General features: G+C 48.3%; 6 protein-coding genes and 2 long non-coding RNA genes across 9 annotated transcripts in view; 7 read left to right on the plus strand and 1 right to left on the minus strand.

The window, feature by feature from the left end:
• The window catches only part of LOC135917297 (phospholipid scramblase 2-like), a 61,389-nt gene extending 61,271 nt beyond the window's left edge, over positions 1–118 (plus strand). The window contains exon 6 of the mRNA XM_070525881.1: positions 1–118. This exon is cut by the window's left edge and continues 283 nt beyond it. The gene's annotated coding sequence lies outside the window, so the exon portion shown is untranslated.
• On the plus strand, positions 2–6,489 carry LOC135917337 (phospholipid scramblase 2-like). Its single transcript, XM_070525622.1, has 4 exons — positions 2–200; positions 2,621–2,838; positions 3,587–3,916; positions 6,421–6,489. Exons 1-4 carry the CDS (start codon positions 2–4, stop codon positions 6,487–6,489), a joined length of 816 nt encoding a protein of 271 aa, XP_070381723.1.
• A 5,711-nt stretch (positions 6,490–12,200) lies between these two features.
• LOC139049441 (phospholipid scramblase 2-like) lies at positions 12,201–24,599 on the plus strand. Its single transcript, XM_070524813.1, has 5 exons — positions 12,201–12,341; positions 15,642–16,307; positions 19,163–19,380; positions 20,637–20,966; positions 24,511–24,599. The coding sequence occupies exons 2-5, from the start codon at positions 15,713–15,715 to the stop codon at positions 24,577–24,579; spliced, it is 1,212 nt and encodes a 403-aa protein (XP_070380914.1). The 5' UTR covers positions 12,201–12,341; positions 15,642–15,712; the 3' UTR covers positions 24,580–24,599.
• Positions 24,600–35,872: 11,273 nt separating this feature from the next.
• LOC139049868 (uncharacterized) lies at positions 35,873–38,800 on the plus strand. The gene is made up of 3 exons (XR_011508645.1): positions 35,873–35,950; positions 38,497–38,615; positions 38,664–38,800. It is a non-coding gene; the product is annotated as an uncharacterized lncRNA (long non-coding RNA).
• A 119-nt stretch (positions 38,801–38,919) lies between these two features.
• On the plus strand, positions 38,920–70,016 carry LOC135917343 (phospholipid scramblase 2-like). 2 transcript variants are annotated; one of them, XM_070525227.1, is made up of 4 exons: positions 38,920–39,892; positions 63,955–64,169; positions 66,777–67,106; positions 69,930–70,016. In XM_070525227.1, exons 1-4 carry the CDS (start codon positions 38,923–38,925, stop codon positions 69,996–69,998), a joined length of 1,584 nt encoding a protein of 527 aa, XP_070381328.1. In that variant the 5' UTR covers positions 38,920–38,922; the 3' UTR covers positions 69,999–70,016. The 2 variants fall into 2 exon arrangements, with proteins under 2 accessions (XP_070381328.1, XP_070381327.1); XM_070525226.1 differs by lacking the exons at positions 63,955–64,169; positions 66,777–67,106; positions 69,930–70,016 and adding exons at positions 44,688–44,902; positions 49,932–50,261; positions 52,032–52,227.
• An 8,445-nt stretch (positions 70,017–78,461) lies between these two features.
• LOC139049992 (uncharacterized) lies at positions 78,462–79,158 on the minus strand. The gene is made up of 2 exons (XR_011508693.1): positions 78,932–79,158; positions 78,462–78,677 (listed from the first exon to the last, which is right to left on the minus strand). It is a non-coding gene; the product is annotated as an uncharacterized lncRNA (long non-coding RNA).
• Positions 79,159–79,469: 311 nt separating this feature from the next.
• LOC135917305 (phospholipid scramblase 2-like) lies at positions 79,470–92,485 on the plus strand. The gene is made up of 5 exons (XM_065450863.2): positions 79,470–79,554; positions 81,468–82,116; positions 83,948–84,162; positions 88,847–89,176; positions 91,915–92,485. Exons 2-5 carry the CDS (start codon positions 81,561–81,563, stop codon positions 91,981–91,983), a joined length of 1,170 nt encoding a protein of 389 aa, XP_065306935.2. The 5' UTR covers positions 79,470–79,554; positions 81,468–81,560; the 3' UTR covers positions 91,984–92,485.
• A 5,191-nt stretch (positions 92,486–97,676) lies between these two features.
• Positions 97,677–116,522, plus strand: LOC135917313 (phospholipid scramblase 3-like). The gene is made up of 5 exons (XM_070524736.1): positions 97,677–97,807; positions 104,385–104,992; positions 106,303–106,523; positions 108,063–108,392; positions 116,100–116,522. The coding sequence occupies exons 2-5, from the start codon at positions 104,479–104,481 to the stop codon at positions 116,202–116,204; spliced, it is 1,170 nt and encodes a 389-aa protein (XP_070380837.1). The 5' UTR covers positions 97,677–97,807; positions 104,385–104,478; the 3' UTR covers positions 116,205–116,522.
• The last annotated feature ends 2,091 nt before the right edge of the window (positions 116,523–118,613 follow it).

Here is a 118,613-nt window from a genome sequence, read left to right on the forward strand (position 1 = left end):
GATGGCCGCGCCACCTGGAGGCGTCATGATGCTACCGGCAGCCCAGCCCCCAGTGAGATCACGTGGCCCGTTCGTTCAGATGCCGACGCTACAGCTCGTGCAGCCCAACGTGCAACCGATCGCGGGCTGTCCCCCCGGACTCGAGTATCTGATGCACGTCGACCAGCTGCTAGTGCACCAGCAGATCCAGCTCCTGGAAAGTGAGCGAACGTTATACCGGATTCGTTATAACGAACTCGGATAAAGCGAATTAATCTCTATATGGAGCGCGAACCTTGCTGACTTACTTGGGATGACTCGCTCACAACGAGCCGGACGTATATCGAACTCGGCAGCACCCGCTTCCAGCGACATAAGGGTGCTTGCATGTCGCGAACGCGGTATTCAGGAGATTTATTTTTGTTGGTATTTTATTTTCATATTTTCTTTTCGCGTGGACTGGAGCGCGGGTGTACGTAATCTCACGCATCAAAAACGCCCTTCCCAACGACGCTGAAAAACGGTTCAACGCACAGGCAATAATTATACTTCCTATACTACGCGTAGTTATGTCTTCAATAACTGGATTCCTCCCCTGATTCGTTTGTTCGGTGGAGGTAATACATTCCGCATATAACGAACGCATCGCAAAAGTTCGTCACAGGTGAGTTTGGACACACTCAATTTCTTCATGTATAAAACAAATTTTAACTTATAAGTTTGTTTGTTTGGGTTTGACTGTAACGGGCTATTTTTAGTTGACATTAAAAGGCATATGGTGGTGTGAAGCGCCTGCAGAAATCGAAATCGGCCGCTCATGTAGGCGCGGAGGCGCGGTAATTCAGGCGGGTTAATTCAACGACCTCTCCTCTTTCGCGCCGACCGACTCAACGATACGGCTGAAAATTTCCGGAAGCCATTTTGTTACTAAAGCAGACCACCGCTTATGCGCGTATATTGCGTGAACTACCGAACTACAATCAATTTTATCTCAACTAGATCAGCTGCACCCGTTTGCCTCCGCTGTCGTCTTCAGATGGCGCTGCGCAAAGCACAGACTATACGTGCGTCCGAAGCAAGCTGCTGCTGCGTGGACGGAACCGGAAGCGGCGTCAACAGCGGTATTTGTTTTCGGCATTCGTTTCACAAGAACACGTAATAAGCATGACTGCTTTTCGACGAACGCAGCGCAGCGTCTATTGACCCTTCTTGCGGAGCAGTTTGCTCAAGAGAAACGAGAGGGCGCTTTCGGCGGCGAGCCGCACGTTGCCTAAGCAAAAGCGCACGAATACGAAACAATCACCGCTACTGCTCTGCCATTGAGCGATCAGCTGTCGGAAATGCAACCGGGTGTTTGCTTACGCACTCTGCTCCACTCATGCTGCCAAATGTGGAGCGGTAGAGGAAACATGTCCTGCATATATGGCTGCAAAAATAGTGGCAGGCATAATAAGGAATGGAATGAATCTCCGTGACCAAGTGCCTGGACTGCCGCTGCATAAGGACCGCCTCTGTTGTCGGTCCTTCGCAATGCACGGGTTTGCTCGGAGATAAAGAAATTCGCTAATACGCCAGCGTTGTAACGCTAAATTCCGAATACAGAACGTCAACCACGGAACGTGGGCTTGACTGAGTATAGCTATAGTTACACAGTGACAAAGGTAGTAGCGCGGCTTTCTGGTATAGCAAGTTTGGACAAGGCGTAATGTGCTCCGAAAGTGCCCTCGTGTTCTCCGAAGCTGTGGCCACATCATCGTGTCCACCACCCAGTTACAGTCTACGACAGCCGCCGAAACGGAGGTTTGCTGACCCGTATCGACGTCATGCACACATTCGCTGTAAACACGGAGGCAACGGAGGCATCTGAGGCAAGCAACGGGTACATCAACACGTGATCAAACGTAGCGGGCCCACGTAATCACCGTGAAAACGGCCTCTACGTCGCGAAACCGCGCACCACGCACGTGCGTGAGTTGTCCAGGAGCGCCGGTGTTCGTACAGTGTTTTCTAGGGGTGCCGGAGCATTTCGAGAGTGTCCAAGCGTATTTACGTATTCATTCATTTACTTATTTATTGCGATACCCTCAGGGCCTCCGTGGCATTACAGAGGGGAGTGGGTACACAGGCTTACTATAAGGATGCGCAGTAGAGTGAACGTAACACGGTGATGGAACACACAACGGCAGTTTACGAAAAGGAATACGAAGGAGAATGCGAATGACCGTAAAGATACAACAAGGGCAAATCATTGAAAAAAGATTCGATGGTGGCAATGGTTCGGGAAGGCGGTTCCAGTCCAAACAAGTTTTAGGCATAAAAAGGAAAGGCCAACTTAGTATACAGGTAAACGGTTTAGGCACTAAGTGTGCTGGTATGGGTTGCGCTTTCCGAGACGGGGACACAAGAAGTCACGTGGATAAAAACAGACGGCCGCAACGCGATCGCAGTTCTCACTCGCCCGAGGAGCAGCGATGTTAGGTATGGTAAGGTTCAGGCATATGAGCTGAGCTCAATGTTTACCTAAACCTAAGAAAGTGGGCACGCCAGCAACAACGGTTCTCGAGTTAATTGAGACAATGGGAGCGCAGAGATCGCCGGAGCCTTTTAATGTGACCGCCCGCGGCCTGCCGTGCGCGCGCAGTGATCGTGCCATTCGAGCAAGAGAACAAGTACGTCGTCAAGAACACTATGGGCCAGTTTATCTTCATGGCGTACGAGAAGAGCGACCTGGGGACCCGCTGCTGCTGCGGCGGCAGACGGCCCTTCGAGATGTCGCTGCTCGACTACCGGAGCGTCGAAGTGTTGCGGCTGTATCGGCCGCTCCGCTGCGACAGCTGCTGCTGCTTTTGCTGCCTCCAGGTGAGCGCACCACGTAACGTATATATTGCACGACGATCGAGAGCGTATAGTTTCGTTTTATGAGTACGGTCTCCCGAACTGGAAACGGCGTAGACTGACGTAAAACAGGGCGGCAGTCGTCGCAGTCGAGACCGTCATTTAGGATTTGCCCCAGAGTAGCGCGTAGTACCGTTTCCAGCGACTGGTACTCTGCCGTTCGCTAAAGATGGATTAATTCTGCTATAAACATGTCAGTTATAATGTAAGGATGATGTGTAGCCTCTGCCGGGCTTACCTATTAAAGGTAAGTTCATTGTTGATGCTTTCGAGTAAAGGCATGATTTGGGTGTTCGGGAAGGGTTGGAAGTCTTAGAAGAGGATGAGCACGAAAGGAACACCTGCACTTATCACGCGGCCGTTTATGTTGCCGGTCGGAATCCCTGATGGTGAACTGAATCTAAAGCTCTTGGTGTTCTTATCCTTCTCTTTTGTCAGTGCGAGAGAAGTCTGTGCGGCCGTGGCAATCGAAGGCTGTGCTATTCTTTCAACGTTTACGACAACTCTAGTTCTTCAGTCGATTTGTCCAAAGCCGTACAAAAAGTGACATGATGCCCCGTGACCCCGTCGCTATAGTCTCAGCGTGGAGGGGGGGGGGGGCGCAGCCCTCCGGAAAAATTTCGGGGGAGTGGGAATCGAGCTTTCGAGCGCGCCTTCCCGTAGTCGGCGCCATTGCATCACGTTGATAACAGAGGTGCCGTGGCGCGCGCAGGAGATGGAGGTTTACGCTCCGCCGGGCAACATCGTCGGATCGATAAAGCAGGACTGGTCCGTCGTGTTTCCCTACCTCTCGCTTCGGGATAGCGGCGGCAACGTAGTGCTCCGGATCGTCGGGCCCTGCTGCACTTCGTCCATCTGCTGCAACGACGTCGTCTTCGACATCATGACCAAGGACGGGAAAACAAAGATCGGTCAGCTGTCGAAGAATTTTAACGGCCTGCTTCTGGAGGCCCTTACCGACATCGACAACTTCACGGTGACCTTCCCCATCGACCTGGACGTCAAGATGAAGGCCACGCTGCTAGGCGCGGTCTTTTTGATTGTGAGTAGACGAGCTCATCTAGGGATCGCTAGGCTGCTGGGCTTGCACGTGCGCATGATAATCGTGTTGGGTTTTTACGCCAGTTCGGGCCCCTATTTTTCGAATCTCTTTCGCACCATTGCACCAAGTGTATAGATATGCACACATGCCGCATCGAAACGCGCTCGCGCGCGATGTTTTCGGTGTTGTTGCTATTCCGTGTTCTTAAGAGGAAGCTTTAGCTCGGGCCCAACTCCGACGCGGCCTATTCAAATACATGTAAAACGCAAAAACGTTTTTATGAGATAACCCCTGGACCGATTTTGATGAAATTTGTTGCATTTGAAAGATAAAGTTAAATTCTAGTGACTGTTGGAAGCGGAATTTTGATTTAGTGCTTGAATTTTCTTAAAACGATTTTCAAATATTTGACCGTTTGAAAAAAATAGAAGCACGAAGTTTACGAATTCATAGGTCTGCATAAAGAATTCATGTGGCGGTTCTGTAAACGGCATCCATTAGAACATTCAAAGCGGACAAATTCAATATGTCATTTTACATCTTACATGAATTTGTTACGTTGGTTACAACGGTTTTGCAAAAGTTGTATTTCCCTATAAATAAACTTTTTTTAATATTCATGTGTAACATATCAATTTGGCCGCTTTGGATGTACTACTAGATGCAATTCACAGAATTGTATTATCATTTTTAGTGGTTGAGTTACAGAGTTGTAAACTTCATAGTTTCTTTTTCTGAAAATTTTTGATTTTCGCCAATATTTAATAAAAAATTGACGACCTAACTCGAAAATTCGAAACCAACAGTCACTAGATTTTAAGTTTTTCTTTTAAATGCAACAAACCTCGTCAAATTTGGTGCAGTGGTTGCCGAAAAAAACTAATTCTCCTTTTACATGTATTTAGATAGGAGCACTCGAGCTAAAGCTTCCTCTTAAAGCGAGGCTTTCATGGCCTATCTCCCGGGGTTTGTAGTATCGTGTGCACTGTCGAATAAAGTCGGCTCCTCTCGAAGAGGGAGTGATAGTGGAATGGGCCGATCCCGGAGGTGGCGCAGTAGGAAAGAGATATGGAAAAGACGCGCTTTCGCCATCAAGGTGAAACATTGATAGCGATAGCAAAGTTTTAGACAATTTCACGAAGTAAGGTTCGCGGTTCTCTCGGCTGTGTAAATGTAAGTCGTCGTAAATGTAAGTCGTCGTAAATGTAAGCTGTGTAAGTGATCTGGTCGGATAAGTTTCGGAGCCGCGGCAAAGTGAAATGCTCGGTGGAGCGGCAGCAGGGAACGCTCGGGACCGAGAACAAGCACCCGCGCTCCCCCCCCCCCCCCCCTCCCCACGCTGCCGTCGCTCCTCGTCGCGCTGGTGTTGCGAGCACGCGTAGCGATACTACGCGCGTCTAGTTAGTCAGCTAACACTTAACTGTAGTTGGTACTTCCCCACAAAAGCTAAGAGCCTTGCGTTGTCTAATGTTCTAGCGATCTGGCATCGAGTGATCATGATTCAACATCTCGGTGATTATATATATATATATATATATATATATATATATATATATATATATATATATATATATATATATATATATATATATATATATATATATATATATATAATAAACTCTGAGCAAACAGTGGCAGTACAAAGTTTTAAAGGCACAGTAAAAGGCAGCAGAACACTGGTCACTCAATGATGCGCATCCGGATGTTTTGTCTCCGAGGCATGTAACGTGACATATGGTTTGGCGACACACACTTAACCCTGCTCGTTAATTTAAAAAAAAAAAAGCTATTCTGCATTCTCGTGTGCCTCCTTGTCAATGCACCTAGCTAGCATTCTGGTAACAGAAGGCATAGGAGTGCAGCCGCCGCATTTTTTACAATGCATGGTTAGTTTAGAACACGCGGCTGACACTTCAGCAACTTTTAATAGTCCATTTATGGTCCAGTTAATAATGAGTAAATCCAAAAGAAGATAAGGTTACTTGCTCCGAGCGAGGCTAAGCAACATTACGTTGCTTCTGTACAGCAGCGTGGCGCTCGCATGTCTCTTATTGTTTTCATTTTGGAACAAGTTGCGAGCGTCACCCAGTACACCGTGTGCCCGAGCTAACGTTAGCTGAGCTGTCGAGCGAAAAAAAGAAGATAATGCGGTGCAAGCTACAATTATAAGACCGAACACTGTAAAAGTCATGAAATTTTCACTTACGCCGTGCTTTTTAATAAGCTTTTTCGCTGAAAAGCTTCGGTAACGTTAGGTATGACAGCCTATATATTTGTACGATTATCAGTAAACTCAAGTTGATAAGTCAGCGTTGTGTTCGTCTTACCTTTGCATCGAGTTTTATATTTTGGCACTGCTCGCCTCAAGAATGAAAAAAAAAAATGGTGATTTCTATATTTAAGTCGACGCCTGATCTTCATTCGATATTTTGCTAAAAAAAGCCGCGGACTACTTAGATTGGAGTAAACGCGATAACTCGGCGTCTTTTTATGACTCTGCGCAGGACTTCATTTTCTTCGAGAGCGCCGCCGGTGGGTCCAACATGGATCTTCCCGGCAACATCATAAATTAGTTATTCGACCATCACCGATTTTGTCCTGATGCCTCCCTGAAGACACACCAGGCTGCTCACACAGGCTGCATCCATGACACGTCTTCAGGGCCTGTGCGCGGTCGACTGCGTGTTTTTGAACGCAGCCCCGACAGTATTTTCGCGCTCACTGCTACACTCACGTGAATCATCTTGTTTTCCGATTTCGTCGTGCGCTTCTTGCACGATACCTTTTTATAGGGCTTGCAGAGCCCGCTATAACTTAATGCGAAGACAGCACCAAATTTGCGTTTTATTTCAGGCAGCAAATTTTAATTCTCGAATATTTGAATTGGTTCGTGCCATTTTGTCTTAAACGTGTTATCTGTCGTCTCTTGTCGAAAAAAAAAAAAACAATCGGCGAACGTATTTGCAAAGTGTGTGTCATGTCGAACGAATCCTGTAGCATGTCGCGTCATATCACGCGTAATACCAGCAGGCTGAGCCGACCTCGCACAATAAGTACAAAAATCAAGTAAAACCTCGTTATAGCGTATGTTTTTGCATTACTGAAGATGAGGTTATAGCGACGAGTAAACTTTGACGCTTATAAACATCGTCACCACATGCCCGTCCTTTCTTTATAGCCATCTCCACCTGTCTATCCTGCGGAAGCGGTACCCATATCCTCAATTGCAGATTTTTCTAATCTCTTAAATCGCTGCACGTTATTGTCTACCAGTTGGAGATCGTTCCCACCGCTGTCAATTTGATCTAAGATTTGGATTCGGGCTGGTAGGACGATCGGACGAACTTGCGGCGACAGGACTAGGCGAGCAGGATTTATTTTAATTATTTACATTTGAACAAGTGATACATTTACACAGTCCAGCGTGACTCCCAAATGGAGCCCGCAAGACGAAGCATACAGCAAACGAGCACACAGCTCATAAGTACATTGACGAGCACGACGACGAGCACACACTAGTTGGGCGCTAGTTCGAATCTGTTGGCGCAGGACAGGGGTAATTGGAGATCGCAGGGAGAGGCCTTCGTCCTGCAGTGGACATAAAACAGGCTGATTATGATCATCATCCTCACTCGACTGAGGAGGTCTCCGTTCTCATTCTGCTCACCCCTCTCCTGCGCAGTGCTGTAGAAGTGACCTCACAGCGAGAGACAGTTATGGCGCTGCCCTTTTTCATTTCTTAAGAGGAAGCTTTAGCTCGGGCCCAACTCCGACGCGGCCTATTCAAATACATGTAAAACGCAAAAACGTTTTTATGAGATAACCCCTGCACCGATATTGATGAAATTTGTTGCATTTGAAAGAGAAAGTTAAATTCTAGTGACTGTTGGAAGCGGAATTTCGATTTAGGGCTTGAACTTTCTTAAATCGATTTTCAAATATTTGACCGTTTGAAAAAAATAGAAGCACAAAGTTTACAAATTCATAGCTCTGCATCAAGAACTGATATCGTGGTTCTGTAAACGGCATCCATTAGATCATTCAAAGGGGACAAATTAAATATGTCATTTTACATCTTACGTGAATTTATTACGTTGTTTACAACGGTTTTGCAAAAGTTGTATTTCCCTATGATTAATTTTTAGTTATATTCATGTGTAACATATCAATTTTATCCGCTTCAGATGTACTATTAGATTCAATTCGCAGAATTGTATTATCATTTTTAGTGGTTGAGTTACAGAGTTGTAAACTTGATAGTTTCGTTTTCTGAAAACTTTCGATTTTTGCCAGTTTTTAATAAACAATTGACGACATAACTCAAACATTCGAAACCACCAGTCACTAGATTTTAAGTTTGTCTTTTAAATGCAACAAACCTCGTCAAATTTGGTGCAGTGGTTGCCGAGAAAAAGGAATTCTCCTTTTACAAGTATTTAGATAGGAGCACTCGAGCTAAACCTTCCTCTTAACAGTCACACTCGACCAGGGAGGCGGGAAAACAGATACATACACAGATGCAAACAGACTAACGTGTAGATAATCCCATAAAAGTGCGGGAAGTGCCCTAAGAATGCTAAGGAGGCGCGCGCGGGCGCCCAAAGAGGACCCCTCCCCCCCCCCCCCCCGTCCTGCCCGTCCTCCCGGAGCCTTGGGGGCAACTGAAGACGGCGCGCTTCCTCCCCGCTTTCCTCGCTTGCATGCGCAGTATTGAGCCGTGGTCCCCGACTCGCCCTCACACGTTTTCACTCGGACATACAGCATACACAAGGCGCGCGGCGACAATCTTATCGCCTGTGGACTTTGTACGCAATCTCACGGAGACGCCGACGGCAGAAATGCGTCTGGAGTGTGTCCATATAGTTGTTATCGCAATAAAAAGAAGCCTTCCCCAGAACAACCTCGCGATGACCACCGGCGAGCGAGATGACCCCCGTGGTCAGGTAGCGCTGGCATCGGGTCACTCGCGCCATCGCCGAGCCAGTCGCGTAAGTATGACGCTGACTTCCACGCCCGCGTGGGGGTCACGCGGGAAAGCCGAACGACAGAAGATGCGAGCCGTGCTGAGAAGATGAACGTGAAGGAACGCGAGTAAGTCGATCGAGCGTATTCAAGCAGTCTCTCGCCGAATCGCGACTTGAATAGCGCGGAATGTACATCGACGAAGTTGCTCTCGTTGCGCATTGGCTGACGCGAGCTATAAATTTCCCACTGCAGTTTTCAGGGCACCGAAACATAGTTTATTCGTAGCTTACCCTCTTTTCATCAGCACCTAACGCCACAGTATTCCGTTTGCGTGGTCGATGCCCTCTAAAGTGCTACTTTTTCGGAAAGCCGTACGATCTTGTAGCTTTAAAAGTTCGCCGCGTATGTGGCGGTCAAAGACCTCCTGCGTAATCACAACAGTCGTGACCGCCCGACGCAAGTCTATACGCCCCGGTTTTTGTTCGAAGCCGGCAAAGGAGGCGTGTCGGCAAACGTCAGGCGGATTTAGCAAGCAACGCCATTACGTGAAAAACAGCCGCAAACCAGGCACATAAGCTGGCTTTAGGCCCGGGTGCTCAATTCGGCATGCTCACATAGAGAGCAGTATTGAACTTGCTTGTCGAAAGCGGCAGTACGCTGCATTACTATCATCATCAGCCTGGTCACGGCCACTGCAGGGCAAAGGCCTCTCCCATACTTCTCCAACAACCCCGGTCATGTACTAATTGTGGCCATGCCGTCCCTGCAAACTTCTTAATCTCATCCACCTACCTAACTTTCTGCCGCCCCCTGCTACGCTTCCCTTCCCTCGGAATCCAGTCCGTAACCCTCAATGACCATCGGTTATCTTCCCTCCTCATTACATGTCCTGCCCATGCCCATTTCTTTTTCTTGATTTCAACTAAGTTGTCATTAACTCGCGTTTGTTCCCTCACCCAATATGCTTTTTTCTTATCCCATAACGTTACACCTACCATTTTTCTTTCCATAGCTCGTTGCGTCGTCCTCAATTTGAGTATAACCCTTTTCGTAAGCCTCCAGGTTTCTGCCCCGTAGGTGAGTACTGGTAAGACACAGCTGTTATACACTTTTCTCTTGAGGGATAATGGCAACCTGCTGTTCATGATCTGAGAATGCCTGCCAAACGCACCCCAGCCCATTCTTACTATGTTCGGGCACAATGCGAAAGTATAATGATAGCGTTGAGTACACTATCCTGCTAGATGCAATACAAGTTAACGGGTTCTAGTAATACATATCTGACTTGATTGGTGAATTTTAGATCGCTCGGTACGTTTACTGCTTTCAAAACGGCGTTTCAACGTCAGAATATAAGCAGGTGCGAGGAGTCCCTCAAGGAGCAAATATTCCCTCCCCTGTTTTGGTGACTATTTTGATGCGCTCTGTGTTGGTACATCCAGAGGCTAACGTTTATGTCGTCGCAGATGACAATGCATTCTTTGCGTCCGCGAGCCATATACATTCCCTCTATGACAGTCTATATAGCTTTGTTCACTTGAGTCATGACTATATGTACTTCATATATGTCTTCAAATCTTGAAAAATGTGCCCTATTGGCATTTCGCTTATCGGTGCCTATTCCAACTTTTTTTATTTATCGCCAAAATGTAATATTCCTCAGGTGGACTTCATAAAATATCTTGGGAGTGATGTAGAATGAAAAAATCATGCAAAATTAAACTCCTAATTATGCGTAAGCATTGTATGCGTAAGCATCCCGGTGTCATTAACAATGTGTTGAAACTTGATCTGGCCAGTATAAAGCCTTTTGAACCCTTATGGGTCGTTACCAAGCTTATCGGACTAGGTTCGATCCATATCAACCCTTATCGGTTGTTGTCAACCTAAAAATTATGGAGTTTTACGTGCCAAAACCACTTTCTGATTATGAGGCACGCCGTAGTGGAGGGCTCCGGAAATTTCGACCGCCTGGGGTTCTTTAACGTGCACCTAAATCTAAGTACACGGGTGTTTTCGCATTTCGCCCCTATCGAAATGCGGCCGCCGTGGCCGGGATTCGATCCCGCGACCTCGTGCTCAGCAGCCTAACACCATAGCCACTGAGCAACCACGGCGGGTGTTGTCAACCTTATCGGACTCGATCCTGGCCTTATCAACCTTATCGCAATCAATACGATCTTTATCAACACTTATCTGTTCTTATCAACTTTATCGGACACGGTACGACCCTTATGAACTCTTATCAGTGCTTATTAACTTTATCAGAATTGCTCAGACTCCTTATACCTCTTTAGCACCTTATCCATCAACATCAAATAATTAACAACCGTGATGAGACTCATTTAACTCAACACTCCTTATCATCCTTATCAACTCACTGACTGCTTATCGGTCTGTGGTGCGCGACTTTAAGAGCATGAGCCATCAGAGATCGGTGGCACTTCGCTCCAACCAAGGCACATCCCGTGACCACCGAAACGGATCGGGGATGTGGCGTGTTTGTCATTAATGTTTTCGCAAAATCGGCATTTTATTGATGTGTGCAATGCTCCAAGTCGGCTTCACAGTGGTCCTAGAGGTAGCTGTCATTCAACCTTCGCCGAATCTTTCAACAATGCCTTCATAAAGAACAGTTCTCCATTGACATTTGTTTTATAATGCCGGTGCAACACAATCATGTGGTTCAGATATATTCGCTTTGTGCAAACTTGGGTGCTTAACCCGGTGGGTAAGACCCTCGGCTTTTGAGCGTTGGGTGGTAGTTCGAAACTCACCACCAACGGTTGTCCCTTCAAATTTATTTCGTTTTATGGATTAATTTCTTTATAGCCATTCGTCTTACGTGACGGACGAGAAGACACGCAAAGAGCCTCGAGCGGCCAGTCTCGCGGCAACGTCGCGTGTATTTGCGAGCTTCTTTCACGCGCGGAAGAACACATTTATGTGTAGCGTATTGAGCAAGCGAAAGCTGTATTGCGAATTTATCATGTGTCTCTACAATTTTCTCCTTGACACTTTTAATCGAACTACAATATCTGAAAAATTCATTAATTAAGACTAATTATCTAATTAGATTGAATGAAAAAAATAATTTGGTTATTTACAAGCGTCAGCAAAGTATCGTACCAATCAAAAAACGTTGTGTCATACTCCGCCTATATCCACGTGGCGCAGACGGCCAGCTGCCACGTGCTTGTGCCCTTTGCAACTGCTGCTTGCGTCGGATCGGTCTTCTCTGTATGCTCGTCCCCAGCTCCAATTCTTGGTTCCTTCTCCGATGAGGTGGGTACGTGCCATGCTCAAGCACCATCGCCATCGTTATCATCGCACCTCGCGCTGGCACGGGCTCGCGTGGACCTGGCCCGGCAGCTTGCCCCGAACGCGGCTGCAGGCGGACCCCGTCCACGCGACCACCGGCATCTGCAGCACGACGCGACCCGTTGTCCAGACCGTCCGGGTGAGTGCAGTTTCTTTAAAAATTTGGTTGCGCACAGGCCGCCGCAGTGAAGCTCGGTACCGATGATCCAGAGCCTGGACGTCCAAATCCGAGGCGGAATGCCCATCGGGCCTGAATGGCCAATTGTTCAGGCTCGTCTGAACGGACGGCTGAACGGACCCGGCTGAACGGACATTCGAGCCAAAACCCGGTAACGCGCGCTGTAAAGCACGACAAGCGCGAAGAAGCACGTCAAGTCCCATGCTTTTCCTAAGCAGCGTCGGGCTTTAAACTTACTTGCGCATTTTAAGGTCACTGGCTTACTTTGGAAGCTCTTAGAAATGTTTTGTGCACGTCAGAGTGACGGAAGTTCATGTCTACATCGCGGTACATCGAAATACCGCTAGTCCATCTTTTTCAATTTTTGATTTTTCAATTCTTGATTCCCTCTTTCATGCAAAATAAATATGTACAGGCGACAGTTCAAATTCCATTAAAAATCTCTGCGTTTCATTGCAGCCCTATATTACTCTCACTTCAGCAGTTATCCTTTCTCTCTCGGCTTCGACTTTTTGCTTCATTTCTATCCCGAGGGAGTTTGCGCTGCCATGGATTACTTCCTCTGGGGTACAAAACGACTGCCGAGGTAATTTGATAGTTGTTTCTCCGTTGAAAGCTTATGCAAACCCCGAGTACATTTGATTCCAAAAGCCTTACATAATCCAGCTTTCCTTTACATTTTTTCGTTACACCATTGCAAATTCACTCCGTGTTTACTACGATAGAGTGCCGAATACGCGTGTTTCTTACCCCTCTATTATTCCTTACACCCGGAACTGTATTTCACTGCGCAAGGATATCGAGTTGCGTACGCCTCGTATTTACTTCCGGCAGTGCGGCAAACGACATCGTCAGATAGAGGACAGACCTTGAACAAAGGGTGTCTCACAAAACGCCTTTTGGTGCATCAGACTGCAACGAGGTGGCAGCATTTCGCCTCGGGCATCGCTCCATTCGCTATGGCTATTTCAGCCGCTGCGTCTGTCTTTGTGTGTGGCGCACTCAGTGGATGACACTCACCCATGCACGAGGCTTCCGAAATAACGTATAATGGTTTCCGGCAAGCACGGACACGCGAGCACAAGTAAGCATAAGTAAGCGTTGTCCTGTCCGTTTCTACCACGGAGCAAGAAATATTTAGGAGTGGAAACGCCGCTGTTTGCGGCGACCAGAAAAGGTCACAAGCCCGCGGAGCCGTTATCACGCTGGCGGCGCCTGGCGGCCTGGAAAGAAATTACCGCCGTTGAGAGCGCGCCGGAGTAGGCCGGAGCCGCCTGCCCGGGTGCTGCATTTTTTTTTCGCTGCGGCTTCTAGGACGCGCCGCATGGCGCCGCCGCTGTATACGGCCCCGTCGGCGCATACAACAATTGTGACTTTATCTGGTCGCCCACGCTCGCTCGCGCTGACGGGAGTTTCACCTCCTAAATGTCTTACTTCGTGGTTTCTACTCACTTGTGCTGGGGTCCGTACGTGCTGGAAACCATTATACGTTCACCATGCACCAACTGGCCCAGCAAACTACTCTACTTCCGGAATAAGGGAATTCTTCGTCGTGGCCGACCGTGCTGCGCGTGTGTATAATCGTAAGACACGCGTAACCAGACAGGGCGAGTGTTAATGGGCTGCCGCATTTACGGGTTGTCGCATTTACACGCCTCACGTATAACTCGATCGCTTCGACGGTGGCAATACGTTATGTCGCCATAATCGGTGCATTTTACCAGCGCTGACATATGGGGCAGAAACTTGGAGACTGACAAAGAAGCTTGAGAACAAATCAAGGACCGCGCAAAGAGCGATGGAACGAAGATTGCTCTAGGCATAACGTTAAGAGACAGAAAGAGAGTGGTTTGGATCAGAGAGCAAACGGGTATAGATGATATTCTGATTGACATCAAGATGTAAATCAGGATGGAGCCGGGCAGGTAGTGTAATGCGCCGGTTAGATAACCGTCGGACCATTAGGGTTACAGAATGGGTACAAAGAGAAGGGAAACGCAATCGAGGACGACAAAAGACCAGGTGGAGCGATGAAATAGGAAATTGGCCGGTGCTAGTTGGAATTGGTTGGCGCAGGACAGGGGTAACTGGAGATCGCAGGGAGAGGCCTTCGTCCTGCAGTGGACATAAAACAGGTTGATGATTGATTGATTGATTGATTGATTGATTGATTGATTGAACGCTAAACGCATTGCCGTCGACAGACATCGTGAGATGGGTTCCGCCATTTTTTTTGTGCACTTGAAAAACAGAGTGTAGGCGTTACAGGCCTTGAACGCAGGAGGAAGGAAAATCTTATACTCGGCAAAGTCTGGTGCACAAGGACCGGAAGTTTATTGGGGGAAGTTATTACCGGAAGTTGTCAAGGCGTGCGAGACATGCTTATATTGTCTAGTTCAATAATTTGACCTCTTTTACGATAGACCGGCAGGAACAAAAATGCCTGCACAAGAAATGCAAATGCTTCGTCAGAAAACTTCCTTCTGCAAGCCGCGCTCGGAAGTTTGATACGTTAAATACCGGGGCGGAACGAAACGCGTTGAGTCTATAGTTTTAACAACAGGGACGAGCTGCACGGTTTTTAGAGTAATTGTTTGTAATTTGAAGCCAAGACTATAGCGTCAGAGCACGCAACTTGGCCACAGGAGTTACGTCATTCGTGTAACCTTATGGGGAATGAATGAATTATGGGGTTTTACGTGCCAAAACGACTTTCTGATTATGAGGCACGTTGTAGTGGGGGACTCCGGAAATTTCCCCACCTGGGGTTCTTTAACGTGCACCCAAATCTAAGTGGACGGGTGTTTCGCATTTGGCCCCCATCGAAATGCGGCGGCCATGGCCGGGATTCGGTCCCGCGACCTCATGCTCAGCAGCCCAACACTACACGTGAAGCATATCTATCCGCTATTTCGTACTATTGCTATCCTGTGTAAGTACGGCGCCACGTATGGCCTCCGTACAGTGAGAAATCTAATTGTTATCAGCGTTCGATCATGCGGATCGACCAGTGCTCCAGGATCATCGATTGCTGTTGCACACGTGGCGTTGCATAAACAAAGAAACACGCAAGATGGCGGAGGGAGCCTTAACTGAATAAGTATTGAGTTGTACTCAACCGCTAAAGAGAGGTCTTAACTGTCTCGCTTTCATGTTCAGCGACACACGCCCTTACGACACGCAAATGACCGAAAATGGCGGGTATATGGAGCGAGCACGTTTGCCCGTGTCGTCTCCTCACGGCGCGCTTTCACACTGCAGCTACACGGCGAAGGATCTGCCGAAGGCGTTTACCCGCTGACGGGCTTTCCTGAGAACAACGAGGATCCGCGATGGCGTCGCGACCGGCATTACCGACAAGACCACCACAAGATGCACCGGCACCAGCACCAGCACCCGGAGGATCGCAGGAGCAGCGTCCCACGGTGTTCGTGCCGACTAGCGGAATGACTGCAATGCCCATGGCTCGAATGCCCATGAGCGGAATGGCCATGAGCGGCATGCCTATGAGCGTCGTGCCTGTGACAGGAATGCGCACAACCGGAATGCCCGTGGCAGGAATGCCCATGGCCGGAATGCCCATGGCCGGAATGCCCATGGCCGGAATGCCCATGGCAGGAATGCCCATGGCCGGAATGCCCATGGCCGGAATGCCGATGGCAGGAATGCCGATGGCGGGAATGCCCATGGCAGGAATGCCCGTGACCGGTATGCCCATGACTGGAATGCCCATGACCGGAATGCCCATGACCGGAATGCCGGTGGCTGGCGGCCCTATCAATGCGCAGCGCGGACCCTACGTTCAAATGCCGACGCCGGGATTGGCGCCGTCGGCCTTGCCGGCTGTTCAGGGTTGTCCCGCGGGTCTGGAATACCTGGCCCAGATCGACCAACTGCTTATCCACCAAGCTGTACAGATCCTGGAAAGTACGTGTCGCTCCCCGGTGCGGTCGATTAGCGGGCGGGACGTAGACTCGATCGGAAACCGCGCAAAATTACAGGGCGTGAGAATGTGTCATACATAACTGCCCTCACTAGCAGCGAAGCGTTCGTTTATTTTTTTTTTTTGAGGCAGCACATATAAGTACACAGCTTTGCAAGAAAAAAAAACGCGAGAACACGTCAAGGGAGCATGCGTGGTAGTAAAACAAGTATGCAATCTCTCCGGTTAGAGCTAAATCTCCTTCGGAAAGAGTGAAATTGCGAGGAAAGCTTACACCAGCATCACCGCTCCTGTCGATGTGGAGGGAGTCAGAGATTAATGGTGCGCGATCATCATGATAGTTTCACAATATGGCGTAATCTAGAAAAAAAAAGAAGTTGCTCACAGCCACTTTAAACGCCGTGCAATGACAAGTGGTTATCTGTCTTGCTTATTGACCTCATTTGAGTGTTCGCGCACGCGGTAGTTCAAGCAATGCCTCATTTGTCCGACAGAAAAGTCATCTAGAAAAAAGAATCCGGTAAACGACGTTACAACGGCACTTAAAATATACTATCCATTTTTCCGCAACGTCTTTCATTGTAGGTCCCTCGATTGACTTTTCTGACACGGATTACCAAGCTTACTTGGAGCAGTAAATAGCAGACTAACGCTTGAACTCTTAAGTTAGCGCCGATCTAATCTGGCTTTATTGTCTTCTTTTAATTATGACCTTTGTTGCTTAAGAGAGCTTTACCTATTAGTGATCTTGGTGCCTTACCTCCCACTTAAATTGCGGCTTCTGAAATCGGCCTAGCTACGGCTTCATTGATTAGCTCCATGTTCATCTTCCTGTTATAAAGCTGCATATTTCATTGCGATAACAAGGCTGAATTTGTCTGCTTTTACCTTAACGCCGTATAGTTAGGTCTATTTCTTCTCTATTAAGAACTGGAGTACTCTAGCATATACTGTAACTCTATGCTAGTGTAGAGTCGTTTCTTTCGAACTTTTTATTTGTAGAAACGCTGCATTGCCTCTCAAGGTCGCGGGTGTAAATGATTTATTCAAGTTAGATCCGGCTGGAAGCGCAAATCTCTGTGTTGCTGTCCTTGCTTCCGTTTGGAATTGCGTTCGATTTTGCAAAAAGCACTTATGCAGAACAAGAAATCGGGTGACTTTAGTATGTGCCAATAAAGTCCTGCTTTCAAGTTCTCGGCGGTTGCCGCCCCCGAAAGCGTGGTCCAGGGGCATTTGTCCTCGCTTTATTTCAATGCGAAACAGTTTTGCGGCCTCAAACGGTAAAAAAAAACAAAGAAACACAACACATCCCTGTCGATACATGCCACCGATTGCTTCGCGAGCGCGCCGGCTCCGTCGTGGGGAAGACTATTCATGGCGGGAATAGATCACGTGACCGCGACTAGCCAATCGGCTATGTATGCACGGCTCAGTGAACCTTCCAACGCAATCGCCGGTTCTCGCGCAAGTTCCAGAGTGTACCCCACCATTCGCCTCGCGCGCGTAGTCTGATTACACAAGGCCCAGCGACAACATATAGGCAACAGATAGAACCAGCGATAGCGCACGGGAAACTACCGAAACAGAAGTGCGCGCCTTGCGATGAGCGATAACTTCTAACAGTTGCTATAGCCGGTGAAACATTACGGTAAAAGATACGGTACCCATGTCGATAGAGACTTTTAGCGTGCCCGGTATTCGGGCAAGCGCGGGCGGTTTGCCGGTTTAGCGGGAGCACAAACGTGAGCGGCCAAATTGGTGGCGCCAGCTGGTGGCGGAAAGCTCAACCACACAAACACAGAACTAATAACTATATTCTGCTTAGCTGCTGGTGTAAATTTTTGACAGTGGCGTATAATCGTGTTCACAATTACGCCGCTACCAAAAATTTGCACGAGTAGCGAAGCAGGATATGGTGAGTTACTGCAGTTTTAGCTCTGCGTTTGTCTGGTTGAGCTCTACAACACCAGGCGGCTTCACCGCTCCGGCTGCTCCCGTTCCATCCGGTAATCCGCCCAAACCGCTGCCGTTTACCGGAATAGCGTACAAGCTAAAAGTCTCTAATAGAGAGTTTTAGCAGAGCGTTTACCATCCGCTCCGCTCAGACCGGCCTACCACAACAATTGGCACGCAGCCGCTCAGCAAAACGCTACCCGGAACTCTGACGCGCATGCGCACAGCACACATAGCGGCAGCGGAACGTGGGACGCTGACCACGTTCCGCTAGGAACCGGATTTAGCGGTGCGTCAGGGAGCGTGTAGTTGCTTTCGTAATTCGTTTTACTGCCAAGCTGAGAGCACGTCAGTAGCATCTCTGGGAGACGCGCTTGTCAGATAAGCGATGTCAATGCATTCTGTGCAGCCACCGGTGCGCGTGAAACGCGTGCGGAGCGGAGCGCAAGCAAACGCTCTGCTAAAATTATTACCCGGTTTTTTTCACGCATCTTATGATGCACCTCACCCATTTTCTCAGTTCTGAGATGAAGGCTGAGGTCTTCATTTGGTTTGTTGGGCTCCTCAGAGGCCTTGTCCGGACAAGGACCTCGCTGAGGATACCCAATTTTTGAAATAAGTTATACCATGTTTTTGGCGCATGATAGCCTAAGTCGCTTATGCGCCATAAAACCCAATACAATACAATACAATACAATACAATACAATACAATACAATACAATACAATACAATACAATACAATACAATACAAACTGTCTAATACAGCTTCTTCCTTTACGCTTTGAATCAATGACTGCCGCTATTTTACCTTCTCAAGAGAGCTGACAAGAGGAACGTTGGCAGAGTCAGATTGCACGCTGACGCTCATGTGTTCAACTCGCGCAGTCTTCGTTCCGTTCGAGCTGCAGAACAAGTACGTTGTGAAGAACTCCATGGGCCAGTTCGTCTTCACGGCGCTCGAGCAGAGCGACCTATTCAGCCGATGCTTCTGCGGCAGCAGACGGCCCTTCGAGATGTCGCTGCTCGACTACCGCAACGTCGAAGTGTTGCGGCTTTTCCGGCCACTTCGCTGCGACTGCGGCCTCTGTTTTTGCTGCCTCCAGGCACGTACATACTGTCCATTGTACCGTAAGACTAGAGTTGTTCAGTTGTAGAACTTGCGCACGCATCTTTTCCGAATTTCGGAAACCCCTTTGGACTTTTTCATCGAGTCCCCGCAATGCCTTCTGGGATACCCTGCAGGCATCGCAACAATACCTTCCGTGACCTCTTATATAGTAGATGATCCCTAACAAAGGCATCGCTTACCTTCGTGCTACGGTGCAACAGTCCAGAGAAGAGGTAGAGAGAATGGTGAAGAGGAGGTAGGGAGAGGAGGCAGAGATTGGGCAGAAACGACGCAGCCACGAAAGGAGTGATCAGCCTTGCCACTCTTCACCCGCAGCTCCGATACAAGGTGGAGGGGGGGAGGAGGAAAGGGGAGACACTAGTGTGGGAGAGTAAGTAGGCAACGTAGAAAGGCAAGAAAGCGCTACCACTGCACAGAACAGCGCTTGCGGACAAAGTGGATAAATTCAGGTTCAAAGAACGCGCACGCGCCGTGGGAATCGATGTAAGCGAAGCTTCTGATGCTGTTTGCTTTGATTGGCGATAGTTGGCGCTGCTGTTGGCGGAGAATGTGTAATTTCTTCAGCGCTTATAGTTCAATACGAGAGTGGTGGGTTCATGTTAAGCGTTACTTCACGTGCGCCACTGCCGTTTGTATATGTAGTTCAGAAAACACAAACGGAGACCTGTTTGCTTGAGGCATTGTTGTGCGTCGTTGTTCATAAGCTGATAGGGTTGAGCACTATCATTGCCTTACATTGCACATCGCATCGTGGCAGAAATGTACAGAAGATTTTGTCAAAAACGGCTAGTCAGCAATTAGTTAGCGTTTGTTACAATAAGTTGAGTATGCGTTTCAATTTCTCGTACATGTCTGCCTCTTCCAATAACCCAGTTCAAGAAGAATAATTATGCTATCTGCCGCATGGAAAACCTAAACATGATAACCCTTTATATGTGTGTACACGTTATATCAGTTCTCACGTGCGCCATTACCTAGACTACCAGGTATTTCTGGGCACGATAATGAAACTTACTATTAAAAACGAAGACGAGTTGTCGTTTATTGTTTAATGTGTTTGGTTTCTCGTATTATGCCCAGATGTCCCAACTTCGTTATCTTTTGCCCCTGTCTTTAATTACATGTTCTTGAAGGTAAATTGCAAGTAATATCCGTGCGCCAGCTCTCACACGCACTTTAGGGTTGTTTCTGGGCACGTTAAATAAATAGGTACTACATTCTGGGGTGCAGGAAATGGACGTGCGCGATGCATCCGGCGCTTCGATAGGCTCCATCCGGATGGAGTTCTCGATCATACACCCGACCTTCTCGGTTCTGGACAGCCAGGGGAACGTTGTCCTGGTCGTCAAGGGCCCCTTCTGCACAACGTCCATCTGTTGCCAGGACGTGGTCTTCGATATCTTCGCTAGGGACGCCGTCTCCAAGCTGGGCGCCATAACGAAGACCTGGACCGGAGTGCTCAGGGAGGCCTTCACCGACGCCGACAACTTCACGGTCACGTTCCCCATAGACTTGGACGTGAAGATTAAGGCCGTGCTGCTCGGCGCGGTCTTTGTAATTGTGAGTGGTTGATTGATTGATTTCCGCATTGCTGGCGCGCCTGGAGGGCTACTAATGTTGACAACCTGGCGATTCTTTCCTAACACTGAAAGCTAGGCACACGAGCATTCTCGCGTTTAGCCTCCATCGATATGCGGCCACCGCTGCCGTGTAGTCGCACCGGCGACCTCGTGCTGAGCAATGGAAAGCCACAGCCAGGGGGCAGCAGTGGCGGGTGACTGCAGGTGCAGGGCAGCAAGGCTCACACTCGCTCACGACAGATCAATGTAGCTTAAACAGCGGGCGATCGAACGCACTGAGAACAACACTGCTGGCAAAAGGCTGTGCACCTGCAGCGACAGCATTGTCGGCAGTTCACTTTCGAGGAGACAATTACTTTCGGGATGTTTCGAGCGACTACAGCACAATGCGCGTGGGAGCGACTGGGGGACAGCGTTCCTGGCACAGTGCAAAGCACTCACCATCTTGGCACAGTGCCAGGATACGCGTTCGGTTATAAGTGGACCCACGCATCGAAGTCTGTAGCGGCGCTGCAATCTCGCGAAAGTGATTTTAATCGCCAATAGCAAACAACGGAGAATGCCTCCCCAGGTATCCTACAGGCAATCGCGGTATCACTGTGCCGTCGAGTGCGATCATTAGCGAGTTCCTGCTGGTTGCCGTTCCGCAAGGAACATTTCTAGATTACGCGACGATATTTCCCAGTTTGCCTTGCAACGAAGTCGAATGAACACGCCGTTCCGTTGCCTGGTCCTCGCCCACTAGGCTAATAATCATACGAGTACCCTTTTTAATGAGTTTTTAATGAGTAATGTGTAGAGAGAGAGAGAGAGAAGGAGATTCTTGATGATGGGAAGGAAAGGTTGGGGTAAAGTGCAGCGCAGTAACTCTCTCTCAGCAGAGGACACCTCAACCGCGCTGCACAGGGGGTAGAGAGAGACGAACGTGTAGATATCGTGGCGCGAAGTGGGGATGGAGAAACAAGACGAAGCGTCGCGGAACAGGAAGGTATAGGCGGGTGGCGCGCTGGGTTGACAGTTGGGTTGACAGCTGCTCTGGCAGTTTCTGCAGGTTTTCTCTGCGATGCACACGTACCGGGTTCGTATCGTGATAACATCGTCTTTGCGCACCGCATACGCTGTGTGTGCGAGCGAAAGCGTGCGACGGTGACCCGACAGTGGCGGCCCAATCTCGCGTGCGCAAAGGGACGAAGCGCGCCGTATTCCGTCGCGTCCACGGTGCCGTGGGATTGGGGGAGGGGAGGGGGCGTTGTAGCAAGCAGATCGCTTGAAAGCGATCTGCTTTGGGCGCGCAGTCTAGGTGGGCCGATGGCTCGTAACCCTGTGTGCGCTGCGTTCTCACCGCTTAGTTTGCGTTGAAGAGGCAGGCAGCGCGGAGGTCACTTCGCTCGCTGCTGCTGCCGCAATTCCTCACGTTACGACAGCGAGCGTCCGCGGTCGGGTATGGCATGCTCATGTCTGTCTGTGCGCGCTGACACCGTGCTAGGTAATTTAGATAGTAAGCGAATGTACGTTTACAACGGGCGTTTTACTCCGGCAGCTGCTGCGTATTGAGCGGCCACGCGAGCCCTCTCTTGAACGCGATCTGCGATACGGACAGTGTAGACGGGAAGGCGCACCGAGAGCCGATAGCGTCGTGTACGCTACGGCAGCCATACGCTTGCGCGTCACCCGCGTTCACGAAGTGAAACGTCACGAATTTTTTGAAACAGCGTTGTGGCGCTTGCCTCCGATAATAATAATAATAATATACGGCGTTTTACGTGCCAAAACCACTTTCTGATTGTGAGGCACGCCGTAGTGGGGGACTCCGAAAATTTTGACCACCTGGGGTTCTTTAACGTGCACCTAAATCTAAGTACACGGGTGTTTTCGCATTTCGCCCCCATCGAAATGCGGCCGCCGTGGCCGGGATTCAATCCCGCGACCTCGTGCTCAGCAGCCTAACACCATAGCCACTGAGCAACCACGGCAGGTCGCTTGCCTCCAAGGCTGTTGCGTTTATTTCCGTTATGTACTTTAAATCTTTGGATACATCTATACACTGAGCTAGATTATTAAATCCGAAAAGTTAAAATAAAATTAATTAAATCGTGGGGTTTCACGCGCCAGAACCACCATATGATTGAGAGGCGTACCACAGTGTGAGAGTCCGCATTAATTTTCCCAACCTGGCGTTCCTTAAACGCACCCAATGCAAGGTACGCGGGCGTTTCTGCGTTTCGCCCCCATCTATATGCGGCCGTCGTGGCCGGGATATTTGATCCCGCGAACTTGTGTTTAGCTGAGGAAAACCATAGCCGCTAAGCCACCACGGCGGGTAACATGAAAAGTTCGCTTCACTCTACGTTATCATATGTCTTGCGCTCTGCTACAGCTGTCTGTTACTAGCGTGTACACCGGAGAAAAATTCTCGTCTGCACTATTCTCCATAAAAGTTAAGGCCTCGTAAGGCGCGCTGCGTCCGCATTCATCGCTTTACACATATTGTTTCTAAATTTCAACCGTCGTGTAGGCGGAGAGGTCAGCTTGACCACGTTGTTGCCGCGTGATCGCCTGTCCGCTCCCCTCCCCAAGCGTGCGTTGGGTCACATGACCCCCAACATTGAACGCGCCAGGAGGTAGTGTGCACCGAGCCACCACCCTTGCAAGCGTGCCCTCGCATGCTTTCCCTCGCACCCACAGCGTACAGAAGATCACGGCGACGGCGGACACTTGCTTGAAGTGTCCGTATAGTTGTTATGGCAACAAAACAGACAGAAAAATTGGAGGACGCTTAAGCTTCGTCTTCAAGAGTGGAACGCGAGAGCGTTCCCGTTGACCCGCCAAGGGGTGTAAGACAATGGGCTACGGCGCAGCGACTACGCGCCCGGCATCGGACGCGGTGAGCGTCGAGCAACGCAGCGTTCGGCGCGGCAACGAAATGTGCGCCTGAGCAAGCGACGCACGCCTGAGCCTTAAAAACAGCTCGTTTCTAAGGCAACACCGCATTCACCAGAGGCGCTTTTGTACCGCTTTGAAGCATCGAACTCGTGGTAGCGTCTCCGTCTCACACTCCGGAGACCCTGGTTCGATTCCCACCCAGCCCATCTTGCAAGTTGTTTTTTATTCATGAAGTGCCTGCTGGAATTTATCGCTCACGGCCAACGCCGCCGACGACACCAGCTTTTCTGCGACACGGGCTCCCTAACGCTGTCGCGTTAAAATACAAAGTACGACAGTTTCTCATAAGCTTTCTAGAATAATATCTGGCATTACAATGCTAGGCAGATTTCCGGCGTTTGATGTGCACTGTATCACAGATTGAAATGCCATATACCCTACGTAGCTTTATTGCTATCACAATTACACGGCCATTGGATGCGCGGCCCTCGCGCCTAGCCGGGCAGGCTCGATCCCGATAACAAGTGCTCCGCGTGACTCCAGTACAAGTGATCTGTATCTCCTGCATTTTGAAACATAACCGCGACCGCTTAGATTAGAATGAACCCACTAACTCGACGTGGTTTTGTGACTCTTCGCAGGACTTCGTGTTCTTCGAGCAGTCCGCCGGTGGGAACAACATGGATTGTCCCGGCAACTTGATAAATTAATTATACGAAGATCACCCAGATTTTTTTTATTCGTTCCTCAAGACAGCCAGACTGCCCAGAAAGGCTGCAACCATGGCATACTTCGGGGCCTTTGCGCAGTCGACTGCATATTTGTGAACGCAGTCCTAACAGAAATTGCGTCTATTATTGCGCTGACAGCGAGCTGGCTATCGTTTCTGATTTTCTAGCACGTTTCTTGAGCGATATATCTTTCTTGGATTTCTGGAGCCAGCTAAATTAGTGTGAAAGCAGCACAGAATTCGAGTTTTATTTCGGATAGGAAGTCCTTCAGTCATGCATTTGTTCGTTATCATTTCCTTCTGAAACAAGTTTTTTTCTCGTGGGTGTGAAAGCACAAAAAAGCGGCAGACGTGTTTGTAGGGTCCGTGTTATACAGCACGAATACTGTTGTCATACGTCTGAACATATGCAATATCTGCCGATTGTAAAGAGCTCGCACAGCAAGTACAAAAGTAAAACCTGTTTACGGGGTAAATGTCCACGTATAACGAAGACACGGTTATAGCGACTAAACACTGTCACCCTCTGCCCGTCCTTTTCCCCTTGTAGATATCTTCGCCTATCCCAATCTTGCGTCAGCCCAGCCCGTATCGTATACCTGCAGATTTTTCTCGTTATTACACCTCGTGCTTTTAACAGCCTCGACTATGCTTTTCCTTCCGCTTGACACTCGTTACGCTACGTTAATGCGTCACCAAGTTATTCGAACCCTCAACCTTGCGAGTTCGCACGAGATGAGACTGTCCAGGGTGTTGTGAAAAACGCCCAAATAAAACCACTTCTGACGAAATCCTGGTCGAAAGCCTGCAAACGTGTGCAACTGAGAACTCGAAACGAGGACTAGAACAGAGGATGGGGGTATAAAAAAATTTTTCAAAAGGAGGAAGAATCGAAAGACCAGTGGGAGGCTCTGCTGGTGACGCAAGACCCTGACAGCCAGCTGCGGTTGGTGAACAGGGCTCGGGCGGCGGCAGCGAGCCGTGGCTACCTGGGCTGAGGAGGCCACCCACCTTCGGGCTCAAGAAGCCTGGTCTCAAAATAAAGTTTATTTCTCTCTCTCTCAAAAGAAGCTTTTTCGAAGGCAGCCATATATTTGTCTTACTGGTCGCGACGGCTCAGCGACGACAGCGTTCTTGTGCAATTCGCGCATACGAGAAGGGCACAACGCATCGATCGCAACCCTACGATTTAATGACGTAAAAAAAAAATCTCGAACGGTAGTTGGCGTGTACAAAATGCGAAGCAATCGCGATTTGTAGTGAACTGTTGTATCGTATGTATTATGTAAATCTTGTTTTTTTTTTTTCATCAAACATGTGTATCCTACCCACAATGGGCTGAGTGGCGAACGGTTGTGTAGAGTTAAAGGAGGAGGAGGAGGAGGAATAAACTTTGTGTGCACAGAAGATTTGAGACCTAGGCCTCTCTAGCTATATAACGGCCTCGAGTCCTTGGGCCCTGGTGGCACCTTCGGCCTGCTGGAATGCCTTGAGTTGGTCTTCCGGTGCACAGCTGAGCAACGCGGTTTGCCACTGCTCTCTGGTCTTGTTTATTTGATCCTGTGTGGGTGTCCGAGGACAATCCCAAACCATATGTTGTAGGTTCGCCCGTGTAAAGATCCGGGTAGTAGCGATGGTAGGCCACCGGGTTCGGATATGTATCTGTAAAAGGCGCCATTATAGGCTGTAGTGTTTATAGCACAATGCATTAACGCGGTAGCGTTAAGGGCCGCGTGTCGCATAAAATCCAGTGTCTGCGTCGTCGTGCGTCATCGGCGATGTCCCTCTCAAAACATCGTCGCGTAGCACGACCACGTAGGTCTTCCGCGGGGCGTGCAGGCGTTATTGAAATAATTGAATTTATCGACGTAAAACGCGTCGGAAAATTCGTAAAGTCAGGCTTGCACACAATTTACAGACATGATAGCGTCGGATTGTAATTTTAATATATGAGAAAACAAGTTTGTTACGCGGAAACTCGAAACACGAGCGCCTTTCTTCCTCGCTTACGGGAGTACGAGCCATTCTCCGCCCTGTAGATCGGCCGGGATCGGCCCACCATCGTTTTCTGTCGGGCTCCGTGTTGCAGAATATCCAAAGTCGGCGTCAACGGGGCCTTTTAACGTCATCGCGTTGTGCTCATAAAGGTGTAGCTTAAGTGTCCTCCAAGTTTACTTTTTTAATGGCAAGCTATGACACTGAACGGAACTAAAATACAGTGGCACATAACACGGGACCCCAGGGACACATATAATCAGTGTCACATAACCCAGGTCGTCTCGGTGGCCCATAACTTGAGTGCACTGTTGCCGGTACTGGCTCACGAAAATGGCGAGATAGGTTGCACAATCATCCGGATCGGCCCACGAGATGACTGTCTCGTGGGCCCAAGACGTAGCCCCCACTTGGGAGCACACTAGGGCTACATGCCCTAACTTTCAACCCTGCAGTGGCAAATAAAGTTCTCTCTCTCTCTCTCTCTCTCTCTCGGCCCATCTAAACGACGAGGTACATCAATTTCCTCTTGAGCAGGTTCCTGTAGCGCCCCGTTACCCACGACGTTGGGAGATGCTGGACGGTGATGATTATGATGATGATGATGATTATAATATGCAGGCATCCGCCTTGAAGCTGGGCGGTGACCAATTGTCGCCTAGCCTGCTTGATTTGACCAGGATATCTGACATCGGAATACATCATGCCGTCTCTTGCCCGGTTGTACGAGCGCGACATCGGCTTCCATCATCGCGCGTCTGTGGAGAGGGGAAGCCGATTGTCTGAATGTGCGCGCCGTGCAGAGAAGACGAAAAGAGATACGAGAGAAAGTCGAGCGTCTTCCCGCAGTTTGTCGCCGAATCGGCCACTTGTATAGCATTGAAAGTTGATCGACAAAATTCCTCGCCATACTTAATGGCTGACGCGAGCTGTGGTTTCAGCTGTGGTTTTCAAGGCAAGAAAGCCATTGTTCATTTGTGGCCTGTCATGTTCCCAACAGCACACAACGGCACAGTATTCGGCTTGCGTGGTCGATGCCTACTAACGTGCTGGTTTTAAAGAAAGACGTTGCGATCTCTGACAGTGTTAACAGTTCGGCTGGTAGGTAGCGATCAAATAACGTGCGCGCATAATCGCAACAGTCGTGGTCTAACGACGAAAGTCGCCTCCCCGCGGTTCTTGTTCGAAGCTGGCAAAGTAGGCGCGTCGGCAAACGACTGGAGAGTCGTGCAAGCAACGAAATCACGTAAAAGACTAATCACGGAAAAGACGGTCTCGACTCAGACGCATAAGTCGGCTTTAGGCCTGGGCGCTGAACTCGGTGTTCGCATATAGACACAGATGGCCGTATTGTAAGTGCTCGACGAAACACGATCGTATGCTGGCTTGGTATGTTTGTACACAATGCGAAGGCATGAGATAGTGTTGAGCACGCTACCCTGCTAGATGCAACATAACGTGACGGGTTCCCGGGACACACAACTGACTTCATTGACGAATTTCCGAGAGCTCGGGACGTTTGCTGCTTTAAAAACGGCGTTTGAACATCATATAGGCTCGTGCGAAGAGTCCCTCAAGCAGCAAATACTATCTCCCTGTTTTGATGACTATTTAATGCGCTCTGTGTTGATACATCCATAGACTCATATCTATGTCTGCTCAGATGACATTGCATTATTTGCGTCGGCGAGCGATGTACATTCCCTCTATGAAAGTTATGGCTAGATGGATATCATGTCTTCATATGTTCACAAATGTGCCCTATTTGCATTTACTCTATCGGTTCGTATTCATGTTTCCAACATATATCGCCAAAATGGAATGTCCCTCAAGTGGAGTCCCTTAGATATGTTGCGAGTGACATAGCTAGAAAAAAAAAACTTGATCGACGCTCTCACATGAAATATGCAGCAACAAGAGCATTGCGTGCTGTAGCTATACTTTGCAAGCTTAGCAACAGACGCTATAGCGCATAAACAACTGGATAACGGTCTACGAGATCTATGTTCCGGTAATATTAGTTTTTGGTTGTGCACTATTTCGTACTGGTCCAGTGCAGAAAGTTAATATCCTTGCCGTAATAAAAAATTGGAGGACGCTTAAGCTTCGCCTTCAAGAGTGGAACGCGACAGCGTTCCCGTCAACCCGCCAAGGAGTGTAAGACAATGGGCTACGACGCAGCGACTACGCGCCCCGCATCGGACGCGGTGAGCGTCGAGCAACGCAGCGTTCTGCGCGGCAACGAAATGTGCGCCTGAGCAAGCGACGCACGCCTGAGCCGTAGAAACAGCTCGTTTCTAAGGCAACACCGCATTCACTAGAGGCGCTCTTGTACCGCTCCCCAGGAGCGGTTACAGCGGCCCTTGGCCGCGGTTCCCGGTCAACGGAAAAGCCTTCTCCGGACTACCAGATGGTTCTACCACAACTTCCTTCAGGTGCTAGTGTTTTGAACACTATTTTTATCCACGGCGAAGTTAAAGCACGGCCTTATCGTGTTGAGCACTTCAGGGACGCGCTTTCAAGACTGATGCTGCTGCCGGAAGTGGTGGCCCTCGGGGCTTATCAGATGAATCATGTGTGGGCCGTAACTTTTTCGAACGAGGCGGCAAAAAAGAAGATACTTGACGCTGAAGCATTTCTTGTTAAAGAACATCGATGCGTGGTCATTGACCCGTGCAATCAGGGTGTCAGGCTCAAGCTCTTCTGGCTGCTGCACGGTGTTCCTGATGAAGACGTCCGAACAGCGTTGGCACCGTTCGGGAGAGTGACCGAAGTGACGAGGGAGAAGTGGAAAGTACAAGGCTGCAACGACAAAGGAACCACGACACGGTCTGTGGTCCTTAAACTCAAGCCCGGAATGACAGCGGACGACCTACCACATCAGCTTCGGGTCGCGGAAGACCTGGCTCTCGTCATTGTCCCGGGCAGAGCACCCCTCTGCCTCCGGTGCCGTGGCACCGGACACATTAGACGAGAATGCCGGGTTCCACGCTGTGGGCTGTGTCGTCGCTTCGGCCACGACGAGACCCAGTGCGTGAGAACGTACGCCAACGTTGCTGGTCCAGGCGGGAGCGAAGACACATCGGAGCTCCTTATGGATCAAGAGGATGCCGAGGAGGCCGCTAAGGAAGCAGCTGAAGGGGCGGATGCTCAGTCTACATCTCTGGAGATGAAGACCGAAAATGTGAACTCGGAGGGGACTGATAAGGGCAACGTGCCCGATTCGACGCCTCCACCTGCCCAGGTTCAAGTCAAGGAAAGTGGTGTTGAGGCGACGAGTGCGTCTTCAACTATCCAAGCAACCCCAACCACCGCGGTTGACGAGACAGTCAGCATCTCCGAGAGCATGGACATGACTTCCAACGCTAAAGGTGCCGGAAAACGGTTGCGCGACGATGTTGAGGACCTCAGCCAAGACACCGACGGCGCGGGTACCGAAAGACCGCCACAGAAAACCCAGACAGGCCGAAGGTCGACGTTGAAGGTCAAACTCAACGAGCCGCCAGACAGACGGCTGCTACACGGGCCACCTCCGCCTTAGCGGAGGTTGTGTCCCGGGAAGAACTTCCAAAACCCGATCTTTGATCGGGAACGGGCCTGCGACTACGTGGGTTGGCAGTCGTCGGCTCGAAAGGGAGGGCCATGTTCAACGAGCATCACTGCATACCAGAGTCCGTATGTTTCCTAAGAAAAATTGTGTAGGGGCGTACCCTAAATATAACTAAAACAATGGCAGACGCTATTAACCTCACCAGTCCGCTTCGTTTGGCGACATTAAACGTCAGAGGGTTGTCGCAGAGGCGAAGACAGTGTCAGATAAGTCGCATGTTACTAGAAAAAGACATTGATTTGATGGCTGTACAAGAAACAAAAATTGAATCTGAAGAAAAAACGGCTCGTTTGGTTGAAATTTTCAGAAATAAGTACAATGTATGCGTTTGCCACGCGAGTGGTACTTCTGGGGGCTGCCTTTTGTTTATTAGAAATAGCATTGGGATAATAGAGCAACAAGTTACTTCATGTGAAGGGGGGCGTTTGCTTATTTGTGATTTTTCTTTTTCTGGATTGCTGTGGCGGGCGGTTTGTGTATACGCCCCTAATAATGCTCGAGAACGTGAACAATTTTTCGTTTATCTGAGGTCTTTCTTGCGGTGTGAAAGACACGTTCTAATGTTTGGCGACTTCAATTGTGTATGCCGGCCGATAGATCGATCGAAAAAGCAACTTAGCCACGATAAAAGTGCCGCACTTCTGCATGAAATTTTGTGTGATGTTGATCTAGAGGATGTTGGGAGTGTTCTTGGTTCTTACAGTCATGTGCAATATACGCGTTTTCAAGGAGACAGCCACTCAAGGTTAGACCGCATCTATGTTCCTGTTCACTTAGTTCCACTACTTTCTGAATATGGTGTGGAATGTGTCAGTTTCAGCGATCATTGTTTGGTAACGGTTACGATAGGTATGAAAAAGAAAGAACAGAAATTTAATTGGCACCTATGGAAACTTAATGACAACCTTATGCAAGATGAAGTATTTCTTAAAAGAATAAAAGAGAAATTAGACGCTGTTCTCCTTGAGGATGCAAAAAATGTTGTAGAAGCTTGGGAGATGTTCAAAACCGAAGCGAAAACAATTGCTTTAGAGAGAGCATGCGTGTTGCGGCAGAAACAAAAGCAAGAAGAAAAGCAACTGCAATGCACGTTGGCATACCTGTTGAACATGGAAAGCGGCGGGGCTGGTATATTTGCACATGATATTAAACAAATTAAAGCGAAACTTGAAGTGATCGATGAAGAGAGATATCGTGGCGCGGTTTTAAGAGCACGCGCTGAACGCGTATGGCTGGGTGAAACGCCCACCAAGCGAGCTTTGAGTGAAGAGAAGAGGTACGCTATGACCAAGGAAGTAAAAGAAATCGTTTTTCAAGGGCAGCTTACAAATGACGGGGAAATGATAGAACGTGCTTTCGTTGACTACTATAGCACGCTGCTAAGCAAGAGGACAAGCGAGATCTCTGCGTTTAAGAGTGAATATTTACCTCTTATGCCGAAAATTGATGGTCAACTCAAGGATGCCCTTGAGAGGCCGATTTCTGTAGCAGAAATTGAAAAGGCTATAGATGACCTTAGTGTAAGGAAATCGCCTGGACCGGATGGACTTGGGGCAGCGATATATAAAATTTTCAAGGTTGAAATGGCTGAGGCTCTGCACCGCGTCATAACCAAGTGTTACGAACAAAAATGGACGCCTCCTTCTTTCCGACAGACACACGTAGTACTGATACCTAAATCAACAGACCCCATTAAACTTCAATCCGTAGAGACCTACCGGCCAATAAGCTTAGCAAATATTGACTATAAAGTATTTATGAAGGTGCTCGCCCATCGCCTTCAAAGTGTAGTCAAATCCCTAGTAGGTACACATCAGACATGCGGTATAAAAGGCAGGACTATATTCACAAATATACATATAGCGCGAAGCATACTTGAATGTTGCGATACGATGGGAGATCATGTAGCTATGCTACAACTAGATTTGGCCAAAGCTTTTGACAGGGTGTCCCACGAAATCCTGTTTATACTTCTTGAATATGTTAATGTCGGATCAGTCATTTTGGACGGGGTAAAAATGATGTATGATGGTTGTACCACAAACTTAATCATTAACAACAAACTGAGCAGGCGGATTGCAGTAATGTCTAGCATAAAGCAAGGCTGTCCGACCTCAGCCTTGCTCTTTGCACTTTATTTAGAACCTTTCTGTTTAAAGTTACTACATAACCATAATATTCGCGGGTACACATTTTTTGGTAAAGAAATAAAAGTTTTAGCTTATGCCGACGACATAGCAGTGTTCTGTCGTGATAAACAGAGCATTGCAGAAGCTGTGAGGGAAGCCCAAGCTTTTTGCAAGGCTTCCGGTAGTGCCATAAGTTGGTCAAAATGTTTAGGGCTTTGGCACGGGAATTGGCCAGATGCACCAGAGGTCTTTTGCAAAATGCAATGGAGTGTATTACCCGGCACTTATCTTGGGGTTCCACTCAGTGCCTACCGTGAGCCAATCGAATACTGGACGAGCGAGAGAGACGGAATGAAAGAGCAAACTAACAAATGGGGAGGCCACAACTTTTCGATGTTTGCTAGGGCCAAAGTATGTAATATCTTTTTAGTAGCTAAAATGTTCTACGTCCTGCAGGTGCTATGCATGAGCCGATCTTCAATTCAAAAAATACACAGAGTGTTTGCAGAGTTTATTTGGGGTTCGGTGTGGGAACGCACGAGCAGAAGTAATTTGTTTCACACATTGCGCAGTGGGGGACTTGGTTTAACGCATTTGTTTTTCAAGCAACTTGTATCGAGATTTGTTTTCTTCCGCGACCAAAGCGATGGGTTTCTGCGGACGGTAATCCAAGTGAGATTGCGCGACGCTTTGCCCGATTTTGTTGTATCGTCGCACGCAATCAAACCGATGGCACTAAAGGGCTATCTGCGTGAAGTTTCCATGGCGATACGTCTTCTAAACGCTCGTTTTTCGAAAGACTACTTGTTTGCAGTGTCACGAAAACAATTGTATAAGGATCTTGTTGAAGTGTTTATACCTACACCAGTGTATCGTTCTATGTATTACTTAGGGCCTGAACGAGATGTTTTCAAGCGAGTCAATAATATGCCTGTACGAGCTAACACAAAATCATTCTTTTTCAAACTGCATACCGGCACACTGCCTGTTAAGCCATGGCTAAGAAGCAAGGGCTTGTTTGTCCCATGGTCAGACAACTGTTTTATATGTAACAAGGAAGAAACTGTCGAACATATTTTTCTTGACTGCCACGATGCCCGCTTTTTTTGGGACATCCTGCAAAGAACATTAAAAAAGGAGCTTCCTATCACTGCGTTCGGAATAAGGTTTTTGCCATGTGCTGAACCTGACGGTGTGCCGGTGGACATGTTGATGCTATTGTGTATGCAAAGTGTGTGGCGAACTCGTATGGCTGTACGCAATGCTGATGTTGATGCAAGGCCAGCAATGTATTATTTTACCGAGAATGTTAATTATACAAGCGAAGTGTTGAAACTGCTAAGTGATCCGCCAAATTGGCTTTCAGTGTTGAACAGTTTGGCTTCGATGAAGCCATTTTAACATGACACGTCAGTCTTAGTAAAGACTAGACTTTTTAACATTCGGATTTATTTGACAATATTTGTATGTACTTGCCAAGCCGGTAATAAAGAAAAAAAAAACTCGTGGCACTCCGGAACACTCCGGAGACCCTGGTTCGATTCCCACCCAGCCCATCTTGTAAGTTGTTTTTTATTCATGAAGTGCCTACTGGGATTTATCGCTCACGGTCAACGCCGCCGACGACACCGGCTTTTCTGCGACACGAGCTATTATTAGAATATGAGTTTATTAGTGAATCGAATGAATGTTTTGAGATTCAGTGGCAACGATTACGCACTCTGCAAGGCTTTCTTGTGTAAGCACAGTTGAGAACATTAGACGTAAGTACAGGTAGCACTGTCCCGAATTAATGGCCATCGTTCCAGCCCAGCGCAAGTTGTCATCAAAAATGTCCACATCTGCTATTCTAACACATTCGCTCATCTCAATGTTACATGGAGAACAAAGTTATATTGCGGATATTTCATTGTTTAGTTCCTCCATACTTACAGATAGTCCACTCAGTTTAGGTTCCGGGTCACTGTGAATAATATATGTATACATCTAAATGAAATGCCAGACTCGCTTGCCAAAGCTTTCCTGTACTGTCAGGTAATTTGGGTTTTGCCGGTTACGGTATATGTCTCTCCAGCAAGATGCAGAAAATTCCGCCTCTGTCAAGCGCCTACGAAACAAGCAATGCTATAGAATTGTGACATCCGGCATCTGCAGTTCCCGTGCGACGCTGAATGGTGTCCCACAGAGTCACGATGTGGTCCAATTTACGAGTCTGCGATGCCGCATTCCGCTGTTAAGTATTTATTTGCACAGGGCTGGTCTGACGCAGTCCCCCGTTTGCCATCTCTGTATTAAAACGGAGACAATCGATTACTCCTTTTTGTCCTGTCGATTTTCGGTTAAAAAGAAAAGAAATACTTCTCAGGGCTTCGTTTCGTCAACTCGCACGATACGACTGATTTCCCCAATTAATGATGATGAAGATTATTATTTCCTTCAAATGGCACATAACCACGTCGGGGTATTGTAGAAGAAACGAATTACTCTATTACAGGGGACTCGGCTCTGAGCTCCAGCTACAGGGATGCTTGCCCTGCCATAATTTTGTTGGAAACAGAAAAATCGGTGACATGAGACGTTATCCTTATGTTCATTTAAAACTTCCCACGCACTTCAGCGTTTTGGCTCATTCATTTTCAATCAGTTCTGTACGATTCACATTGCGTTCATATTCCTGAACTTTTACATTGCGTTGTATTTCTTCATTTTATCTCATATTGTTTTTTTTTTTGCTTGGCGGTTTCTGGCTCATCTATCGTTGTGTGTATATCTGCCATAGTTTCGAAATTGACAAAGCGGGCAGGGCTGCCTTGCGTGAGCTAGTGGCAGTGGGTATGCCACACGCCTGTCAACATAACACTCATCCGACAAGTGTCATGCTCACCAGGCCTCAAGCCCTCACGTTCAGAATGCTTCAAACAAACACGTACCCCACGCAGAACAGACTACATCACTACATGACTGACCTATACAAAACATCATATTGCGAAAATTGCCATAGCACGCTAGACCTACATCACTTGCTCTGGCCGTGTGGTCGGACCCACGCAAACAAGGATCAAGACTCCGCCAGGCTACAAAAAGCATTACGCAGCACGGACCTGGCGGAGCAGCTATGGGCCGTCCAGCGAGCCCACGATGCGGCCAGGGAGTTACAACTCCCGGTCCCAACGTGGGAGTAGCCCGCTCTATGGGACCTTGCGTCCCGTAGCTCGCGGGACCTCTCATTAAAGTTATTCAATCCAATCCAATGCCAATCTAAAAACGTCCCGTCATACACCGCCTATACTCCCCCTGCCCCCTCCCCCTCCAGCACAGACAGCTAATTGCTACGTGCCCGTGCCCTCTGCTACTGCTCCTTGCGTTGGATCCGGCTGTTTCGTCTGCATTTTAGCTTTGTTCCTGTACCTATTTCAGATTCCTGGTTAATTCTCCAATGGTGCGGGTACATGCCCCGCTCAAGCACCATCGCCATCGTTATCATCGCACCTCGCGCTGGCACGGGCTCGCGTGAAACGGTCCCGGCAGCTCGCACCAAAAAAGGCGGTTGGAGGCGGACCGGTCCACACGACGACCTGCAGCTGCAACACTGCGAGACCCGTGGCCGAGCCATTTAGGTGAGAGGCGTTTCTTTATAAATTTGGCTGCCTACAGGCCGCCGTAGGGAAGCTCGGTATCGCCGATTCACAGCCTGGACCACCTACCGAGATGGAATGCCCAATTGAGATGGGATGCCCATCGAGCCTGAATGTCCAATTGTTCAGGCTCGTTGGACATTACGTCTCGGTTGGATATTCGAGCCAAAAGCCGCTAACGTCGGTAACCGTAAAGCACATCAATCTTGAAGAAGAAATTTTAGTCCCATGCTTCTTCTAGACAGCGTGGGGCTTTAAACTTACTTGCGCATATTAAGGTCATTGGCTTGGTTTGCAAAGGTTATAGTGGCATGGATATGAGGAGAGACCTGAGCGATACGTTAAAGTGACCGAAGTTCATTTTTGCAGCGCGGTACCTGGAAATAGCTTAAGTACACCGATTTCGCGCCTATTCTATTGGTTTTTCTGTTTCTACAGCCATCTCCCTCGGAGACTGGGGCTTTCAAATTCCCGAATCCTTTACTTTATGCATAATAAATCCCTTGTAGGCAAGTTTCCAAACGCCGACAAAAAATTCTACGTTTCGTTAGAGCCTTCAATTACCCCCACTTCAGCAATTATCCGTTCTCTCGTGGCTTGGACTTACGGCTTTTGTCCCAAGCATGTTTGTTCGGCCATGTATTGCTGGCTCTTTGACACCAAAAGATTGCTGATGTAATTTGATAGTTCTTTTATTTCTCTGTTTAATTCTTATGCCAATCCCGAGCACCATTTAGTCATCTTGATATAAAGCGGCTTGATTTTATTTTTTTATTTACATCATCGTAAATTTCCTCTGAGTTTCCTGCGAAGGTGTATCGAACTACACCTCTATTTTTATTATTCCGCTATTATTTAATCATTCCTTATTACTGCTACCATCTTTTCCTCCCCACCCTTCTCTTTGCTTCTCAAGCCCGGGCCTTAGCCAATTTCTTGTTGTTGGTGCGGGCCAATGTATGTCGGCGGCGACGAAATATACTCCCTGCGACAGGTATTCTGCAGCACTGGCGAACCTGCAGGGCTCCTTCGCCAATGTGAAGGCCGAACGAAAGTCGAGATGTGTTCATTCGATCAGCGGCTGCTGATATCCGCGATATACGGCGTGCATGCTCAAATGTTCGAACATTTCTAGTATCCATGTGGACTAACAGTTACCAATCAAAAAGGAAACTTTCTAATCTGGTCATTAATCAGACGCTTACACCACGAACTACATACCGCTGCGAAGAATGTTGTCTGCGTACGCCTCGTACTTTCGCCAGTGCAGCAAACGCTGTGAGATAGAATACAGACATTGAACGACGTTACTTACCTTGCACTTCAACTGCACGAACCCGGCAAACTAAAACAAAAATAACTTTTAGTGCTTTATATCGGAAAGAGTGCTCATAATACGGTGTCAGTATTTAAGCCTCGTGCATTACGACGCGCCAGGATGTAATAGTTAGCAGACACGATAGTTAGCGGATACTGAAAGCACTGCGCTTATCGGCACAAGACGGCCAGACCTGGTGAGGTGCCCTTCAAAGGGACACACAACCGCTCAAAACATGAAACGAGATGACACCGCTCATGGAAAGATTGCTTATCGTATTGGCTATACCAAGCCCTGTTGTTGTCCTTAAACGTGAATTTATGTTTTTAATACTTCACTAAAAGTCGCGAAAAATGACCGTTGGCACCCATCGAGGCAGAAAAAAAAATGCATAAATGACTTATTACGCGACCTTCTAAAAGTACTAGCAGTTTCTGCTCTTTCTTCTGTTATGAGCTATTTCTTTTTCTAACTTACAATGTGCAGGTAAGCATCCTGTAGTAGGTAGAAAAGTAGCACTGACTGCGCCTTCGTTTTCGATGAGTTGTTTTGGCTCGGCTATCGACAGAATAATGACAACGGGGGCCAGTCAGCCAACCATGGCGTAGGCGTTTACATTACACTCTACAAGAAAGATCTGAGCAACAACCCAAACCTATTGTACCAGCTTTTTATATTCAAAAGTGGCTGATAAGGTCCAAATATACGTGGATAACAACAGATTCACTCACTCCTCTAAAAGCAGGGGAGAACGACGGGCAGCTTTTACAATTTGAGAAGGGGGCTAACGGCATCGCTCTCACTTCCCGAGCGTTGCTGGAGGGACGGACTCTTTTCTTATTTAGCGGTTGCTCATATTGAAAAATCCTGCTTGCAACATATCCACGCGCTCCTGAAAGTAACCGCTGTAGCTGTAAAAAACTTAGCAGGGGTGAGCGTCTCGCTGGGCCACAAAAAATACCGGGTTCTTAATAATCGGTTGTCAACCCCTTCAAATGACGCGACATTGGAAGAAGCGAAATGGCGTACGGAACAACCCAATAATGTTATAGTTATTCTCAACGACTGAAGAGAGGCCATTTCTTCCACTCTTTCTCGCTCAGCGTCACACGCTCTCACGGCCAAAGTAAATTACCGCGCGGTATAGGGTGGGGATGAACCGAGAATGCTTCCCATTGCTGTCCTCTCACGGCGCGTTTTCAAATCGCAGGCAGACTGCGACTGAGGAGTCTGCGAAGTAGCTGCCAAGGTGCTCTCACCCGCTGTCGCGCTTTCTCGAAAGGAAGGAGGCGACACAGCCGCGATGGCATCACGGCAGGCCTCAAAGAGGTCATCACGGCAGGCCTCAAAGAGGTCATCACGGCAGGCCTCAAAGAGGTCATCACGGCAGGAATCGCCGCCGACGTCACCGCCAGCACCACCGGCGGTACCACGGCCGGCACCACCGCAACCACCACTACCCGCTCCGGCACCGGCAGCAGGACCCGGAGGAGCGCAGTCGCGGCAGCCCACGGTGTTCGTGCCTATGGCCGAAATGCCGATGGCCGGACCTACGGCCGAATCTACGGCCGAACCTACAGCCGAACCTACGGCCGGACCTATGGCCGGACCTACGGCCGGACCTACGGCCGGACCTATGGCCGGACCTACGGCCGGACCTATGGCAGGACCCATGGCCGGACCTACGGCCGGACCTACGGCCGGACCTATGGCCGGACCCATGGCCGGACCCATGGCCGGACCCATGGCCGGACCTACGGCCGGACCTACGGCCGGACCTATGGCCGGACCTACGGCCGAATCTACGGCTTATTCTACCGCCGAACCTACAGCCGAACCTACGGCCGGACCTGTGGCAGGACCTACGGCTGGACCCATGGCCGGACCTATGGCCGAAATGCGTATGGCCGGACCTATGGCCGAAATGCCTATGGCCGGAATGCCTATGGCCGGAATGCCTATGGCCGGAACTATGGTCGGACCTATGGCCGGACCTATGGCTGGAATGCCTATGGCCGGACCTATGGCTGGAATGCCTATGGCCGGACCTATGGCTGGAATGCCTATGGCCGGACCTATGGCTGGAATGCCTATGGCCGGACCTATGGCCGGAATGCCTATGGCCGGACCCATGGCCGGAACTATGGCCGGACCTACAGCCGGACCCATGACCGGACCTATGGCCGGAATGCCTATGGCCGGACCTATGGCCGGGATGCCTATTGCCGGACCCATGGCCGGAACTATGGTCGGACCTACAGCAGGACCCATGGCCGGACCTATGGCTGGAATGCCTATGGCCGGACCTATGGCTGGAATGCCTATGACCGGACCTGTGGCCGGAATGCCTATGACCGGACCTATGGCCGGACCCATGGCCGGACCCATGGCCGGACCTACGGCCGGACCTATGGCCAGAATGGCTATGGCCGGAATGCCGGTGGCTGGCGGTCACGTGAATGCGCGGCGCGGACCCTATGTACAAATGCCGATGCCGGGATTGGCGCCGTCGGAAGTCCCGCAGTACCGGGGCTGCCCCGCGGGTCTGGAATATCTAAAGAAGATCGACCAACTGCTTGTCCACCAGCAGGTGGACTTGCTGGAAAGTACGTGTCGCTCCCCGGTGCGGTCGATTGGCGGAAGATTATACGGATATATATATATATATATATATATATATATATATATATATATATATATATATATATATATATATATATATATATATATATACCAGCCTGAATTCGTCTGCTTTTGCCTTTAGGCCGTCTCGGTAGGCCTATTTCTCCTCGATTAAGTACTCCAATACGCTAGTATATACAGTAGCGCTATGCTATAGTGCAGAGTCCCTTCTTTGAATCTCCTTATTTGTGGAGACGCTAAGTTGCCTCTCGAAGTCGCGGGTCACTGCTGCAAGTGATTTATTCAAGTTAAATCCGGGTGTAAGCAATATCGCTGGGCTGCTGTCTTTGCTTCCGTTTGGTATTCCGTTCGGTCTTGCAAAAAGCACTTAAAGAAAAGACTGGGTGAATTTGTATAGCAAAGTGTTGTTTTTTTTTCGGACAGTCTGCTGTTACCGCACCCGAAAGTGCAGTCCCCGGGCATTTCTTGCTTCTTTATTTAATGCGAAAAAAAAAACTTTAATGCCTTAAACGACCAAAATTTCGAGCACGCTTAAGGTTCGGCTTTGAGAGTGGCACACGATAGCATTCAAATATCTCTGACTGTTTCTCACGTTTCCCGGCAACTGCAGCTTATCTTACACTAATGTTTACCAGGAAATACTAGCTGGCGGCGAACGTTATGCACGAAGGCGAGCTTTCTGGTAGAAACGCGGCCTCTTGCGTGGGCCGATCCTGGCGGTTGTGTACAGCCGCGCAAAGAAATCATTTTCAGGTTTCTGTTATTGTTCCACAGTTTTAATAGCTCAGTCTGAGAAAAGTTAACCTAACACGCATACGCTGTAGGTGTTTTGTTTCATGACATCTTTTCTAGGCTGTCATAGCACTGGCTGGTAGCACTGTTCGCATCCTATATTAACTACTGTAGTCTAGTCTGGGCTACCACAACTAAACGGAACTTAAATAAAATCTTGCTTTTACAAAAAAAGATTCTTCGCCACGTTGCAAACATTTGCTACCTGGCTTCAACTGAAACGGTGTTTCAGGAATATGGCATCATACGGGTACAGCACTTATACAAATTTCGGATTTTGCGATCCTTCTTCTTTTCAAACACTTATAAAGAATTCCTTGTAACTATATCAAACCTAACACCTAACTACCCTAATAGGCTTACGCGACATACCTTAACATGGTCTGTTCCTCGTTACCGGACCACCTACAACTCACAGGCACTCCACTTCAATTTACCATCTATTCTAAACGAATTTCCTGAACTAACTACTGCTAGACAACGGCAGCTATGTCAATTCTTCACATCAATGTTGTAAATAGAGGTCGCATAGTTATCTTTGGAATGGCGTGCATGTGTCTTGTTTACGTGGCTTTTGCCCATCCTGTACTTATTGCATTTTTTTTTTGGTCCTGTCATCGTTGCGCGATGTCTGTTATCAGTGCTATTTTTACTCTCTATTGTTTGTAAAACCTGTTAAATAAACAGAATTTTATTTTTATTTACATTTTTTTCTTTTTTTTTCCTTGTACAGTCAAAAGTCTTTAAACGATGATGTTTTATGCTGTATAAAACAATTGATGTGAACCCTGCTGTAACTCTGTATGTTAACTTCAAGTGAGCCTTACGTAAACTTGTTACAGTATTGCTCACATGTTATAATTATGATTTAATATGCATATATGTGCTGTGAACGTCGGATGCTGCCAATGTAAGGGTCTTCAGGGGCTCAGTCAAGCTGCCTAGAGCAGCTTTTAGCCCTGAAGACTATCCAGAATTTTCTGGTGAAATAAACTTTGATTGATTGAAACTTTGATTGATTCTCAAAATTCCGAGGAATTAGCCGTCTTCACCTTTACGGCCTTGAATGTCTTCTATCTCTTCCTTCTCGTTGCTCTGTTGATAGCTCAGGAACACTAACTGATCATGCACTGTTCAACCACCTTTCTCCTCCTTCCGCGCTCATTCTTCAAAATCTTATTACGCATCATTTCCTCATACATCTCTGCTTTCTCAAGCCTTCGCATCAATAACACAAATTTTGTTAAACCTATTTTTGATCGTGTTAAATTTGTACAATAATATCTAGAAAATATCTAGATCGTTAATGGATAATGTATTCAGAATAGAAACTTTGTCTCAATAATAACCAACTGTGTCACTTCATCCACAACGTCTGTTCAGTGCCATAAAAGTCATTCATCTCCCAGGAATCCCAGCATAACATCAGGATATTTGATAGGTTAAGTAAAAGGTTAACTTATATAACAAAAGACTAAAAGGCAACCACGTAATCAGCGCTTGAAAGATCGCTACAAACAATATTGTAACGCCTTGAATACTCTGATGAAAAATGCGAAGAAAAGCTATTACCAAACTGAAATTACTCGTTCAGGTTCTGACTAAAAGAACTGTGACGTTTGATCAATCCTTTTCTCAATAAACCTATAAATCCTACTATAACTACTATTACTCGCGAAGGATCCATTATTTCTACCCCGGTCGACATCGCCAATGCATTCAGTGAATACTGCACCATTCCTGTTCCGCCTGTTTCCCCACATAAGTTTCTTCATTGCGGTCATTCGTTTTTTTTTCTTTTCCCCACAACTCCAGAAGAGGTAAAGAGTATAATAACCTAAAATGCTCTAGTGCTGGTGTAGCCAATATTCATGCTAATGACATAAAGTTGGTTGCTGATATTATCGCAAATGTCCTCGTTTTTATATGTAATCTAATTTCTCAAACAGGTATATTATTTAGCGCGTTAGAAATAAGTAAGGTAATCCCGGCATTTAAAAAGGGTGATAAATCGCTAATTTCCAATTACAGACAGATTTCCATTCCATATTTCTAGTGAATTTACTGAAAAACTAATCCACATTCGTCTGTCTAGCTATCTCGAAAATTTTTTAAGTTGTTTGACCCTAAGCAATTTGAATTCCGTAAAGGGTATTCAACTAACCTTGCCGTTATTTACTTCAGTGATGAATGCAAAATCGAAATTGACGAAGGTAACTTCGTCGGTTCTGATTTTAACTTTACTAAATCGTTTGATACATACAATGATGCCGTTTTATTGTCTAAATTTGCTTCTTATTGCATTGAATGAACCCCTCTAAACCTTTTTCAAAGTTACTTCTCTGCTCTTGAGAAAATAATATACATTTCTGGCGTTTATTGTGACAATGTCGCGGCTCCACAAGGCTCAATTCTGGGTCCACTCTTTCTCTTCGGGTAACTGTTTAAACAATCTTATAATAACTCTTAATGCTCATTTTATAAATATCTCTATTGGGTGTGCTAAAAACAAACTTGTAATTTATCCTTCCAATACTAAGTTCGTAATCTTCAGTTCCACACCCAAAAATGATTTGCAAGGTCGGCCAATTTTTATTGATTTGCATGCTATTCATCCCTCCAACCATTCTTCATTTCTTGGGGTCGAACATAACTCGCGCCTACAATATAACTTACATATATGTGAACTATGAAGAAATACTTGATACGGGATTAGAATTCTACTCAAAGCAACGTGTTATTTTGATTTACATACTGCGGTTACTCTATATTACGCATTCATTCATACCCATATAAACTATTGCATGACTTCTTGGTTTCCACCCTATCACTGTCATCTTTCGACCTTACAACATGTACAAAATAAGGTCATCCGTAACTGTGGGACCGTAGTGTAAATGTAGGACCCTTATTTTCAAGCACGCTCGCTCGTCCGCACTTTGCCTTCGTAGCCTTCCTTTCATCGCCCCAGAAAGTTGTCAAGAATAATACAACGCAATAACTAAGTTGCAGCTTTAACTCGAACCTGTGCCAAACGAAAGAAGTAACTCTCAGCACGATGATAACGGCAAGCACACTCGTCGATCGTCGAAGCTCTGAGCTGCGAAATCAGAAGCGTCGGCTATTTACACGCGGCTCAGCGAACCACACAGAGTAATCACTGACGCTCGCGCAAGTTTCTAGAATGCACACCGTGGACTATAGGCATCGCGCGTGTAATCTGATTACAAAAGGCTCAGCTGCAACATAGGCAACGGATGGAACCAGCGACAACATTCGGGAAAGTTCCGATACAGAAGGGCGCGCCTTGTTTTTATTTGACCCGCCGTGGTTGCTCAGTGGCTATGGTGTTGGGCTGCTGAGCACGAGGTCGCGGGATCGAATCCCGGCCACGGCGGCCGCATTCCGATGGGGGCGAAATGCGAAAACACCCGTGTACTTAGATTTAGGTGCACGTTAAAGAACCCCAGGTGGTCGAAATTTCCGGAGCCCTCCACTACGGCGTGCCTCATAATCAAAAGTGGTTTTGGCACGTAAACCCCTATAATTAAATTTTTTTTTGTTTTTACTTGCAAAAACCGTGGTCTGATTATAAGGCACACCGTCGAGGGGTACTCCCGAATATTTTGGACCACATGCGGTTATTTAACGCGCACCTAAATCTAAGTACGCGGGTGTTTTCGCGTTTCGCCCCCATCGAAGTTCGACCGCCGGGGCCGGGATTCCATCTCGCGGCCTCCTGTTTATTAGCCCAACACCATAGTCACTAAGCAACCGCGGCCACCCACCCACCCACTCATTACAGGAAACTATAAGTACACGCCTCAATATAGTGTCCTCCTCCTGAACGGTTTGAATTGGTGAGTGACTGCACCGTAATTACTTTCGCAAGACAGGTGACTGCGAGAACGTCGGCAGAGTCGCACGTGGACTACACACTCGGTCTCGTGTGTTCAACTCGCGCAGGTTTCCTGCCGTTCGAGGTGTCGAACAAGTACGTCGTGAAGAACAGCATGAGCCAGTTCGTCTTCGCGGCGGCAGAGCAGAGCAACATCATCGGTCGCCAATTCACCCATAACCGGTCCTTCGTGATGTCGCTGGTCGACTACCGCAGCGTGGAAGTGTTGCGGCTTTACCGGCCACTTAACTGCGACTGCAGCCTTTGTTGGTGCTGCCTCCAGGCACGTACATATCGTCCATTGTACCGTAAGACTAGAGTTGTTCAGTTGTAGAACTTGCGCACACATCTTTTCCGAATTTCGAAAACCCCTTTGGACTTTTTCATCGAGTCCCCGCAATGCCTTCTGGTGCTCCCTGGGCGTCGCAACATTACCCACTTGACGGGTGTAACTGTCCGTGACACCCTCCGCAAGCGCACTACCGTGCAACAGTCCAGTAGGGAGGTGGATTGAATGGTAGAGGGGGGTAGGGAGAAGAGGCAGGGGGAGGAGGCGGAGGTAGAGACGACCATGTCACGAAACGAGTGAACAAACAGCCTTGGCACTCTTCTTTCGCAGTTCACATAGACGAGGGGAATGTGGGATGCGCAAAACGCACCGCGAGAAGGCAAGAAAACGCTACTACTAGACACGAAAGCCGCTTGCGGACAAAATAGATAAATTTAGTTTCAACGTACGGTAAGGTACGTTAAGCTAATTTCTGAAAAATATGAAACACCTTGCAAACTTGGCAAGCGGCCAAATGACGCCGGGCTTGCAGACGGAAAGCCGCACTAAAGCACCGTAGCGTTAAGCGACATGCCAGAATAGTGGCACGGCAAATCAATAATTTGTCTGGCGAAGTAGCTTTGCGGCTATGGCGTTACACGAGGTCGCAGGATCGATCCCAACAGCGGCAGCCGCAATTAAATGGCGGTGAAATACAAAACCACTCGTGTACTTATATTTATTTGCACGATAAGGAATCCCAGGGGCGCCAAATTTCCTCTGGAGAGTCCGCCACTAGGTCTGTTTCCCTTAAGACCAGGGAAAAGCCACGCTCTTTTGGGGTGTGCCAAGTTACTGACCTTGGAACCATCTTTGATTACAGGCTCACCTTCTCACCTCACACAGAATGTATGCCTACGCGCGGCCTGCGCGAAACGCGGGATGCGCACCGTGGGCACAGAGACTCGAACCCTGAGGGAGTTCACAAACGCGGGCCTGCAGAACGCTGGCCAAGGGATTACAAATTAATTAAAATTAATTAGCTTAAGCTGTACGCATACTTCTGCAGACCTCTGCTGGGATATGCCTCTGTCGTCTGGAACAGCACTTGCGGTCTCACGAAAATCGAGTAGACAAATGTTCTGAGAAAATTTGGGTGCGATCTTGCACGCGTTCCAAAATAGAACGAAGGCGGTCCGTTCCACCGAGCCGCACACGATTGGGCAATTTGAACCGTGACGAATGCCATGACGTCAATTGTGACGTGATATCTGCTGTCAATCATTCCGCGTCGTCTGCTATCGGACGAAAGCAACGGAACGGACCGCCTATTTCGAGACGTAAAGAACGGACCGCCTCCGTTCGACTTCGGAACGCGTACAAGATCGCTCCCACTCTAAACATCGATATCGGTGCTCCAGGCAGGTCGGCTGTGAAGAGCAGCCTCGCTCTTACTCCTCGCTTAGACTAGAAAACCTGGCCTGAAGACGCGTGAAGGCTAATTTAAATTTCTTATTCCAGGTTGTAAATGGTGTCATTGACTGCACAGAAATATTACATAAGGCTGCTATAAATATTTCGCGGAAGAACAAAAACAGGGTACGTGTCTAGAGCTTTTCGTGTGCCTACTTCTGGCACCTCAAAGAATCTCTTGGCCAGGGTTCTGCAGGCCAGACACGAACGCTCAGACGAAGTTGGCATGTTCCACAGACATTCGCCAACCTTCTAAACAGTACTCAAATTAAATTCTTGACCTATCTTCAGAAATGACAACTTTGTTTTTGTAGGTTATGTGGTGGACCATTGTGCTATGCCATGTTTACTTTGTTCTTGTTTGCTTTTATGTATGTTGCCGCCTTGTTCCATGTTAATGGTACCATGTGCTTGGTGTCCAGACTTCCAGAAACTTGAAATTTTTTGTATGTGCTCAGGGTGTCTAATAAGGTGACATTTCCAAATTCCCTGAGTTTCCCAGGTTTTCCCTGAGCATGTTTGCAAAATTATCTGAATGAGCTAGAACTTTGTTTTATGTTAAGGCAGGCTGACACCATGTTGCTCGATGCTGTCACTCTCTAGTAAGTATGTTGAAACAAAAAAAAGACTTAATCCAGTTTGAATAGTAAGAAGTATTATCTATTTTATTTAAAAAGAAAAGAGATGGTACCACGAAAAAATGGTAAAATTCATTCCAGATTGAGTGGAAAAGTTTTAAGTACGAATGAATACGAGATGCGTACACAAGTAAATATTTTTGAATATGAGCTTTTTCTATCAACTGATAAGCTCATCAGTATGAGGCCTGAACTTTGTCACAACTAAGATTCTCGCTCAGCAGCTGGAAGGTCAACCTCAACTGTCCTGACATACTCTCAGCATGTACACATCTCAGTGTTGGGTTTCATTGATTTAAAGTTTTTATTTTGGTTTGTTTGACGGACACCTGCATGTCGGTGTCAGCCAACACTTTTGTTTTTTGAGCTCAAACTCCTTGAAAGAAGTAGCGGCACGCTTCCTTTCCCGTTCATTCATGAATGCGTAGGTCCTTTCTGTTCTAGTTCTCCTTCCGCCGCTCGTTCGCCCCACGGACCATTCGACGCATCCTCTTGGTTAGTTGCACAGTCAACGTCCGATTTTTCGGACTCCCAAGGGGTCGCGAGAACGTCCGAAAAATCGGGCAGCTCAAAAAATGAATGCATGTCTTTTACTGCCCTTAATGGCTCAAATCACCGTAGGCACATCCGAAAATGCTCGGAAGGCCTGCCAGTACACTTACTAGGCACATCGGAGCTCGTACTGTGAGAGAAAATCGCAGGTGCAGGTGTGTGCAAATAATGAATGCATACTGCGTCCCGTGACAATTGCCCTGTCACACGCCTGTTATGCTTCGACGCTATACTTTCGTATGCTTCACTGATAACACTTCTGCATTGAGACGAAGCTCATTTCGGAAACCGGCATTAGGCAGCGCGGTGTGCCATCCACGCTTCGAAGCCAGTGGCGAAAATTACGAAGGCGGAGTCGGTGCCATTGCTGACAACGGCGAATTCTTTCAATGAAAAACTCGGCACCGAATGACAAGAAGCCCAATAGTGAACGTCGAAGCCGCTAAGCCTAGCGTTGCCGCGGTGGTGGCTACAGTTGCCAGGGGATCTGCGTGCGAGAGGGCCGGTTCGATGCGACAGGGTAATAAAAATGGCGGCGGCGGTGGTGTCCTTGATTAAAGCCGTTTCGGACCTGCTGTCACGGCAAAAACTTCGGAAAATCGGACGGCGAAGGGTCCGCGCTTCCGAAATATCGGACGCTCTTTTATACATTGACTCGTAGGGTACGTGGCTTTGCCGCGAAGCCGTCCGAATCATCCGGCGTCCGGAAAGTCGGTCGTTGACTGGGCACTGACCACTCCTCCAGCAGACGACTCAACGTCAAAGAGGATACACTGCGATTCCTCTCTGTCACTCGAGCCAGAATTAGGGCGACTGTCGTTCTCTTTCAACATTACTGCTCATTTTCCCCGATTGAAGCACAAACTCCCTGAGTATTCCCTATTTCCATGCTATTCAAGATCCCCGAGAATTCCGGGTTTTCCCTGTGGGTAGGCACCCTGATTATTATCAACGCTTCCTTTCATGATCTCGAGAATTTTCGTAACTCGCTGTCATTGTTTCTTTAAATTAAAGTATTGGGTTTTACGTGCCAAAACCACTTTCTGATTATGAGGCACGCCGTAGTTAAGGAAATTTCGGCCACCTGGGGTTCTTTACCGTGCACGTAAATCTAAGTACACCGGTGTTCTCGCATTTCACTTCCATCGAAATGCGGCCGCCGTGGCCGGAATTCCAGCCCGCCACCTCCTGCTCAGCAGCCCAACACCATAGCCGCTGAGCAACCACGGCGGTTTATTGTTCCTTTCTGAGCTTTTCCTCGTTGTGTCATAGTTTCATGCATTGTTAGACTGGGGCGCGATCGGAGATATTTTGTTCGATACGCGTTCTGTTCAGTTGCTGCAACGTCACAAAGTTGCAGTACGCAAAATTTGTGACCGCGGGGCGGAGAGAGCAGCCAATCAGGAAGCGGTGACCTCCCCGGAAGTTTACTTCCGTCGTTTGTCGTATGCTTGCAGACAGTATACTACAAAGCCAAATGTTTCTCGTCTTCCATTTGAATTGAATTTTTATCTAAAAAAATGTATTTTCTCTTCTCAAGCCCAAACACGTTTTCAAATAGTAGTACGTGTGACTACTGCAACTTATAACTATTAGGTTCTTTGCGTCGTCCCTAGGTGGTGTCGCGCACAGCGAGAAGGAAAAAGAAAAAAAAAACGACGGGAAGAATGGCGCACTTTTCAAGAGGCAGCGACAACATCCCAGTGGCTCGCTGGCACCGATGATGTTGTCGATTTCTCTGTACAACCAACGAATTATTTGTTTCGAGAAACAAAAACGACGCCGGAATTCACTTTCTGCCATTTCTTCAAACGCGTTTCGCACCGCCACCCGCTCTCCTCCTTCCTCTAGAAACGCCTGCGCAACAACCTAAGTTTCTAATGGAGGCGACATTTTCTAGAATTAAACCATGGATTTGATTCAAACGTACCATTCCGCAGCCGAAAAGGCCGCCTGTTGGATCCAATCCAATCCACCAGACGCGCCATGCGAAGCTGTATGATCGCTCCAAACTTCTCAACTCCCGTCCCGTTCGGACGAAACGCTCGGTGGGCGGATGATTGACAGGAGCGTGTCGTCATTTTGACGTCACCAAAAACGGGGCGGCGCCCCGCGGCTGGCGACGTCGGCGCGGAGTAGGCCAATCGCGCGCGCCGGTAACCGAACGAACGCGCCGAAAAACCATCACCGATCGCACCCCTGTCCTCCACTCCGTTCCCTTTTGTGTTTACATTGCGCTTTGTTGCATCTACTCTAGCTTTCACAACAGTTCTTTTTATTTATTCCTTTTTTATTACATTCCCCTGCAGTGTCCTTGTGTTACTGTTTCTCGATTTTAATGTGCGCGTAATTATCAATATTATTATTATTGCTGGGCGCAGGTAATGGACGTGCTCGATGCTTCCGGTGCCGCGTTGGGCTTCCTTCGGATGGAGTGCACCATCCTTAACCCGAAATTCTCGGTGCTGGACAGCGAGAAGAACGCTGTCCTGATGATCAAAGGCCCGGTGTGCACAACGGCCATCTGTGCCGAGGACGTCGTCTTCGACATCGTAACCATGGACGGCGTCGCCAAGATTGGCGCGATAACGAAGGTCTGGTCCGGATTGGCGAATGAGTACTACACCGACGCCGACAACTTCGCGGTCACCTTCCCCGCGGATTTGGACGTGAAGATTAAGGCCGTGCTGCTCGGCGCGGTCTTCTTAATCGTGAGTGGTTGATTGATTGATTCTACATTCCTGGTGTGGCGTACATGGCTACTAATGTTGACAACTGGGGGTTTCCTTCCTAATACTGAAAGCTAAGTACACGGATAGTTCTTCCAGTTGGCCGCCACCGATATTCGGCCACCGCTGCCGGGCAATCGCATCCGCGACCTCCTGCTGAGGAGCGGAAACCCGCAGCCAGTGACTAGCAGTGGCGGTTAAGCGCGAGTGAACGGCAGCAAGGCTCACACTCACTCACACCAGATCCATGGAGCTTAACAGCGGGCCATCGAACGCACTGAGAACAACACTACTGGCATAGGGTTGTCCACCTGCAGCGACAGCATTGTCGGCAGTTCACTTTCGTGGAGACAATTAAGTTCGGGATGGTTCGAGTGACTATAGCGCAATTCGCGTGGGCGCCACTGGGGTTCCTGGCACAGTGCCAAGGACTGGCGGTCTTGGCACAGTGCGAGGAACGCGTTCGGTAAGCGAACACTCGCGTGGAGGGCTATAGTAGCGCTGAAATCTAGCGAAAGCAATTGTAACCTCCAAAAGTGAACAACGGAGAATGCCGCCCCAGGGATGGTATAGGCAATCGCGGTATCACTGTGCCGTCTAGTGCTATCATTCGAGAGTTCCCGCTGGTTGCCGTTACGCAAGAAACATTTCTAGATTACTCAACATTTCCTTGCAGTTTGCCTAGCAGCGCAGTCGAATTAAACACGCCTTTCCGTTGCCCAGTGCTCGCCCACTACGTTGAGAATCATGTGATTATGCCTCCTAACGCGTTAGGTTTAGGAGTGTGAAATTGGAAAAAAAAAAAAACATGTGTCTGTGAAGAATGGCAATTAGGCCACGTGGTATATGTATATATACCACTTGAAAAAAAGTTATTTACATCGTTCAATACGAAAAACAGAAAACAGGCATGTGTTTAGCAACAAGCGTACGGATGACCCACGTTTCCATCGCTCAGATCACCTCCTTTTTCCCTCAGCACCGTCATTATAACAGCTCTGTTCAAACCCTCCCCTCCTGGCAGTAGCCAGTCACACACAGGTCACAACCCACCGGGAAGACAGCCAATCAAAAAGCACAAACAACGCTCTTGCAGGAGGAATATCGGGCCGGCAGCCTGGTTGTCCCAGTTATATGAACAGTTATATGAAGAACCTCCGATAACTGAGGAAATAAAGCTTTGAAGCGAAACAGATCGCCATGTTTCGAGCTCGCTCGGTCACCCGCTATGGGGCTGCGTCCACCATAAGTAGAAGCATAGTGAACCACCGAGCAAGCTGCTGAGAGTGCCACAGCGACGTCTTTGTCCGACGTGATTACCTCGTAGGTCATGACGCCACAACACATGCACCCCCTCGTCGAAAGCAGAACTGCATGGTTCGTACAAAAAATTACCGTCAATACATTCCTGTAAACGGGTGGGCTGTTGCATTTTGTAGTTATGCAAGAGATGATGCGAATAATGAACAAACGCTAGTTTCAAATATCGGTGTGACATGGAGCACTTCAATCGCGATCGAGCCTGATGAGAATCGGATTTTCCCGTCACAATTGGCTTCTCTTCGAAGGCTGAAGAAGGGAGCCAATCGCAATCGAGAAATTTGATCCGGACTTGGTCGCGAAAAAAGTACCTCGAGTGACAGTGGCATGAGTCGATGACTGATCTGTATCACTGATATTTTTCAAAATACCCTCGACCACTCATATTACAATGAACCCACTAACTCGGCTTGGTTTTATGACTCTTCGCAGGATTTCTTATACTTCGAGACCACAGGAGTCCAAAGGAACACCGATCTTCCTGGGAACGTTATCCGAACCAGATATCCGCCGATCACTCATTTTTTCGTGCGTCCTTAAATTCAGCCAGGCCTTCCAGAAAGGCCTTTGCGCAGTCGACTGCATGTTTGCGAACGTGATTATACAAGCATTCGTGCTTATTACTATACTCGCAGGTAGCAGGCTATTGTTCTTGGTTTTCTCGTGTGTGTATTGCACGATACATTCTAAGGCCTCTGGAGGCAGCTAGATTAACGTGAAGGCAGCGTCGAATTTGAGTTTTATCTCAGATAGCAAGTTATTTATACTTACTGTTTGCATTCGTGCTTGTCAATTTCTTCTGAAACAAGTTGTATGTCATGTTGATGTGAAGAATAAACTTGGTTGCAGTAAACATGGTCAACATCTGCTAATACTTTATTTCTATAGATATCTCCTCCTACCCCTATCCCGCATCAGCCCAACCCTTAAATTAAACCTCCAGATTTACTTATCGGGTCACTGCTGCTTATTGTCTTCGAACCTAGAATTTGTTTGCCCTCCAGCTTGGCACTCGTTATGCTACATTCATGCGTCAACGCTTTATCCGAGCCCTCAGCGACAAGTTCGCGCGACGTGAAACTCACCAGATTGTCGTCAAAACGCCCCAACAAAACCACTAGGCCTAAACCCGAGTCGAAAGCCAGGAAACGTGAAATTGAGAACTCAAGATGAAAGACTGGAACAGACGACGAAAGTGCAACAAACTTCCAGAAGCAGCTGTTAGAAGGCAGCTATATGTTTGTCTTAGTGGCGGTGGCCTGGCCAGTGTGTCGTGAAAATGCACCGAACGAAATCGCTCGATCGACGTCCTGGTCAAAAGCCTGCAAACTTGTGCCTGTGTGCATCTTCGCGTGCACGTGCAAACTAGGACCAGAACAGAGCATCAGGGTACAACAAACTTTGCAAGAGAAGCTTTCCGAAGGCAGCTATAAGGCTACAGAGTTCGTGTGCTGATCCCATGGTCGCAGGTCCCAGGACCGGACACTCGGAACGCATCCCTACGATTCAGTGATTAAAAAAAAAATTGGCAGAACAAACTGTGGCTGGGGTCTATGAAATGCGAAGCGTTCGTAATTGGTACAGACTGGTTGTACCTCTCGAGCGTGCGGTTCCTACCTACTATGGTTTGTAAGCGGGCGGTTCTGTGGAGATTATGCACTGCAGGATTTATATTTATAAGACAACGTATTTGTTGCCAAGATGAAGCCAGAATTGAGTGGCCCATAACGCGTGGCTACAGGAACAAATACCCAGTTCGGCTGGTATTGGCCTACAATAACGGCCATATAGGCTTCACTACAAGCTGAATACGGCCACTTAACCAATGAGACAGCCTGACAGCCTACTCATCTAAGCTTCCCTTACCCCTCAACCGTCCGACTAATAAAGTCTTTACCCACTCACTCACCGCAATTTACTCTTGAGAAGGTTCCTGTACCGCCCCGTTATCCACCAGGTCCAGTGGTGCTGTCTGGACGGGTGGATGTTTTGAACGTCCCTTTCGAAACGGGGCGGTGGGCTGCGCCACCAAGCTTCTTTCTCATTTTGCTTGATGTGTTTGTTTGTTTTTAAACGCGCAAAGGATTCCCGGTATCAATCTTTCTCAAGCACTGCTGGGAACTTCTTGCACGCCTCCATTGTTTGTGGTCCCCCGGGATCCATAACTGGCTTGATTGGTCAATTCCCCAAAGGTCGGGGTGTTTACTGATTTAAAAAAAATTAAACAAACAAACAAACAAACAAATGAATAAATAAATAAATAAATAAATAAGTATGCGGGAAACTTAAGACTGTCTAAGGATGTGAAGGCGAAAACCTAGTTGGACCTTCTGTTGATCTGCTGTTGAACTTTCTGAATTCTAAGTTCTACATTGCCAGAGCACCTACGTCGCATTCGGGCCGCTTGCTGCTCTCGTGGGGGGCTGCTGCCGCACCTTCATCCGTAGCCGCTTCCTCCCGACGGCGGTTACGACGAGCGGCAGTTCGAGCTTCTCCAGCCCCTTCCGCCGTGGCACACTTCCTCAGCCTTTCCCACCCGCGACTGTAGGGTCCGGGGCGTCATCACCCACAGCGATGTGGAATGAAGCACCGAGAACACGCGGCAGCGACGGATGCAAGGCGCGCGAGCGAGCTGAGAGCGTTTCTAGAACGTTCTAGCCGTTTCTAGAACGTTTCTAGAACATTTCCCTCCTCTTCCGTCGCCTTTCTCGGAGCTCAACTCCGCCGCCACTGTATCCCTTTCCCGGCGCCCTCCATTTTTCTGTACCTCATAACGCGACCTTGAAGCACAGAATTCTCAGGCGTTCCCCTTAAGATTAACGTTCCAAAGTCAAAATAGAAGCAGGTGCAAGGAGGCCCTCAAGGAGCAAATATTCTGCCCCCCGCTTTGATGACCATTTTGATGAGCTCAGTGTTTGTACATGCAGAGGCTCATGCCTATATCTACGCAGGTGACATTGCATTCTTTGCGTCCGCGAGCGATATACATGCATCCGTCTATGAAATTCTACATAGTTGTGTTCTCTCGAGTCACGGCTAGATGGTCCTAATATATGTCTTTAAATGAGAATAAGTGTGCCTACTTGCATTTTGTTTATCAGTTCATATTTATGTTTCCCTCATATATCTCTAAAATGTAATATTCCTCAAGTGGACTCCTTAAACATCTTGGGAGGGATACAGATTTAAAAACTTGCCGCTTCAAAGGTGAAACGTCAATTGCGACAGCAGATTAGTATCCAGCTATAAGCAGCAATGATAGTAGCTTTATCGGCTGTATAATCTCGTAAACATTCGCTTACTAACTGAGCTAACAAGGATGTGTCACGAGCGCACGGGCGAACGTCAACAAGATCTAGCTCGATGAGCTCAGACACTCGCTGTCAGAACGCTGGCGTGAGAAAGAGCGGCAGCAGTAGCGAGCGAACAGACCTTCGTGTTGCCTCTCACTTCAACGCGAAGCAGAGCGCACACGAACAGAGCGCACACGAAATTATATGAACCCTGGGCGCACGTAGACTCGGTACTCATAGCTGATCGCTTTACAGATAAGACCTCCAGCACCCCCCCCCCCCTCCCGCCCGCACACCCTAGGTGCTTCAGGCGCGGTGAAATGCGGCACACGCCCTCCTCGCCTTGCACCCTTGCGAGAGCGAGAACAACCCATCACCCTCGGCTTACCCTCGCACGCTTTCACTCGCCCCTACGGCATACAGCGCGCGCCCACGGTGTTCTCGCACTTGGACTTTATGGAGAACATCACGGCGACGCCCACGCCGATATCGGCGGCGGATTGGCGCCTGATGTAGAGCTGTGCACGGGCTCGGGCCTGCCCGAAAGCCTGACCCCGCCCCGGCCCGCGGGCCGGTCTCGGCCCATTTCGAGATTCTCTTACTCGGGCTGGGGCGGGTGCCGGGCCTGGCTTTCTATGTCTCGGGCGGACCGGTTGGGCTCCTTGATCTGGACTGCGTACCTTCTGCGAAAGTATGCTTGTCGTCTCGCATGTATGTACAGCAGGAAGTGCAATGTATTTATTCATCAAAAATGGAATCTACAAGGACCTGCATTAAGGCGTCGCCTTAATGCAGGTCGGGCGGGGCCCGGGTCGGGCCCTAACCCTGCCTAAGGCCGAGCCGGGCCGGGCGAACTCAGGCTTCTTTAACGTCAGGCCGGACCGGGCCGCCTGTGGTAGTGTAGGGCCCGGGTCGGGCTCAGAATTGCGGCCCGTACACAGCTCTAGTTTGAAGTGCCCATATAAACGCTATCAGAATAAAAAAAAAAAGGACCTCGGTCGAAGTCTTAATATTGAACATGTACCGACAAGGGCAGCGCGCGTTGTAGCTACGCGTCGCAAGCTTAGGAACAGACGCTTCGGTTAGCGCTTAAGCAATTTGATAATGATAAACGAATGGTACGTTGCAGCAGTGTTTGCTTGGCGCGCTGTTTTCTGGTGGTTCAGTGTAGAGAGTTACTCGCATCGCCGTAATAAAAAGCTGCGAGATTGCGTGGGAATTCTTATATCTGTGCGAAACAATGTACTTTTCCAAGACGTACGGTCACCTATTCAGACAGATTGACCATTTTCATTGCACAACGTTCTTTAAAATTGTTTGCACCTCCTCATAGAAGACTGTATTAGTGAATCGAATTAATTTTTTTGAGGTTCAATAGTCACATATATATACGTGGAGTTGTCCCGTATGAACGGCCATCGTTCCAGACGAGCCCACGTTGACATCAATGATGTCGATATCTGCTAATCTAGCACATTCACTATCCGTGTGCTCATCTCGATCTTACTTCGAGAACAAACAATTATATTGAGGACATTTCCTTTCTTTAGTTCGACCATATTTACACGTAGTCCACTCCAATTGGGTTCAGACTCACTGTGGATTGCATCTAAACGAAATGTCAGACTCGCTTGCCAAAGCTTTCTTGGATTGCCCGGTACTCGGAGTACGTCTCCTCAGCAAGGTGCAGAAACTTCCGCCTCTTTCAAGCGCTTACGAAACAAGCAATACAATCGATCTTACGTCCAGCATCTGCAGTTCCCGTGCGATGCTGAATCGTGTCCTACAATGTCACCATGTGGTTGAATTTACGACACTGCGATGTCGCATTCCGCTGTAATGTTTTTATTTGCATAGGCGTGGTCTAACAGAGTCCCCTGTTTGCCACCTCTAAATTAACACGGACACAATCGGTCATTCCTTTCTGTCCTATCACTCTTCGGTTTAAAGAAAAAAAAAGAAGCTTCTGGAGGCTTCGTTTCATCAACTCGCGCGATACGACTGACTTCTCCCATTAATAATGATGAAGGTTACTTCCTTCAAATGGCACTTAATCACGTCGGACATTGTGCAAGAAACGAGTGGTGCAATTAAAGTAAAATTACCCCTTCTAGAAGGGACTCGGCTCTGGGCTACAGGAGTGCTTGCCTTGCCATAAGCAATTTCTCTGGAAACACAGATAGATCCGTGAGGTGAGACGTTATTATGCTCATGTTCTTTAAAAATTCCTCACGAAATTCAGCGTTTGTTTCATTCATTTTCATTCAATACTGTATGATTCATATTGCGTTCCTATTCCTGAATTTTTACATTGCGTAGTAATTCTTCATTTGATCTCATTTTGTTTTTTTACTTGGCGATTCTTGGCCAACCTCTGGTTGTGTGTATGTGCCCTAGTTTCGAAATTCACAAAGCGTGCAGGGAGCTGCCTTGCTTGAACTGGTGGCATTGGCATTGACACGCGTCTGTCAGCATTACTCCCTCGACAAGTGTCATGCCAATCTAAAGACGTCCCATCATACACTGCCTATACCCATCTAGCGCCGACAGCAAATTGCTACGTGCCCATGCCCTTTGCTACTGCTGTTTGAGTTCGATCAGGCTGTTTCGTCTGCCTTCTAGCTTTGATCCTGTACCTATTTCAGATTCTTCGTTAACTCTCCAGTGGTGTGGGTACGTGCAATGCTCAAGCACCATCGCCATCGTTAAAATCGCACCTCGCGCTTGCACGGGCTCGCGTGAAACGGGCCCGGAAGCTCACCCCAAAAAAGGCGCTTGGAGGTGGACCGGTCCACACGACGACCTGCAGCTGCAACACAACGCGACCCGTGGCCGAGCTATTCGGGTGAGAGGCATTTTTTTATTAATTTGGCTGCGTGCAGGCCGCCATAGGGAAGCTCGGTATCGCCGATTCACAGCCTGCACCACCTACCGAGATGGAATGCCCAACTGTGATGGGATGCCCATCGAGCCTGAATGTCCAATAGTTCAGTCTCGTTGGACGTTCCGTCTCGGTTGGACATTCGAGCCAAAAGCCGGTAACGCTCACAGCAAAGCACATCTGTCTCGATGAAGCACGTTAAGTCCCATGCTTTTTCTAGACAGCGTAGGGCTTTAAACTTATTTGGGCATTTTAAGGTCGTTGGCTTGGTTTGCAAACGTTAGAGTGACATGGATATGAGGAATGAGCTGAGCAATACGTTAGAGTAACCGAAGTTAATTTTTGCAGCGCGGTACAGGGAGATAGCTTAAGTACATCTATTCCGTGCCTATTCCATTTGTTTTTCTGTTCGTACAGCCATCTCCATCGGAGACAGGGGCCTTTCAATTTCTGAGTCGCTCCTTTATGCATAATAAATCTCTTGTAGGCAAGCTTTGAAATGCCGGCAATAATTTTTACGTTTCGTCAGAGCCTTCAATTACCCCCACTTCAGCAATTATCGTTTCTCACGTGGCTTGGACTTACGGCTGTAGTCCCAAGCATGTTTGTTCTGCCATGTATTGCTTCCTCCTTGACACAAAATGATTGCTGATGTAATTTGATAGTTATTTTATTTCTCTATTTCATTCTTATGCAAATCCCGAGCAGTATTTAATCATCTTGATATAATGCGGCTTGATTTTATTTCTTTAATTACATCATCGTAAATTTACTCAGTGTTTCCTGCGACGGAGTGTCGAACTACACTTTTTTTTATTATTCCGCTATTATTTAATTATTCGTTATTACTGCTACCATGTTTTCCTCCCCACTTTTTTCCTTCTGAAGCCCGGGTCTTAGCGAATTTCTTGTCGGTACGGGTCAATGTATGTCAGCGGCGACGAACTATACACCCTGCGACAGATCGTCTGCAGCACTGGGGAATCTGCAAGGCTTCTTCGCCAATATGAAGGTGGAACGAAAGTCGAGATGTGTTCATCCGATGAGCGGCTGCTGATATCCGCGATATACGGCGTGCATGCTCAAATGTTCGAACATCTCGAGTATCTCTGTAGACTATCACTTGCCAAGCAAAAGCGAAACTTTCTAATCCCGTCAATAATCAGACGCTTACACCAGGAACTGCATACGGCTGCGCAAGAATGTTGCCTGCATATCGCTCGTACTTTCGACACTGCTGCAAACGACTGTGAGATAGAAGACGGGCATTGAACGACGTTACTTACCTTGCAGCTAAACTCCAGGAACCCTGCAAACAAAAACAAAATTAACTTTTAGTGCCTCATATTGCAACGGTGCTCTTATACTGAGTCAGTATTTAGCCTCGTGCATTACGACACGTCGGTATGCAATACTTAGCAGACACGATAGTTAGCGGGTGTTGAACGCACTGAGCTTGTCGGCTCAAGACGGCCAGACCTGGTGAGGCGCCCTTCAGAGGGACACACAACCGCTCACAACATGAAACGAGACGAGTCCGCTCATGGAAGGATTGCTTATCGTATTGGCCAAACCGCGCCCTGTTGTTCTCCTTAAACGTGAATTTATACTTGTAATTCATCAGTAAAAGTCGCGAAAAATGACATTTCGCGCCCCATGCGGCAAAAAAAAAAGAAAAAGAAGATGCATAAATGACCTATCACGCGACCTTTTAATAGTTTACGCAATTTCTGGTCTTTTTTCTATTATGAGCTTTTCTTTGTCTAACATAGTGTGCAGATAAGCCTGTTGTAGTGAGTAGAAAAATAGCACTGACTGCGCCTTTGTTTTCGAGTTGTTTTGACTCGGCTATCGACAGAATAATGACGACGGGAGCGAGTCAGCCAGCCATGACGTAAGTGTTTAAAATGGGGAAACACAGTACAAGAAAGGTCTGAGCAACAACCCAAACGTATTGTACCAGCCTTTTATCTTCAAAAGTGACTGAGAAGGTCCAAATATAGGTGGATAACCACAGTTGCACTCACTCCTCTGAAACCGGAAGGATGGATGGCATTTACAATTTGCAAAGCAGGCTAATGGCATCGTTCTCCCTTCACTTCTCAGCGTTGCTGGGGGACGAACTCTTCCGAAAGTAACTGCTCTAGCTGTAAACACAAACAGGATAAGTATATAGTTATTCTCAACCACTAAAGAGAGGTCATTTCTTCCACTTTTTCTCGCTCAACGTCACACGCTCTCACAGCCACAGTAAATGACCGCTCGGTATAGGGTATAGGTACGGACCGAGAATGCTTCGCCACATTGTCTTCTCACGGCGCGCTTTCACGTCGCAGGCAGACCGCGACTGAGGATTCTGCGAAGGAGCTGTCGAAACGCTCTCACCCGCTGCGCCCCTTTCTTGAAAAGGAGACGTCAGAGACACGATGGCATCACGGCAGGGATCGCGGCCGACGACACCACGAGCACCACCGCCGGTACCACGGCCGGTACCACCGCCGGTACCACCACATGCTCCGGCACCGGCAACAGAACCCGGAAGGGCGCAGACGCGGCTGCCCACGGTGTTCGTGCCTATGGCCGGACCTATGGCCGGACCAATGGTCGGACCTATGGCCGGACCTGTGGCCCGAATACCTACGACCGGAATGCCGGTGGCTGGCGGTCAGATGAATGCGCGGCGCGGACCCTACGTTCAAATGCCGATGCCAGGATTGGCGCCGTTGGCCGTACCGGCGTACCGGGGCTGCCCCGCGAGTCTGGAATACCTGAAGGAGATCGACCAACTGCTTGTCCACCAGCAGGTGGACTTCCTGGAAAGTACGTGTCGCTTCCCGGTGCGGTCGATTGACGGACGAGATATACATAGACACGATCGGAAACAGCGCAAAATTACAGGGCGTGAGAAAGTGTGATACATGACAGCCCTCACTAGCATCGAAGCGTTCATATTTTCTTTTATGCGAAGCATATTACGAGAGCTCAACCCAGCTCCTCAGGCGCTGCGGTGTCGCCTTGAAACCACGTGACACCGTGACGTCACGACAGAGGAGAAGTGGCTTTGGCTCAACTCTTGCAAGACGGGCTGGGTGGGAATCGAACCAGGGTCTCCGGAGTGTGGGACGGAGACGCTACCACTGAGCCACGAGTACGATGCTTCAAAGCGGTACAAAAGCGCCTCTAGTGAATGCGGTGTTGCCTTAGAAATGAGCTGTTTCTCAGGCGTGCGTCTCTTGCTCAGGCGCACATTTCGTTGCCGCGCCGAACGCTGCGTTGCTCGACGCTCACCGCGTCCAATGCGGGGCCCGTAGTCGCTGCGCCGTAGCCCATTGTCGTACACCCCTTGGCGGGTCGACGGGAACGCTGTCGCGTTCCACTCTTGAAGGCGAAGAAGTAATGCATGAGTTGTTTCTTCGTCTAGCCGAACCAAATATAGCCAAGCAACAGCAGTTCACCAGGCTAAACAGTGGTTCAACAACTAAAATAAAGGCTAGTATGCTTCGCATCCTGGGCTTAACCTTAGCTAAGCCACAGCCATTTTTTTTAAGCAGCACATATAAGTATACCACTATAAGTGACGTCCACGGCCCCGCTAATCCGTATCCACAAATCAGGACAATCCAAACCTCTCTAATACGCAGTCGGAATGTGGACATGCTAACCACCGAGATATCGCGCGACTTCCGCACCGTGCAACTTTTCACAGGTTTTGTGAGAGTAGTACTTTGCGAATGATAGCGATTGCGAGTGTATCTTGGAGGCCACAACGGACGTCCCTGTGATACTGCCACGATGTTGTTTGCAGCTCAGAATACTTTTCGTTCTTGGGAAAATGAGGGTGTTCAAGGTGATAGCTTGCCACGTTAGTGCACAAACTATACACTGCCGTACTGCACGACCCTTTCGACCCGGATATTGCGCACTGCTATATTACTATTCTTCCTCTCCAAACAGAAGCGACAAGCACGCATGTATTGAATGTCTACAGCCCTCCAAAAGATAGGCACACAAGATTGTGCTCCCTCATAAAGAAATTCCTGAGCTTAGCGGGCCATGCCCCCTGCGTTATTGGGGGCGACTTCAACGCACCGAACCCTTCATGGGGCTACCCTGCGGCGACACCAAGAGGCAGAATACTGGAAAAGGTAGGGATGCAAGAAGGGCTATCGATCCTCACCGATCCCACTTACCCTACGAGGCTGGGAAACAGTGTTAGTAGAGATACGTGTCCGGACCTGACGTTCACCAAGAACATAAACAGCGCCATTTGGAAGAATACCCAACAGCCACTGGGAAGCGATCACTTCATCCTCTCTCTGGAGATAAGCACAAACGCGTGCAAATGCAAACTAGGTATCGCAGGAATTACGAACTGGGACAGGTGGAGACAGGCCCGGGCATCTACTGCAAACCCTATTACAAACCTAGAGGAATGGGTTAAGTGTGAGGTGCAAACTTTGAAAGCCTTTACGAAAGAGGTCTGCGCGACAGAAGATTGTCCAGCGGTCGATCCGCACCTTCTACATTTATGGGAAGCAAGACACTCATTGACAGAGAGATAGCGAAGACAACGGCTTAACCGCAAACTAAAGAAAAAAAATAGAGGAGCTAAACAAAAAGGCATAATCCTACGCCTTATCTTTGGCCAGACAAAACTGGAATACGCTCTGCGATGGTATTCAGGGGAAGCTAGGTGTGTCAAAGGCTTGGAGGCTCCTGCGTGTCCTAATCGACCCCAGCAGCAGCAAGTCGGCCACTAAAGACAGGCTCACGAAAATTGTACACACCGTCACGGGTACGGGCACAGAGTTGATGGAAAACATCAAGACCAGGTATCTGTGCGCGGCCCAAGTCGTCGAACAACCGAAGTATTCTGGACTGCCGAATGCCAAGCTGGACATCCTACACACGAAAGAAGAAATCAAAGCAGAAGTTTCGGCCATGAGAAAAAATGCAGCTCCAGGTCCAGATCAAATAACAGCAAAGCTCTTATTTAACCTCAGCGATGACACCACCACATCGGTGGTGGAATGCTTCAACGAACGGTATTGGGCTAGAGGAGCGCTACCAATATCCTGGAAGACGGCCGAGGTTTGGTTCATTTCGAAGCCGAACAAACCCTTTAAACTGGATAATCTAAGACCGATATCGCTGACCTCGTGTTTGGGGAAGCTCATAGAGAGTGTCATCAACACGAGACTCAGTAGATACTTAGAAGAGAGCAACCTCCTACCTAACACTCAATTTTACTTTCGCCCTCACCTATCGACGCAGGACGCCCTCTGGTACCTGTACAAGGACCTCCTTGAGACACCTCCCAAGTCACAGACATGGGCCATCCTGGCCCTTGTCTGTGACTTGGGACTTATAAACTTATAAACGGCACCGACTTATAAACGGCTGGGATAAACGGCAAACTAAACGGCGAACTGCATCGCAGCGCCATCTACAGGCAGCATCTGCGATCGAGACAGCCGATGGCTGCCCTCTATTATCTGCAGGCATGCCGCTTGACTCGTGTCAATGTAGATGGCGTCGGGATGCAGTGTGCCGCTGCTCCGGCTCCCGCTGCGTGGAGTGTACCACTTTTGTCGGCGCCTGTACATCGCGGATCATTCGCATCGCACGTGTAATCTGATTACGAAAGGCTCTGCTACAACATTGGCAACCGATAGAACCATCGTTGACATTAGGGAAAGTTACGACACAGAAGGGTGCTCCTTCTGCTGAGCGATAACTTCTAACATTTGTTAACCGTTAACCACGGTCTGATTATAAGGCATGCTGTCGCAGGGGACTCCGCAACATTTTGGACCACGTGCGGTTATCTAACGTGCGCCTAAATCTTAGTGTACGGGTGTTTTCGCATTTCGCCCCCATCGATGGAATCCCGCCATGGCCGGGATTCTATTTCGCGGCCTCCTGTTTAGTAGCCCGACACCACAGTCGCTAAGCAACGGCGGCGCGTTATTTGTTAACCGTTGAAAGACGCCGCCCCCCCCCCCCCCCCGCTCCCATTGCATGAAGCGACAAGTACACATCTCAATATCGCATCATCCTCCTCGCTTTGAATTGGTGAGTGCCTGCGCTACAATTACTTTCTTACGACAGGTGACTGCGCGAACGTTGGCAGAGTCGCACTCAGACTACGCACTTGCTTTCGTGTGTTCAACTCACGCAGTGTTCCTGCCGTTCGAGGTGTCGAACAAGTACGTCGTGAAGAACAGCATGAGCCAGTTCGTCTTCGCGGCGGCAGAGCAGAGCAACATCATCGCTCGCCAATTCAGCCGTACCCGGTCCTTCCTGATTTCGATTGTGGACTACCGCAACGTCGTAGTGTTGCAGCTTTTTCGGCCACTTCGCTGCGACTGCAGCCTTTGTTGGTGCTGCCTCCAGGCACGTACATATTGTCCATTGTACCGTAAGACTAGAGTTGTTCAGTTGTAGAACTTGCGCACGCATCTTTTCCGAATTTCGGTAACCCCTTTGGACTTTTTCATCGAGTCCCCGCAATGCCCGATGGGGTTCCCTGGGCGTCGCAACATTACCCACTTGACGGGTGTAACTGTCCGTGATACACTCCGCAAGCGCACTACCGTGCAACAGTCCAGAAGGGAGGTAGATTGAATGGTAGAGGGGAGGTAGGGAGAAGAGGCAGGTGGGGAGGCAGAGCAGAGGTAGAGACGACCATGTCGCGGAAGGAGTGAACAAACAGCCTTGGCACTCTTCTTTCGCAGCTCCCATAGATGAGAGTAATGCGGGTTGGGCGCAAAAGGCAACGCGAGAAGGCAAGAAAACGCTACTAATAGACACGAAAGCGCTTGCGGACAAAGTAGATAAATTTAGGTTCAAGGTACGGTACGGTACGTTTCGGTAATTTCTGAAAAAAAAAAGACCTTGCAAATTTCCCAAGTGGCCAAATAACGCCGGGCTTGCCGACGGAAAGCCGCACTAAAGCACCGTAGCGTTAGGCAACATGTCAGAAGCGGCCGCACGGCAAATCCATACTTTGCCTGGCGACGTAGCTTTGCGGCTATGGGGTCGCGCGAGGTCGCAGGTTCGATTCCGACCGCGGCAGCCGCATTTAGTTGGCGGTGAAATACAAAAGCGACCGCGTACTTATATTTAGTTGCACGTTTCAGGAACCCCAGGGGGATCAAAATTCCTCTGGGGAGTCCGCCACTTCCTGTTTCCCTTAAGACCAGAAAAAATGGCTGTGGCTTAGCTAAGGTTAAACCCAGGATACGAAGCATACTAGCCTTTATTTTAACGCGACAGCGTTAAGGAGCTCGTGTCGCAGAAAAGCCGGTGTCGTCGGCGTCGGCTCAGGCGTGCGGCGCTTGCTCAGGCGCACATTTCGTTGTCGCGCCGAACGCTGCGTTGCTCGACGCTCACCGCGTCCGATGCGGGGCGCGGTTCGCTGCGCCGAAGAAAAGCCACCTAGAAACAGTCTCTAGCACGCCGCAACCTTCGCTTCTCATTCCAACGAGCAGCTCTGTCTCCAGGAGGCATATTACCTCGTGAGTGTCGAGCAGAGGCAAGCGCAGATGCTTATATACCGCCGCGACGCCGCGAGCGACGGCGCGAGTTGGAGCCCCGTTTCTCCTCTGTCGTGACGTCACGGTGTCACGTGGTATTGAAGGCGACACCGCCGCGCCTGAGGAGCTGAGTTGAGCTCTAGTAATATGCTTCGCATAAAAAGACTCTCTCTTGGGGAGTGCCAAGTTAATTAGCTCCTTCTGCCGACCTCTGCTGGAATATGCCGCTGCCGTCTGGAACTGGACTTGCCAGTCTGACGAAAATCGAGTAGGCAAGAGCTCTGAGAAAATTTGTCTCTAAACATCGACATCGGTGCTACGTGCAGGTCGGCGGTGAAGAACAGCCTCGCTGTCAGTCCTCGCTTAGACTAGAAAACCTGGACTGAAGACGCGCGAAGGCTGACTTAACTTTCTTACTGAAGGTTCTAAGTGGTGTCATTGACTGTACAGAATTATTGCATCAGGCTGGTGTAAATATATTGCGGGAAAAAGAAACCAGGGTACGTGTCTAGTCCTTTTCATGTGTCTGCTTCTTGCGCCCCAAATCTCTCGGACAGGGTTCTGCAGGCCAGCTACGAACGCTCATACGAAATTGGCATTTTCAACCGACATTTGCCAACATTCTAAGCAGTACGAACTAAATTCGTGACCTATTTCCAGAAATGGCAATATTGTTTTTGTATGTTATGCGGTGGACCATTGCTGTTACCGATAACACTGCACTACTGAGACGAAGCTGACTTTCGGGAAGCGGCATTATGCAACGCGTCGTGCTTTCCGAGCTTCGAAGCCAATCGCGAGGACCACAAGGCGCAGTCGGTGCCACTGCTGACACCGGCGAATTGTTTCAATGAAAAACACAGCACAGAACGACAAAAGGCTTAACAGCAAACGTCGGTGCAGCTAGGCCTAGCGTTGCCGCGGTGTTGGCTACGGCTTCCAGCGGATCTGCGTCCAAGAGAGCCGGTTCGAGCGAGGCGGCAAGGTAATCAAAAAAATTAATTATGGGGTTTTACGCGCGAAAACCACTTTCTGATTGTGAGGCACGCCGTCGTAGGTGACTCTGCAAATTTTCACCACCTGGGGTTCTTCAACGGGCACCTAAATCTAAGTACCACGGGTGTTTTCGCATCCATCGAAATGCGGCCGCCGTGGCCGGGATCCGATCCCGCGACCTCGTGCTCAGCAGCCCAACACCATAGCCACTGAGCAACCACGGCGGTTCATTGTTCCTTTCTGAGCTTTTCCTTGTTGTGCTTTAAGTTCCATGCATTGTTAGACTGCTCTCAACTCCGTACCCTTCTGTGTTTACATTGCTCTTTGTTGCATCTACTCTACTTTTCACAACAGTTATTTTTATTTATTGCTTTTTATTACATTCCCCTGCAGTTTTCTTGTCCTTTTTCTTTCTCGATCTTAATATACGCGCAATTATCAATATTATTATTACTATTTCTGGGCGCAGGTAATGGACGTGCACGATGGTTCCGGTGCCGTGATGGGCCACCTTCGGATGGAGTGCACCATCCTGAACCCGAACTTCACGGTGCTGGACAGCGAGAACAAAGCTGTCCTGATGATCACAGGCCCCCTGTGCACATCGTCCATCTGTGCCGAGGACGTGGTGTTCGACATCCTAACCATGGACGACGTCACCAAGATTGGCGCGATAACAAAGGTCTATGCCGGATTGTTGAAGGAGTACTTCACCGACGCCGACAACTTCACGGTCACCTTCCCCATGGACTTGGACGTGAAGATTAAGGCCGTGCTGCTCGGCGCGGTCTTTTTAATCGTGAGTGGTTGATTGATTGATTGATTCTGCATTCTTGGTGCGGTGTAGGGCTACTAATGTTGACAACCTGGGGATTCCTTCCTAACACTGAAAGCTAAGTGCACCGAGAGTTCTTGCATTTGGCCTGCGCCGATATTCGGCCACTGCTACCCGGCAGTCGCACCGGCGACCTCTTGCTGAGAACCGGAACCCCACAGCCAGTGAGTAGCACGGGCGGGTAACTGCGAGTGGAAGGCAGCAAGGCTCACACTCACTTGCACCAGATCCATGGAGCTTCACAGCGGGCGATCGAACGCACTGAGAACAACACTGCTGGCAATGGGCTGTCCCCCTGCAGCGACAGCATTGTCGGTAGCTCACTTTCGAAGAGACAATTGCTTTCCGGATGTTTCTAGCGACTACAGCACAATGTGCGTGGGAGCGAACTGGGGACAGCGTTCCTGGCACAGTGCCAAGGACTCGCCGCCTTGGCACAGTGCGAGGAACGCGTTCGGTAAGCGAACACTCGCGTGGAGGGCTATGGTAGCGCTGAAATCTAGCGAAAGCAATTGTAACCTCCATAAGGGAACAACGGAGAATGCCGCACCCAGGGATGGTATAGGCAATCGCGGTATCACTGTGCCGTCTAGTGCCATCATTCGAGAGTTCCCGCTGGTTGCCGTTCCGGAAGAAGCATTGCTAGATCACTCAACGACATTTCCCAGCTTGCCTTGCAACGCAGTCGAATAGGCACGCGGTTCCGTTAACCGGTGCTCACCCCCTACGCTGACAATCATATCATTATCCATCCTAATGCGTTAGATTTAGGAGTGTCAAATGGGAAACCGATGTGTCTGTGAATCGTTGAATAGGAAAAACAGAAAAAAGGCAGCAGTTTAGCAACGAGCGTATCGATGACCCTCGTTGCCTTGTCTCAGAGCACCTCATTTTCTCTCAGCACCGTCATTATAACACCTCTGTTCAAACCTTCCCTACTGGTGGTAGCCAATTACACACAGGTCACAACCCACCGGGAGGACAGGCAATCAAGAAGCACGAACAACGCTCTTGCAGACGGAATATCGGGCCTGCGGCTAAGTTGTCCCACAAAAATTGAGTCGCAATTTTAAAAATGAAGGGCACTTTAGACGCGAGTTGAACCGAATGCATAATGTTGGAACTGGCCTTGAGTTACTCAGGCAATTTTTTTGTTTTCCCCTTAACTAACGGAATAATTACGTTTAAATAATCAACGTTTTATGTATTGGCTGCAGACCCCAAGTGTGATGCGGAAAGTAATAGAGCACCTTAAGAAACCTCTCAATAAATTGACTTCTCAATAAACATATCTCACGTGGTCCTTTCTTCCGCATTCCAAAGAAAGCCCGCGATATATGAAAAAATACCACGTGACGGGGTGATTGCGCACTGTCATTGTGCTGCTCTCAAGCGTGCGATGGATGAACAAGGTCGCCTGCAGCGAGACTGGCCCGCGACAGGGCGTTATATCTGGTGTAGGTATCTGGGCGTGCGGCTCTTATCGCATGACATCGCAAATGCGTGCTGTTATATGCAAAGTGCCTCGAGCGGCAAGCCACGCGTGCATTCACGGACTTCTTTCACGATCGGAAAAACACTTTGTGGCATGCAATGAATAACAGAAAGCCGTGTGAGGAGCTTTTCGTGTTACTCTGCAACTTTCCTATTGAACATTTTCATCTAATTATGATAGCTGAGATGTTTCTTATGTGATAAACACTAATTATGGAATTAGGCGGAATTCGATATATAATCTCAGCATCTCCAAGCGACGGCAAAGAACATTACCTTGCGTTTGGTCCAGCTTCGTGGTCTTTTCCCCATTTTCAATGTTTTGCTCTGGTTACGTGAAACAGCCTCTATGCCAGATGTTTCGGTTTTGAGTGAAAAGGAGGTGTTTATATCAGATTTGTACGTGAACGTCAGTAATACGACACATACTGACCGCTCGCCCATAAAAGGCGGGAAGCGTTACATAACTTTCATAAAGCTTGTTTGGCGTGCAGAAATCTGGTATAGCGGTTTACGCCCACCCGACTGCAGTGCATAAGCCACTCCATCCACGTCTTCACCCGCTCTTCCCGCTAACGAGCGTGTAGTTCCATGGAATGGTGAGTCCAGTGCATTCACCATTACATTCGATCATCACTGCACTGACAGGTTCTGCGATAGTTGCTAAAAGACAGTTATATGAAGAACCTCCGATAACTGAGGAAATAAAGCTTTGGCTGCAAAGAGAAACCGATCGCGATGTTTTGAGCACGCTGGGTCACCTGCTATGGGGCTGCATCCACCACGATTATAAACATAGCGAACGACCGAGTAAGCTGTAGCGAGTGCCAAAATGTCGCGACGTCCTTGTCCCACGTGACTACCTCAGGCTTCATGACGTCACAACACATGTACACCTCGTCGAAAGCAGAATTGCATGTTTTGTAGTAAAATCACCGTCAGTAAATCCCTGTAAGCGGGCTGGCTGTTGCATTTCGTAGTTATGCAAGACATGATGCGAATAACGAACAAATGCTAGTTTCAAATACCGGTGTCACATGGGGCACTTCGATTGCGATCGAGCCTGATGGGAATCGAATTTTTCCGTCACAATTGGGTTCTTTTCGAAGGTTGAAGAAGGGAGCCGATCGAAATCCAGAAATTTGATCCGGACTTGGTCGCTAAAAAAGTACCTCGAGTGACAGTGGTATGAGTCGATGCCTGATCTGTATCTCTGATATTTTTCAAAAAAACCTCGACCACTCATATTACAATCAACCCGCTAACTCGGCTTGGCTTTATGACTCTTCGCAGGATTTCATATACTTCGAGACCACAGGAGCCCAAAGGAACAACGATCTTCCTGGCAACGTTATAAATTAGTTATCCGAAGATCACCGATTTTTTCGTGCGTCCTTAAATTCAGCCAGGCCTTCCAGAAAGGCCTTTGCGCAGTCGACTGCATGTTTGCGAACGTGACTATACCAGCATTCGCACTTATTACTATACTCGCAGGTAGCAGGCTATTGTTTTTGGTTTTCTCGTGCGTTTATTGCATGATACCTTCTTCGTCCTGTGGAGGCGGCTAGATTAATGTGAATGCAGCGTCGAATTTGGGTTTTATCTCAGATAGCAAGTTATTTCTACTTACTATTTGCATTCGTGCTTGTCAGTTTATTCTCCAACAAGTTGTATGTCATGTTGAAGTGAAGAATAAACTTGGTTGCAGTAAACATGGTCAACATCTGCTAATACTTTATTTCTATAGATATCTCCACCTACATCTATCCCGCATCAGCTCAACCCTTAAATTAAACCTCCAGACTTACTTATCGGGTCACTGCTGCTTATTGTCTTCGATCGTAGACTTTGTTTGCCCTCCAGCTTGGCACTCGTTATGCTACATTAATGCGTCAACGCTTTATGCGAGCCCTCACTGACACGTTCGCGCGACGTGAAACTCACCAGATTGTCGTCAAAATGCCCCAACAAAACCACAAGGCCTAAACCCGAGTCGAAAGCCAGGAAACTTGAAATTGAGAACTCAAGATGAGGACTGGAACAGACGACGAATGTGCGACAAATTTCCAGAAGCAGCTGTTATAAGGCAGCTATACGTCTCAGTGGACGTGGCCGCTCCGGAGGTGACACTGACCGGTGTGTCGTGAAAACGCACGAATGAAACCGCTCGATCGAAATCCTGGTCAAAAGCCTGCAAACCTGTGTGTGTGTGCGTGTGTGTATGTTCGCGCGCGCGTGCAAACAAGGACCAGACCAAAGGATGAGGATACAACAAACTTTGGAAAAGAAGCTTTCCCAAGACAGCTATATGGCTACAGAGTTCGTGTGCTGAGCCCATGGTAGCAGGTTCGTCGACCGGACACTCCGAACTCATCCCTACGATTCAGTGATTCAGTGAAAAAATTGGCAGACTAAATTGTGGCTGGCGTCTACGAAGTGCGAAGCGTTCGTGATTTCTACACAATGGCTGTACCTCTCGAGCGTGTGGCTCCTAACCGCTATGGGTTGTGAGCGAGCGGTTCTGCAGAGATTACGCACTGCATGATTTACATTTATAAGACAATGTATTTGTTGCCAAGATGAAGCCAGAATTGAGTGGCCCATAACGCGTGGCTACAGGAACAAATACCCAGTTCGGCTGGTATTGGCCTACAATAACGGCCAGATAGGCTTCACTACAAGCTGAATAGGGCCACTTGACCAATGAGACAGCCTGACAGCCTACGCAGCTAAGCCTCGCTTAACCCTCGCCCGTCCGATTAGTAAAGTCTGTCCCGGACGGAACCCGGCGCCGGATTCGGGTGGACCTCATCCTGAGAAACATGAACCCGGAGTACAACGAGGAGAAAAGAGCGGCGAGGGCCAAGGCCCTCATCGACTTTCACGCCAAGGACGAGCACGCAAGGTTCGTGGATGTGGCAGAATACCAGGGAGACTGCGCGGCGTTCGTAGCTACCGTCATCGAGGCGTCGTCCGGCGCGACGATGGCAGCGGCGAGCTTACGGGTCCGCGAGGCGTGTCAGGCGGAGGAGGTGGCCATTGCCCTGGCCATTGCCGACCCCGGGTGCCAGACGGTGTTGTGCGATTCCCGAAGTGCAGTGCGGAATTATGCAAAGGGCAAAGTGTGTGGTGAGGCTGTGCGCGTTCTGTGCTCGGCTGACATGCAACGACAGAATCGGTGTGTTAGAATCAAGTGGTTCCCGGCGCACGCGGGCAACGATGCGTCCGAGAAGCACGATAACCACAACGAGACGGCACACGCAGTGGCGCGAGCGCTAACCAACTGCGCCGCTGCAACCGACCGTCCAACGTGGTGTAGTGCCAAGGACCGCATGACGACGTTCAACGAACTTACCCAGTTCCACCGCCTGGCTCGAAGGACTTTCCCACCCCCGCACCCGGGGCTGAGCCGAGCGGAGGCGGTGCTGTTCAGACAATTACAAACTGGTTCTTTACCCACCCCAGTATTAATGACTCATCTATACCCTAAATTATATGTGAGTGATGTGTGCCGCGTGTGCCAGCGGGAGAGGGCCACCCTGACGCACATCCTATGGGATTGCACCAAGTTTCCCAATGAGGCTTCGACAAGTACAGCGATTCCTCCGCGACTCGCGGCTGCGGCGGAATGCTACGACCACGAAAGCCAAACCTGGGCCGTCCAGCAGGTCTCGGCGGCTCTTGAAAGACAAAGGCCGAGCGAAACCGACGGAACGTTGCCCCCCAGGGCGACCAACCGCGGGAGTAACAAGCGCTGGAGTTGAGTAGAGACCACCCGCTGAGAAGACGTCAGGGCCCGCGTCACGGCGCCATTTAGTCGTGGTGTCGTTCTGCAGGCGACTACATGAAGTTGTCTCTCTCTCTCTCTCTCTCTCTCTATCCACTCACTCACCGCAATTTACTCTTGAGAAGGTTCCTGTAGCGCCCCGTTACCCACAACGTCACGTGTTGCTGGATGGACGGGTGGATGCTATGAACGTACCCTTCGAAGCGGGGCGGTGGGCTGCGCCACCAAGCTTTTTTCTCATTTTGCTTGATGTGTTTCTTTGTTTTTAAACGCGAAAAGGATTCCCGACATCAATCTTTCCCAGCCACTGTTGAGAACCTGTAGCACGCCTCCGTTGTTTGTGGTCCCCCAGGATTCATAATTTACTTGATTGGTCACTTTCCGAAAGCTCGGAATGTTTACTAAGTTCTATATATATATATATATATATATATATATATATATATATATATATATATATATATATATATATATATAAAGAAATACGGGGGATGCTTAGGACTTTCCAAGGATCTGAATGCGAGAACCTAGTTGGATCCTCTGATCTGCTGTTGAAATTTTTGTTTAACTTTCTACATTCTAAACGCTACTTTCCCAGAGCATGTACGTCGCATTACGGCTGCGTGTTGCTCTCGTGGGGGGCTGCTGACGCAGTTTCATCCGTAGCCGCTTCCTCCCGACGGCGGCTACGACGAGCGGCTGTTCGAGCTGCGCTAGCCTCTTCCGCAGTGGCGCGCGCCCACGCTGTTCTCGCACTTCGACTCTATGGAGAACATAACGGCGACGGCGACGGCGACACCGATATCGGCGGCTGAAGTTTGCCCGGAGTTTCCACATAAACGCTATCAGAATAAAACAACAGGAACTCGGTCGATGCCTTAACATTCAATATGTGTGTGTGTGAAGTTTTTTTATTTATTTATTTATTCATGCTGTCGATCCCATCAGGGATCATAACAGGAAGGGCATACATAGTTATCTTGCAGTGTAACAATAATAATTAGCGCAATAATAAGGCTAGACATATTAAACATGCAGTTAGCAGAGGCAGACAATGTAGTAGGCATAAAAGTAAGGTTATACACTGTAATAATGTTGATAAAAAAAGCAACAGGTAATCAAAGCCAGAAAATATACAAAGGTGAACAAAATGGTATGCATAAATTACACAATACATAGCATTAAATTTAAGAGTAACAAGGGGAAATGAGGTAGTCTGTCAAACATCAATGGTGGTAAGCAATAATTACAACAGGAAGGAAGTAAACAATTTGCATAAGTGATTTTAGAGAGAATGGAAGAGATAAGTGCAGTGCCGTAACTGTCTCTCACAGGAGGACACCTCAACAGCACTGCACGGGGAAAGGGCTGTGGGGGGGGGAAAAGATGAAGAGAGAGGAAAGGAAAAGGCGGGAGGGTCCAACCCTCGTGTGCTCGGGTACGTGGTGTCGCAACGCACCAAACGCCTGCTGACGCAGACGCCCCTGCGGGGTTCAATATGTGGCGACAAGGGCAGCGCGCGTTGCAGCTATATGCTTCGCAAGCGTAGCAGCAGACGCTTCGGTTAGCGCTTAACCAATTTTATAACGATCTACGAAATCCACGTAGCAGCAGTGTTTGACCACGGTGCAAACGGTTACTCGCATCGCCGTAATAAAAAGCTGCGAGATTGCGAGGGAATTCTTGGATTTATGCGAAATATTGTACGTTACCAAGAAGCCCGTTACCAAGAATTCAGACAGAGTCACCATTCCCACTGCACAAAATTTTAAAAAATATTTGCACCTGCTCATAGAAGAGTTTATTAGTGAATCGAATTAATTTTTGGAGGTTCAATAGTCACATATTTTGATTATAATAACGTAGCGTTGTCCCGAATGAATGGCCATCATTTCAGCCGAGCCGAAGTTCCCGCAAACGATGGCAACATCTGCTAATCTAACAGATTCACTATCCGTGTGCTCATCTCGATCTTACTTCCAGAACAGACTATTATATTGCGGTCATTTCCTTTTTTAGATCCTCCATATTTACAGGTGGTCCACTTAATTGTGTTTCAGATTCACGGGGGACTACATCTAAATGAAATCGCAGAGTTGCTTGCCTAAGCTTTCCTGAACTGTCCGGTAATTTGGCTTTCACCAGTCACCGAGTATGTCTCTTCCGCAAGATACAGAAAATTCCGCCTATGTCAAGCACCTACGAAACAAGCAATGCTATCGAATTGTGACATCCAGCAACTTCAGTTGCCGTGCGATGCTGAATGGTGTCCTACAGAGTCAATATGTCTTCCAATTTACGAGACTGCGATGTCGCATTGAGCTGCAATGTTTTTTATTTGCACAGGCCTGGTCTAACGGAGTCCCCTGTTTGCCACCTCTGCATTAAAACGGAAACAATCGGTCATTCTTTTTTGTCCTGTGGTTTATCGGTTTAAAAAAAGAAAAACTTCTCGAGGCTTCGTTTCATCAACTCGCACGATACGACTGACTTCCCCGATAATGATGATAAAGATTATTATTTCCTTCATAGGGCACGCAACCACTTCGGGGTATTGTGCAAGAAACTAGTGGTTCAATTTAAAAAAAATTACCCTTTCGACAGGGGACTCGGCTCTGAGCTTCAGCTATAGGAGTGCTTGCCATGCCATAATTTGGTTGGAAACAGAAAGATTGGTGCGATCAGACGTTATTACCCTTATGTTCATTTAAAACTTCTCACGCACTTCAGCGTTTGGTCTCATTCATTTTCAATCAATCCTGTACGATTCACGTTGCGTTCCTGTTCCTGAATTTTTACATTACGTTGTATTGCTTCATCTGCTCTCATTTTGTCTTTTGCTTGGCGGTTTTTGCTCCATCTCTCGTTATGTGTATGTGTCACAGTTTCGAAATTCACAAAGCGGGCAGAGAGCTGCCTTGCATGAGCTCGTGGAAGCGGCGTTGTCAAGCGACTGTCAGCATTACTCCCTCGACAAGTCCAAAAACAAGAAAGGGGGCTGGCAGATGGAATGGCACACTGTGGTATAAAATTTTTTAAACAGGGTTGAAGTACCTCAGACAGGCTGGCCAACGTTTCGATAGGTGGACCTATCTTCGTCAAAGGCGGCCTCGTCATCCTCGGCGTGTTAGTTTTAAAGGGTTAGTGCAGTGACGTCACGTGCGGGTGTTGTCGCTGGCGGCTGGTTTTAAAGAGAGAGATTACAAGAGGGAACAGGCGCTGTCGTCCGACGTCTGTGAGCCTCATTCTCAAGACGAAGGGACAAGAGCGTGAAAGTGGGCACGCGGGGAGGAAAGAAAAGAAATAGAAGCAGAAAAAAGGGAAAAAAGGAAAAAAAGGAGGGGGGAGCCAGGGCCGTACCAAGACACAACAAAGGGGGGGGGGGGGTGAAAGAAAAAGAAAGAGAAAAATGAAATCTTTAAGAAATACGGGGGCTTGGGAGCGTGTTGGGGATGCGAACGGTTAGGAGGGGTTCAGGGGGAGTCGTTGGCGGCATGTTTTTGAGGCATTAGAACGGCCGGTCAAGCAATAGGTCGAGTAATTTTGAAATAGTTAAGGTGGCGACGGGGAGTCTGCGGTGCAATGTGTGGGGTGACTGAAAGGCAGCGGCATGGTCTTTCAAGGGGCACTGCCCCACGCGCTTAACGTAGGTGTCGTTACGGCGGCATCCAGAAGGCGATACTCTGGGTTGAGGCGCCGAAAAAGGCATATTGACTTCGGAATGTGTTGTCAAGGGGGTTTAAAAAAAAAAGACTAAAAAAGGGGGGCAGGGGGAAGGGGGGGGGCGAAATCGGTATAGCAAACAGGAGGGTGACGCGTGCAGAAGCGGGCGCGGGCAAGTGTACATGGAAGAAGGGGATCGTACAGTTGGTATAGACGTAAAATCCTGAAAGAGTACATTAAATTGAGTAGTAGGCAGGAAATTTTTTTTCCTTCCCTTTTCCCTTTCCCTTTCCTCCGAAAAGAAAGAGTAGGTGAGGTTAAGAATTAAAGTTGGCTGGTGGCCTAATGTGTTTTGTGTATTGGTTGGTGATATGAGAGTTTCAGATTTGAAACTGAAACTGAGAGTTTCAAATCTGAAACTCTCATATCACCAACCAATACACAAAACACATTAGGCCACCAGCCAACTTTAATTCTTAACCTCACCTACTCTTTCTTTTCGGAGGAAAGGGAAAGGGAAAAGGGAAGGAAAAAATTTCCTGTCTACTACTCAATTTAATGTACTCTTTCAGGATTTTACGTCTATACCAACTGTACGATCCCCTTCTTCCATGTACACTTGCCCGCGCCCGCTTCTGCACGCGTCACCCTCCTGTTTGCTATACCGATTTCGCCCCCCCCCTTCCCCCTGCCCCCCTTTTTTAGTCTTTTTTTTTAAACCCCCTCGACAACACATTCCGAAGTCAATATGCCTTTTTCGGCGCCTCAACCCAGAGTATCGCCTTCTGGATGCCGCCGTAACGACACCTACGTTAAGCGCGTGGGGCAGTGCCCCTTGAAAGACCATGCCGCTGCCTTTCAGTCACCCCACACATTGCACCGCAGACTCCCCGTCGCCACCTTAACTATTTCAAAATTACTCGACCTATTGCTTGACCGGCCGTTCTAATGCCTCAAAAACATGCCGCCAACGACTCCCCCTGAACCCCTCCTAACCGTTCGCATCCCCAACACGCTCCCAAGCCCCCGTATTTCTTAAAGATTTCATTTTTCTCTTTCTTTTTCTTTCACCCCCCCCTTTGTTGTGTCTTGGTACGGCCCTGGCTCCCCCCTCCTTTTTTTCCTTTTTTCCCTTTTTTCTGCTTCTATTTCTTTTCTTTCCTCCCCGCGTGCCCACTCTCACGCTCTTGTCCCTTCGTCTTGAGAATGAGGCTCACAGACGTCGGACGACAGCGCCTGTTCCCTCTTGTAATCTCTCTCTTTAAAACCAGCCGCCAGCGACAACACCCGCACGTGACGTCACTGCACTAACCCTTTAAAACTAACACGCCGAGGATGACGAGGCCGCCTTTGACGAAGATAGGTCCACCTATCGAAACGTTGGCCAGCCTGTCTGAGGTACTTCAACCCTGTTTAAAAAATTTTATCCCTCGACAAGTGTCATGCCAATCTATGAACGGCCTCGAGCTCTGGTTACGCGGCGCCACTGTACCGGTACATGCAGCACCACATGCGGCCATCCTCGGAGATTTCAGGTTGGGGGCACTACTGTTTACGGCCGCGCCGCGCACTGCGCTATGGGTGGAGATGGCGTTGACGAGTGATCGGCGTGTGTTGTTTTGCGGCTTTCTAAAGATAGAAAATATCGATGGCTACTTCAAGAAGAGCTGCTTACGCATGGGTGCGAGGTTGTACTATAGCTGGCACGTTTACGCAGTAAGAGAAGAATCGGTGAACGCAAGAGGCCCGTCGGACATCGTCGGCAAATGTGTCGCAGATGAAAAGCGTGGACTACGATGTGCGTCTTGAGGTGAACCAATCCTTTCTTCAAAAAATAATAATAATAAATAAATAAGTGCCTCAATATCGCTAACCGCTTCATTTTTTTTCTTTTTTAGTTGTCAGAAAATTGCAGAAATATTTTGCACGCAAGCTGTACATGCAAAGCTGGCTGCGGAGGCTGGTGCAAGCACGCCGCGGCCATGGCGATATTCGTAAATGAATACGAATATACATCGTGCACGGATGTTCCATGCGCATGGAAGAAACCATCATCGCGTCCCAACGTCGATGTCAAAAAATCAATCAAGGAAGTCTTTTCCCGTACGGGAAGTTCGTTTTTTACTTTTTTTTGTGTGTGATGCGACTTTGCCGCTGATTGACGCAATCAATTTTGCAAGTCGACCTTCGCGAAAACCAATTCTGCAGATGGTGAACCCTGCAGCTCTTTTCTCGCAGTTTGCAGGTGTAAATTGTGCCATTAAGGAGCTTGAGGAGCGCAGGGACATGATCCAGGTGCCGTCGACGGCACATCTAGCAGACGACAGCTTCGACCGAGAGTTGCTAAAAAAAAACTAGATAAGGAGGACAGCATACACAGTGCGCTAAGGGTCACTTCGACCTCTCCTTTTATTCTGAAAAGTGAAAACATGGTCTGGGGCAAGGCGGCATCACTCTTTTTGTAGCAAGGTGGAAATATTGTTGGAATGTACGCTGGGTGCTGAGCGATGTTGCTTCTCTCGTTTCCCACGAAGTGAGCACTGCATATTCGCGTTTCATTCCTTTTCGGTTGCCACAGTTCTCCCTCTGAGCTGTTAGAAAGCAAGAAGATAACGTGTCTGAATACATAAGGCGCACAGACTGGCATTATAAAGGCAAAAGGCACAGCCCATCAGAAGCAGGTCAAAAGAACACAGACGACACACACATTTGGCGCTTTGGTGTGTGTTGTCTGTGTTCTTTTGTTCTGTTTTTCATGCGCAACAACTTTGCCTCCATCATGATATACCAAGAAGCCCAATGTGCAACATTATACCGGCATTAATCGATAGTAAGACATGTTTACCTTGCTCGGCGGACAGCTGCGATCCACCTCTGTCTTCTTTCAGTCTCATACGATTTCCTAGGAAAACGGTAGAATTTGATCGGCGGCAATTTTCCAGCAGTGTTCCTGTAGCTGTTGTGACAGCCATAAACGCAGCAATACGGCGAATAGCCTTTCCTGGACCCGGTTTTCACAACCACGCGACGAGGCGCCATGCTCCCCTACGTTGTCAACGCGTCCACTTCGCATTCACCCCCAACCTATAATCGCCGTCACCCGCGGCAGAGGGCGCTACGTGCGCGGCTTGAAGCTGCAGTGCACGAGGCCTATACCCACCTAGCACAGACAGCTAACTCCTACGTGCCCATGCTCTTTGCTACTGCTCCTTGAGTTGGATCTGGCTGTCTCGTCTGCCTTTTAGCTTTGCTCCTGTACCTATTTCAGATTCTTTGTTAATGCTCCAGTGGGATGGGTACGTGCCGTGCTCAAGCACCATCGCCATCGTTATCATCACACCTCGCGCTGGCACGGGCTCGCGTGAAACGGTACCGGCAGCTCGCACCAAAAAAGGCGCTTGGAGGCGGACCGGTCCACACGACGACCTGCAGCTGCAACACTACGAGACTCGTGGCCGAGCCGTTCGGGTGAGAGGCGTTTCTTTAATAATTTGGCTGCGTACAGCCCGCCCTAGTGAAGCTTGGTATCGCCGATTCACAGCCTGGACCTCCAACCGAGACGGAATGCCCAATTGAGATGGGATGCCCATCGAGCCTGAATGTCCAATTGTTCAGTCTCGTCGGACATTGCGTATCGGTTGCACATTCGAGCCAAAAGACGGTAACGGTCACGGTAAGCCCGGGTCTCAGCCAATTCCTTGTTGTCGGTAAGAGCCAATGTTTGTCGGCGGCAACGAACCATACTCCATCTGACAGGTCGTTTCATTTCATTTCATTTTATTTGTGCCCATTCACAAGCAAATGCGGAAGTAAATGCCCATTTACTTGGAGCACTGCGGAAGCTGCAAGGCTCCATCGCCAATATGAAGGCCAAACGAAAGTCGAGATGTGTTCGTTCGATCAGCGGCTGCTGATATCCGCCATATACGGCGTGCGTGCGCAAAGGTTCGAACATCTCGAGTATCTATGTGGACTATCACTTACCAATCAAAAAAACAAACTTTCTAATTCTGTCATTAATCAGATGCTTACACCACGAACTACATAGCGCTGCGCAAGGATGTTGCCCCCCTCGTACTTTGTGCGTTTGTGCGTGTCCCTCGTACTTTCGGTGCTGCTGCAAACGACTGTGAGATAGAAGAGAGACAATGAACGACGTTACCTGGCACCTCAACTCTACGAACTCGGCTAACGAAAAAAAAATAAGTTTTAGTGCTTTATATCGCAACGAGTGCTCTTAATACGGTGTCAGTGTTTAGCATCGTGCATTACGACGCGCCGGTATGCAATAGTTAGCAGACAAGATAGTTAGCGGATATTGAAAGCACTGAGCTTTTCAGCTCAAGATGGCCGGACCTGGTGAGGTGCCCTTCGGAGGGACACACGACCGCTCACAACATGACGCGAGATGACTCCGCTCATGGAAAAATTGCTTATCGTATTCGCTAAACAGAGCCCTGTTTTTCTCCTTAAACGTTAATTTATATTTTTAATTCTTTGCAGAAATCGCGAAAACTGACCTTTGGCGCCCCAGGCGGCCAAAAAAAAAAATTAAGATGCATAAGTGACATATCACGCGACTTTGTAATCTATAGTTTACGCAGTTTCTGGTCTTTATGTTACTACTGAAATGAAGTGCAATTTTTCAAGTATGAGCGTTTCTTTTCCTGATTGTAATATGCAGATAAGCCTTTTGTAGTGGGTAGAAAAATGGCACTGACTGCGCCTTCGTCTTCTATGAATTGTTTTGACTCGGCCCGTCAGCCACTCATGACGTAAGCCTTTACTTTAGGAAAACGCAGTACAAGAAAGGTCTGAGCAACAATCCAAACTTACTGTACCAGATTTTTATTTTCAAAAGTGGCCAAAAAGGTCCAAACATAGGTGGATAACCACAGTTGCACTCACTCCTCTGAAAGCAGAGAGACGGGCGGCTTTTATAATTTGCGAAGCGGTCTGACGGCACAGCTCTCACTTCCCCAGCGTCGCTGGATGACAGACTCCTTTCTTTTTTGGCGGCTGCTCAGATCCAAAAATTCTGCTTGCAACATATCCCCACGTTTCTGAAAGTAACCGCTGTCGCTGTAAATACTAACAGGGGTGAGCGTCTCACTGGGCCATAAAAAAACTGGGTCCCTCATAATCGGCTGTCAGTCCCTTTAAATGAACCGGTAGTGGAAGAAGTGAAAGGGCATACGGAATAACTCAAAAAGTATATAGTTACTCACTACGACTAAAGAGAGGTAATTTCTTCCACCCTTTCAAAGGTCAGCGTCACATGCTCTCACGGCCAAAGTAAATTAGCGCTCGGTATAGGGTTTAGGTATGGACCGAGAATGCTTCGCCAAGTCGTCTTCTCACGGCGCGCTCTCACGTCGCAGGCAGACCGCGACTGAGGAGTCCGCGAAGGAGCTGCCAAGGCGCTCTCACCCGCTGTCGCACCTTCTCGAAAGGAAGGAGGCGTCACACCCGCGATGGCATCACGGCAGGCCTCAAAGAGGGCATCACGGCAGGAATCGCTTCTGACGTCACCGCCGACGTCACCGCCAGCACCACCGGCGGTACCACGGCCGGCACCACCGCAACCACCACTACCTGCTCCGGCACCGGCAACGGCACCCGGAAGAGCGCAGACGCGGCAGCCCACGGTGTTCGTCCCGACAGCCGGAGTGCCTACGGCCGGACCCACGGCCGGAATGAATATGGGCGGACCCATGGCCGGACCCATGGCCGGACCCATGGCCGGACCAATGGCCGGACCTGTGGCCGGACCTGTGGCCGGACCTGTGGCCGGACCTGTGGCCGGACCTGTGGCCGCACCTGTGGCCGGACCTGTGGGCCGAATGCCTATGGACGGAATGCAGGTCGCTGGCGGTCGGATGAATGCGCGTCGCGGGCCCTTCCTTCAAATGCCGACGCCGGGATTGGCGCCGTCGAAAGTGCCGCAGTACCGGGGATGCCCCGCGGGTCTGGAATACCTGGTCCAGATCGACCACCTGCTTGTCCACAAGCAGGTGGACTTGCTGGAAAGTAGGTGTCGCTCGCCGGTGCGGTAGATTGGCGGAAGACATATATGGGACATATATATATATACATATATATATATATATATACACACATATAAACTCGATCGCAAACCGCGCAAAATTACACCGCGTGAGAAAGTGTCATACATGACAGCCCTCACTACCATCGAAGCGTTCTTTTTTTTTTGAAGCACCACATATCAGTATACCACTTTGAAAGAAAAACGCGTGAGCACGTGAAGCCAGCATGCGAGGACGGAAAACAGGAATGCAATCTCACCGGTTAGAGCGAAATTTTCTTCGGAAGGAGAGGAATTGCGAGGAAAGCTTATACAAGGCATCACCACTCTCCTGGATGTGGATGGTGTCAGAGATTAGTCGTGCGCGCTTATCATGATACTCGGACGGTATGGCGTAATCTAAAAAACAAGGTTGCTTAATGCCACTTTCAACACCATGCAATTACAGGTGGCTACCTCTTCCTTGCTTACTGACCTATTTCAGTGTTCGCGCATGCGCTTACACACACAACACCCCGTTTGTCCTATATGGAAATGTCTGCATGTATAAAGATCCGGTAAATACCCGTAAAAAAAGTTATGGTGTTTCACGTGTCAAAAACACGATCTGATTATGAGGCACGCCGTTGTGGGGGACTCTGGAAATTTGGACCAGGTGGGGTTCTTTAACGTGCACCTAAATCTAGGTATGCGGGTGTTTTCGCATTTCACTCCCAGTAAATAACGTTACAACGACGCTTAAAGACCCCTGTCTTTCTTTTTTCGCAACCTTTGTTCTCGTCGGCATCGCGATTGGCTTGTTGGCACAGGCTACCAAGATTATTGGGGCAGTGAATTAATAGCAGCCTAACGCCTGATCTCTTGAGTTAACATACTTTCATGTTTTGTTGTTTTGTTATCTAACGCTCACGTAAATCTAAGTACGCGGGTGTTTTGCCATTTCGCCCCCATCGAAATTCGACAGCCATGGCTGGGATTCCATGTCGCGGCCCGCAGTTCAGCAGCCCAACACCGTAGTGACTAAGCGACCGCGGCGGGTTATTTAGTAACCGTTGAGAGAACCCCCCCCCCCCTCCCTCACAACAGGAAACGATAAGTTGTGGGAGATATGGGGTTCTCCTCCCGTGCTCTTGGGACAAAGGAACGACAACACAGTAGTGCAAACAACCACAAGGGCATTTATTGCACCTTTCATAGATCAATGCCTGCTAGCCGAGTTGCTATCCACACAACATGCCGATGGGCGCGCGACAAATCTAAAAGTTCGACTCACCGCGACCGGAAGCGAGCGAATATGTTCGCCCCATGCTGGATCCCAACGCTTGGTCGTTCGCGTGTATAGTCACGCGAATCGTGGCGCGTTCGAAGGCGGCCACGCGAGGCGGTCTCGCAGAAGCATGGGTCGCCGCGCGCCGACCCGCCGGGAAAGAGGGTCGCTGCACGTGCGGCACGTCTGTCCCGCTTGCTGTCTCGAACCCAAGAGGGAGCGCCTTGTCTTTCCCGCACCCAAGTAACCGCGCAGCGGCGCGACGCTCGCGCCATCTCTCGCACCACGCTTGTACCACTCCAACGGCGCGGCCCACGCGGCGAAGCCGCACGGAGACGGGGCTATGCGGGAAAAAGAAGCTATCAGGGGAGGCGCGAGGGTCGCGCATCCCCACAAAGTACACGCCTCAATATAGCCTCCTCCTCCTCCACGCTTTCAGTTGGTGACCGACTGCATCGTAATTACTCTCGCAAGACAGGTGACTGCGAGAACGTCGGCAGAGTCGCACGTGGACTACGCACTTGGTCTCGTGTGTTCAACTCGCGCAGGTTTCCTACCGTGGGAGATGGGGAACAGGTACGTCGTGAAGAACAGCATGAGCCAGTTCGTCTTCGTGGCGGCAGAGCACAGCGACGTCGTCTTTCGCCAGTACACCGCAGACCGGTCCTTCCTGATGTCGCTTGTCGACTACCGCAAAGTCGTAGTGATGCGGCTTTTCCGGCCAGAACGCTGCGCCTGCTGCCTTTGCTGGTGCTGCCTCCAGGCACGTGTATATTGTCCATTGTACCGTAAGGCTAGAGTTGTTCGGTTGTAGAACTTGAGCATGCATTTTTTTCCCAAATTGCGGAAACTCGTTTCGACTTTTTCATCGAGTCCCCGCAATGCCTTCTGGGATTCCCTGGGCGTCGCAACCTTACCCACTTGACGGGTGTAACTGTCCGTGACCCCCTCCGCAAGCGCATTGCAGAAACTGCGCCGCTTAGCCGTCGAACTATACCGTGCAACAGTCCAGAGGGGAGGTGGATTGAATGGTAGAGGGAAGGTAGGGAGCAGAGGCAGGGGAAGGAGGCAGAGTAGAGGCAGAAACGACCATTTCGCGAAGCGAGTCAACAAACACCCTTGGCACTCTTCTGTCGCAGCTCCCATAGACGAGGGGAATGTGGGATGCGCAAAACGCAACGCGAGAAGGCAAGAAAACGCTGCTACTAGACACGACTGCCGCTTGCGGACAATGTAGATAAATGTAGGTTCAACGTACGGTGCGGTACGTTAGGCTAATTTCTGAAGAAAATGAAACACCTTGCAAATTTGACAAGCGGCCGAATGACGCCGGGCTTGCCGACGGAAAGCCGCACTAAAGCACCGTAGCGTTAAGCAACAGGCCAGAATAGTCGCACGGCCAATCAATAATTTGCCTGGCGAAGTAGCTTTGCGGCTATGGGGTTGTGCGAGGTCGCAGCTCCGATCCCAACCGCGGCAGCCGCATTTAGTTGGCGGCGAAATACAAAAGCGCTCTTGTACTTATATTTAATTGCACGATAAGGAATCTCAGGGGCGTCAAAATTTCCCTAGGGAGTCCGCCACTAGTTCCGTTTCCCTTAAGACCAGGGAAAAGCCACGCTCTTTTGGGGAGTGCCAAGTTACTGACCTTGGAACCATCTTTGATTCCAGGCTCACCGTCTCACCTCACACAGAATGTATCGCTAAGCGCGGCCTGCGCAAATGCAGCATCCGCATCCTAGACACAGCAAGTCGGAACTTGAGGGAGTTCAGAAATGCAGGCCTGCAGAACCCTGGCGAAGGTATTAAAATTCATTAATTAAAATAAATTAACTTAATCTGTACGCATCCCTCTGCCGACCTCTGCTGGATTATGCCGCTGCCGTCTGCAACATCACTTGTCTCTAAACATCGTCTCTAAACATTTGTCTCTAAACATCGATATTGGTGCTCCAGGCAGGTCGGCGGTGAAGGACAGCCTCGCTCTCAGTCCTCGCTCAGACTAGAAAACCTGTACTGCAGACGTGCGAAGGCTGATTTCAATTTCTTACTCAAGGTTGTAAATGGTGTCATTGACTGTACAGAAATATTGCATGAGGCTGATGTAAATAGTACGCAGAAAAAAAAAACAGGGTACGTGTCTAGACATTTTCATGTGTCTGCTTTTGGCGCCACAAAGAATCCCTCGGACAGCGTTCTGCAGGCCAGCAACGAACATCCACATGAAATTGGCATGTTTCACAGACATTTGCCAACTTTCTAAGCAGTACTCGAACTAAATTCGTGAGCTATTTTCAGTAATGACAATGTTGTTTTTGTATGTTATGCGGTGAACCATTGCTGCATGGCATGTGCACTTTGTTCTTGTTTGCTTGCATCTACCTGCCCGCCTTGTTACATGTTAATGGTACCATGTGCTTGGTGTCCAGAGTTCCAGAAACATAATTTTTTTGTATCTGCTATGCCTTTTTTTATGTGCTATGGCGGACAGGCCGCCATTGGAATCTGAACCTGGCAACCTTTAACGCTAGAACTTTATCTAGTGAGGCGAGCCTAGCACTGCTACTGGAGCAATTAGAGGGTAGTAAATGGGATATAATAGAGCTCAGTGAAGTTAGGAGGACGAAAGAAGCATATACAGTGCTAAAAAGCGGGCACGTCTTGTGCTACCGGGGCTCAGCGGAGAGACGAGAACTGGGAGTCCGATTCCTGATTAATAAGAATATAGGTGGTAACATACATGAATTCTATAGCATTAACGAGGGGGTAGCATGCCTTGTTGTGACACCTAATAAAAGGTATAAATTGAAGGTCGTACAGGTCTACGCCCCTACATCCAGTCATGATGACCAGGAAGTCGAAAGGTTCTATGAAGACGTGGAATCGGCGATGGGTAATGTCAAAACAAAATACACTATTATGAAGGGCGACTTCAATGCCAAGCTAGGCAAGAAGCAGGCTGGAGACAAGTCAGTTGGGGAATATGGCATAGGCACTAGGAATAGCAGGGGAGAGTTATTAGTAGACTTTGCAGAAAAGAATAATATGCGGTTTATGAATACCTTCTTCCGCAAGCGGGATAGCCGAAAGTGGAAGTGGAGGAGCCCGAATGACGAGACAAGAAATAGACTGTATACTCTGGGCTAACCCTCGCATCATACAAGATGTGGACGTGACCATATAATGGTAAGAACTCGAATTAGCCTAGACTTGAGAGGCAACGGAAGAAAGTGGTACATAAGAAGCCGATCAATGAGTTAGCGGTAAGAGGGAAAACAGAGGCATTCCGGATCAAGCTACAGAACAGGTATTCGGCTTTAACTCTGGAAGAGGACCGTAGTGTTCACACAATGAACGACAACCTTACGGCCATCATTAAGGAGTGTGCAATAGAAGTCGGCGGTAACTCCGTAAGACAGGATACCAGTAAGCTATCGCAGGAGACGAAAGATATTAAGTAACGCCAATGTATGAAAGCCTCTAACACTACAGCTAGAATAGAACTGGCAGAACTTTCGAAGTTAATCAACAAGCGTAAGACAGTGGACGTCAGGAACTATAATATGGATAGAATTGAACAGGCTCTCAGGAACGGAGGAAGCCAAAAAGCAGTGAAGAAACTAGGTATTGGCAAGAATCAGATGTATGCGTTAAGAGACAAAGCCGGCAATATCTATACTAACATGGATGAAATAGTTCAAGTGGCAGAGGAGTTCTTTAGAGATTTATACAGTACTAGTGGCACCCACGACGATAATGGAAGAGAGCAAAGTCTAGAGGAATGAATGTTATGAATGTTGTTATGAATGTTATACTATTTCTCACGCGGGCCATTACTTCGATCACCCGGTTGATCCTGGACACTTTAATAAAATTGATTTTTATTACTATTAGTAGGGTTATCACGGTGTCTACCAAGATGACATTTCCAAATTCCCTGAGTTTTGCAGGTTTTCCCTGAGTGCCTTTGCAAAATTCGCTGAGTGATACAGAAATTCGTTTTATATGAAGACTGGTTTACATGTCGCCCGGTGCTATCATTCTCCAGTCAGCATGCTAAAAAATAAAAACGACTTCATCTAGTTCGATTAACAAGAAGTAGCATTTATTTTATTCAAAAAGAAAACAGAAGGGCGGAGTTTGTAAAATTCACAGCGAATAAAATGTCTTCGAAAAATATGGTCAACCCTTTGCGAATCGAGTTGAACATTCTCAAATACAAATAATCGGGAGATGCACTGTTAAGAATGGCGAGCCGCTAAGCAAGATTGCCACCTTGCCACCCGATTACGACAAGGGGTGCAAGACGCGCATTCCGCACCCTCTCCGTCACTGCAGCTAGGAGGCGTTGTTAGGAATGGCGAGCTGGAAAGCAAGATTGCCACACAGTTACGACAGGGCGACAGGATGCGCATCTCCCCCTCACCGTCGCTGCAGCTAGGAGGCGTTCGAAGAAGCGGCCTTTGTGGTGAAAACCGCTTCCTTCCTCCAGCCCCATCGACATTGTGACGGAACTAGTTCGGTGTGTGAACAATGATTCCGGAGTTCCCCAACGCGGAGCTGATTTGACACGCATGGACAAGCTGCCGTGGGGAAGCCGTATTTTGGTGCTTCTCATGCTCGTCCAGACGCAGAACAACGAGCGACCCACGATTGGCACCGATACTTCCCGGAACGGCACCACTCCAACGCCGTCGTTTGGGCCTCGGAATGTGTGTGCCTTTGTGTCTGTAAACTGATCTGCAGAGCAGCGGCGAGTTGGTGATGAGTAAACGAACAGTCGCCGCCTCGTATGGCCCGCGGATCGATTGTATAAAAACTGTGGTTGTGCGAATGCTGAGGACACTTCTCTTGAGCAGTCATGTTAGACTGAGTCACTTCTCTCATGCAGCCATGTTGGACTGATACTCTTTTTCTCAAGCAGTCATGTTAGACTGATTTAATTTCTGTAAATAAACCCTTTTCCTCGTTCTCGGTGAGAAGCAGTTCTTCACTTCATCAACGATCTCAGCGTAAATAAGTTGGACGACGGCATGGGCCAGCTACCTCCGAATTCATGCCGTACTCCAATCTTGGCAAAGGACCACGGACGATGGGATTGAGCCCCCAATCCTGACAGCACGCAGAGTCAATTATTTTCGAATATGAGCTATTTCTATCAGCCAATAACAAGCTCATTGGTATGAGGCCCGAACTTTGTCACGCCTAACATTCTTTCTCAACGGCTCGTAAGTCAACCTCAACTGTCCTGACATACTCTCAGCCTGAGTACAATGCCTCAGTATTGCGTTTCACAGCTTTAACGGGTCTGTTTTGGTATGGATGAGGGACACCTGCATCTCGGCGTCAGCCAACACTTTGTGTATTATTATTATTATTATTATTATTATTATTATTATTATTATTATTATTATTATTATTATTATTATTATTATTACTGCGCGCAGGTAATGGACGTGCACGATGCTTCCGGTGCCGTGATGGGCCACCTTCGGATGGAGTGCACCATCCTAAACCCGAACTTCTCGGTGTTGGACAGCGAGAAGAACGTTGTCCTGATGATCAAAGGCCCGCTCTGCACATGGTCCATCTGTGCCCAGGACGTGGTCTTTGACATCCTAACCATCCACGGCGTCACCAAGATTGGCTCGATAACGAAGGCCTGGTCCGGATTGATCAGCGAGTACTGCACCGACGCCGGACAGTTCGCGGTCACCTTCCCCTTGGACTTGGACGTGAAGATTAAGGCCGTGCTTCTCGGCGCGGTCTTTCTAATTGTGAGTAGTTGATTGATTGATTCTGTATTCACGGTGCGGTGTAGGGCTACTAATGTTGACAACCTGGGGAATCTCTCCTAACACTGAAAGCTGAGTACACGAGCGTTCTAACATTTGGCCCCCACTGATATTCGGCCACCGCTGCCGGGCAATCGCACCGGCGACCTCGTGCTGAGCAGCGGAACCCCACGGCCAGTGAGTAGCAGCGGCGGGTGACTGCGAGTGGACGGCAGCAAGGCTCACACTCACACACACCAGATCAATGGAGCTTAACAGCGGGCGCTCGAACGCACTGAGAACAACACTGCTGGCATAGGGCTATCCCACTGCAGCGACAGCATTGTCGGCAGTTCACTTTCGAAGAGACAATTGCTTTCAGGATGTTTCGAGTGACTACAGCACAATGTGCGTGGGAGCGAACTGGGGACAGCGTTCCTGGCACAGTGCCAAGGACTCGCCGACTTGTCACAGTGCGAGGAGCGCGTTCGGTAAGCGAACACTCGCCTGGAGGGATATGGTAGCGCTGGAGTCTAGCGAAAGCAATTGTAACCTCAAAGTGAACAACGGAGAATGCCGCCCCAGGGATGGTATAGGCAATCGCGGTATCACTGTGCCGTCTAGTGCGATCATTCGCGAGTTCCCGCTGGTTTCCGTTCCGCAATAAGCATTTCTAGATTACTCGACGAGATTTCCTTGCAGTTTGCCTAGCAACGCAGTCGAATTAAACACGCCTTTCTGTTGCCCGGTGCTCGCCCACTAAGCTGATAATCACATGATTATCCCTCTTAATGCGTTAGGTTTAGGAGCGTCAAATTGGGAAAAGATGTATCTTTGAATCGTTGAATATCTTTGAATAGAAAAAACAGAAAACAGGCAAATCTTAGCAACGAGCGTCCGAATGACTCTCGCCCCCAACGCTCAGAGCACCTCCTTTTTTTTTTTAGCACCGTCACTATAACATCTCAGTTCAGACTCTCCCTCTTGGCTGTAGCCAGTCACACACAGGTCACAACCCACCGGGAGAACAGGCAATGAACAAGCACAAACAACGCTCTTGCAGAGGGAATAACGGGCCGGCGGCCAGGTTGTCCCACATAACTTCAGTTTTAAACATGAAAGGCACTTCGGACGCGAGTTGAATCGAATCCATAATGTTAGCATTAACCTAGAGTTGCTCAGGCTGTCGTTTGTGTTCCTCTTAACTGACGGAATAATATTTAATTAGTCAAATTTTCAAGTACTGCCTGCAGATTCCACGTGTGATACACAAAGTTATAGAGCACCTTGAGAAACCTCGCAATGAATTGTCTCCAACACAATATATCTCACGTGGTCCTTCCTTCCGCGTTCCATAGAAAGCCCGCGATATATGAAAAAATGCCACGTGACGGGGCAATTGCGCACTGTTATTGTGCTGCTCTCAAGCGTACGATGGTTGAAGATGGTCGGATGCAGCGAGACTGGCCCGCGACAGGGCGTTATGTCTGGTGTAGGTATCTGGCCACAACAATTTTATCGCATGACGGCGAAAATGCGTGCTGCTATATGCAAAGTGCCTCGAGCGGCAACTCGCCCGGCAATTTTGCGTGCATCAACGGGATTCTTTCACGCTCCGAAGAACACTTTGTGGCACGCAATGAGTAACAGAAAGCTGTGTGAGGAGCCTTTCCTGTTGCTCTTCAAGTTTCCCAATGAACAATTCCATCTCAGTATGATAAATTAACTGAGAAGTTATATTACAAGTACTAATTATGTAATTAGGTGGAATGCGATATATAATCTCAGTATCTCCAAGCGACTGCAAACATTACCTTGGGTTTGGGCTAGCTACGTGGTATTTGCACATTTTGAAAGTTTTGCTCTGGTTACGTGAAACAGCCTCTATGCCAGTTGTTTTAATTTTGAGTGAAATGGAAGTATTTATATCAGATTTGTGCGTGAACGTCAATAATACAAGTACTGAACGCTTGCCCATAAAAGGCGGGCAGCGTTACACAACTTTCAGAAAGCTTGTTCGGCGTGCAGAAATCTGGTATCGCGTTTCACGCTCACCCGATTGCATTGCATAAGCCACTCCGTCTTCTCCCGCTCTTCCCGCGAACGAGCGTGGTTCCATGTCATGGTGAGTGCAGTGCATTCACCATTACGTTCGATCATCACTGCACTGCAACATTCTGCGACAGTTTCTAAAAGGCAGTTATATGAAGAACCTCCGACAACTGAGGAAATAAACCTTTGGCTGCGAAGGGAAACCGATCGCGATGTTTTGAGCTCGCTCGGTCAGCCGCTATGGGGCTGCATCCACCATAAGTCAAGCACAGTGGAACACCGAGCAAGCTGCAGCGAGTGCCAAAATGTCGAGGCGTCCTTGTACCACGCGACTACCCCGTGCTTCATGATGTCACAACACATGTACAGCTCGTCGAAAGCAGAACTGGCTCGAAGAAAAATTACCGTCAGTATATTTCTGTAAGCGGGTTGGCTGTTGTATGTTGTAATTATGCAAGACTTGATGCGAATAATGAACAAGCGCTAGTTTAAAATACCGGTGTCATATGGGGCATTTCGAACGCGATCGAGAAATTCGATCCGGTCGCTAAAGAATTACCTCGAGTGACACCGGTATGAGTCGATGTCTGATCTGTATCTCAAATATTTTTCAAAAAAAAAAAGAAACCCTCGACCACTCATATTGCAATAAACCCACTAACTCGGCTTGGTTTTATGACTCTTCGCAGGATTTCATATACTTCGAGAGCATACGATGCGAGAGGCAACCGGATCTTCCCCTCAACGTCAGAAATTAGTTATCCGAAGATCACCGATTTTGTCGTGCATCCCTAAAGACAGCGAGGCTTTCCAGAAAAGCCTTTGCGCAGTCGACTGCATTTTTGCGAACGTGGTCATAACGGTATTCGCGCTTAATACTATGCTCGCAGGTAGCCAGCTATTGTTTCTGATTTTCTAATGCGTTTATTGCACGACACTTTCTTGGGCAGCGTCGAATTCTAGTTTTATTTCAAATATCAAGGTATTTATCCATACTGTTTGCATTCGTGCTTGTCAATTTCTTCTGCAACAAGTTGTATGTCATGTGACAAAATATCGGCAGACGTGTTTCCAAGGTCCGCGCATGAGCTCCAAGATTTGCGCGCTCGTTTTCCAAAACCAGCCGGCGAGCGTAAATCTTGGAGGCCACGGTCCCTGTTATTTTATGAATCCTACTGTCAGTCATATTCCTGAACCCACGCAATACCTGCAGACTGAACCGAGCTCGGACAGCAAGTACAAAATAAAGTAAAACCTGGTTATGGCGTGTACGTGTGTGTTTGGTGGAGACACGGTTGAAGTGAAGAATAAACATGGTTGCAGTAAACATGGTCAACATGTGCTAATACTTTTTCTGTAGATACCTCCACCTACCCCTATACCGCGTCAGCCCAACCCCTAAATTAAACCTACAGATTTACTTATCGCGTCACTGCTGCTTATTGTGTTCGAACTTAGACTTTGTTTCCCCTCCAGCTTGGCACTCGTTATGCTACATTAATGCGTCAACGCTTTACGCGAGCCCTCAGCGACAAGTTCGCGTGACGTGAAACTCACCAGATTGTCGTCAAAACGCCCCAACAAAACCACTAGGCCTAAACCCGAGTCGAAAGCCAGGAAACGTGAAATTGAGAACTCAAGATGAGGACTGGAAGAGAGGACGAGAGTGCGACAAATTTCCAGAAGCAGCTGTTAGAAGGCCAGGAAACGTGTCACCTCCGGAGCGGCCACGTCTCAGTGGACGTGGCCGCTCCGGAGGTGACACTGACCGGTGTGTCGTGAAAACGCACGAATGAAACCGCTCGGTCGAAATCCTGGTCAAAAGCCTGCAAACGTCTGTGTGTGTGCGTCTGTGTATGTGCGCGCGCGAGTGCAAACGAGGACCATACCAAAGGATGAGGATACAACAAACTCTGCAAAAGAAGCTTTCCGAAGGCAGCTATATGGCTACAGAGTTCGTGTGCTGAGCCAATGGTCGTAGGTTCGAGGACTGGACACTCCGAACGCACCCCTACGATTTAGTGCTGAAAAAAAAAAAAAACTGGCAGACTAAATTGTGGCCGACGTCTACGAAATGTGAAGCCTTGGTGATTTGTACAGAATGGTTGTACTGTATGGATAATGTAAATATTTCCTCTCTATCGTGTGGCTCCTATCCACTATCGGTATTGAGCGAACGCTTCTACAAAAATTGCACACTACAGGGGTTAAATTTATAGCACAATGTATTTAATGGCAAGATGAAGCTAAAATTCATTGGCCCGCGTGTACAGGGGCAGATACCCAGTTCGGCCGGCACTGGCGCCCTCCGTTTTCCTGTACCTCACAACGTGACCTTGAAACACAGGATTCTAAGGCTTTCGCCTTAAAACAAAAGCTTCGATGTCAAAATATAAGCAGGTGCGACGAGTCTTTCAAGGAGGACATATACCCTCCCCTGTTTTGTTGACTATTTTGATGCGCTCTGTGTTTGTATATCGAGAGGCTCATGTTTATGTCGACGCAGATGACATTGCATCCTTTGCGTCGGCGAGCGATATACATGCATTCCGTCTGTGAAATTCTACGTAGTTTTGTTCTCTTGAGTCACGGCTAGATGGCCTTAATATGTGTCTTTAAATGAGAATAAGTCTGCCCGACTTGCATTTTGTTTATCAGTTCATATTTATGTTTCCCTCATATATCTCTAAAATGTAATATTCCTCAAGTGGACTCCTTAAACATCTTGGGAGTCATACAGATTTAAAAACTCGCCGTTTCGCCAGAAAGGTGAAACGTCAATTGCGACAGCAAATTAGTATCCAGCCATAAGAAGTAAGGATAGCAGTTTTATCGGCTGTATGTTATCGTAAACATTCGCTTAATAACTGAACTAACAAGCATGGTGCCACGCGCCCACCGGCAAACGTCAACAAGATCTCGCTCGTTGAGCGAGGACAGTCAATGTCAGAACGCTGGCAATAGAAACAGCGGCAGCAGTAGCGAGCGAACAGACCTTCGCGTTGCCTCTCACTTCAACGCGAAGTAAGCGGCGAGAACTTAGCGCACACAAGGCTATATAAACTCGGGGCGCACGCAGACTCGGTACTCGTAGCAGATGGCTTTCCAGATAGGGCATGCGTAGCCATCCGGCTACGGATGCTGTGACTGTGCTTATCGCAAATATCTTGCCAGATTGGCTCCGCGCTGTAGCGCAATACGCAACCGCTAACGAAGTAGAACATGCCACCTCCTCCTTTGTGTGTGTGTGGGGGGGGGGGGCACACACACACACCCTCGGTGCCAATAGCGCACGGTGGAATACGGCGTGCGCCCTCCTCGCCTAGGACCCTTGCGAGAGCGAGAACAATCCATCATCCTTGGCTCACCCTCGCAAGCTTTCACTCGCCCCCTACAGCAACCAGCGCGCGCCTATGGTGTTTTCGCACTTGGATTCTATAGAGAACATCACGGCGACGCCGACATCAGCGGCTGAAGGACGCCTGGAATGTCGGTATAATTGCTACGAAGATAAAAAAAAAGGAACTCGGTCGATTTCTTAACATTCAATATGTGGCGACAAGGGCAGCGCGCGTTGCAGCTGTGCTTCGCAAGCGTAGCAGCAGACGCTTCGGCGAGCGCTTAAGCAATTTGATAATGATCTGCGAAATGTACAGTCGCGGACAGAATATTACGGACCATGAAATCTAAGAAAAAGCTGAATATCTCCGCAACCTCACAACGCAATCTGGTATTTGCATTTTGGACCTCGACTAGAATATGCTAACAACGTTGTCGTGGGCAGTTTTACTGGTTACTGCTACAGGCTGCTCGGGAATTAAACGTTTTCAGAGATCCCGTGGTCCATTTTATTCTGTCCGCGACTGTACGTTGCAGCAGTATTTGGTTGGCGTGCTGTTTTCTGGTGGTCCCGTGTAAAGAGTTACTCGCATCGCCGTAATAAGAAAGCTCCGAGATTGCGTGGGAATTCTTAAATTTTTGTGAAGCAATTTACGTTACCAAGAAGCCCGTTCACCTATACAGAAAGATTCACCACTGTCAATGCAAAAAAGTTCTTTAAAATTATTTGCACGACCGCATAGAAGAGTTTATTAGTGAATCGAATTAATTTTTGGAGGTTCAATAGTCAGATATATATATACGTAGCGTTGTCCCGAGTGAATGGCCATCGTTCCAGCCGAGCCCAAGTTGTCATCAAGAATGTCGACATCTGCTGATCTAGCACATTCACTATCCGTGTGCTCATCTCGATCTTACTTCGAGAACAGACAATTATATTGGGGATATTTCCTTTTTTGGTTCCTCCATACTTATAGGTAGTCCACTTAATTTGGCTTCAGGCTCACGGAGGATTACATCTGAATGAAATGGCGGACTCGCTTGCCAAAGCTTTCCTCGATTGTCCGGTAGTTTCAGTTTTGCCTGTTACGGAGTAGTTCTATTCAGCAAGATGCAGAAAATTCCGACATTCGTCAAGCGTATACGAAACAAGCAATACTATAGAATTTTTATTTCCAGCATATGCAGTTATTTATTATGCAGTTCCATTCATGAGATTGCGGTGCCACATTCCGTGGTTAAATTTTCATTTGCACAGGGCTGGTCTGACGCAGTCCTCTGTTTGTCACTTCTGTATTGAAATGCCGACAGTAGATCATCTTTTTTGTCTTTGGCAGTGCCCCGCGGCCTGCGGGGCACTGCCAACGTGGGAGCGGCCCGCGTCAACCTAGGGTTGACCTTCAGGACCCAATAAAGTTCTTCATACCATACCATCATCTTTTTTTGTCGATTTTAGGTACAAAGAAAAAATACTACTCAGGGCACCGTTTCAGCAACTCACTCCATACGATTGACTTTCCCAATTAATGATGATGATGATTTTCTTCACATGACAAATACCCACTTCAGAATATTGGCCACGAAACGCTTGGTCCAATTAGAGTAAAATTGTCCTTTCTACCGGGGATTCTGCTCTGGGCTTCAGCTACAGGAGCATTTTCCTGGCCATATGTAATTTCGCTGGCAACACACAAATATCGTCGCGATAAATCGATATTATCCTCATCCTCCCTAAAAAATTGTTGCCGCACTTTCGAGTTTCATTTCACTCATTATCAAACAATCCTGCATGATTCATATCGTGTTTCTATTCCTCAGCACTTATATTGCCTTGTATATCTTCCTTGACTCTCATTTTAGTTTTGGTATGGCGGTCCTTGGCCAATCGTTCTTTCTGGGCATGCGCCATAGTTTCGAAATTGCCAAGCGGGCATGGAGCCGCGTTGCGTGAGCCGGTGTCTGTGGGGACGCCACACGCATATCAACATACGAATTAATTATTCAACAAATTTATTAAATAGTTGGTTAGTTTATTGATCGATGGATTGAGTAATTAAAGTAATTAATTAATAATTAGACAATCAATAAGTCCACCAAGAAACCAATCACTCAACTAATGAATTATTTGTTTACTAATTAATTATTGGCTAATTAGTTGTTTGCTTGATTGATTGATCGAAAACTTTAATATTCCGCTGAGCTGGGGCGGCCATCTCTTAACCTACACGCAGGTAGGGGGGAGGACGTAGCGGTCCCCGCCCATTGAGGACGTTGTCTTCACGGCCTCAACGGCTAGGCGGATTGCTCGACGCTGGTCGTCTTCAGCCTCGCTCTGGAGCTAGGCCACCCAGGCTTTTCCTTGGTCCCTTGGTTCCTTAGTCCACCAATCTTTTTCTTGGCCCCTGGGAAGCCAGCGCACTCCCATATTACATGGTCTAGCGTACGTTTCTCCTTACAAATTTTGCAGAGGGCGTCGTTATAGTCCCTCGTCTGAGTTAAGTAGATCTAATATGGTGATGTATAATTGTTTCCCTGGTGATGTATAATTATTTCGCTGTAGGCGCCGCCAAATGCGAACGTCCTCCAGAGAGAGGACGTTTCGCCTCCGATGCGGAGGCGGAAAGATTTTTCTTTCGACTTTGTAATGATCGACAATTTCCCTGTACGTGATGATCTTATCCTTGATCCCTGGAACTGGCTGCTCTAGAGTTGCCCGGTGGGCGAGCTTGTGCGAGCTTGTGAGCGGCTTCGTTAACTGGGACTTCTTCATGGGCCGGAATCCAAATAAAGCTTATGTCCCTCCTGGGAGGGTTCTTGAGTAGAAAATTAGAATCTCTGAAGACGCCCTATCAACGTAACACTAATGCATAACATAATAATACTAATACTAATACATAATAAGACGCCCTATCAACAATTGCCATGCCAATCTCAAAACGTAGTATCATATACGCCACGTGACTGTGCCCTTTACTACTGCTGCTTGAGTTGTATGTGCCTGTTTTGTCTGCCTTTTAGTTTTGTTCCTGCGCGTGCCCATCTCCCATTCTGGGTTCATTGTCCAATGCGTCGGGCACGTGCCATGCTCAAGGATCGTCGCCATCGCCATCATCGCACCTCGCGCTGGCACGGGCTCGCGCGGTACGTGCCCGGCAGCTCGCTCCGAACGCGGCCGCCGGCGGACCAGTCCTGACTACGACCTGCAGCTGCAGCACGAAGAGACCCGCTGTGCGAGCCGTTGGGGTGAGTGGAGCTTCTTCAATAATTTGGCGGCGCACAGGCCGCCGCAGTGAAGCTTGGCATCTCAGATTCAGAGCCTGGACGTCCATCCGAGACGGAATGCCCAGTAGTTCAGGCCCGTCGGGCGTTCAGGCCGAAAGCGGACATCGCTCACCGTAAAGCGCAATAACCTCGAAGAAGCCCTTGAAGGCCCATGTCTTTCCTAGGAGGCGTAGGGCTTTAAACGTAATCGCCTATTTTAAGGTCGTTTGCGCGTTTTACAAGCTCTAAGAAACATCTCTGCCTTCTCTATATTTTTTTCCTCCTCCTCTAAAAAATGCTTTAAAGAAGTTAGAGTGATCGATCTTCATTTTTACATCTCGGAGCATGGAGAACACAGTGAGGCCACCTATTTCGTCGTTATTTCAGTTTTCTCTTTCTACTGCCCCCTCTTTCCTTGGGCATTTCAATCCCTCAGTGCCTCTTCGATACAGAGCAAATAACATGTACGCGACTTTACAAACGCTAGCAAAAATATCTGCGTTTCATTAGAGCCCTCGCTTACCCTCACTTCAGCAATTGTCCTTTGTCTCGTGGCCTCAAGTTTGGGCTTCAGCCCAAGGCGTGTTCGCTCTGTCATGCATTACTTCCTCGGTGACGCAAAAGGACTGCCGAGGTAATTTGATAGTTATTTAGTTTCTCTGTTGAATTCCAATGGAAACCCGGAGTATTTAACCAAACCCCTTGTCTGCATGGGCCAATTTACGGCGGTCATGAAGAGCTTGTCCTCAAGTGAAATTTGCAACACAGTGGTAGTTGCACGGCTCCTTAGCCAATATGAAGGCCGAATAGAACTCGAGAGTTAGTCTGCACGGGATTGCTCATATTCGATGGCAAAATGGACGCCGACAAAAATGAAAAGGAAAACAATTTTCACGTAACGACTATTTTCCTTTATTTGTGGCTCGAGTAAAGCGTCACCTAGCATCCAGACTACTGATACCCGCTGAACCGCAATGACGGCAAGATCCCTTCTGTTCATGTCCGCTGTTAGTGCCTTGAATTCACACGTATATAATCGTCCGCTCCCCTCTTTCGTCTGATTTCCCCCTTATGGGATCCGAAACGATGTTGTTTAAATATCTTTGCGTTTTCGGTCGACGTTCGCCTTACCATTGACTATGAGCAATCCCGACCAGACGAGTTTTCGCCAAGCCCTTGATTTCGTTAACAAGAGAGGTGTTCATCCGCGTCGTCTGCTCAGCGGCTGTTGAGATCCGCGCTATACGACGTGCGCGCGCAAAGCTCCAAACACGTCAGCATCGCTGTAGCCTATCACGCACAAAGCAAAAAGGAAACTTTCCCATCAAGCCGTAATTCGGACAGTAATGCGCGGGACTGAATTGAGCTGAGCAGGTACATTGTCTTTGTCCGCCTCCAGCTTTGGGCAGCGTCGCAAACGACATGAAAAACGACCGTGTATCTAGCGCGAAAACACTAAGAACCTCCCAAACGAAAACATAGACACGAGTAAACTTGCCTTACATTCGCTGCCTGTCGCAAACCAAGAAGGAAAACATTTTAGTGGTGCAACGATCTCTCTTATAAAGTGTCAGTGTGCAGCCTCGGGCATCCCTCCAATCGCTAGAGTTATTATGCAGCTGCGTCTGTCCTGTGTGTAATGCACCCAATGGGCGACAAGCACACCCAGAGGTGGCTTCCGGAATATCGCAGCTCTTCATGGTGGCCGACCGTGCCGCAGGCGTAGTCACAAATCTCTTACAGCCAGACACTGCGAGTGCTAATATTGTTAATCAAATGTGGATTGCGAAGGATTTTTTTAGCGCTAGTGTATTTGTTATTGTCGAAATTGTCAAAGACTGGTATACGTACGTAAGTAACGTGTTAGTGTGAACTACATGCTTCAGCTTCTTCCAAATTTTCCGAGCAGCGGAACATGTCGATGCCTTCGGGCCTTTGCCGGGGAAATAAATGAAGTTATTCTCGCCGCATTCGCGCAGTCTCTGGTCTCCACGTCGCGACTTTGAATTTCCGGCCGAGGCGATCGGCCGCATTCTGAGAGGCGCGGACGTGCGGCAGCCCTCGGGTGCCGTGCGTTTCGAAGGACCACGCGGCGCTCGAAATTAATCCCGTAGGGCCACAGCAACGGCGTGTCGCGTGTGCCGCCTTCGGAAAGGTAAACGTCATCGATCAATCCCTGTATACACAGGTGAAATAGAAGCACGAAGTTAGAAGCGAAAAATAGAAGCACGAAGTTTACAAACTAATAGCTCAGCACAAAGAAGAGAGATCACGGTTCTGTGAACGGCATCCATTAGGTCATTCAAAGCGGACAAATTTCATGTGTCATTTTACATCTTACGTGAATTTGTTACGTTGTTGACAAGGGTTCTGCAAAAGTTGTAATTACATATTAATAAAATTTCTTTAGATTCATGTGTAAGATGGCAAATTTGTCCGCTTTAGATGTTCTATTAGGCACAATTCACAGAATTGCGATATCATTTTTCCTTGCTGAGTTACAGAGTTGTAAACTTGATAGTTTCGTTTTCTGAAAATTTTCGATTTCTGCAAATCATTAATAAAAAATTCAAGCCGTAAATCGAAAATTCGAAACCAACAGTCACTAGATTTTAAGTTTTTCTTTTAAATGCAACAAACCTCGTCAAATTCGGTGCAGTAGTTGCCGAGAAAAACGAATTCTTATTTTACATGTATTTAGATAGGAGCACCGGAGCTAAAGCTTCCTCTTAAACGTGCAACTAAATCCGAGCACACGAGCGTTTTTACATTTCACCCCTGTCTAAATGCGGCTGGCGAGGTCGAGGTCGAATCTGCGACCTCCAGCAATGCCATCGCCGCGAAACTAGCGCGCCGAGTACAAAAGTGGTCATTTGAAGGGCGGCCGCTTCTGCGGTGTCGCTTAGACGCTGTGGTGCTTTAATGCGGCTTTGCGTCCGTGCACCTTACGTCAGTTTTCCACTGACCGGGGCACGAGCCATTGCTGATGATGATATGTGCTCGCTTTCGGCTTGTGCTTTTCGAAACGTATCCGCTGTTCTGTACGTTCCACGTGTGATTCCAATTAATGTATGCAGCATAACTGCGAGTCGGCCTAGTTGGAACATATTCATATTGATACGTTTTGTGCGCAAACAAACAGGGACGAAAAATAGGGGCAACACAAGGACGAGCGCTTTCTAACAACTGGACAGGTGAGACAGGTGAGACATTTCAAAGAATGTCTAAAGGTGGCCTGTTCGTCTGCTTCCGGTGGCCTTTTTGACGTGAAGGCTTTTCGGGACTGGTGCAGACAGGCGAATATTGTGACTGAGGCTATATGGAACGATGTTCGTCGAAAATTGCCAAAGAAGAAGAAAAGGGAAGTGCCAGAGGGACGCCTTCTAATACTAGGGGGTGCAACGGTGGAAGAACGGCATCAACAGGTTCTCAAGTTGGGACCAAAGTTCTGCGTGGAACCAAGGATCGACATCGTCGACAGGTTGGCACTTACAAGGGACATTGCCAGGAGTGTACCGGAGAAAGAAAAAGATCGATGTGTGGTGGAATGTGTGGACGTGGTGGCTAAAGCTTCGGTAAGCGATAGATCCAGGACCAATGTTGATAGGACTGCTAAGTATTTGGTTGAGAATAATATGCGTGTTATTCAAGCAGACAAGGAAGGCTTCCTGGTTGTTGTACCAAATGAATGTTACTTAGAAAAAGCTTTCCTAGCGGTGAACAAGTGCTTTAAGAAATGTGATGTGAATGTAGAAAACGTTAAAAAGAAAGCGGTGGAGCTATTGAAAAAATGTGACCAAGATAAGCTTGCGTCACGTGTAAAGGACTCAAAAGGAATGAAATTGGAGATATTTTTTACGGCAAAAACCCACAAGCAAGCAATTCCGTTTAGGCCAATTGTGTCCGAGAGAGGGTGTTGGCAATTTCTGGTCGCGGAGTTCTTGCAAAAAATGTTGAATTCCCTAGAAGTGCAGGATCCGTACTTATTGAAAAACTCTGAAGGCCTTGTGAATTGTTTGGCACTAGATAGTACAAGCTGCAGCTGGGGATTCAGCATAGATGTTCAAGATCTTTACTATTCCTTACCGCAAGGGCCCCTAATGTGCAGTGTTAAAGATTGCATAACAAAGGAAAATGACGAGGTGTCATTCCGCAATACGTGCGGCATGGCCGTTGAATCCTTTCTTGAACTTCTGCATTTTTATTTAGCGAATACACATGTAGGGTTCTGTGGTGAAACTTATATACAGGCAAGGGGTGTGTGCATCGGGTCAAAGGTAGCTCCCATCCTAAGTAGCATTTTTTTGGGAAGCATAGACAGAGAGCTGGCAAAAGATTTAGAAGGTGTAGTAAGTAAGATATACAGGTATGTCGATGACTACTTGATTTTAGGTTGTCCTGTAGACAAGGGTGCTTTCAGAAATAGGGTTGTAGAAGCCTTCAATTCTCTGGGAAAGGGCTTAACATTTACTTCGGAAGTACCGGTAGATAAGAGGCTACAGTTTCTTGATGTCAAGTTAACATTCCTACCGGAACATGTGTGTTGGTCTTTCTCACCCCGAGCTGGAAAACCGCTAATGAACTATGCCTCAAACCATTCCAGGCTTGTGAAGAATGGAATAGTCATTTCGTGTTTCCGGTCAGCGTTGTTGAAGTCATGCCACCACACTGTAAGGATTGCATTCTTTGAGCAAGTTGACAGGTTGAGAAAGGCTGGGTACCCGCTCGCTGTGTTGCTGGCGACGTGTGCTAGACTAATGAAAGAACTTAACAAGGATAAAGGACAATGCACAAAGAATCAAAGGCAGAAGGATGGAGGTTCCAATGTTTCAGTGATTCCGTATGTGCACGGCCTTTCACACAGACTTAAAAAAGTGGCTGGTTGTTATGATGTAAAAGTAGTATTTTCGGCAAGAAACAAAATAGGTAGTGTGTGTTCCAAGGTTAAAAAGAAGTTTGAAAGTAAGGGTGATGTACAGAAAGAATGCACTGTTAAACATCCGCGCAAGACCCAATTTGTTGCTTGCGCGAAGAACGTTGTTTACCAGATTCCTATGACGTGTGGTCATGTGTACGTAGGGCAGACTGGGAGATGCGTTAACACTAGGTTAAGGGAGCACTTGTCTAGCCTTAAAGGTCGCCCTAGTACGCATTTGGCAATGCATTGCCAAGAACATGGTTGCTCCCCTTGTCTTACTAGCACAGACATTTTATACAGGCATAGGAATCAAACCGCTAGGGAAATCGTGGAAGCATACTGGATAGAAAAACAAAAAGATAAATGCATCAGCCATCCTTCTGTTTCATTGTTAGATAAAGAAAATTCGCTTCTATCATCACATCTTTAACGCATTTTATTGTAAGTGGTTGTTTTTATGCACTTTGCTGTTTTTAGTATGACCAGGTGGCTTTTGTCCACGTCTTTTTTATCACAAGTGTTATATGTAATATTGACGTTGCTCTTTTGACTTGATGGGGCAGATCAGCGGGTATCATATGCGCTGTAGGGTGTTCTGTTGACTAGACCGCGCAGTTCTGTGGGTATTTAAGTAAGTAGTTCTTCAAAAATAAACCAGTTGTTAGAAAGCGCTCGTCCTTGTGTTGCCCCTATTTTTCGTCCCTGTTTGTTTGCGCACAAAAAGTATCAATATGAATAATGTATGCATCCTTGGCGCCCCACGCAGCAAAAAGAGTGAAGATGCACAAGTGACCTCTCACGTGACCTTCGACTAGGTCGCGCAGTTCCTGGTGTTTGTATGACTATTGAGATACACTACACTTTTTGCCATTATAAGTATTTTCTTTTTTTTGTAATTTACACTTCGCCGAGAAGCGTTCGTTTGTAGTGAGTAAAGAAGTAGCGCTGCCTTCACCTTCGTTTTCGATTAATTGGTTCGGCTCGACTAGGGACACAATACTGAAGACGGGTACGAGCCGGCCGTGACGTATGCACTTTGGGAAATGCATATTACGAATATAAGAAAGGTCTGTCCAACAAATCGGCCAGTTCTTTTATTTTCAAAACGGGTTGAAAAGGTCGAACTATACAGGTGGTTCACCACAGTTTCACTCCATTCTTATGAAAGCAGAACGACGGGCGGCCTTCACACTTTGCGAGGCGGGCTCTAAGCTCTCGCCTCTAAGCGTTGCTCTCGCCTCTAAGCGTTGCTCTCGCCTCTAAGCGTTGCTGCAGGAGCGGAACCTGGCTGCTCAGGTCTAAAAATTCTGCTTGCAAAATGTACACGCGCTTTTGGAAGTAACCGCTGCATGCGTAAACATTCGCTGCGCTATATAAAAAAAAAAAATCTGGGTCCTTGAAATCGGTTGTCCGCACCTTTAAAAGACACGATGGTGGGAGAAGGGAAACGGGCATACAGATTCACTCATTAAATATGAAGTTATACTCAAGTGTTAAAGACGTATGTAACTGTCTCCCTTCAAAGCTCAGCGTCACACGCTCTCACGGCCAAAGTAAATGACCACTCGGCATGAGGTATAGGTATGGACCGAGAATGCTGCCCCACTTATCTTCTCACGGCGCGCTTTTTTCACGTCGCAGGCAGACCGCGACTGAGGAGTCTGCGAAGGAGCTGCCAAGGCGCCCTCACCCGCTGCCGCGCTTTCTCGAAAAGGAAGGAGGTGTCACACCCGCGATGCCATCACGGCAGGCCTCAAAGCCGGCATCACGGCGGCAATCGCGACGAATGTCAACGCCAGCACGACCGCCGGTACCACGGCCGGCACCACCGCTGGCACCACGACGTGCTCCGGCACCGGCAGCGGGACCCGGAAGAGCGCAGACGCGGCAGCCCACGGCGACCGTGCCGAATACCGCAATGGCCGGAAGGCACACAACCGGAATGCCCGAGGCCGGAATGCCGGTGGCCGGAATGCCGGTGGCCGGAATGCCGGTGGCCGGAATGCCGATGGCCGGAATGCCGATGGCCGGAATGCCGATGGCCGGAATGCCAGTGGCCGGAATGCCGGTGGCCGGAATGCCGGTGGCTGGCAGCTACATGGATGCGCTGCGCGCACCCTACGTCCAAATGCCGATCCCGGGATTTCCGCCACCGGCCGTGCCGAACATCCCGGGCTGCCCCAGGGGTCTGGAATACCTGGCCCAGATCGACCACCTGCTTGTTCACCAAGCCATACAGCTCATGGAAAGTACGTGTCACTCCCCGCTGCGGCTGATTGCCGGGGAGGGGCGTGTAGACTTCAGCGGAAACGGCGCAAAATGACCGGGCGTTAGGGAGACTATAGACAACCGCGCTGACTAACAAACCAAGTTCTCATTCTTTCAACAGCATATATAGTTTGAGCGGAGGAAGCGGGCGGAAAGGGTGGAAAACGTTTAATTGGGCAGATTTACGAAGCACGGTCACATTGTACAAGGCTGAAAAACCCCGGCTCCCCGCTCTTCGGAAAAACGTCCAACGGCTCTCAGGGCTGCTTGACCTGGTCTCCGAATACATCTATGTTTAGAGCTGAAGCTCACAATAGGTACGCCACTTTGCAAGGAAAGCGCGGGAACACGTCACGGGAGCATGCGCGAACGTGAAACAACAATGCAATCTCTCCGATTAGAACGAAGTTTCCTTCGGAAGGAGTGGAATGGCACGGAAATCTCACACCACTGTTCTGGATGTGGAGGGTATCAGAGGTTAGCCGTGCGTGCTCGTCATTGCAATTTGACAATACAGCACAATCTACAAAAAAGAAAGAGAAGTTGCTCACGGCCACTTTCAAGGCAATGCAATGACAGGTGGCTAGCTATCTCTTCCTAGCTTACTGACCTCATTAGAGTGTCGGCGCAATAGCTTATTCAGACAACGCCTCGTTTGTCCGACATAGAAACGTCCGCATGAAACACCACAAAGCTTCGCCAATTCACACAGCGCTCGGTGAACCTTCCAGTGTAATCGCATTGCGCTCGCGCAAGTTATAAAATCTGCACCACCATATTCGCGTCGCCCATGTAACCAGCTTACAGAAGGCTCAGCTGCACCATAGGCAACGGACAGGACGAGCGACAACATTCGGGAAAGTTCCGATACAGAAAGGCGCGCCTTCCGCTGAGGGTTATGACGTCGAACATTTGTTAACCAGTGACAAACACCCTATATTGCAGGAAAGGATAAGTACACGTGTCAGTACGGTCTCTTCCTTTACGCTTTGAGATGGCGAGTGACTGCACTAATTACATTCTTAAGACAGCTGACCGGACGAAAGTCCACGGGGTGCACAGTTGCGTTCCCGCACCCCGCACCTCGCACCCGCACCTCCACCAGAAATGTTACGTGTGGAAAGACACAGACGAAATATGCTATTTACGCGCTATTTACACTGGAGCCAGAAGATAGCCAAGCCGACACTCGCTCGTGCCAAAGGCACCAACCAACTTCTTCGTCGTTCTCGCGGCGGCTCGGTCTCTTGAGCATCGCTCAATGATATCGTAATATATTCAACTCGCGCAGTGATGACGTCGTGGGAGATGCAAAACAAGTACGTCGTGAAGAACACCATGGGCCAATTCGTCTTCATGGCGATCGAGGAGAGCGGCTGTTGTCAACGCCTATGCTGCGGCAACATCCGATCGTTCCAGATGACGCTGCTCGACTACCGCAACGTCCAAGTGCTGCGGCTGTTCCGGCCACTTCGCTGCGACTGCAGCTGCCTCTGTTGTTGCTGCCTCCAGGCACGTATACATCGGCCGACCCATACCGCGAGGCTAGAGTTCGATCGTACATATAACGCATACGCCGTTCCGAAATCGGAAACTTGTTCCATTGCGTACCCACAATGCCCTCTCGAACTCCGTGGGCGTCGCAACAATAACCTCTGCAATTATCCGTGAAACACCCACCCCCCCCCTCTACCGCGAAAGCATAATAATGTTGATGATTTAATAACATCCCCTTGGAAACGGGCGTGACAAAGTCACCTAGCTTGCTTGATTTAATCAGGTATGTTATACATGTTTTCATCTAGCATTTCTTTATACCTATCCTTAATCTTTCTTTTTCTTTTTTTATCTTTCTGCTTCAAAATGCCCCTTGCAGCGCAGAGATCCGGTCGTATCAACCTGTTACCTGTTTTTTTTTTTTTTTTGTCAGCCAATACTCTAAATCTCTCTTACTTAGCTCCACTGCTGACCGGTTGACGCTTCCGTCCACTTTAAACCCAAGCGCTTGTGGAAGGTGTTCGTTACCTACGGTAAGCATTGCAGAGAGTGCAGCGCTTACCTTTCTACTAGCGTGTAACAGTCCAAAGGGAGGTAGATAGAATGGCAGAGAGGACGGTGGGGAGAGGAGGCAAAGAAGGGGTGGGAACGAAGCTGTCGGGAAACGAGTGAACAGCCTTGGCACCCAATCTGAAATTCGCAACCGGAAGGCAGATGCAGTTCGCCACTATAGACAGAACGGTTTGCGGTACTGTGACACCGTGGGTGAGGAAGGTGTCAGCGATGCAGGCCAAAACGTAGTCGCCGTCAGGAATTAGCGGAGCCGACACGAAGTCTACGTAAATCAAGGCGTGCGGTGGCAAGCGGCCGTACTTGCTGGAACAGAGGCGGCTGAGAGGTGGGTCAGTGGGGTCCAGAACAGGAAGATCAACACGGAGTGTGCTGGCTGAACAGTCGATAAGGGCGGAGTGCGCGGCAAGGAAGTCGAGACCGAGAATCACTTCATGCAGGCATTTGGCAAGGACGGAGAATAGAACTGTCTGGCGATCAGCGGGGCAAACGCGGGTGATGCACATTCCAACAACGGCAGCTGTTCCGCCATCGGTGACCCGGGCGACTTGAGTCATCGCACGCGTCAGAATTTTTTTTAGCTTTCCGCGAAAATGAGCACTCATGATAGAAAGGTGTGCCCTGGTGTTGATGAGACCAGTGACTTGCACACCGTCGATCTGTATATCCAGGACCTGCTTGGTATAAGGATCGTCAAAAGAGGATTTTCGGTCGGTTGAAGCAATGCAGCGCCATTTCTTGGAGCTACATTGCTTAGTTGTCCGTCTGGGAGTGCCGTAGAAAAGTCGGGGAGGATGGTCGGCGGATTGTTATCGTGGCCAGTTGTTCCCACTTTTTATATTTTCCCTTTATTCATTACTTAGATTTGCTTGCAGCTTTACTTTTTCGAACAATATGTGTGCGCCAGCTCACGCACGTTAGGGTTATTTTTGGGCACGTGAAATGAATAAGTACTACTACTATTATTTTTTTCCTTGGGCGCAGGTAATGGACGTGCGCGATGCTTCCATGACCATGATGGGCTCCGTCCGGATGGAGTGCACGATCATATTCCCCAACTTCTCGGTGCTGGACAGCCAAGCGAACGTTGTCCTGCTGATCAAGGGCCCCTGCTGCACAACATCCATCTGTTGCGAAGACGTGGTCTTCGATATCCTAGCCAGGGACGGATTCACCAAGCTGGGCGCGATATCGAAGACCTATACCGGATTTATCCGGGAGGCCAGCACCGACACCGACAACTTCACGGTCACCTTCCCCTTGGATTTGGACGTGAAGATAAAGGCCGTGCTGCTCGGTGCGGTCTTTCTCATTGTAAGTGGTTGATTGACTGATTGATTCTGCATTCTTGGCGCGATGGTGGGCTTATAGTGTTGATAACCTGGGGATTCTTTCCTAGCACTGAAAGCTAAGTACACGAGCCTTCATGCATTTAGCCTCCATCGATTTGCGGCCACCGCTGCCGTGCAATCGAATCGGCTACTTCGTGTTGAGCAGTGGAAAGCCACAGCAAATCGGTGGCTCCTGCGGGTAACTGCGGGTGGACGGCAGCAAGGCTCACACTCACACACACCAGATCAATGGAGCTTAACAGCGGGCGATACAACGCACTGAGAACAACACTGCTGGCAAAGGGCTGTCCCCCTGCAGCGCAGCGACAGCGTTGTCGGTAGTTCACTTTCGAGGAGACAATTACTTTCGGGATGTTTCGAGCGACTACAGCACAATGCGCATGACAGCGAATGGGGCACAGCGTTCCTGGCACAGTGCCAAGGACTCGCTGTCTTGGCACGGTGCCGGGCTACGCGTTCGGCTACAAGTGGACCCACGCATCGAAGTCTGTAGTGGCGCTGAAATCTCCCGAAAGTGAGAGCAATCTCCAAAAGCCAACGACCGAGAATTCCGTCCTATAGTGCTCGTACAGGATTCTGCGGTATCACTATGCCAGCTACTGCAATCATTCGCAAGTTTCCGCTGGTTGCCGTTATACGCAAGGAAACTTGAAGGATTACACTGTGAATTCCTACTTTGCCTGGAAACGCATTCAAATAAACTCGCCTTCCCGTTACCTGTTGCTCGCCCACTAGGTTGATGACCATATGAGTACGCCTGTTAGAGCGTTAAGATTAGGAGCATCAAGATTTATTTATTTATTTATTTATTTATTTATTTATTTATTTATTTATTTATTTATTTATTTATTTATTTATTTATTTATTTATTTATTTACAAATACTGCAGCCCAGAAGGGCTATTGCAGGAGTGGGTGAATACAAATGCGAGGAAGAAAATCACTACACAAAGAAGCATACGTGAGTGACATGACTAAGGGGAGCATTCAATGGCATCCCCAAATTCTCTATGGGGTAAAGAACGGATGGAACCAGGCAGGTCATTCCAGAGTTCAATTGTCCGAGGAAAAAAACAGTATTTAAAAGTGTTGGTGCGAGCAAAAAAGACGGATAAGTTTAAGTCATTGCTGTTTCTCGTGATTAGGGGCTTTGCACGGGTCAGATATGTGTTAGGGGAAGCATAATGTGGAGAGTAAAATAGAGAGTGTAGAAGTTTCAGAGAATTAATGTGACGACGGTGGGAAAGAGGGGTTAAACCAAGCATATTCAGATGAGATGACGGTGAAAACATTCTATCATAACGGCGGTATATGAAACGAACCGCCTTTTTCTGAACAGATTCAATTTTGTGGATGTCCGAAATTTTGTAAGGGTTCCATATGTTTGACGCATATTCAAGAATAGGTCTTACAAGTGTTTTGTATGTAATGAGTTTAGTTTCTTTGGGGGCAGCACGTAGAGTTCGGGTTAGATAACCAAGTTTTTTTAGTCCTTTGTTGCAAGTACGTTGTTAGAATATGTTCTGACCAGGATAATCTTGGAGTGAAAAGGAGGCCTAAATACTTATATTCATATGCGCGCTGCAGAAAAGTGGATTTATAGGAGTAGTTGAAATATGAGCAATTAGCATGCTTGTGAAAGGACATGGCGACTGTTTTCTTGAAGTTAATGTTCATTTGCCAGAGTTCGCACCATTCACAAAAACTTATAAAAGATTGATTCAAAGTGTTATGATCGTTAGGTGAAGAAATGACATTGTAGAGAACTCAGTCGTCAGCGTAAAGCCGAATTTTTACTGAAACAGAGCTTGGAATGTCGTTAATGTAAAGCAAAAAAAGCAATGGCTCTAAAATAGAACCTTGGGGCACACCGGAAGATACTGATGCGTCAGGAGAGTTGAATGAATTAAAAGAAACATACTGTGAACGATCATAAAGAAAACTACGGATCCAGTCAACGAGAAGAGGGTTATTAAGGATAAAGCTTAGTTTATGTAATAGTTTAGGATGTGGTACAGTATCAAATGCTTTGGAGAAATCAATGAAGAGTGCATCTAATTGATGACCTAAATCAAGAGTAGAAGCGATGTCATGTGTAAATTCAGTTAATTGAGTCACTGTGCTAAAACCACTACGAAATCCATGCTGAGTGCTGCATAAAATGTTATTAGACTCGAGAAAAGTGATAATGTGTTTATAAATTATGTGTTCAAGGAGTTTGCATGCATGAGAAGTTAACAAAATGGGTCTATAATTTAGAAGAGATTGTTTCTGCCCAGATTTGAACAATGGAATGACTCTAGCCCGTTTCCATGAACAAGAAACTGTACAAGTAGATACAGATTTCTCAAAAATCAATGTGAGGTATTGACACGTCCAAAGCGCATAACGATGAAGGAACACATTGTTGAAATTGTCTGCACTGCAGCCTTTTTTGGTGTCAAGATTTAAAATAAGGTTCAGGATTCCTTGCTTACATATTGTAACATTGTTAATTGCACGGGACATGTTAGTTGTCGTGGAGTAGGGTGGAATTACGCCATTGTCCTGTGTGAATACAGACTGAAAATATTCATTGAATGCTTTAGCAATAGGTCCAGGATCGCTTATTTCAGAATCATCAAATAGAAATGTCTGGGTGGTGTTCTTTATTGGCGAAATTGAGTTCCAAAATTTTCGTGGGTTATTTTTAACTAAATCAGGTAGAGTGAACTGATAATAAAAGTTCTTAGCTGCGTCCATTTTTTGACGGAGTTCTTCCTTCATGAAGCGGAACTGGTCATTTGTTTCGGCATTCATGTGGCGCTTCCGACGTGCTCTGGCTACTCGACGCTTAAAATGCAGTATTTCCCTTGTCATCCAAGGAAGGTCTAGATTTTTCTTTTTTGTTTTTAATGGCACATAGCGCTTTATGCAAGTATGAACAATGTTTTCAAAATGGGATACTATAGCATTGATATCACTGGTAGTGCATAACTGGGAGAATCTGTCGAATGAAATGCTTAATGTATCAAGTATGGACGTATCATCTGCATAATTATAATCGTAAAAAATTGGAGGACGCTTAAGCTGCGCCTTCAAGAGTGGAACGCGATAGCGTTCCCGTCGACCCGCCAATGGGTGTAAGACAATGGGCTACATGGCAGCCATCACTTACGAGGCGCCCCGCATCAGACGCGGTGAGCGTCGAGCCATATGGTCGAGCAACGCGGCGTTCGGCGCAGCAACGAAACGTGCGCCTGAGCAAGTGGAGCGAACCAAAGAACTCGGTATCCCGGAGGGGGAAATGATGCACGCCAGCCGAACGCCGTGATCGGCACGGGCAGAGAGATAGAGAGATAGTGATCTAAAGAAAGGAAGGACGCTTGATTCTACAGAGGGAGCAAGGCGAAGCGTTGTCAGGGGAGAGAGTCCGAGCCGCGACAGCTCCAATGCGCGCGTGGCGCGCCATCTGTCGGGGCAGCGCCGTACATGAAGAGGAGGGGGTCTTCTGTGTTTGCCGCAAGATGGCTCTCCGTGTGCGGAAAGCGCAGAAGAAATGCAGCGGAACGCACTTCGCTACTCGTGTAATTGCGACTTGTGTAAGTTACATGTTCATAATTACCGATATACACCACAGTATAACTTTCCTCGGCTCGTTTCGAAGGCAACACCGCATTCACTAGAGGCGCGTTTGTACCTTTTGGAAGCATCGAAATCGTGGCTGAGTGGTAGCGTCTCCGTCTCACACACCGGAGACCCTGGTTCGATTCCTACCCAGCCCATCTTGGAAGTTGCTTTTTATTTATGGAGTGCCTGCCGTGATTTATCGCTCACGGTCAACGCCGCAAAACGCCGACGCCGACACCCGACAACGACGACACCGGCTTTTCTGCGACACGAGCTCCTTAACGCTATCGCGTTAAAACTGGTATATTCATAGTGGCGCCTTGAAACTGAAACATTAATAGTAGTAATAATAGCTTTGTGATCGGAAATGAAAAAGAAAAGTGTAAAGTACGGGAGACCGGTCACGGGGTAGAACTGTCCGTGTATAAAATTGAAAGTGGTCTGCTCCAGAACACCGGCAGTTGGACTTCGCTCCTCGAAGAGGCAGGACACGTGTCGAGTAATCTTCCTAAACAACACATCGTAATTTGGTGAACGCAGCTTAAATCCGCGAACTCAGAGGTGCGTCGTGAAGCTAACGCATTTATACCGCGTTTACCGCAAAAATCGCTATAGAACTTTTTGAAGAAGCATTGTGGCGCGTGTCTCCAAGGAAAATACAGAAAATATATCAACAACCCAGGCGCATTTACGCCGCCGTCGTCGTCAACGTGAATTTCCGCATAATTAACGTGGCCGCACGCCGTAGGCTGCAGGTGCGAGTGAAAACCGATGATGGAGGCTTGTTCTCGCGCCCGCAAGGGTGGATGGCGGGGACGCCGTCTTCCACCCCGCCAAGGCACCGAAGGGGGGGGGGTGCATAACAGCTGCATATGGTGCGGCTAAGACAGTGCTATTTTGAAAGCAAACTACGATGAGTACTGAGTGTAGGTATGCCGAGTGCCGATAGCTTTGGCTGCGCTTTATTCGCGCCGCTTAGTTCTCTTTAAAGCGAGAGGCAGCACGGAGGTCCATTCGCTCGCTGCTGCTGCCGCGCTTCCTCACGCCAGCGTTTTGACAGCGAGTGTCCGCGTCCATGGAGTGTGACGTGTTTCTTTGCGGTGCGTGCACGACTTTGAGATTGCTAATTTCGTAAGAGAATGTTTACGAGCTTTTGTGGCGTGTAAAACTACTATCGTTACATCGTATAGCAGTCTGTTAATTTGCCGCCTAATATGTAAACACATTTATACACTAAGATAGATTATACAATATGAAAAGTTAAAATTAGTAAAATTCTGGCGTTTCACGTGCCAAACCCGCGATTTGATCGTGAGGCACGCCGCAGTGGGGGACTCGGAATTAATTTTTCCCTCCTGGGTTTCCTGAACGTGCATCCAATGCATCGTACACGGGCGTTTCTGCATTTTACGCCCCACCAAAATGCGGTCGGGATTCGGTCCGGCGACCTCGCGCGCAGCAGCGCAGCACCATAGCCGCTAAGCGACCCACTGCGGTTCTCGTATACATTGCGCTGCTTATGCTACAGCTGTCTTAGCCTCTGCACCACAGAACCATTCGCGCCTCCTCTATTGCCCACAACAGTCAAGACCTCGGAAAGGCTGAATGCGTCCGCATTCATCGCTTTACAGACACCGCGACAATGTTTCTCAGTGGGTAAGTTTCTACCCTCGTGCCGACAGGGACGCCCGCTTGACCACGTTGTTACCGCACGATCCCCTACCGCCACCCCCCCCTTCAAGCGTACGTTTGGTCACATGACCTCCAGCACTGCACGTGCGAGAGAGCGCACATCGAGGCCAACGTGCATGCACCCACAGCATATGGAACATCACGGCGGCGGCGAAAACTTACTTGAAGTGTCCGTAAATTGCTATCGCAATAAAACAGAGAGAAAAGAAAACGCAGGATATTATAAGCTTCCTAGATTAGTATGTAGCACTGTAATGTTAGGCACAGTCTCGACCTTTGATGCGCGTTGTAGTGCGGGTTGAGTAGCCGTGCCCTATGCAGCTCTATTGCTGTTAACAATTACACGACCACTGGATGCGCGGCCCACGCACCGATCGTTGGAGATCACGTGACACTCCGCTGATGCAAGGGCGAGCCGAACGAAGCGATTCTAGGAGTGAGGAGGCTGGAATGTTAAAGGTCGCGTGATCCGATTAGTGTCGGAGGCGCGCCAGAGCGAACTGGTGAAGGGAGCGGCAGCGCGGAACGCTCGCTTCAAGAGGAGCACCCGCGCTCCCTTCTGCCGTCGCTCTTCACCACGCCAGCGTTGCCAGCCGACGTTATGAAAGCACGACTGTTGGCAAGCGAATGCTTACTGTAGTTTTCACTTCCCGTAAAGCTACGGGCCGTAGTATTTATGGCTTACCCCCAGTGCCAAGAAGACACTACAGTGTCTGAAAGAGTGCAATTTCCTACAGTAGTCACGACATGATAACTTCTTTCGCGATACATGAATCATTTACCATCGGCCACAAGAAACAAGGCAATAATGATATTATTAGCAGAACATCTATGAAAATACATGTAAACAATGTTCAAAACTATAAATCGAATAACTATGGACTACAAAAACAACACTGGCACAACCTTTGTCCTTGCAATGCTGTTTTACTGTATCACGCTATACACTCTTGCAACAAATTTTAACTAATCGTGCATAAATAACCCAATCTGCCACCTTTCGGTGAACGTACCATAGTTCAGAAAACGTGCTACCAACGTCAACGCCGCCATTGGCAATGCAGAGTAACGTGAGTGCTGCATACACATCCTAGCTATAGCGCATTACCGCTGTTTGCATTTCTGCAACGACAGTGACAATGCGCAATTGAAGCATTGAGGCCATCGACGTGACAACTGTGAGGGTAACAAGGATTCGTTCGTTCGCGCGGCCGACAGGCGCTGAATTTATCACATGCCAGTTTCTGTTTCAGTGTTGAGCGAAAACGAAGCACATGTATCGTATTTGTACTCGAATGTCAATAATATAACATTTATTGACCACTCGCCCATACAAGGCGGGCAGCGTTACTTGTAACACTTGCACTTATCTTTTTTTCGTTTTATGTAACGACGAAATTTCCATAAACCTTGTTGGCTGAACAGAAATATAAGATTGTTGAGTTTTACCCGAAAATATGAAATAACCTGAATTATCAAGGCAATGTAGACTGCCTCCTTATCAAGGGTATTCCAGTGAACGATACAGTGGGTACGGTTACGAGTACTATAGAGAAAGAAAAAGTTTAAACAGATGGGCAAGAATTTCAGCGTCGAGCCACTAAAATGGCGGAACACATTCCCACAGTACCAAAATAAAATGGCTCACTTGTTAAAAAACTTCCATGAGGTATCTCTTATAAAGTTAGACAAATAGGAATGACGGATCTCTGCACCTGAACGTTTTGCAATAGTTCCTATAAAGACTGCTTACACTTGAACAACCTGCGATAACAATGGAAATAGAAAAGCTGTCGCTGCGAAGCGAAACCGATCGTCATTTTTTGAACTCGCTCGCTCACCTGCTATGGAGCTGCATCCACCTTGAGTAGAAGCGTAGCGAACGAACAAGCTGCACCAAGTACCGAAATTTCGCGACGTCCTTGTCCCACGTGACTACCGCGTTCGTCATGACGTCACAAGACATGTGCACCTCGTCGGAAACTAAAGCGACACTGGTCCGCAGGAAAATTCTTAGTTCACTCCTTTAGGTGGGTCGGCTGTTGCATTTTGTACATATGTGAGACATGACGTGAATAACGGGTAGGTACTAGTTTCTTGTACCTGTGTCACATAGGACACTTTTGATCACGATCGAGGGCGACAGAAATCGAATTTTTCCATCGCAATTGACTTCGCAACTTTAGGAAGGCGGCCGATCGCGATAGGGAAATTCGATTCGGAGGACTTGATAACAATAAGTACTGCTTTGTGTGACACCGGTGTTGAGTCGATGCCTGATGTGCATCTGATATTTTGCAAAAAAAGGCCTCGACCGCTCAGATTCGAACAAACCCACTAACTCCACGTGGTTTTATGGCTCTGCGCAGGACTACATATACTTCGAGACTTCAAATGCTCCTCCCTGCCTGGATTGCTGCCTGGATTGCTGCCTGAAATGCTTCGGCGAGTGCTTGAAAGATATTCTGCACTGATCACCGATTTCGATATGCGACTCCAAAGACGGCCGGGCTGCCCAGAAAGGCCGCAACCATGGCATACATCGAGGCCTTCGCGCAGTCGACGGCATGTTTGCGAACAATGCCCTTACAGTACATTTCCGTCTATTCCTGTATACCTCGCCAAAAGGATGGCTATTGTTTTCCGATTTTATCGTGAGATTCTCGCGCGACATTTATGCTCGCAGCGTATTGGTTCGTGTGATTTTCCTCTGGAATATGTCGTTTGCCACGCATTTTATCGCGCAAGAACCGGAAGAGCACGTTTACAAGACCCGCGTTATTTTGCGCGAATCCTGTTGTCTGTGATATGTCTGAAGACGGGCGATACCTGCCGGCTGCACTGAGCTCGCACAGGAAGTGCAAAATAAGCAAAGCCTGGTTATAGCGTACATGTCCCCGTATAGTGAAGACACAGGTATAGCGAAGAGCAAACTTGGCTGCTCTAAACATCGTCACCAGCAGCCCGGCCTTTTTTCTACACATGTCTCCACCTATCCCCATCCTGCGTCATCCCAGCCCACGTTCTAAACCTGCAGATTTCCTCGACTTGTCACTGCATCTCATCGCCTACCAACCTCGACTATATGTCGTTCTTCCACTTGACACTCGGTATATGCTATATTAATGCGTCAACGCTTTAACCGAGCCCTCAGTCTGACACGTTCGCACGAGGTGAAACTCGCCAACAAAACCACTCGGCCTAAACCCGAGTCGAAAGCCAGCAAACGTGTAATTGAGAACTCAAGATGAGGGCTGGAACAGAGGATGAGAGTGCAACAAACTTCCAAAGGAAGCTTTTCGAAGGCAGCCGTATGGCTACAGAGTTCAGAGGAAGCTGTATGTTTGTCTTAGCGGCCGTAGCGGCTCGGGAGGTGAGACTGACCAGTGTGTCGTGAAAACGCGCGAATGAAACCGCTTCGTCGATATTCTGGTCAAAAGCCCGCAAACGTGTGTGCGTGTGTGCGTCTGTGTGCGTGTGTGAAAACGAGGACCAGAACAGATGAGGATGTAACAAACTTTGCAAAAGAAGCTTTCCGAAGGCGGCTATGCGGCTACAGAGTTCTTGTGCTGAGCCCATGGTCGCAGGTTCGAGGACTGGACACTCCGAACGCACCCCTACAATTTGGTGATGGAAAAAAAAACTGGCAGAACAAATTGTGGCCGGTGTCTACGAAATGCGAAGCCTTCGTGATTTGTGCAGAATGCTTCTGCCGTATCGATAATGTCAATAATTCCTCTCTAGCGTGTGGCTCATATCCACTATAGGTTGTGAGCGAGCGCTTCTGCAAAGACTACACACTACAGGGGTTATATTCACAAGACAATGTATTTAATGCCAAGATGAAGGTAAAATTCAGTGGCCCATGTGTACGCAGATACTCAGTTCGGCCGGCATTGGCACCCACCGCTTTTCTGTACCTCACAACGTGACCTTGAAACACAGAATTCTGAGGCTTTCGCCTTAAAAGAATAGTTTCAACGGATAGTTTCAACGTCAAAACATAAGCAGTTGCGAGTAGTCCCTGAAGGAGGAAATATTCCCTCTCCAGTATTGTTGACTATTTTGATGCGCTCTGTGTTTGTATATCCAGAGGCTCATGCTTATGTACACGCAGATCACATTGCATTCTTTGCGTCCGCGAGCGATATACATGCATTCCGTCTGTGAAATTCTACGTAGTTTTGTTCTCTTGAGCCACGGCTAGATGGCCTTAATATGTGTCTTTAAATGAGAATAAGTCTGCCCGACTTGCATTTTGTTTATCAGTTCATATTTATGTTTCCCTCATATATCTCTAAAATGTAATATTCCTCAAGTGGACTCCTTAAACATCTTGGGAGTCATACAGATTTAAAAACTCGCCGTTTCGCCAGAAAGGTAAAACGTCAATTGCGACAGCAAATTAGTATCCAGCCATAACAAGTAAGGATAGCAGTTTTAACGGCTGTATGATCTCGCAAACATTCGCTTAATCACTGAACTAACAAGCATGGTGCCACGCGCGCACCGGCAAACGTCAACAAGATCTCGCTCGATGAGCGCGGACATTCACTGAACACTGGCAATAGAAAGAGCGGCAGCAGTAGCGAGCGAACAGACCTTCGCGTTGCCTCTCACTTCAACGCCAAGTACGCGGCGAGAACTTAGCGCACACGAGGCTACATGAACCCCGGGCGCACGTAGACTCTGTACCCATAGCAGATGGCTTTCCAGATAGGGCATGCGTAGCCGTGCGGCTGACACTACTTATGGCAAATAGCTTGCCAGATAGGACCCTCGCGTTCGCACCATACGCAGCCGCCACCGGAGTAGAACGCGCCACCTCTCCTCCCCCCCCCCCCACCCCACACACACATACCCTCGGTGCTTCGCGCGCGGTG

Source organism: Dermacentor albipictus, chromosome 9 (assembly GCF_038994185.2).
Source record: "Dermacentor albipictus isolate Rhodes 1998 colony chromosome 9, USDA_Dalb.pri_finalv2, whole genome shotgun sequence".
Lineage (NCBI taxonomy): Eukaryota > Metazoa > Arthropoda > Arachnida > Ixodida > Ixodidae > Dermacentor > Dermacentor albipictus.

Excerpts from the sequence above, each read along its gene's own strand:
- LOC135917337 (XM_070525622.1), top strand. The coding sequence starts at position 2 with ATGGCCGCGCCACCTGGAGGCGTCATGATGCTACCGGCAGCCCAGCCC. Across the intron at positions 2,839-3,586 it reads GCTGCTTTTGCTGCCTCCAG|GAGATGGAGGTTTACGCTCC; the intron begins GTGAGCGCACCA and ends TGGCGCGCGCAG. Across the intron at positions 3,917-6,420 it reads TAGGCGCGGTCTTTTTGATT|GACTTCATTTTCTTCGAGAG; the intron begins GTGAGTAGACGA and ends GACTCTGCGCAG.
- LOC139049441 (XM_070524813.1), top strand. The coding sequence starts at position 15,713 with ATGGCGTCGCGACCGGCATTACCGACAAGACCACCACAAGATGCACCG. Across the intron at positions 19,381-20,636 it reads TCTGTTTTTGCTGCCTCCAG|GAAATGGACGTGCGCGATGC; the intron begins GCACGTACATAC and ends TCTGGGGTGCAG. Across the intron at positions 20,967-24,510 it reads TCGGCGCGGTCTTTGTAATT|GACTTCGTGTTCTTCGAGCA; the intron begins GTGAGTGGTTGA and ends GACTCTTCGCAG.
- LOC135917343 (XM_070525226.1), top strand. The coding sequence starts at position 38,923 with ATGGCCGGACCTACGGCCGGACCTATGGCAGGACCCATGGCCGGACCT. Across the intron at positions 39,893-44,687 it reads GCAGGTGGACTTGCTGGAAA|GTTTCCTGCCGTTCGAGGTG; the intron begins GTACGTGTCGCT and ends CAACTCGCGCAG. Across the intron at positions 50,262-52,031 it reads TCGGCGCGGTCTTCTTAATC|GATTTCTTATACTTCGAGAC; the intron begins GTGAGTGGTTGA and ends GACTCTTCGCAG.
- LOC135917305 (XM_065450863.2), top strand. The coding sequence starts at position 81,561 with ATGGCATCACGGCAGGCCTCAAAGAGGGCATCACGGCAGGAATCGCTT. Across the intron at positions 82,117-83,947 it reads GCAGGTGGACTTGCTGGAAA|GTTTCCTACCGTGGGAGATG; the intron begins GTAGGTGTCGCT and ends CAACTCGCGCAG. Across the intron at positions 89,177-91,914 it reads TCGGCGCGGTCTTTCTAATT|GATTTCATATACTTCGAGAG; the intron begins GTGAGTAGTTGA and ends GACTCTTCGCAG.
- LOC135917313 (XM_070524736.1), top strand. The coding sequence starts at position 104,479 with ATGCCATCACGGCAGGCCTCAAAGCCGGCATCACGGCGGCAATCGCGA. Across the intron at positions 104,993-106,302 it reads AGCCATACAGCTCATGGAAA|TGATGACGTCGTGGGAGATG; the intron begins GTACGTGTCACT and ends CAACTCGCGCAG. Across the intron at positions 106,524-108,062 it reads TCTGTTGTTGCTGCCTCCAG|GTAATGGACGTGCGCGATGC; the intron begins GCACGTATACAT and ends CCTTGGGCGCAG.